At 44.8% G+C, this 144,179-nt stretch overlaps 1 protein-coding gene and 1 pseudogene across 1 annotated transcript; one reads left to right on the top strand and one right to left on the bottom strand.

Moving 5' to 3' along the window:
* The first annotated feature begins 33,755 nt into the window (after positions 1-33,755).
* On the top strand, positions 33,756-128,858 carry LOC126416969 (uncharacterized). Its single transcript, XM_050084851.1, has 7 exons — positions 33,756-33,879; positions 77,428-77,507; positions 96,729-96,899; positions 96,983-97,124; positions 121,133-121,357; positions 127,751-127,984; positions 128,721-128,858. Exons 2-7 carry the CDS (start codon positions 77,473-77,475, stop codon positions 128,856-128,858), a joined length of 945 nt encoding a protein of 314 aa, XP_049940808.1. The 5' UTR covers positions 33,756-33,879; positions 77,428-77,472.
* On the bottom strand, positions 89,754-89,872 carry LOC126417367 (5S ribosomal RNA; annotated as a pseudogene).
* Positions 128,859-144,179: the final 15,321 nt, after the last annotated feature.

Here is a 144,179-nt window from a genome sequence, read left to right as displayed (position 1 = left end):
TCAGGTAATATATCACCCTCGAAGGGCAAGATGAAGGCATCGGTGGCAACCTGATTATCCCTCGGACCCCGATGAACGCGCCAGACGAAATGAACACCTCGCCGCTCTATATTGGCGCGCAGCTCGTCATCAGACTGCAAAAGAAGGTCCCTGTGGAAAATAACACCCTGGACCATATTTAAACACTTCTGGGGGGTGATGGTAGATGAAACATCCCTCAACTTGTCACAAGCCAGTAACCTTCGTGACAGGGCAGGGGATGCCGTTTTCATCAATACTGACCCAGAGCGCATTTTGGACAAGTCATCCACCTTCTCAAACTTGTCCTCTAAATGCTCTACAAAGAACTGAGGCTTCGTTGCCATGAAAGACTCCCTATCAGCTCTCTTACAAATTAGGAACCGGGGCGAGTAAGTGTCTCTGCCATCCTGAGCCTTTTGATCCTCCCACTGTGTGGCCAGGGAGGGTAACGATTTTGGATCGTATTTCTGAGCGTTGAATTGAGCCCAAGAACGCTTATAGACTGCTGGTGGCTGCCCACCAGCAAGGGATGATGTACCACGCTTCATTTTGGGTCACCTGCTCTGATGCCACCCACTCTGACCAAAGGCCCTCCCCACGGGTGCCACCCAGCCTCAGCAAAGGCCACCTGGCAGGATGGCCATTGCCAGGAGTCCATGTGCCCCAGGGAGATGGCATCTACTCCTTAGCATACGTGGGGAGTTAACGGCGCAGGCATCAGCAGAACGATCCCTGTGTTGTAAGGGGGCTACAACCAACTTGGTACGCGGTGGTCCCACCACAACTGATATTAGATGCAAGGAAGTCCACAGTCGTCGTCCCCGCAGAAAGCAACTCTGCACGGTGCATGGTGGAAATCTCACTCAGGAATGTATCCTCGCCCAAGAGACGGAGAATGAGTGGGACTGCAATGCGACGACGAGAAAGCTGGCTAAAGGTCTCAATGCACAATGGACACAATGCACCATGTAAGGCGCCCTTCCCCAATAGGCTCGCTCTACTGAAGAATTTTGAAAGATGGAGGTCAAACCCGAGAGAGGACCATCACATAAAAGCCGAAACATGTGATACTCCTTTTAGTCACTTCTTACGACAGGCAGGAATACCGCAGGCCTATTCTAACTCCCGGACCCGCAGGGGGGGGGGGGGGGGGGGGGCAGGGGGGGGGGACTTTGAGAAGGATTATTATATTTCATTATTGTGATACAACTTAAAGTGGGATGGCATTCCTCCTACAAAACGAGCAGGTACCTACTAATTAAAGAACAGTTGTACCCACCCATTGATTGGAAATAATGTTGATGATAAATAGTAATGTAAATGGGTGGTAACCCTAAGTATCTATAACGATAAAACACTGTACCACGGTTTTAACTCTGCGAACCTAATGTTGAAATGATCAGCTTATTTAGAGCTGTCAGTTTGTAAATGACCCAGCTGGTAGGGATGATAATCCCACTAATCAATTTAGAAGATTTTGCTTTGTCTTAATTGGGGGGGGAGGGGGGAGGGGGGTATATGACGGATCGCGTGGCACGTCAATCTGCATTTATTTTATTCTCTCATCTGATATAAGTATAGAACTTTTTTATATGTGATCACTGGTGAGTTGGCAAGCTTGATATGAGTGTGGAAAATGTATATCTATTAATGTTTTTGAAAATGTGTTGCAGAAAGTTTTTATTGTAACACCACATAGCATCCTGAGGAGCTGGATGAGAGTTGCGCCACGCCAGGGTTTTAAACGAAAGAACACTGTATTTGCTTTATTTGAAAATGCTTAAAAGTTAGTCAGAGATTGAAGAGGCGCAGTACCTTTAAATAAGTGCGCACAATATAGTTTCCTGAGTTACAGTATTGATGGCTTGCCAGTCGAAAGCTGGAGTAACCACTCCAGCTGGTGTTATTTATCAGTAATCGTTCATGTAAATTTAACTTCGAACAACTTGTTCATTTTTTAATGAGATTAATTATGTAATTTTTGCGGCGCAATAATTATTTTTAGAATTTATATAAACTCCGTGGAATTTACCTCGGGTGATACTCATCTCACATTTCCTGCAAACGTGACGTGATTTTGTCGTCACATGCAACATTAACTACATCCTAGACAGTGATGTCGATCACAGTCTAGAATGCGACAGGCAATAACGTATCAACGATATAGCCTTCTAGAGATAGTACGATAACTGAGATATGAGACAAAAATCACAGCAGTAAACCCTGGCGTAATGGATAATGTCGTGGTTAATGGAATTTTTCATCTTAAGCGTTGTTAACACATTCTGGGAGTTTCTTATGAATGTAACAGAAGTATATTCCACAATAATCGATGTCACTTAACATTTACAACTCATTAGAGAACGGAGGATGACATAAATAACTGTTTATTTCGTAATACGTGGCGATTTCCGAGTGTGTGCTTAGGCAGGAACCTAAGAGGATAGTTCAAATCGCACGAGTGAAACAAGGACCAATAACGTTCACATTCTTCCATGTCACAAATATTTAGCGGGTACACTTATCTCACAAGACTTCCTGCAACCCAATGGCACTTGCGGTTGATATACAGGGTGTTTGAACAATAAATCCCTAGTTTTAAGTATAAATTTAATCGGGAAATTAATGAAAAATTACATCAATGAGTACATATCTTGAAAGAGAATTCCTTCAAATTTTGTTTAATGTTAGTAGAAGTCAACATGGGATCTATTTGTTGCCCTGCACACATCGAGACGATATTCCACTTCTTGCCACGTATTCACCAACATTTCGGGTGTAATTGTCCTAACCGCCTCGGTGATTCTTTCCCGTAAATGATATATGTCTCTGATCTTTTCACTGTACAAAAATTTTTTATGTGGCCCCAAAAGAAAAAGTTCAGTGAACTTAAGTCTGGGCTTTGTGGTGGCCAAGGCCTCTCCACCTTCCTGGAAAGTGGGTGCCAAGAGCCACACGCACATGGTTTCTGTAATGTGGTGAGTCACCATCTTGTTAGGAAAACACAAGCCCCTTTTCCGCCTCCGAACACACGAATTACGGATCTGTTCAACATCTTCAGAAGTTCTCGGTGCTTCTAGTGATTTTGCTTTTAAAATACTACCGGTTTCCTCGAAAGGCTTTAGCCAATGGCGGATAGTTTTTGCTGTAGGTGGTTCTGACGTCTAAAATTACGTTGCACTATTATAAGTTGTAAGGTGGCTATAATTTCGCACCTTACAAGCATTCATCTATATACTTTGCCGTGATTTACAACTGGGATTAGGTATCATTTGATAGGTTGCACATCGTATATATGAGTATTTAAAGAAGACTGACATTTTCACGTACACCTTATAAATACACTCCTGGAAATGGAAAAAAGAACACATTGACACCGGTGTGTCAGACCCACCATACTTGCTCCGGACACTGCGAGAGGGCTGTACAAGCAATGATCACACGCACGGCACAGCGGACACACCAGGAACCGCGGTGTTGGCCGTCGAATGGCGCTAGCTGCGCAGCATTTGTGCACCGCCGCCGTCAGTGTCAGCCAGTTTGCCGTGGCATACGGAGCTCCATCGCAGTCTTTAACACTGGTAGCATGCCGCGACAGCGTGGACGTGAACCGTATGTGCAGTTGACGGACTTTGAGCGAGGGCGTATAGTGGGCACGTGGGAGGCCGGGTGGACGTACCGCCGAATTGCTCAACACGTGGGGCGTGAGGTCTCCACAGTACATCGATGTTGTCGCCAGTGGTCGGCGGAAGGTGCACGTGCCCGTCGACCTGGGACCGGACCGCAGCGACACACGGATGCACGCCAAGACCGTAGGATCCTACGCAGTGCCGTAGGGGACCGCACCGCCACTTCCCAGCAAATTAGGGACACTGTTACTCCTGGGGTATCGGCGAGGACCATTCGCAACCGTCTCCATGAAGCTGGGCTACGGTCCCGCACACCGTTAGGCCGTCTTCCGCTCACGCCCCAACATCGTGCAGCCCGCCTCCAGTGGTGTCGCGACAGGCGTGAATGGAGGGACGAATGGAGACGTGTCGTCTTCAGCGATGAGAGTCGCTTCTGCCTTGGTGCCAATGATGGTCGTATGCGTATTTGGCGCCGTGCAGGTGAGCGCCACAATCAGGACTGCATACGACCGAGGCACACAGGGCAACACCCGGCATCATGGTGTGGGGAGCGATCTCCAACACTGGCCGTACACCACTGGTGATCGTCGAGGGGACACTGAATAGTGCACGGTACATCCAAACCGTCATCGAACCCATCGTTCTACCATTCCTAGACCGGCAAGGGAACTTGCTGTTCCAACAGGACAATGCACGTCCGCATGTATCCCGTGCCACCCAACGTGCTCTAGAAGGTGTAAGTCAACTACCCTGGCCAGCAAGATCTCCGGATCTGTCCCCCATTGAGCATGTTTGGGACTGGATGAAGCGTCATCTCACGCGGTCTGCACGTCCAGCATGAACGCTGGTCCAACTGAGGCGCCAGGTGGAAATGGCATGGCAAGCCGTTCCACAGGACTACATCCAGCATCTCTACGATCGTCTCCATGGGAGAATAGCAGCCTGCATTGCTGCGAAATGTGGATATAAACGTACTAGTGCCGACATTGTGTATGCTCTGTTGCCTGTGTCTATGTGCCTGTGGTTCTGTCAGTGTGATCATGTGATGTTTCTGACCCCAGGAATGTGTCAATAAAGTTTCCCCTTCCTGGGACAATGAATTCACGGTGTTCTTATTTCAATTTCCAGGAGTGTAGTTGCTAACGCTTATTGCATGAAAGGTGATGGAGTGTCTTTATTATCAAAACTGCGTAATGAATGATTGCCTATACTAGTAGAGGTTGGAACGCCAGTGGAAATGAAACGGCAGGCGTAACTCAAGCCCTGGATGGAAAAGCCCACACAGGTGTGTTGGTCCTGCTTGACACAGGAACTAGCCAAGACGGACAGTTGGGGCACCTGAGCACTGAAGCAGCAACCAGCCAGCGTTATAGCGCGTCCGGAAGCATAACCGGATAATACTTCGGAAACTCAGAAAATCTTGGACGCACCAGAGAGGAATGAGGAAGCGTTACCTGGGAAATCACGCAGGCTGGGTTATTTCAGAGGATATTTACTCTGACAAGGGGAGGCCGCCAATTGTGAAATTTAGATTCGATTCATACTGCGCATAATAAAAGCTCATGGCCAGAGGTATAATGTGGCAAAGCATCAAGATGCACTTCTCAGCCGTTGTCGAGAAAATCGACAGTTAAAAGAAACCGTTGCGGTGAAATACTCTCTACGATTACTAATTTTCTACACCGCCGTGGTGCAGCGGTAAGCGGTCGGATTTGTAATCCGAAGGTCGCCGGATCGATTCTCGCGCCATGCTAACTTTTTTTTAGTATTTGTTTTTTGTAATTCAAATATATATATATATATATAACTCCCGGCAATCAGTTACAACGATCATGCATATAATAAGTTGTTGAAAGTCGTTTGTCGTGGAAAAACTGGCGAATTCGAACATCATTATGTTTTCCGCAAACAAAGTTGTATTTCACAAATGTTATTAATTATCTTCATAATGTTAACCACGTATAGTTAACGGAAGACGTAGAAACGATATTCCGAAACGAATACGTATAGCGTAAGTCAAACGTTCGAATTAGAATAGAGACCCCGCGAACACAAACTTGCTGTGGCAGGTATGAAATATAAACTCCGTTACTCGCTCGTTACACTCTCTCTTCGGCTGAAGAGCGGCGTATTGTGCTGCTGCCAGCCTACCTGTTCCACACGTTTTAAAATCACGATAAAGAAAAAACTCGTTACACTTGAAGGACAGATGTTGAATGGGCCGAAACGAGCCGCCGCATAACAGCGTAGTTGCCTGCTAACTTCGAAAGAAGGTAGATGCGGTCCCTAGCGCAACTTATAACATCGTCGAAAATCAGTGCGGACGGGAGAGCTTTGGTACACCCTGTTAAACAAACGGAAAAAATGGAGGCGGTACAATTGGAGAGCGATCCTCCTTCACCAACATGCAAAAGCAGTTCATTAATAGTTTATATATATATATATATATATATATATATATATATATATATATGAATTACAAAAAACTAATAATAAAAGAAATTGCATGGCGCGAGATTCGAACCGGCGACCTTCGAATTACGAACCCGAGCGCTTACCGCTGCGCCACGGCGCTGTATAAAATTATTAATCGTAGAGAGTATTTCACCGCAATGGTTTCTTTTAACTGTCGATTTTCTCGACAACGGCTGAGAAGTGGATCTTCGTGCTTTGCCACATTACACCTCTGGCCATGAGCTTTTATTATGCGCAGTATGAATCGAATCTGAATTTCACAATTGGCGGCCTCCCCTTGTGAGAAGCGTACCATTGTACGTATTCCTAATTAATGGGGCAGGTATTTCCTCACAAACTTTCCGCGCTGGACGACAAAAGGCTAAAATATGGTTGGTCGGCATTCGGAAGAATCCGTAGAGAGGGAGAATATTCTGTGGTTTCGAGAATATGATTCGCTTTCTGCAGTTATGAGGGAGGGGAGCCGAGCTTTGCCGGGAAGCCAGTGGTGGAGGGAAAGTAGTCTTCCATTTTGAGCGCCCGTGTTTGATGGTCGCTTACTATCAGCTTTTGTTGGTACAGACAGACTTGCTGTGTTTGCTCTCGGGAGATTTTATAGGTAGAATGGTTATGCACTGTACTGTTGCGAACTATTCCGATTCTGGACTGCGCCTCCAGGTAGGGAGTCAACACTGAGTACGCATTGTTCAGTGATTGAGAGCACTTCCGCTGTCTATACTCACGTAGAGACATTTTCTGAATTCCATCCTTGTGGTTGGGAGCTCGCATTTCTTGTCTGTAAAACACAGAGAGAACACGCTATTACGTCTGTAGTAGTAACTCCTGACACCGAATGTAACAGCAACACCAAATGTAGTGGGAAGAGGTAGAAGGCACTTGTAACGCCGGAAATGCATATCCTCTTATTTCCATCTATTGTACTATAAATTTTTTTCCTTATTTTGTTACCTGAAGATATGACGTTTCTGTGTCTTTGTACACTCCTGGAAATGGAAAAAAGAACACATTGACACCGGTGTGTCAGACCCACCATACTTGCTCCGGACACTGCGAGAGGGCTGTACAAGCAATGATCACACGCACGGCACAGCGGACACACCAGGAACCGCGGTGTTGGCCGTCGAATGGCGCTAGCTGCGCAGCATTTGTGCACCGCTGCCGTCAGTGTCAGCCAGTTTGCCGTGGCATACGGAGCTCCATCGCAGTCTTTAACACTGGTAGCATGCCGCGACAGCGTGGACGTGAACCGTATGTGCAGTTGACGGACTTTGAGCGAGGGCGTATAGTGGGCATGCGGGAGGCCGGGTGGACGTACCGCCGAATTGCTCAACACGTGGGGCGTGAGGTCTCCACAGTACATCGATGTTGTCGCCAGTGGTCGGTGGAAGGTGCACGTGCCCGTCGACCTGGGACCGGACCGCAGCGACGCACGGATGCACGCCAAGACCGTAGGATCCTACGCAGTGCCGTAGGGGACCGCACCGCCACTTCCCAGCAAATTAGGGACACTGTTGCTCCTGGGGTATCGACGAGGACCATTCGCAACCGTCTCCATGAAGCTGGGCTACGGTCCCGCACACCGTTAGGCCGTCTTCCGCTCACGCCCCAACATCGTGCAGCCCGCCTCCAGTGGTGTCGCGACAGGCGTGAATGGAGGGACGAATGGAGACGTGTCGTCTTCAGCGATGAGAGTCGCTTCTGCCTTGGTGCCAATGGTGGTCGTATGCGTGTTTGGCGCCGTGCAGGTGAGCGCCACAATCAGGACTGCATACGACCGAGGCACACAGGGCCAACACCCGGCATCATGGTGTGGGGAGCGATCTCCTACACTGGCCGTACACCACTGGTGATCGTCGAGGGGACACTGAATAGTGCACGGTACATCCAAACCGTCATCGAACCCATCGTTCTACCATTCCTAGACCGGCAAGGGAACTTGCTGTTCCAACAGGACAATGCACGTCCGCATGTATCCCGTGCCACCCAACGTGCTCTAGAAGGTGTAAGTCAACTACCCTGGCCAGCAAGATCTCCGGATCTGTCCCCCATTGAGCATGTTTGGGACTGGATGAAGCGTCGTCTCACGCGGTCTGCACGTCCAGCACGAACGCTGGTCCAACTGAGGCGCCAGGTGGAAATGGCATGGCAAGCCGTTCCACAGGACTACATCCAGCATCTCTACGATCGTCTCCATGGGAGAATAGCAGCCTGCATTGCTGGGAAAGGTGGATATACACTGTACTAGTGCCGACATTGTGCATGCTCTGTTGCCTGTGTCTATGTGCCTGTGGTTCTGTCAGTGTGATCATGTGATGTATCTGACCCCAGGAATGTGTCAATAAAGTTTCCCCTTCCTGGGACAATGAATTCACGGTGTTCTTATTTCAATTTCCAGGAGTGTATATTGTAATTGTTTTACTATTTGTATATACATGCATTTATGTCGATGTATAATTGGTTTGTTTTGTAAATACTATTTGTATTTTTACGCTGGGTCTTGCCTAGGGAAAACTATGCTATCGAACGAATACATCGATAGGTCGTGTGGAGAACCAAAGTGTTTAGGATCTTTGGTAGTGTTAACTCTGCCGCGTGAAGCGCGGTCAGAGAGAGTCTGGCTGGAGTAGTGCGGTTGAGCAGGTGTGTTGTGTGACGCTCCCGCGAGTTGCCGCGCTTTCGGGGTTTGGCAGCATGTAATTGCGCTCGACTTGCTATGTTAGTTTCTGACGTGGTGTCGCGGACGGGAGCGTTAGCTGCCACACATCAAGAGCCCGTTTCGGCTGGAGACCGTGTCGAGAAGAAGGCGCGCCAACATCCAGCTTCTGCAACAGCGACGGCCGACAATGAGTGACTGTCGCCACCACCTCGATCGGCGACTTCAAACCTTCAATCAACCAACAAGGAAGACTGGTAGCACGTAAAGTTTTAGAATTGTATGGCAGACCTCAGCTTTTCAAACTGTTAAATTTTTCTCACTAAATTACAGCAACGTAGCATGAACCTTTGTTGCTCATTGTCCCAATTGCATTACCAAGCAGGGTCGCTTCCTTTTCCGGAATGAACCCGAGTGTCGTTGAAATTCAAACGCCAGCATTAAAGTAATATCATTCGATTTCACTGCTTTAATTTCAAAGTTCAGTTAAGGTATTCATAGCTGGCTACAATATTTAGATTACACAAGCACAAATTAAGAGTGCGAGTTTTGTTACCGTATTTTAGCTTACCTGTGACTGCAACTCAGCTTGGTACGTACTAAATTTTACTATTGTTAATTGTTCAGAATCATTTAATTCAAGTTCAAAGTTAAATCTCTTATTTCTAAATTGCGTAGATTCAAGTAGCTTTTGAAATGATTGTTGAGGTAGCCCAAGACTAACCGTACTTTACTGAATTTCGATGTGCTTCAGAAACAAAGCTCACTATTAATTTCAGTCACTAAATTAACTTTCAGTTTTCCGGTTTTATTAATTGTTTTGCTAAATTAAGTCAGAGTGTAGCGAAATTTATTACTTCTGACAAACTTTCAGTTTTCACACTACACGTGTCAACCTTCAGTTGCCACGCTTCTAGTGCTAATTACATGTGCAATAACCTTTCTTTTTCAGTTACTATAGTAATTGTCCATAGGATTGGCGACCGTAATTTCCCTCAAATCTCAAATATCTAATTACCGCTAGTTAATTGTTAACGTAACGGCCACACATTCACTTTCTTTATTAACTTTACCCCTTTTCAAAATTAATTTCCACCAGTTTCATTTGCATTTTTCCTTTCATTTAGATGTAACCCTTTCCTTCCTCTTTACCGACAGATTAACTTCGGTGACGATTCCTTTTCCCAAATTTCCATTAGGTACACGCGGTTTAATTTTTCACTGTCATTAAGGTCGATAAGTGAGGGGGAGGTTACACACTGTATTAAGACTCGTCCGAGCTTTCCAAGTGATTTATTGTTTCCAACTACAGTGCTACATTCCCCTCGGTCTGCGTCCCCTGGTCCAGCAGTACTGAGGACGCCACCTCAGCGACCCATCAAGCTCTCTGCTAATGTGTCGGCCTTATGTGGCCGTGGTGATATGACGACATCAGGTCTGCACCGGCAGGCGACTCAGCAGCCTTCGTCCTGCACTGCCTCAGCGCCGTCCACTGACAACTGCAAGATGGCCCGTGCTGTGCACCCCCACTGTCATGGCTTGGGTTGCGGTGACAGCAAGCACACGTGATCTGGCAGCTGAATTTGCGGCCCTCACCCTGGATGCCTCCAGCGCATGTCGGGAGCCAAGACGACTGCCCGTGGTTGCAAACCGTGGAGTGGCCCGCCGCTGGCTGGCTACAGACCCTGTGTCGGCCTAAGAGGGTCCAACCAGTGACCTGCCGTGGACTGGAATGCTGGCGCCCTATCTGCTGCTATGTATAGCCGGTGGTGTGACATGCCCCGCCATCCAGGAGAGCTGCCACACTTGAATCCCCCGTGTTAGCCTCAGAGGGTCGAACCAGCTACCTGCTGTGGACTGGAATGCTTACGCCCCATCTGCTGCTGTGTGTAGCCGGTGGTGTGAGCTTAGGCGGAACGACAATATCACATGTCGCACCACCCAGTATTGAATTTTGGAAGTGTGGGGAAAAAGGATCGCATGTCGTACGAAAACTCCACATAGTCCCAGCATTAATGGTGGTAGAATTTGTTAGTTACCAAAGGAAAATATGTCATGGATATTCTTGCCAAAGTTTACACGATAAAACTTATTTCGTGCTTGGAATCGAAAATCAGGAAACGTGTCGCAAAAATTCTCGTAAGGTCTACGTAACATTTATGATGTAGTATATATACAAGGTGTCCCACGAGGAATGCTTAATGTTCAGGAATGTGACACGAACGACCATTCGAAGCAAGAAAGTCCAGTAAACAAGGGTTCTAGAATGCGTACCTTAAGAACTATAAGCACTTGCTCAGTAGAGGAGATGCGTTTCGCAGTAGTCAAGAAGAACAAGTGCTCACAGCTCTTAAAGTATGCGTTTTAGAGCCCAAGTTAACTGGAATTTTTTGCTTCAGATGTCTGTTCCTGTCAGATCCCTGAATACGGGCTATTGAAAATGACAGAGTCTAAATCGATGTAGCCAAAAAGAAACTTCGGGTGAGTATTGATCACCTTTATAGTGAAAGTTATCCTTGTCTGTTTTCTTTATAAACTCCAAACAAAGTCCAGAAATTTATTTTCTGTCTTCGGTGGGATATCTGTTGTGGAAGCAATTTTAATAAAGCTTTTTACAAGTTATGAACTTATGTATGCTCGAAATGCTCGAAGAAGGAACCCAAATTTAAGTAGACACAATACACACAAAATCCACTCTAACTAGATCAACAGCAGCTGGAGAAGAAAAAGTTAACCGACGATGCAATAAACAGATTCTACACCTAGTTTGCACATTAGTTAGCCCCTCTTTTAGCTAGAGTATAATGCAGAGCCCTCTAACACCGAGCTCAGTGGTTCGAAGGAAGCACAGGTCACACCCGTCTACAAGAAGGATAGCAGAAGTGATCAGCATAACTACCGTCCAGTATCCATAACATTTATTTGCTTAAGAATCTTAGAACATACTCTGAGTTCAAACATAATGAGGTATCTCGAACAGAACAACCTTGTCCATGCCAGTCAGCATGGGTTGCAGAAACAACTCTCACTTTCCTCACATAACATCCTGAAAAACAAGGATCAAGGCAGGCAGGCAGATACAGTGTTTCTTGACTTCCGAAAAGTATGACTCAGCACCACACATCCCTTATTCTCGGAAATATGAAGTATCAAGTGAAATTTGGTAGGGAGGACGCAGCGTGTTATCTTTGATAGTGTGTAGTAATCTAGGAGTGTAGTATCAACGAGTCACAACCGTAATCTGTGAACTCATACAAATACCTGGGTATAACACTTTGTAGGGATGTGAAATGGAACAAAAGATAAACAGGTGGCAAACTTCAGTTTATTGGTAGAATTCTAGGGAAATGTGATCAGTCTACAAAGGAGATCGCATACGAAACACTCGTGCCACCCATCCTAGAATACTGCTCAAGTGTGTGAGACCCACATCAAAGAAATCTAACAAGGGATATTGAACGGGTACAGAGAAGGGCAGTACGGACTGTCACAAGTGTGTGGCCCACGTGAAAGTGTCACAGAGATGCTGAACAAACTGTACAAACTGAACTAGATGATATGTTAAGATCGAGGTAAACTCTGTCGTGGAAGCCTACTAATAAGTTTCAAGAACGGCTTTTAATGATGAACCTAAATAATATACGACATCCAATTATGCGTTGCTCCAGTATAGATGGTGAGAGAAAATTTCATTCATTATAGCAGGTATCGAGGCATTTAGAGTCACTGTTCCATGATCCACACGTGAATGGAACGGCAGGTATCCCATGCCATTAACTTCAGTTGTTCGCTCATCATGGATGTAGATGTGGAATAAAAGACAAGTCTAATATCCCTCCCACACGTTCATTAGAAATTAACCACAAGTCAGATTGGGGAAGAAAATCGGACATGCCCTTTCTAAGAAACCGTCCAGGAATTTACTTAATCGGTTTGGGGAAATCATGGAAAACCTGAATCAGGATGGTCGGACAAGGATCCTCTCGGATACAGTTCAGGGTCTTCCCACTGCACCCCTCGTACGATGTCACCCTGTCGTCTTAAGTCTTCCATAGAAACCTTGGCGTTGATTTCCAGGAATTTATGTTCAGTGCGATTTTCAGAAGGAAATTTCTATGTTGGAGCTCACAGACCTTTGTCACAACAGCGCTGTACCAAGGGTGGCCTATGCCCTAAGTCACAGGGGCTACAACGGCGAACGCCACCACTGCAGTTCCGACTGCAAACTGTAATTTCTTAATTTTTTGATGTAAAAGATGTTTTTCTCTATCAACTTTTATTTGTCAATAACTAAGACAAATATGCCTCATTCTTAATAACCTTTTAATGCTCAATAACTAGGATAATTATATTTCATTCTCAATAACAAGACATCCGGTAGCAACATCTCGATAAGACAACCTGTGCGAATGCCTTTGTTCGTCTGACATGTGGGTCGGGGGAAAAACCGATGATAAGTCGCCGAAGTACTGACTGATCGCCGTGAAGTGAGTTAGTAAAGGACAGAAGTGCAGAAGGCAACGCACAGAATTATGGAAAGTGCTACTCTCGCACCTGTTGCGGAATTTGGGAGCAGACGTCTCATGATTTGCACGATAAATCGTTGGAGTGAAGGTCTAAGATATTCAAGTTGAAAACCGATATGACTCTCCCTACATCTCACGCAGAAGCGGCTCGGTCTCACCATACTGTAGTTACTGATGGCAGAAATGCTACGGCCTGCGTTAGTGCTGGCGACCTTTCTAAGTAATTAATTATCCATAAAATTCGTCTTACAAGTTTTTTGATGTCCTAGGCCGAAGGAGGCGGGGAGCGTAGGAAGAAGTCTCTGATGAAAAGTCTTATTGAAATCTCTGGTGAAGTCCGTTACAGCGTGACGGCGTCAGTCGAGGAAACCTCGTTTTACCGCGTTTCTCGTTTCGAGCTAGCCCTGGTTGGCTGGATTCTACTTCCTGCAAGTTCAGACCACTAAAAATGCGTCCCTTAGAGCAAATTTCTCCTTCCCTGGACGATGTTTAACTTGGTTAACAAGTGTAATTTTTCCCAAGTTCCCTCGGAGAAGTCGTCCCTCTCTCTTTCGGTCACTCTCTTCAGCCAATAAGGGAGTTTCCTTTCGGCATTGTACGCTCGCAGTAACAGTGGGAGAAGATCCATGTCAACCAATGTCCGTTCTTTTCACATTTTTAAATTTTTTCTGGAAGATCTGGGGTTTCAGCGGCGTCCCACGGTTTCGAAGACTTGGGGTTTCTTTTCATCTGCCCGGCAATATCCCAGAAGTCGTTTCTATATACGGCAAACAGCAGCGCCTTCGCTAAGTTTCCTCCTCATTCCATCCCACAAAAATTTTTCGCAAGCGGTCGCTCAAGCAAGTTCTTCCTGTTACGGAATCCTCACCCGCGCCAGAAATGGCCTTGCTGACCCTTCACCATTGTGTGACCACCACCCATCGTCAGCCCTTTTAAGAAGCAGCGCAACGGGGCGTCTACTCGTCTCGGCGTTTGGGTCACTGGCCACGTCATCCACTTTGCTTCCAAAGCAGGTTCTTACTCCCAAATAGCAAAGAAGTCCATTTTTATACTACTGCAAGTAACGGTCACGCGTATATTTAAGATCATATAGTTACAAAGGTCGAGGATGGGTCTGCAATTTGAATATGGTGAATTTGCGTATGTTGCAGGTCCATTCTGCAAAACAGTCCTGTAACAACTCGCCGACATTCATTCAAGACAGCGCAGTCAACATGAACCTAGCCTGTTTCACAGGATCAAATACTCGAAAATTGGTCTCAACCTCTCCACGACGACTAAACAGTACTTAGGCCGACGTTGCGGCTATAGCGAGTCAGTTCTCCACGGTGAGCTCTCTGGACTTGACACCCGCTGATGCCATAGTTCCTCAACCAGAAGCTCTCCTGGAATTCTTCCGCCACCTGTCGTCCAGCTCCAGTCTGCCTGCTTGGGATCGTAGCCTCCGACACTACGTGGAGTCGCCAGCAATCGTGCTCCCTACGCCAAGACTTGACCTCTACAGAGCGGAACTCGACGACTTTGCTCTTTTGGTCACAATCCGTGTTTCGACCCCTTTGCTCGGATCTTTTGCAGAATCTTCTGATGCTCCAGTTACCTGCATCTTGTCTAGAATAGCGTACAATTCACATAAACTGAGTTTTCGCACAATTGTTTTGAAGAAGTGGGGTTATTGGATCAGATTTTTCGGCTACTGCTGGTGCGCTATCGTCACTATATAGTGAGCGATAACAGGCAGAGAAAGAGGTGGTAACCAGTTGCCTATAGCTGTCGTCGCGTGCCCATGTATCAGTGAGCGTAACAGTGTGAACAGCCGAGTTATTAAAAGGACATCCTACAGGACAACGTCTATGATGGACTGTCCATAGATATTGCATTGAAACGAAGTAGTATTCACAATGGCTATAGGAAGGAGGAAGAACTGCCTTCTCAATCTTCAGGGTTATCGTTTATTTCTAGAGCTATTGACAGCACAAGTCTAATTCTTTGGATATAAAGGTATAAGGACCGCAGTTTTCCGTCCGCACAAAATAAAATTCCTGTTCCGGTACAATAGAGGCACTTCTTATCACCTCCAACCTGGCGAAGTCCATGAAGTGTGACTGTGGCAAGGTGTATACAGAGGAAACTGGAGGGAGAATAAAAAAAAATAAAACTAAATGTGAAATCTGCAGTAGCGGAACATCAGGAGAACTGCAGTCAGTATGCAGATTTCAACGTGTGAGTGCTAGCCAAATACTGTGACATTTACAGAAGGGAAGTGCGAGAAGCGGTTGAGATCACTAAAAGCGAAAAAAATTTCAATAGAGAAGACAGCTATAGGCTTCCAGCACTCTGCCTTATGCCTGAAGGAAATAAATATTGTGTGTGTGTGTGTGTGTGTGTGTGTGTGTGTGTGTGTGTGTGTGTGTGTGTGTAAGGGGACCTCATTGTATGCTTTGGATCGCCTTGTGACCTTCACCATTTTCTAATTTAAATTCCTCATATCTGCGTAAAAGGTATCTATTTTGATAAGACAGCTGGTCAGCTGATTCTAGTAAATCCTCATATATTGGAATTACCTGTTTTCCGAACTGGGCGCCTGTGTAGTGATTATCTTGTAATTTGTTTGTCTGCCGTTTCTGCCCACCGGGATCGGCTGATTCCTTCTGCGTATTTGGTCGGCCACTGCCGCTGTTACCTTATCTGTAAGCCCTGAGATAAGCATTTGCATTGCTTTGGTATTCTATATTTCGGATGTGTATGTTACCGTTAAGGGAACCTTTATATTTATAATTAATTTCCCTTGTGATTTAATGCAACTGATTTTTTCTTAGGTAAATCTATGCAACACCGCCTAGAGGCGGCCTTCAATGTAAGTTCGGCTCGGCCATTTGTACCCAGTATGATCTTGGAGATTGGTCGCGAACCTCTCACAACTTGCATTTGTCTTAAATGCTATTGAACTTCTTTACAACGTAATTCTGTTAACTTGAGGTCGATCAATGTTGCCGTGAACTGGTCTTTATGACCGAGACATCGTGTTCCTTAATGAAATCTGTGTACACAATTTAAGTGCCTTACATTACTTTGCAATCGCCGTGATTGGGCCTTAAGCCGTTTGTGCAGTTGCTATGTGTATTTACTCGTTTGATCAATTAATGATCTCGATCTGTAATTACCTGTTAACATTAACACCGTATGGCGATAAGTTTTGCTCATGCTGCTTAGAATTTTAAATTATTGTAGTAAATTTATTTTGGGCTCGCCAGCGTGCGGCGATTTTTTTAATTACCCTGCTTTCGTGCATTTCGATTATTGTATTTATTGATGTCTTGAGCCTTAAATTTAACTGCCTTATTCACTAGTCACCAGTGTGTGTGTATCTTTTAATTGTAGCGAGAGTAACTGTTTTCATAATAAACTGCTGTTCACGTGTACAAAGTTCCGTAATCCCAGTACCTTACCAGCTTCCTACGGCTTCATTGCACGAGAAATACAATAATACAGTGTGATTAAAAAAAAACAGATTTCGGTTGTTTATTACAGACAAAGTATGAAAGGAAGATATTGCGCGGGGCGGGCAGAGGAAGGTTCAAAGTTCTTACACAGCTGCACTGTATGTATGTGGCAACGGGGCGACTGAACGACAAGAGCAATCATTGTGTGTGTTGGTATTTGCGTGAAGTCATTCCAGTGTTCAAGTGCAACGTGCATTCCTCCGTCGATTTTACTACTGGCACTGCACACACTGACAGATTACATTCACCGGGCATTCGCCATACCCACACCCTGCCATCGGATCGCCACATTGTGTACCGTGATTCGTCACTCCACACAACGTTTTTCCTCTGTTCAATCGTCCATTGCTTACGCTCCTGACTCCTAGCGAAGCGTCGTTTGGCATTTACGAGAGAGACCTGTGGGTTATGAGCAGCCACTCGACCGTGAAATCAGTTTTCTCACCTCCCGCCTAACTTTCATAGTACTTGCAGTGGATCCTGATGCAGTTTGGAATTCCTGTGTGATGGTCTGGGTAGATGTATGCTTATTGCACATTACGACCCTCTTCATCTATCGGTGGTCTCTGTCAGTCAACAGACGAGGGCGGCCTGTACGCTTTTGTGCTGTACGTGTTCATTCACGTTTCCACTTCACTATCAAATCGGAAACAGCGGACCTAGGGATGCTTACGAGTGTGGAAATCTTGCGTACAGACGTATGACGCATGTGACACACAATCATAAGACCACGTTCGAAGTCCGTGAGTTCCGCGAAGCGCCCCATTCTGCTCTCACGATGTCTAATGACTACTGAGGTCGCTCATGTGGAGTACCTGGCAGTAGGTGGCAGCACAATGCATCTGATATGAAAAAAGTATGTTTTTGGGGGGTGCCCGGATACTTTTGATCACATAGTGTATGTATTGGAGTGTACTGTAACTCACTGCATGTAAATTACCCAGACTATAATCATGCAGTATTTGAGAACGAGAGCACTTAGCGACTTCCAAACAAGCTTTACACACAATTTGAAACGTTTTCGAAACTTTTTGTCGCTGACATACCCCTCTCCCATTCACAAAATAAGACAAACGTTCATCGCTTACTACATTTCCGCTGTTCGTACAGGCCTAACTCATTCATTACTTGGTTACTACTAACTCTATTCGCAACAGATTTTATAGATAGTATCAAGATATACCACTGAATTTACTTGCAAGATTATATCACTGTACAACGCAATTAAGGAGATATGACGTCATAAACATTGACGCACTCTATACGTGGGATTTCGATTCCTTAACGAATCTGAGTAGATGGGTTACTGGTGTAAAAGTAGTCTAAGTGGGTAATCTCTCTCCATTACTGAGTATATCACGTCCGAAGAAGATGCATAAGCTTCGTATTGTTTCCAGAATGAATCTTTCACCATACAACGGAGTGCGTGCTGTTTTAATGCTTCCTAACAGAGTAAAACTGTGTGCCGGAATTTGACTCGAACGCGGAACCATGCTTTTCGAGCAGCAGTTCTTCTCGACTCTGCCATCTTGTTAGTCTTTTTACCTTAACCGTTATGCATAAATTACTGTTCAAAAATTGAGTGTTTCAAATGAGAACATCAGAATATCGGTACAGTAAACGTATAGGAGAAGGTCGGGTTTTATGAAACAGCCGGTTATATTGGACAAGAGGTCTTTGCTAAACTTTAGAGCTAGTGGAAGCACCTAAAGCGCATTTGCAGCATGAACTATGAAGGAAAAAGACCGATCACACGACTTTTAATGGATGCAGCTGTGAGTTTCGGAGTGACAAGAAGTTACCCGTTCCTTGCGAGTTTTACGGTTCATGAACTTAACTTCAGAGTGCTTTGTTTGCAAGTAAGTAATGTTACAATTTTACTGTACATTTAGACACAACTAAAATTATTCTCTATATTGTACACTCTGAGATTGTCTATCTCAAGTAATAACAATGTTAAACTATATCAGCGGTACTTTAGTGTCATATCGTACAAAGTAATTTCGGGTTCTACCGGACAAAACAGGAGCCACAAAAACCTGAATTTTTACGGATTGTTTCTTTAACGGGCAAATATGGGGAAGTCACGATTTACTTGGAATGCAAATAGCATGGAAGAAGGTCCAGAAAATTTCATACTCCCTGAAATGATCTGGGAAGGGAGTGGAAATTTCAGTTCCAAGTAGTTAGTTGCATTAGGTAATAAACTTAAAGCTTCACGGGAACACAAAGAGGTGGTCATCATACCTGTACTAGGAAATAACAATTCATTCCCGAGAACAGTCAGTGAATGACAGAAACAATGTTTTACGATCAGTGAAACTGATGAAGACTGCATTCTAAGTTCTAGGGGACTGACGACCTCAGATTTTAAGTCCCATAGCGCTCAGAGCCATTTGAGCCATTTGATTTAGCTGTGAACTTGTAAATAGATTCAGCCATCCGGTGGAAGGCGATCGACTTCTTTTTTCTTCAGAGAGAACATTCCATATCCATAGCAACGAACTTGTGTGTTCCAAAACTTGATCGCTCATCCATTTCATTTAGCTTTTGTGCTTTCCCGACCTGTCAGAGCCCGCATAAGGTGGACGATGCGCAGTGACCAGTTTTTGTCAAAAGCGCTGGGCGAGCTCCCTTTCATGCCCCTTGACTCTCAAAATTGCCATCTGGTTTCTGGGTAAGATGTAAATAGCCTTCTGCTTCCTGTGTTTTACCCCTGCTACCTTCAGAATTTCGAAGAGAGTATTCAAGTCAACACTGTCAAAAACTTTCTCTAAGCCTACAAATGCTATAAACGTAGGTTTGCCTTTCAGTAACCCATATTCTATGAGAAGTCGTAGGGTCTGTGCATCTTCGCGTGTTCCTAAATTTCTCCAGAATTCAAACTGACCTTCCCTGATGTCGGCTTCTGCCAGTTTTTTCATTCTTCTGTAAAGAATGTGTGTTGGTATTTTGCAACCATGACTTTTTAAACTGGTAGTTCGGTAATATTCACACCTATCAGCACCTACTTTCTTTGGAATTATACCTGTAATATTCTTCTTGAAGCATGATAGTTACTTAGCCTGTCTCATACTTCTTGCACACAAGATGGAAGAATTTTGTCATGGCAGGCTGTTCCAATTCTCTCAGTAGTTCTAACGGAATGTTGTCTACTCCCAGGGCAATGTTTCGACTTAGGTCTTCCAATGCTCTGTCAAATTTTTCATGCAGTATCGTGTCTCACACCTCATCTTCATCTACATCCTCGTCCATTTCTAAAATATTGCCCTCTAGTACATATCCCTTGCATAGACCTTTCAGTTTCCCTTCTTTGCTTAGACATGGATTTGCATCAGAGCTCTTGATATTCATGCGGGGTCCTGCCCACTCATCTCGTATAGACTGCCTAAAGGATGCTGCGTTCTCGGAATGCTACACAACAATTCAAGCAAATCACGTTAATAGTTTTTATTACAAATTAGAAGATTGACAACACTTAACTTTAAATTTACAATGGTGTCGCAAGCGATGGGCGACATGCAACCAGTCAAAATTCTTTGCTGCATACAAGGTCAATGTAAGCAATTGATAGGGATCACATGTCACTGCTATCGTAGTGCTCTCCTAGTACTGTGCAAATACTGTCCACTACTGTCTGGTGTAACGTTCCCTGGCAGCACACACACTATTAATAAACGGAAATGACATTTAATTGTACTATGTACGCCGCTATGAAGCAATTCGTATGTACTGTAATTGTTTAACAAAAAATATTATTTAATTTTGTATAAAGGACGTTGGTTATTATTGTAATATTTTCTGTAATAATATTCTCGATGTATTTATGATTGTAATATTCCTATACTCGTAATGTAATTACGAAATACACTCCTGGAAATTGAAATAAGAACACCGTGAATTCATTGTCCCAGGAAGGGGAAACTTTATTGACACATTCCTGGGGTCAGATACATCACATGATCACACTGACAGAACCACAGGCACATAGACACAGGCAACAGAGCATGCACAATGTCGGCACTAGTACAGTGTATATCCACCTTTCGCAGCAATGCAGGCTGCTATTCTCCCATGGAGACGATCGTAGAGATGCTGGATGTAGTCCTGTGGAACGGCTTGCCATGCCATTTCCACCTGGCGCCTCAGTTGGACCAGCGTTCGTGCTGGACGTGCAGACCGCGTGAGACGACGCTTCATACAGTCCCAAACATGCTCAATGGGGGACAGATCCGGAGATCTTGCTGGCCAGGGTAGTTGACTTACACCTTCTAGAGCACGTTGGGTGGCACGGGATACATGCGGACGTGCATTGTCCTGTTGGAACAGCAAGTTCCCTTGCCGGTCTAGGAATGGTAGAACGATGGGTTCGATGACGGTTTGGATGTACCGTGCACTATTCAGTGTCCCCTCGACGATCACCAGTGGTGTACGGCCAGTGTAGGAGATCGCTCCCCACACCATGATGCCGGGTGTTGGCCCTGTGTGCCTCGGTCGTATGCAGTCCTGATTGTGGCGCTCACCTGCACGGCGCCAAACACGCATACGACCACCATTGGCACCAAGGCAGAAGCGACTCTCATCGCTGAAGACGACACGTCTCCATTCGTCCCTCCATTCACGCCTGTCGCGACACCACTGGAGGCGGGCTGCACGATGTTGGGGCGTGAGCGGAAGACGGCCTAACGGTGTGCGGGAGCGTAGCCCAGCTTCATGGAGACGGTTGCGAATGGTCCTCGCCGATACCCCAGGAGCAACAGTGTCCCTAATTTGCTGGGAAGTGGCGGCGCGGTCCCCTACGGCACTGCGTAGGATCCTACGGTCTTGGCGTGCATCCGTGCGTCGCTGCGGTCCGGTCCCAGGTCGACGGGCACGTGCACCTTCCACCGACCACTGGCGACAACATCGATGTACTGTGGAGACCTCACGCCCCACGTGTTGAGCAATTCGGCGGTACGTCCACCCGGCCTCCCGCATGCCCACTATACGCCCTCGCTCAAAGTCCGTCAACTGCACATACGGTTCACGTCCACGCTGTCGCGGCATGCTACCAGTGTTAAAGACTGCGATGGAGCTCCGTATGCCACGGCAAACTGGCTGACACTGACGGCAGCGGTGCACAAATGCTGCGCAGCTAGCGACATTCGACGGCCAACACCGCGGTTCCTGGTGTGTCCGCTGTGCCGTGCGTGTGATCATTGCTTGTACAGCCCTCTCGCAGTGTCCGGAGCAAGTATGGTGGGTCTGACACACCGGTGTCAATGCGTTCTTTTTTCCATTTCCAGGAGTGTATGTTAATATCTGCGATGAAAAAATGTAAAATATAGCCACAGAGGAAAATAATGTTGTAAGATTACAAAGAGATATTCATAATCAGCAATAGTATAAATAGCACTACATAATGTGCATTCTTTGTCGTCTTCCTCGAGAGCTGAGAGAGAGAGGAACCTGTGACGTAGCATTATATGAATGAGTAGACTACTTTTGTCTGTATCTATCTTTAGCCGCCATTAGAGGAGAAATTATAGAGGTGTGTAATTTTAATTATTGTTATGGTTTAAATACATTATAATTTATCAAAATTGTGTATTACTAATGTAAATTAGCTTGCCCATGTCATCTATAATATTTCTTTAAAGAATTTTCAGCACTTTTAGCGATTATCGTTGGTGTTGCTGGGCTCTGCCGCGACCGAACGATTTGCAGCGGCGGCACATTTAAAAAATTGTTCCGCTATAAAATTAACCAAGCCCGTAAATCGGGAGCAGGTAAAATTAGCAGTGAATTACGGAACATTTTTCTTTTACAGCGATCCTTAGGCTGACTGAATTTACTACTGGTTTTATATTTGTGCGTTGAAGTTGTTAATCTGTTGGTTCTTTCAATTTATGAAGCAAATAACTTAAACGTATAGTGAAGTGTATTTTGTCAATGATAATTAAACGTTCAGGTCGGCTTGGCAATATTTAACCATTTTATGCTAACAGAGACAGTCTTGTGTTCCATAGCTAACGCCGGGGAAGAATTCAGTAAATATTAAAAAACCCACTGCATCTAGAAAATATGTGCCAAGGCCGAAATACGTAAAAAATTTAATTTAAATAATTTTCAAAGTCATAAATGTTATTAATCAGTTAGTTTGAATTTATGAGTATGAAAGGGTTGCTAAAGTTCACGTAATTTTAAATGTGCTTAATTCTGTCTAAATGAATTTTTATTACCACACGTAAAAAAAGGGGTTCTACAACAAAGTTCGTACTGAAAGAGTAAATAACAAAAATATTTATGGCCGAAGCTGGTAGGAGCGGCGCTTGTATTCTCTTCGGCTAGAGGGCGCGCCTGTCGTGGCGCGGTCCTTCTTAGCGGGCTATTGGCCGATGTCGTCTCACCATCTTCGTGCTCTTGCGATCTTCATCTTTGTGCTGGCACTTGTCGATACGCCGGAACATTCCTCCCCAAAAACCGACGGATCGTCGTCGTGTAGGGAGTGCGCCCACGGTGGGGAAGGCAGGAGTGTGGGCACAACGTCGAGCTGGAAGCGATGGCTGCAGGGGGCGTCAGGCTTCCTGTTGTACCCCGCCGTCCAGGCTGCGCTCTGGCGGAAATGTCCTCCGAAAAACGACGAGAAGGGTACGCTCCCACCTTCTACTGCCATGACCCAGATGAAGAAGGCGGCGACTGCTGCGGTGTGGGTGGATCCAGCTCCATCGGTAGGACGAGAGCAGGCGGAGGAGGCGAAGGCTCCATCTCCATGGGATCATCCCGCTATGTCGTGATGACACCCTCTGGCCACTGCTGTCGACGTGCTGTCCTCTGAATCCGTGAATCTGGGGGAAGAGAGACTGAAAGATCATCGTGTACATGACAGAGGCAAAGTTGATTTTGATGTCGGCGCTGCAAGCCATCTGGACCTGAAAGAAGACACACGCAAGTGCCAAGTCGACGGACGATCTCGCCTCACGCCCACCGTCTGCTGCCGCTAAAAATCCTGTAAAAATAATATCATGTGGCGCGAAGCGACAGTTGCGGTCTTCCTTCGGCGCCGGATTCTGAGGAGGGTGGAGCAGTGTCCGATGGCGGCGGCCGTGAAGCAATTCTGCCGGCGATGGTCCATCTCGTGGATGCGAACGGTATGAGGCGAGGAACAGTTGCAATCCTTGATCCATGATGTGTCTGAAGTTTGGCCACCTGTTGTTTGAATGTTCTGACAAAACGTTTCGCTTCGCCGTTTGACTGTGGATGGAACGGTGTACTAGTTAGATGCCGTTGCAGTTGTGCTCTCAGAATGTTTCAGTTTCCTTCGGGGAAAAAAATTGATGACAACATCTGAATTGCCGACGTGCAAAGTACCGGCGCACTACAGAATTTTTTATGCTACGCGAGGAACGAGGCAAAGATGTGCCAATGTATTTTAGCAAAATGTTCAAATCTGTATCAGCTTTCGTGGCCTGTGCAATTTTCCTATAGTTCAGCGGAAAAGACTGAAGCAATTCAGAAACTTGAGCATCGATGTGACAACGAGATGCAGTAGAAGCATCAAAGTCTGTACAGGACCAATCGGAAGAAGCGAAAGCGCGTCCGCATTACCATGTTGAGCGGTCAGATTATACACAATCTCGTACTGGTATTGAGACAGCAACAAAGCCTATCTTTGCAATTTTTGGGAAGTTCGTACAGGAACCGGTTTCGTCGGATGAAACAATGACTGCAAAGGCTTGTGATCCGTTACTAACTAGTATTTTCTGCCATACAAATAGTGGTGGAATTTGGTGACACCATACACAATAGCCAAAGCCTCTTTTTAAATTTGTGAATAGTTATACTGAGCTTTGGACAACACTTTTGATGCGAAATCAATAGGCCTGTCTTCATCACCAATTGTGTGCGAAAACACTGCAACGATTCCGTAAGAGGAAGCATCAACATGCAATACAACTGGTGTGTCAGGATCAAAGCGAACGTCGATCAGTGAGCAATGCACCTTTAAGTGTTTGAAAAGCTACTTGGCACTCATCTGTCCAAACAAAGGGGAAATTTTGCGACGCAAGCGATGCAATGGATCTGCAATTTGTGCAGCATTCGTTATGCACAGAATATAATAGTTCATTTTTCCTATTCATTTTCCCAATTCTGTGATATTGCGAGCAACTGGCAAGTCTCGTATTTCTAAGAAATACGACTGAAGAGGATGTACACCTTGATTTTTGATGGCATGACCAAGCTACTACAACGCAGGTTTTAAAAAGTCACACTTGTCCAGTCTACACTATACCCCTGCCTCAGATAACACATGAAACAAAGTATGTAAATTTGCGATGTGTTCTTCAGGTGTACGACCTGCTTCAACAAGACCGTCGAAACAGTTTGAACAGTTTGGCACTTGCGCAGTCAGCTGTTCCATATAGCGTTGGAAAATGGTGGGCGCGGAAGCACTGCTAAAAGGCAAACGCAAATATTTAAACGAGCTCAAATGATCATTTACTACATACACTTTCTGAGATTCCTCGTCGAGCGGTATTTGAAGACATGCATCGCGCAAATCGGTTTTTGAAAAATAGCGTCCAGCGCCTAATTTGTCCATAAGATCCTTTAGGCATGGCAATGGATAAGTATCAATGACAGTTTGTGGGTTGACTGTAGACTTAAAGTCAACACAAGAGTCGAATGCGACCTGAAGGTTTGGGGAGTGAAACCAGTGGACTTGCCCACTTACTAGCTGATATGGGCGCAATAACTCCGCTATCTTGCAATTCTTTAAGTTCAGCCGCGACTTTGTCCTGTAATGCAATGGGAACAGTCCTGGCCCATCAGAATTTTGGCTGACCATTGTCTTTCAGAGTAACACGTGCAACAAAATTGTTAGCTTTGCTTACACGGTCAGAAATGAGGCCCGGGAATTCTTTTAGCAAGCTAGCTACAGAATAAAGACCAAATATGTTCTCACAATTGCGTGATTGTTGCATTGTGAATGTCACTGTTCGCGTATGCGAGTGAGACATGGGAGGCAAAGTACATGTTCCGAGAATGGAAATGTCTTGTCCATTATAAGCTGTCAGGTGCGTGCTAGTTATAGACAGGCATGGGAAGCCTAACAGTTCATATGAGTGACGATTGAGCCATGTGACAGAGGCACCCGTGTCCAACTGAAATTTCACACGTTTCCCACAAATAAGCAAATGAACAAAAAGTTTGTTTGACTGTGCATCACTGAAGAAACTGTACGTTTGCTAGTTTTGCTAATGACCGTAGCAGACTTTGAATATGTGGCGTTAAAAACATGGGTCATGTGGCTAGTTTTTTTTTTTTTTTTTTGTAGTGGGACGAATTCTTATGTTTGTTCTGTTGCAAACAAACGGATGTACATGTCCTTTTTTACCACAACCGTAACACTGAGCTCGTCGGGAGGGGCAGTCTTGGCGTTTGTGCCGTGAATAACACCGAGGGCAAGTCTTCATTGTGTTCGCCTGAGTAGCGAACTGCTTATACGACGTGGAAGGTTGTTTACTTGGCCTAGCGAGTTGCTGCCGCTGCTGAATGGGCTGATCGCAACTAAGGGACTCAACCCGAGAAATAGCTGGCCGCTCAAATTTCTGAGCCGACAAGGCACATGGATAGTACTGTGTAGTATTTGCACTACCTGCTGAAATGATGGATCGGACTGTTGCAAAATCTGTTCTCTGAGTCCGACATCAGTTACACTGTACACGATCGCGTCATGCAACATAACATCTGAATATAAAGCACCGCAAGCACATTTGAATTTGCATTTCCTTGTTGTGGTGTCACCGCCAGACACCACACTTGTTAGGTGGTAGCCTTTAAATCGGCCGCGGTCCGTTAGTATACGTCGGACCCGCGTGTCGCCACTGTCAGTGATTGCAGACCGAGCGCCGCCACACGGCAGGTCTAGAGAGACTTCCTAGCACTCGCCCCAGTTGTACAGCCGACTTTGCTAGGAAAGGTTCACTGACAATTACGCTCTCATTTGCCGAGACGATAGTTAGCTTAGCCTTCAGCTACGTCAATTGCTACGACCTAGCAAGGCGCCATACCATTTGATAATTAATATTGTGAAGCTTGTACAGTAACGAGAGATGTTCTCCAATTGTGGATTAAAGTTAAGTATTCCAAGAACTACGTTCTTTTCTTTATAGGATAATTACTTTACCTGCGTGAGCTTAACGCGTGCCTTTCGGCTACCTCCGAGTGGCTTGGCTGTCTTGCCACGCCACTACACTTGTCATACCCTGAAAATCTGTTATCCACTCGCGATAAGTTGGTTCTGACCGTTTTTTGTACTTAAGGAATTGATACCTAGCTGCTACCACATTCACTTGTTGGTCATAATAGTTAGTTAGCGAAGAGATAACATACGCAAGTTCACTCGGAAGGCGTTAGGAAAGAGTTTTTGAATTAATCTGAACGCTGCACTTCCTACCATGGATAATAGATATGGAAGTCTCACAGTACTTGGTACATTGTGAGCTAAGAGGTGGGCCTCAAACTGGGACAACCACTCGAGCAATTCCTCTTCTTGGTCATGAAACTGTCGCAAAGGTGGTATTGCAGCTGTAGTGGGCAGTGCTTGTTCCGTTGGGGACACAGCGTTGACCAGCGTGTGGATTAACATGGAGATCTGTTGTGTCTGGAACTAAACATCTGCATTAGCTGTGTGGCATCTAACACTTGTGGCTGTGACGACTGAGCAGGGGGCGGGGCAGGTAGGGTGGGCATGTTGGAAGAGACACATGCAAGAAACAGACAAGGCAAGCAAGCAAAGAAATTTTCTGCAAGCCCACCTGAAAACACTGATTAGCAAAAACGACAAGAAACTGTTAATGCAAAGAAAAACAAAAAAATGTTCAAATGTGTATGAAATCTTATGGGACTTAACTGCTAATATCATCAGTCCCTAAGCTTACACACTACTTAACCTAAATTATCCTAAGGACTAACACGCATACCCATGCCCGAGGGAGGACTCGAACCTCCGCCCGGACCAGCCGCAAAGAAAAACCCCTGCAAAGTAAAGACAAGAGGGAAGCCAGCAACATACAAAATTCCATGGCTGTCGGGCACTGGGTTCGGCGGAAACTCAGCGCCAAATGTGGGGTCCTGCCCACTAGTCTCGTACAGGATGCCTAGAGGATGCTGCGTTCTCGGAATGCTATACAGCAATTCAAGCAAATCACATTAACAGTTTTTATTAGAAATAAGAAGATTGACAATACTTAACTTTAAATTTATAAGGTTGTCACAAGCGATGGACGACATGTAAACATCCAAAGTTCTTTGCTGTATACAAGGTCCATGTAAACAATTGATATGGATCACATGTCATTGCTATCGTAGTGCTCTTCTATTACTGTGTGAATACTGTCCTAGTACTGTCCGGCTGAGGGTGGCAGGAGCGGCGCTTATATTCTCTTCGTCTAGAGGGCGCTCCTGTCGTGGTGCGGTCCTTGTCATTGAGCTATTGGCTGATGTCGTCTCACCACCTTTTTCGCTCTTCCGATCTTCTTCATGCCGGCGCTTGTCGATATGCCGAAACAATTCATACAGGTGGTTCTCTTTTCTCCAAAGATCTGTCTAATTTTCCTGTAGGCGGTATCTGTTTTTCCCCTACTTATATATGCTTCTAAATACTTACATTTGTCCTCTAGCCATTCCTGCTCAGCCATTTTGCGCTTCCTGTCAATCTCAAGTATTAGATGTTTGTATTCCCTTTCGCTTACTTCATCTCGTGCGTTTTTATATTTTCCCCTTTCATCGATTAAATTCAATATATCCTATGTTTCCCAAGGATTTTTACTAGACCTTCTCTTTTTTCCTATTTGATCCTTTGCTGCCTTTACTATTACATCTCTCAAAATGATCCATTCTTCTTCTACCGTATTCCTTTGCTCTGTTCTAGCCAATCGTTGTCTAATGCTCCGTCTGAATCCCACGGCAATCTCTGGTTTTTTCAACTTATCCAGGTCTCATGTCTGAAAGAACAGACACCATATCCATATAAGTATATAGTTCTGGCAATACTGGCCATGACGTTCTTCTTCAGTGCGGATGCACACATATTCCTCCGAACTTTTACGGGACTTGGTAAGAAGGTCTACCACGAGTAATGAGTGTGTTGGGGTGGGACACTACGAATGTAGTGAGTGGACATACAAGGTGAGAATGCGCGAATTAGTCCCTGCAGTCGCGCTATTCTCTGTGCACTCGGTGGCTCAGATGGATACCGGCACGGTAGCTCAGCGTCCTGCGTCAAAGGGTTACCTACCCTCTGTAATAAAAGAATTGAATGAACGAATCAAATGGCTCTGAGCACTATGGGACTTAACATCTGAGGTCATCAGTCCCCTAGACTTAGAACTACTTAAACCTAACTAACCTAAGGCCATCACACACATCCATGCCCGAGGCAGGATTAGAACCTGCGACCGTAGTGAACGAATCAACAAAGATCCTGAATGGGTGTCATCGGACGTCCGCAACGAACAATATAGAACAAAATGACATAAAAAATATGGATAGATCGTCTGCCATGTAAGCAAGAGATCCCGGGTTCGAGTCCCGGTCGGGGCATACATTTTCACTTGTCCCCGTTGATATACATCAACGCCCGTTAACAGCTGGAAGGCTGGCCGTTGTTGCCGAGCGGTTCTAGGCGCTACAGTCTGGAACCGCGCGACCGCTACAGTCGCAGGTTGAATCGTGACTCGGGCATGGATGTGTGTGATGTCCTTAGGTTAGTTAGGTTTAAGTAGTTCTAAGTTCTAGGGGACTGATGATTTCAGAAGTTAAGTCCCATAGTGCTCAGAGCCATTTAACAGCTGGAGGTATTAAATTAATCCTCATTTCGTCCTATAAATTGTGGTCTGAGCCCACACCTGCCTCTGGAAATGTCTTACAATTTAAAATATGGTTCTGAAAACTCTTTCTTGCCATTATATAACCAGTCTGAAACCTTCCAGTACCTCAAGGTCTCTTCCATTTATACAGCCTTATTTCATGATTCTTAAACCAAGTGTTAGCGATGATTAAACTATGCTCTGTGCAAAAGTCTACTAGGCGGCCTCCCCTTTCATTCCTGATAGGTAAGGCCTGAAATTTGGTATTCTCGGCGCGCTCTTGTCTCTGTGACTGTCAGGATATTGAATTCAGTAACGATTTCCGAAAAGGAATATCCCATGTGACTAGCTCCAACTACTATTACGCGCTCAAAGCCTGTTAATTGCCGTCGTGCGGCCATAATTACGTCGGAAGCCTTTTCGCATGAATGACCTGAGTAGAAATGACAGTTCCGCCAGTACAGTGTCCTTTTGTACCTTGTGTTCGCGATCCTATCGCCCATCTCTGTACGTGCCTATCACTATTCCATGACTTCTGTCAACTCAGTGTACTACAGTTCACGAATGGGAAGCATTGCTGTAAAGTTTTAAACAAATGAATATTGAATAAAGAATTAACTTTTCCAGATTTGTGTAGCCTTTCCCCATGTCAACAATTTTACTTAAAAAAATAGTCGGCCAACTTGATTCAATGGTTTTTAGTCTTGTAGACGTGGGCAGTTCCAGCGCCAGGTGTTTTGCTTGCCTGTATTTTTCTTGATTTATTTCTATACGTGCACCCGATTTAACATATTTTGCCCTGCTGCTCATATGTTCTCAACACATTTGTGTTCAGATCGGATACGACGGTCTCAAGCGCAGAAACATGTCGCTGTTTGTTTTTGTACACAATGTCACTGAAACCCACAAACACCTACGCGAAGCATAAATAACGAAAATGTGAAAATTATCCTTCTTACCGTACTGCAAATTTCTGTACGTGTACACCCTACTGACACACCTAGCCTCAAGACATACGAGTGTCACCAAAGTTGGAAGAAGCCAAAAGAGTTTAGTTTCAGCAACAAGTTGCGCAGTTGCGCGGCGCGCATGTGCAGTGGTCGATTGCGCAGTTGCGTGCAGCCTAGTGTCGTGTAAACTAGGATTAAGATGGCTTTCTGAGTGTAGATGTAAATGTAGATGTGTTATTTTGCTTTCTGTATTTCTTCTCGCTGCCATGAAAATAAATGGGAGGTATTAGTTTCGGAATGAACCTGTACGTGGCAGAGACTGCTTCTGGTACCACTATCTTTTTCCTCCCTTCCCTATTCCATTCACGAATGGCGAGGGGTAGAAATGACTGCCGGTAAATCTCCGTATGTGACCTAATTTCTCCAGTTTTCTCTTCTTGATCATTTCGTGACACGTACAAGGGGGGAAGTAATATGTTGCCCGACTCATCTTGCAACGTAAGCTCTCAAAATTTAAACAGTAGACCTCTCCGTGACGCAGAACGCCCCTCCCCCCACCCCCCCTCCCTTGTAGCGACTGCCACTGGAAGTTGCTGAACATTTCCGTAACAACCCGTCACCACTCGGAACGTTCGAGCGTCATCGTTGAGCGTGCCGAGTTCAGCGTGCTGCTGAACGCTCAGAAACGCTGCGACTTGCACGTACGTACATTTGCCCCTTGTAGACATGTTAACCATGTTGATCCGTCTGTAACATACCCAAGTAAACACTTCAGTATAAATGACCATCCAATAAGGGAAAAGGGATGAGTAATGTCTAGTTAGTAAGGACATCGGATTATGAAAGTTCCATTACAAACAGTGTGATATAAATTTACAATAGTTCTCCACATAACATAAAAATTATTTGATTCCTCTCACATTATAGTAAAACCATACCGTCATTTTTAGTTGATCACTGTGGCTATTCAGCAGCAGAATCCTTACAACAGGCGAAATCAATTCTTGAAACAGGAAACTGGAAAATTTCTTATTGCAAGTAGTGCGAGCTGTGTTGTAGATCAAAGCAATCGAACAAACTCACACCACAGAAAAAGCACACTTATACTTACATAACATCGAATATAATACAATATACTTCTATTAAACCAATAAGAAGGTATCAGAACCTCTCACAAAACCCGGAGCTTGGGGGAAAAAAATCTTTCAATCCAGTGACATGCGACCAGCAACACATCAGCTGTTACCAGGCAATTGTACGACTGTACTCATTACGCTACACCGAAGATGAATTGTACGCGACTTTCTCCGTATCTTACTATTGCCTGAAAGTTTTATCGTAGTTGTCATTGACTGACCTTTAATTATAACAAATGGAACCTATAACAACGTGTTTTTGATGGATTCTCAATGTGTTGTAGCCTTGAAACGACATATTTTCATAATACGCAACTTACAATAATTCATTCAAATGGCTCTGAGCACTATGAGACTTAACTTCTGAGGTCATCAGTCCCCTAAAAGTTAGAACTACTTAAACCTAACTAACCTACGGATATCACACACATCCATGCCCGAGGCAGGATTCGAACCTGCGACCGTAGCGGTCGCGCGTTTCCAGACTGTAGCGCCTAGAACCGCTTGGTCACTCCGGCCGGCTACAATAATTCTTTAACCACCAGTATGACGTTTCCCGCGATTTTATTATAACGAGTCATAAAGTGACGAAGGGTTTTCAAGAGGTCCTCAATTTCACGATATTTGGAAACGACAATTGCAGCGAAATGCAGGAAGATCTACAGCGGATAGGCACTTGGTGCAGGGAATGTCAACTGACCCTTAACATAGACAAATGTAATGTATTGCGAATACATAGAAAGAAGGATCCTTTACTGTATGATTATATGATAGCGGAACAAACACTGGTAGCAGTTACTTCTGTAAAATATCTGGGAGTATGCGTGCGGAACGATTTGAAGTGGAACGATCATATAAAATTAATTGCTGGTAAGGCGGGTGCCAGGTTGAGATTCATTGGGAGAGTCCTTAGGAAATGTAGTCCTTCAACTAAGGAGGTGACTTACAAAACACTCGTTCGACCTATACTTGAGTATGGCTCATCAGTGTGGGATCCGTTCCAGGTCGGGTTGACAGAGGAGGTAGAGAAGATCCAAAGGAGAGCGGCGCGTTTCGTCACAGGGTTATTTGGTAAGCGTGATAGCGTTACAGAGATGTTTAGAAAACTCAAGTGGCAGACTCTGCAAGAGAGGCGCTCTGCATCGCGGTGTAGCTTGCTGTCCAGGTTTCGAGAGGGTGCGTTTGTGGATGAGGTATCGAATATATTGCTTCCCCCTACTTATACCTCCCGAGGAGATGACGAATGTAAAATTAGAGAGATTCGAGCGCGCACGGAGGCTTTCCGGCAGTCGTTCTTCCCGTGAACCAAACGCGACTGGAACAGGAAAGGGAGGTAATGACAGTGGCACGTAAAGTGCCCTCCGCCACACACCGTTGGGTGGCTTGCGGAGTATAAATGTAGATGTAGACATATAAACATATGGACTTAACTGAAAGCCAATATGGCATCTCGCGACTGAAGAGAGATGGTGTGCCTGTGACATAGGTGGTGTGCTTCCGTCTCATTGGTCTCCGTTCAAACCCACGTTCAGAATATCTGACCTGCTAGATATTCCTCTGTATGTTCGGAAAGACTCAGCGATGTCTTTTTTCCACACCATGACGTCAGAAACTCGGCACACTCAACCGTTCTAATGCACGGTCCGTGTGCTGACGGCTTAACGCCCTCGTGCCGAGAAAAGGTACCATTCCAATTAGGGCGAAAAGAAAGGAGAAGGAAATTATCGCGGCACTTCTTCCCCTAATTCTCAAGATACCCTGAATACGCACCCCTGCACCTCACGCTAGACAGTACACGTTGCGAATCGAGGTCCACTTCGCGCACCAGCTCCAGCGCCACGGCGGCCGGCGGGGGAAGCGGGCGGAACTATTTTGGCGGCGGCGTGGCCGTGGCGCTCCCGCTCCCCTCTGCCGCCCTTGGGCCAGCCGGGCGCCGCAGAGCACACACCGCAGACGCCCCCGCGTCGCGCCAGCCACAGACTCCCTTCCAGTCGCTGCTCGCCTCGCGCCACGCTCTCTCGCTCAGATTGCCCTCGTCGCGATAACCGCAGCGCACGCCGCCGGCCGAACCACGAGAAGCAGAGCCATCTCTCGCGGCCGTGTGCACTAGGACAACAGTGACGCGGCATCCGGCAGAGGTAAGGTCAAGGACCGCGCCTTATGACGTTTTTACCCGACAGGGATTGCCATTCATTCCTTCTACTCTTCCGGGCAGTTTCTTCATCGTACATAATCCATATCGAGAAGCAATGAGTGCGCCTCTAAGGACGACATTGTGACCTGAATCTATGAATTGAAACTTATTTGTGTTGTATTGTAGTGTATGTTAACCGGGGACCTAGAAACGACGGAGAGGCTCCGTCCCCGCCGTAGCCGCAGTAGTCCACAACCCCACGACGACTACCGCAGTCCACTTCACCCCTCTGCCGCCCCACACCGAACCCAGGGTTATTGTGCGGTTCGGCCCCCGGTGGACCCCTCAGAGAACGTCTCACACCAGACGAGTGTAACCCTTATGTTTGCGTGGTAGAGTAATGGTGGTGTACGCGTACGTGGAGAACTTGTTTGCGCAGCAATCGCCGACATAGTGTAACTGAGGCGGAATAAGGGGAACCAGCCCGCATTCGCCGAGGCAGATGAAAAACCACCTAAAAACCATCCACAGACGGGCCGGTTCACCGGACCTCGACACAAATCCGCCGGGCGGATTCGTGCCGGGGACCAGGCGCTCCTTCCCGCCCGGAAAGCCGTGCGTTAGACCGCATGGCCAACCGGGCGGGCGGAACTTATTTACTGATTTACTGAAACCGTTCAGTTCCTACACCGCGTTTCGGAGGTTTAAACCACCATCATCGCATGGATTTACGTTACTTACGGTAAAAAGACGTATATGTAGGTAAAAAGACGTATATGTACTGGGTGTTTCACAATTATTTATATTACACACTTCTAGAGGATGTAGGAGGGACTTACAAGGGAACCTCCCCGTCACAACCCCCGCTCCCCCCTCACCCATATTTCCTGGTAAGATGACCCAGTGGAAAATCCGTCACAGCGTAAACACAGATCAGTCATGAAAACAGAAAGAAAGTGCACTAAACTGTGAAGTAAGAAGCAAAATCAAAACACTGAACGGCCCAAGCTCAAAATGTGCAACATCCAGCGGAGTTGTTTAGCGGCGGCGTTATGTTTCTGTAGTTACAGTGTTGGACTGCGGACGGGGAGATCCGTATTCCAATTTGCCTCGTAACTTATTTACTTATTTTTTGCCGGCCGCTGTGGCCGAGCGGCTCTAGGCGCTTCAGTCCGGAACCGCGCTGCTTTTACGGTCGCAGGTTCGAATCCTGCCTCGGGCATGGATGTGTGTGATCTCCTTAGGTTAGTTAGGTTTAAGTAGTTCTAAGTCTAGGGGACTGATGACCTCCCATAGTGCTCGGAGCCATTTGAACCATTTGAACTTATTTTTTCTTCACGAAATTATGAACTGTCCGTCCGGTCATCGATGTGTCTGCTGTATTCAAATTAGTGTCTGTGACATGGCTTAACGTCCGTTAGCAGCAGCGATGTGTAAAGAACGAACGTCCACATGTACGTACGTCCTAATTGTTCTACACAACTACCACATGTTATGACTCTTGCATTCCGTTTTGGAAGTTTTGACTCTTGAATTCCTTTATTGTAACATAGTTCACACACGTTTTCATTTCTGTGAGAGGTATATGCGACATCTCGCTTGATCTCACTATTCATCATATTTACTTTTGAAGGTAATATATTCTTACCACATGACTCATATTCTACAACCAATGTATAGTATGACTACAGAGAAAAAAAGTTTTCGTAAGGACATTGAAAATAAAAAGAACACACAAGAAACTTTCAGTCAAATGCGTACAGTCGTTTTATTTATATTATTGTATCTACAATTGTGAGAAGTATCATGTGTAACCTATGGAACATTGCACGAACCAGATTAATATTCGAAATAGAAACAAGGAAAACAATAATTATTGTCACATACGGACTTGTAATGAACGCCGAATTTTGGCAAATGCATAGTTTTTTCCATGAGTCTATTGCAAAACAAACTTGATTTACATTCATAAACGGCTTTCGGTCGTCACACAGTTTCGTGGCGTACCACACAAACCTATTGTTAGAATTACGTGTGAATGAAAAAAGAAGCACCAATAGTGAGATTCGATGCGTACAGCTTGCATCTATGAAACTATTCGCTCGGCTGCGGACTCATTGAATATTGGCGACCACACGAAGCATTACAAGTACGCGTACAATTTTCAAATACGATTTTTTCGAAAACGGTTGAGAGTTGCGTGTTCCTGTTTACGTATGTTGAAGCCCTAGTAGTGCCCAACAAACACTGTCAGTATCAATCAAATTGGCGAGGGGAAGTTCGTACGATCCCCTTGTTAGCCTTAGTTTCTCCAGTTCTAACAAGGGAAACTGCCCATCGCATCCCCTTAGTTTCAGTGGTAAGATAACCCAGTGGATAGCCCGTCAAAAACTGGACACAGATCAAGCATGAAAAACAGGGTGTACTGAACTGTTGAAAAAAGAAGCAAAACAGAAACAGTGAACGGGCGGTTCAACCTAAAGATTTGCAACGTGGAGCGAAATGCAAAAACCACGGCGTTATGGTTGTGCGGTCATGGTGTTGGAGTGCCAAGCAAAAGGTCCGTGTTCAAATCTCCCTGGAGGCCCTTTTTTTTCACAAATTTAGAAACTGTCTGCCCAGTCACTGACGTGTCTTCTTTTTCTATAGTCTTGCCATTGTCGTTCTATACGGTGGTTATAGAATATGAGGCGTGTGGTAAAAATATATTATCATCGCATGTAAATGTGATGAATAGTGAGAGCAGGCGAGATGCCACATAGAATTCTCATACAAATGTAAACAACAAATGAATGGATGTGATATACGTTACAACAAAGGAATTCAAGAGTCAAAACTTCCAAAACGGAACGCAAGAGTCATAACATGGGGTACTCGTGTAGAACAAGTAGCAGGTACGTACGTGTGCAGGTCCCTTGACTGCACATCGCTGTTGCAGACGAACTTTACACCACGATAAAGACACAAATCTGGATGCAGCGAATAGACACGTCAATGACGGAAATGGATTGTTCATACGTTTGTGAAAAATATACCGTGACCAGTCAAGCTCGAACCATGGCTGTTAAAACAAGCTCAATATTGATCTTCATCTTGGACCATTCATTGTTTCCATTTTGCTTTTTTTTCACAGATCAGCCAGCACCTTCCTGTTTTCATGCTTGATCTACGTTTATGAGGGGGTTGCGATGGGGAGTTAACCTTGTAAGCAGTACACAGGGCAACAAGTTTCCTCCAGCGAACTCGATCACCTGGCAGTTTTTCAGCTTCCTCTCAGTTCATGTCCACGCACTGAAGGTCCTCTGTAAAAGTTCGTTCCCAGGTGTTACAAATTCTTCCTCTACTTCTGTGTCCATTAGTTGGTTTCCACAACAGTACTGATTTGGGGAGTCTTCCATCTTTCATGTGTAAAACATGCCCTGCAAGCTTAAGTCTTCTTTGAAAACGATTTTTTGCATATCACTTCTTAGCACAATTCATCTCTTGAAACGTGGTCGCGATAACTGATCTTTAGAATTCGTCTTAATCATCGTTGGTGAAAAACATTGAGCTCGTGTGCTGATTTTACTGACTTTTCCGGGTCCCATATGCGTATATTGCCACCAGTAGCATGATACAGGAGTACAGCCGAAGTTTTGTTGACGTAGTTATAAGAGTACAACTACCATACGGATCGCAGCCGTTGGAAGTCTGCAGAAGCTGTCCCAGTTATGTTGCTGATATCTGCATCTACGTCGCTGTTATTGCAGATAACGCTGCCAAGATATGGAACTGCTCAACATCCTTTAGTACCTTGTGTTGCACTACAATTTTGAGTATATAAAGTTCAGTTCCAGTTTTTGTTTGTTGCTCAAGTCAAATGTTTATCCTTCCATAGTCCAAGCCTGTGCTTTGTCTCTTACTCACAGTATAGCCTAACCTAAAATGTTCGCATTTAAACCTGATGCACATCCATAAATAGCTTTTTTTTAAATTCTCGGTTCCAGAATTGCATTACTTTTTTTGTACGAAGATACTTCTTCGTAAGATACTTCAAACGGTGTCATTGTCGATTAGCTAGTTTCACCCTCTTGGATATTATCAAGTAACATTACACAACAAATATGTTATAAGAGTCAATTTGCCAGATGCCGTAATCGGGACAGATCAACATGTAACAGCGTCACCCGTTGAATGGCGTAGTAACGTACAATAACAAATACCAGGTACCACACCGCGTCTAGTCACTATTCCAGTAAGCAAGTATAATACGTTAAAAAACTCATCGTATGTCTTGAAATAAAAATGCACATGATGTGGGCGAGGTATTAAAATAAAATGGCCCAGTGAGGGCGACAATGCGTAACTGCCAATGAAATGAGGTGTCTGTGTCAAATAAAACAATTTGTTGTCGGATAATATCTTCGTACAAGTCGGCTTCGTTTCTTTTTCTTTCACCAAACGAGGGGGTGGAGTGGTAAGACATTAACCTCGTGTTCCTTTCAGAGCAATCCGCATTTAGATTTTTCGTGGTTTCCCTACAACGCTTGAAGTACATGTCCACGAATCCGCAGTCCGAGTCTGTGCTTTGTCTCTTACGATTTCGTTGCCGGTGCAGCGTTAAACTCCTCAGTCAGCGTCAGCTTTGTGAAAGGTTACAATTATCGTTCACTTGATATGAATAAATTTTTCCGTGTTTCCCTCCTTTGTCACACAGCAACCGAGATGGTGTAGTTGCCAAGATGCTGGACCCGAAGTCTTGCTATTTAGGTTTAGGCTGTCCTTGATTTCCCTGACGCACTTACTGTGTATCTGTGGATGGTTCCGTGATCGGTTTACTGCTCCATCCTTATCCATTCGAGTTGGTGCTCAATCTCTTAACGCAGCTGTCGCCACAGAAATTTCTGTTCAGCTTTTCATGTTATTTAGACAATGGTTAAAGGTGGAATAGGCTCAGATCGGAGAAACTAATTTAAATGGAAATTAAACACCAATAACGCTAAGAAAAGTTCAGTATTTTCAGAAGTTAAGGAATGAACTAAAATTTGGGTAACGTATCTCTTGACCCTTCAGCGTTAGCCTAAATGAATGTTGTAAACATTTAGAAAGCACGCTTATATCGTCGTGCACGTCGGAATAAGCTTTCTTGCTCTCCTTCACCCTACTATTTGCAGCAAAAGCTGGCTGCTCATTTCTTCCGAAATGAGCAAATTACTTCTCCCTTGGCAGCGCAGTCTGCATATCGAAGAATTAATTTCTATGTTTTTGTTTAATAGATACTTGATCCCTGCCTTACAGCCGAAGTGGCCGTGCGGTTAAAGGCGCTGCAGTCTGGAACCGCAAGACCGCTACGGTCGCAGGTTCGAATCCTGCCTCGGGCATGGGTGTTTGTGATGTCCTTAGGTTAGTTAGGTTTAACTAGTTCTAAGTTCTAGGGGACTAATGACCTCAGCAGTTGAGTCCCATAGTGCTCAGAGCCATTTGAACCATTTGAACCTGCCTTACAACGTAAGATTTAATGCCAGACAGCTGTAGCGTCATACTGCTCTGTAAAAATGCTCGGCCGCATAACCTTAGTGCAGTTTATCAAAGACAGCAAAAGTGGGGCAACTGAAAATTGGGTTGCTTGATAAATCTGTCGAAGGAGTAGGCACAAACACAAACCATGAACAATATTTCCGCTATGAGGTAGGTACCTACCAGAATTCGAACCGCATCTCTAGCAAAGTTATGCGAAATCTACCGCTTCCGAAATTCAGCATGCGTATGTGCGAAACAACCCACTACGTCCTTCAATTACGCACAAGCACACCTCTCTGGACTACGAATGTTCAGCTGCTCTCGCGTTGTTTGGCTCTCGCCGCCCGTAACATCGTTATCTAAAGAACGTAGTTTGCTTTACTTGCTTGTATTTTCCCTGTCCGTTCAGAGCTGTAGCCTGATACAGCGGCAAGTGGCGACAATTAACGATGCGTATAACTGTATTTCTGAATGAATCCACTACTTGCGTGACTTGGAGTTGGCTGCGTGCAATGGTATGGAAGTCTGATGACGCTAACGAAATGTGTGCTTAGGTGCTAGAAGACTCTTTACAGATTATGGGAAGAAATATTCGGGAAATGATAATAGAAATTTTACTTTCCCAGTATACAATGTGTTCCACGAGGAACGGTCTGTTTTCAGGAATATGACAGGAGCAAACATATACAGTAAATAACCAGTGACAAAATTCAAGTCGTGTCACATTGTCGCGAATGTGAAGATTGTGGACACTGTATGTGAAATGGGTACAAGTTTTCCGCATGTAGTGTTCGCGCTGGAAGTTCAAATGTTCAGATGGCTCTAAGCACTATGGGACTTAACATCTGAGGTCATCAGTCCCCTCGGCTTAGAACCACTTAAACCTAACTAACCTAAGGACATCACACACAACCATGCCCGAGGCAGGATTCGAACTTGCGACCGTAGCAGCAGCGCGGTTCCGGACTGAAGCGCCTAGAACCGCTCGGCCACAGCGGCGCTGGATGTGGCCTTGCGGTGTTGGCAGGACTACGCTGCACCATTTCAACAAGGTGCTACTGTTCCTGCATAGATTGTTGAACTATAAGCTCAGAAGAAAAATTGGAACTTGAAAGAATACTTGTTTCACGCAATGCGCTGAAAACTCCGGCAATTCGCTTGGGAATTCGAGATGTCGGAAAGCGCCGACGGTATTGTTCAACTGCAGCAGAAGCACTGCCGTCGCAGGAGCCGTAAACCTACATCCTATCTGCATACTCTTTATTAGTCTAGATGTGTAGCAAAACGTCAAAGAAGCTGTATCGGAAAGACACATACGTGCGCGCCACTAGCTAAAAACAAATGTACATTAAATGTGTTCTATCTCGGAAATTATTCGAAATAGGACAAAGGTACATATGAAGTTTTTTGCTTCAAATGAGTGTTCCTGTCATATCACTGAATAATTATCATTCCTCTGGTACATCCTGTATATGTAGATGATGATATTCTCTTTAGCTTCTTACCTACAGTTTAAGTGTAACAGTACAGATTGCATCAAAACTGTCTGTTGGCTGGTCGTAACAGCTAGTGATAGCTAGTGACGTTCGTGCTTGATAGAGGTGGCTTGGATCCGAAATCACCCAAAATGTGCCCTTTCTTCTATCTTTCATTGTCTTATTTCTTGATTATAATTAATTTGGATTACGTAACCCAGTCAAAAATTAGAAATTCTTTGTGAAATTAAGAACGAAAGAAAAATACCGGCCCGAAAGCAATTCTGTATGCTCCTTTAAAGATTTCAGAAAAATCGCTACATTATTTGACACAAAGTCTGCAAGGAAGTGAATTTAACATCTACTACAGCTGTATTAAATTTCATAATTGTTCCTAAATTCACTGTTGTTATAAGTAAAAGTAACGTAAATGTATTGTCACGTGACTGATAGAATCTTCAGTTCCCTGAAAAAGTCTCCTGTAAGATGTTTGGATGTCAATTTTGCATGAACTTTGCACTGATAGCTTCTACGTCTATACTCTACAAACCACTGTGAAGTAGATTAAAAAGGTTTTTGGGATAATTGCATTGACGAAGAAGATTATGTTGCAGGACAGCACTGATTAAAAGTGTGTGCTCAGAATTCTGTCTTCAAGTCAATAGAGGTTTCAAAGCAGGCAGAACAGAGATTTTTGACTAATGTAGCCACAGGAAAGTGCCATCTCTATAAATTATCCATCTGGAAGCCTAGGAATGTTAAACACGGAGTTTAATTTAGTGTATGCCCATTGATCTCTACATTTGGCACCAGTAGGTCATTTTCATTCGTTTGGAGTTGCATAACATGAGTTTCTATAAGACTGATAGTTACATTGTTTGCTGCAAATCAGTTATACGCCTGTTGTACTATTCTCCAGGATTTGTATGGTGTAGATGTGTTTGGCCCCATACCAGCGTAAATGCTTCATCAGCAGTTGTCATCGTTTTGTAATAGCCCTCCAAAGATAATTCATGTAAGTCAAGAACAGAAGAGAGACAAATTCTGAACCTTGAGATACACCGCATTTAGTATTTCCCGACTTTGAATTTGGTTTTGATCGTATGGAATCATTTTAATGTAACCCTATGCTTTCAATCAGCAAGTGCTGCTCTTCTGTGAAGCCCGCTTGTGTAAATAAGAACGTGTATTTCTCCATACTGGATGTACGCAGTACAAAGCAAAACTTTACAAACACATCCTCGTGAACGTTGGTTCTAGATTACTCAGGCCCTACAACAAATAAATACACAATTGTCCGAATTTCAAACGTAAAAGTTACAGCATGTTTTCCCACAAGAAGGGTAGCAGAAGTGATCCGCAAAACCATCGTTAAATATCTTCGACATCCATCTATTGTGGAATATTAGCGTATTCTGATTTCAGATGTAATAAGGTATCTCAAATGCGGTTATCTCCTAGATGTCAAAAAGCATCGATTCCGAAAACATCTCACATGAGATACTGAAAGTCATCGGTCAAGGCAGTTATGTAGATGCAGTGTTTCTTGACTACCGAAAAGTATGTGACACAGTACCACACCTATGCTTATTATCAAAAGTACGATCGTATGAGCAAGAGAGGTAGCTCAGTGGTTAGTTCCATGGATTCGCATTCGATTTCCCTTTCGACGTGCAGCAGCAAAGTATGATGGAGTCTCTGTTTTATATTAGCGACCTTGCAGGCAATATTAATGGCAACCTCAGACTTTTCGCTAATATGGTGGTTATCTTTAATGAAGTATTATTGTAGAAATGCTGCACAAATATTCCGTTACATCTTAATAACTATGCACTTCACAAAACGGAGAAACGTAGTAATCTATGACTACAGTCCAGTGATGGAATCCGTCAACTCACACAAATAAAAATTTGTAACGAAATGAAATATATAAATTGTACAGGCTTGGTCGTAGGTAAAGCAAGCGGTAGTAGGTTGTAGGGCAATGCAGTTAGTCTACAAAGGACCTGCGACCCGTCATAGAATGTTGCTCAGGTATGGCCACCCATAACAAAAAGGACGAACGGAGAATACTGATTGTATACAAGAAGGTCAGCACGAATGGTCACAGATTTTTGACCGTAGTGAGGAATCTATGAAGGGTGTTCAGTAAGTAATTTAACACTTTTTGTCGGTTAATTTCGGTTGAAAAAATGTGGGAGATCGTGAAATATTCCCGCTACAATCCCCTAAACCTTTATGAAGTTACGATAATGGCGGCGCTATGTTTAGCCTTCAGAATGGTATCTGTAACGGAGGTGAGCTCCAAGTAGAGAGCTGTCACTGAGTTTCTTTTGTGGGAAAACCAGCGCATCACAGATATTCATAAGAGCTTGCAGAATGTCTACGGAGATCTGTTAATGAACAAAAGCACGGTGGGCCGTTGGGCGAGGCATCTGTCATCATCGCAACAAGGTCGTGCAGACCTGTTCGATCTACCCATTTAGTAAGTCTATGGATTTACCACGTGCCAGCCGGCCGCGTACAGCTGTGACTCCTGCAATGTTGGAACGAGCGGACGCTCTCTTTCGAGGCGATCGATGGATCACAATCAAAAACTTCGCTGATCAACTGGACGTCTCTGTTGCTAGTGCTGACACAATCGCCAACCAGTTGGGGTACTCAGAGCCTAACAGAAGACCGTAAACAGCAACGAAGGACCATCTGTGCGGAAATACTGGCGCGTTAAGAGGCTGATAGCGACAATTTTTTTGTCGACAGTCATCACAGGCGATGATAAGTGGGTTCGTCGCCTCGAACCGGAAACGAAACCGCAAGCCATGGAGTGGTGCCACACCTCCTCCGAAGAAAAATTTCCGTTCAGCCCCATGAGACGGTGAAGCCATGGCGACGGTCTCCTGGGACTCTGAAGGGGTTATTCTGTTTGACGTTTTCCGCAAAGAAACGACTTCAGCATGTTCGTCGCCACAAAAACGCAAAGGAACTTCGCCTTCTCCATGTTTGCGAAAGGCCTCACAAAGGTCTGCGCTCCCGAGAGGAGTTCAAAAAACTTCGTTGGACTGTTCTTCCTCACCCTACAGCCCGGATTTCGCACTTTCCGACTTCCACCTGTTCGACCCAAACAAGGACAGACTCCTTGGGAAGCATTACGTGGGTGATGGGGAGGTTATTGATGCAGCAAGACGTTGATTCCGACAACGACCATTAGAGTGGGTCCATCTGGGCCTGCAGGCCCTCTTAGTAAGGTGGCGTAAGCCGTCGCACTGGAGGAAGATTACGATGAAAAATAAGGTTTTGTAGCCGAAAGAGTGGGTAAATTGGCTGTATTGGAGTCCTGATAAAACTAACGTGCTTTCAAAAAAAAAAAAAAAAAAAAAAGTTGCATTACTTACTGAACGACCTCGTAGGAATGTACTACAGCCACCTACGTATCACTCCCGAAGGGATCGGGAAGAGGAAATTAGATTAGTTATAGAGCGCACAGAGGTGTTCAAGCTATCATTCAAATGGCTCTGAGCACTATGGGACTTAACATCTATGGTCATCAGTCCCCTAGAACTTAGAACTACTTAAACCTAACTAACCTAAGGACAGCACACAACACCCAGCCATCACGAGGCAGAGAAAATCCCTGGCCCCGCCGGGAATCGAACCCGGGAACCCGGGCGCGGGAAGCGCGAACGTCAAGCTATCATTCTTCCCATGCATCATACGCTAATGATATGGGAAGAAGCCCTAAGTGGTAGAATGGTAGGTATGCTAAGCGCCCCACTGTGGTTTGCAGTTGTAGATTTACCGCGTTCATATCCATCAGACAACACCTTATGACGGTTGTGATAAGAACGGCTAAGCGTTTCCATTCCAAATGTATTACCTGGAACAGTCGTAAACCATGTAATCCGCAGATGAATAGGTAAGAAAGGAGTAATAATAAACCTGTGATTAACCGAAAATTTCTAGTTGTCACACGTGCCTCGAGAAACTGTGACTACGCCGTTGCAGGTAATTGACGTGATATCAAGTCTTCAGGTTCTGTAGTCCATTTCGCGGAATTATTTGTTATTGATTTAGATCTAGTAAATTTTTCTCAGATCTCTGTGGGGTGCCCACAAAAGTGTCGGTGGGACAGAACTTCGGTAACGCGGCTCTAGGCTGTTTCTGTGTTTGACTTTTGTTTTGCCTTTGCCATAACAAAATCAATGAAATAGCAAATCGCTATCGGTGATACCAAGTTTTATTTGTTACTCTCTTAAAACGAAAGTACCATGAAACAAGCGTACATACGGCTTGTGGCGAGAAACGGCGGCCGGCCGAGGTGGCCGAGCGGTTCTAGGCGCTACAGTCTGGAACCGCGCAACCGCTACGGTCGCAGGTTAGAATCATTCCTCGGCAATGTATGTGTGTGATGTCCTTAGGTGAGTTAGGTTTAAGTAGTTCTGAGTTCTAGGGGAGTGATGACCTCAGAAGTTAAGCCCTTTGAACCATTTGAGAAACGGCGTCACCAATTATATCTGATTACGCTCTGCATGCAGTGACTTAAACAACGCCTTCAGTCACAAATTTTCGTGTTTTATTAAGTACACGATGCATTTCGGAATACAGTCACGTTTGAAGCTGCAAAATATGGATAAAATTAAATTAAAGCCTTAGCTGGTCTCTCACCGGCGTAACCTCCCTCTTGGCATATGCCAGTCGTTTTCTGTCTGTCCAACAACAAACGAGTATATCCGTCAAACTCTAAAGACTCCATGCTTTCTTCATCCCAATCCATTTTCGTTTTCTTTCCTCCATCCCATAAGCTAGCCTTACCCCGCTATGTCTCGGTGTTCTCACTGTCGGTCAGCTTCTTCTTCAGATTTTATTCCTTATGTTTCTGTTAGATGTCGTTTCTCAAATTCGACGAAAACATAATGAGGAAATTGTTAAAAAGTTTAATTAGACTGGCATTTCTGAAATACAATGTATTTATTACTATATCTAATATTATTATTACCAGATTATTATTATGAAATTGATTATTATTTACTGCTCATGTTATTATGCGTACTGTAATGATTGCTATACTATTTGTAAGCATTATACTTCTAGCTGCCAGTATGATACCATTATGTGAGACTATGTGAACTTTCGTTATACCGTGTGGATTTCCAGTTCTTATAGTAGTGTGCTCTTTACGGAATCTCGGTGAAAGTTACCAATCCGACTTAGATGTGACTGCTGTGCGTATCAACTTTATGCCTAGGTTTTATATATGAATTTCTAATACAGAATATTTAACAATCTTTTAACTGTAGGTTAACCAGACCAACGTTTACATACGTACCTGTGTAGGATTCTTGCGTCATGACTGGACTAATCACGGAATATGAAGTGTACCTATTTACTGCTACGAATACAGAAAAACACAAGGTTTCTTTAACACAGTACTCTGAATGCGATAGTATGTTTGGTCTAACAACTGTAACGCAGAGACATACAGGATAAACATAGGCTGTGGCTGAAGGCAGTCTGAATCTGTGCAAAATGAATAAGCACTCACTGTTCCTTAAATGCACTAAGAATGATGTGGATTACCAGCAACGTATCTGTAATCTGCAGTGCATACCTACCTTGATTATAATCATCTGCAACAAGATGAGCTGGGAGCAATTACATTGCTTTTGATATTACAAATAAATCTCGCGCGTAAGACAAGCGCCTTTAAACCATTTATTAATAATCGGATCACGCAAGCTGCAGTGCGTGTCCAAATAATAGTATTTAAAAACTTTTAAACCGGTAAATGGGATGTGAAGGTCAGTGAGAGATAATTGGAAAACTATTGCTATTTAGTTGTGTATTAACCATGAGCGACTAACACAAACAGAATCCATATTAATGATAACGTTATCAGTTACTGTAATTTGGATATAAAACAGAAAGCTTACGAAGTGAACACCTGAAAAATTCCTCTTACATTCAGTGCTTTCAAAAGGAAGAGGCAAAGAGGCTTTCCTGAGTTCATGCATGTACTGTAATGAGGTGCTCAAACCGACAGTGTCCTTATAGTCAAAACACAAGATACAATATTAAAAACAAAACAAAAACTGAAAACAACCCATAAACAGGCGAAAGCGTTTGATGCAATACTAAGGCACGCGAACGCATAGCCAGATATTACCACACTGCATATGTTCCAAACCGCGGCAACTGCATTCCGAAGTCAATGCTCCACAGCAACACGGCTAAGACATGTCCAGTTCTACCAACGCTCGATAAAATAATGCTAACCAGGGCGGACTGACTACGCTGCAATATAAACGTCAGTATCCAAAGTGTCTCCTCTGTACAAGTTATCCGAAAGTACACCGTCTCTGGCAAATATTACAAACAAATCCACCACCTCTCATGTTACAGAAACCTTACACATCTACTGCTTATGTACTTCACGTATTGTATAGGGGGGGGGGGGGGGGGGGGGATCAAAAATTTTCTGTTTGAGGACGATGCTGCAGCGTACAGGTAACCCATCGCGACGCCGATGGGTGTATGTAAGCACCGACATGTAGGTAAGGGATTAGTGTTGCCTTCGAAACCTTTTTATCGCCCCTTATAATATTAACTTATTAAGAATATCTGGTTAGATGTAAGTGACGGCCGTAAGCTCTAATATTACCAAGTGAAATAAATGCATAAATAAATAAATATACAAGTATAAGTATCCGTGATGATATACGTACATTGACTCGTGGAATGAGTTATTCTGCTTAGGAGATTGCGGGTATCCGTTATCTCACGACTCCATTGTGTTTCGCGGTAAACAGTAGTGTAAAGGACTATTATAAATATGTGCCCTGACGTCACGGGAAGTTTATGTTTGCGATACTGTTCCACCAATCTCTTTTTTACACACAGTCTGTGTTCCGCGCCAAAGTATTTCTGGAACGAGCTGTGTACCTGCCCACCGCTGCAGGGCTGCGCCTGCTCTTGAGAAGTCAGTTTGCACTGTTTGCCATACATTCTTCGGCTTCTACCACAAACCACTCTGTCCTCTATTCCCCCAAGCCGAAATATATGATGTTATGGTTCAACTGAACGCCACGTTCGTAGTGTGGTTTACTCTAGATGTTTACTCTGCTCTTTTACTCTATCTCTGTCTCTCCCTCTTCTCCTGTAGCGTAGAAAAGGCTCTCCACGAAGAACTATAGAGCTAATGGTGCTCAGTCGGACACAGCCGTCTTAGGATAATAAGACTCGAGGGCTATTATCGAGTTATCTTGCACAAATTTATGTGGTCATCTAACAACTCATATTAGCGTGCTATCTGAAAACATTTCAAGTCATCATTCAGGAAGCAGGTACGGATTCCAATCCAATCGTCGCTACAGAACATTCTCTTTGCGTTAATTCTTACAATTTTTAGAACGGAACCTAAACCTGTGATGTAAATTCATGCATATGTGCAGCAATTAAATATCAGCAGCTCTGAAGACTGGGGTTCGGCGCGGGTCGAGTTCACAGGCTTAAATCAAATGACAGGCCCATATAAACGTGTAGTCTTCAATTTATTCGTCGTAAATTACGTTGAGGTGCATACCAACTGAAGCACAGGTCGATTGAGTCTTCCCACTTGTAAAGAAATCAAAGTAAATGAGGAAAACTTAGGAGATTATAAAATTGTAAGTGGCAATTCTCGCTGTTCTTATTTTTATTGCGTACATGTGCGATCAACAGATGCAAAAATCTCTTAAAGCACTAGCCAATGAGAACCAATACAGCAGATTGTCAAATGGTTCAAATGGCTCTGAGCACTATAAGACTTAACTTCTGAGGTCATCAGTACCCTAGAACTCAGAACTACTTAAACCTAACTAACCTAAGGACATCAGACACATCCATGCCCGAGGCAGGATTCGAACCTGCGACCGTAGCGGTCGCGCGTTTCCATACTGTAGCGCCTAGAACTGCTCGGCCACTAAGGCCGGCCAATACGGTAGACTGTAGCCTAAATAATGCTTCACTATGAAAGAGACTGACTTCAGACAAAAGCAGAAACACGTAATAACATGTGACGCCTTAAGTGTGACGGCATCTAACAGTTCATTCTTCAAATACAGCATGTATAGGAAAGTGAAACATTGGGAGTAATATTAGGACGCCGAGATCAATCCGAAATAAAAGATAATATTCACGACACCTGGTTTTTCTCTGAATAATACCATGTCAATATTTTGCAGTCATGACTTATTGAACTGATGTTTCGGTAGTATTCACATGTGTCGGCGCCTGTCTTCTTTGGAACTGAAATTATTGCATTCTTCCTGAAGTGTGAGGCTATTTCGCCTGTGTCATATATCTTCCACACTGGGTGGAATAATTTTGTCATGGCTGTTTCTCCCAAATATCTCAGTAGATCTGAGGAACCCTCTTTCCACTTAGGTCTTTCAGTGCCCCCTTGCCGAAAAAAGTGTACGTTACTGATACATCGGCTACAGCCTTCACGTCTAGCTGACTTGTCGGCTGAACGAGTAGTAAAAGGGAACAATGGTAGAGGCAGACAACGACCAGAAAACGCAGAACAGATTGGGAGGATGTTAGGCATAGCAGTTGCGTAGACATGGAGATTTTAGCGCAATATACGAAAAAAATGGATGACAGCATGAAACCAGTAAACAGACTGTTGACTTAAAAGAAACTTAGTAGTTTACGTTTCAGTTACCTCAGATTGCGTTTTGTTATTGAATGAGAATCTTAAATACTAAATTTATTGCACGAAATATGCAGAAATCTGATACCGTTCTCACTTTATATGTTTTCATTATTGTTTGCATTTTTTGATGTCCCTTTCTCTTTAAACGCGAATTAAGAGAGGCATAATAAACTTCCACTCGTCAGTGATAATGTTTTATTTTATATGGTGGAACATTCAGTACAGTTAGTATTATCTGCTGTGTACTGCAGAAATATCCAAGTGGATCTGCACCTCGTGTCTATTTGGTACACAAACTGGCTATTAGATCTTACTATACAGAAATATGTAAGCGATCAATGAGTCACAGGTGAACTCAGTCATATCAAAACGAAAGAAACACTGAATGGAATGACTGGTCGAGATATGAAGTAGAACTATGACGTTGGTTCGGTTGAGCGTAAAGCAAATAAAAAACTACTATTAAGTGATGGGATAATGGAAATCTGCAGACTGTCTACGAAGGGGAGTGGCTACGAAATACTTGTGTAACCGATCATTAAAAATGTTATTATGAACAAACTCTATGAATAATGTGGTACATATGTGTGAATTTATGCGTGATGTAGGATGTACAGTACCTTGAGAAAGTAGGGAAAAAAAATGACTTCAGGGAAAGAGGCAGGATGATACATTCATAACATCACACCCAAATCTATGTAAATTCCCAGAGAATTCGATGGAGGTAATAAACTCCCTGAGAAACGTTGTGCAAAGCATGCAGAAACGCGATAGTTGCAGTACTTTGTTATTTAAATCAATAGTTGCGTTATTTAAGTCAGAATACGTATTCAGTTGGACCAACGTGGAACGTCGAGCGTATTGAAAGAAGGGCAACCCGAAAAGTTATAGGTTAATTTCACTGGCGGGAGAGCGCAATACAAATACAAAACAAACTCAGCTCGCAGGTAATACGTGTAGGATGCATAGCACTTCACAGTAATCTACGTACTTGGGAAATTCCAAAAACTGATCAGAGCAGAATCTACAAATATTCTTCAGAGTCCTACATGTCGCTTTGGTAGAGCCTACGAAGAGCAAATTAGACTAATAACAGCTCGCACAAAGGCACGTAGATAATTATTTTTACCTCGCTCTGCTCATGAATGGCACTGATAAGAAACAAATAAAGTGTATCATCTTCCATAATGGTAATGATTTGCAGAATATACACACCCTTCTCGCAATAAGGAAATACCTTGTGCACCGAGAATACATTTTTAATTTGCAACTACATCAATAACAGACTGAGGCTGTTTGCATGAAGTTAACTCTATCCACTTAGACCTACTCTGCAGTAATATCTGACTGCGCTCGCTCTCCCGTAGACCTCACAATCGATGCGGCTCATGTGGCTTTGGGAATCCCTAGGGACGACTGTTCTCTCTACCGACCATTCGGCCATGTACACCCCTCGCTACCTGACCCTCCGGCCGACGAATTTATCAAAGCCTCTCTGGTGTCAGGCATTTCTACCTGCGAAGCCTGCACAGGACCACCATGCCCCATGCGTGCCAGACTGTCAAGCGAGAAACCATTACTGAAGCAACAAAACCAATACCTAACTTGGCGTTGGGCACGCCAAGTCCAATTCAGGAACGATGGCGGTTCCTGCAGTTCGCGTCACGGAAGGGTATTATATTGTTGCAGGTTCCAAGCACAGTTGCGGTAAATTTTTTATTGGCTTTTCGGTCTTGCGGCTATATTCATTTACATACACTTTTTAACCTTTAGTAAGAGTACTTTAGACAAAAGCAAAGGAACTTAACCTGGACAATTATCTATTCCTCACAGTGCTCTCCGAAATCTTAATTCAGTGAGTGAACTCATGAGTGGAAATGAAAACTAAATTATCTGATAGGTATACTCAGGCTGATAAATTCGTATACGACGTACGCGGACCTCTCCGCAAATAGAACAGTTTTCCCAGGTGTTGACCTTAGTCAAACGGATAAAAAATCTATTTTCATACTTTCATATGCAAGAAATATTCCAAAATGGGACGCATATAAGATGTAGATTTCATGATAAACTCAATGTAACAACGAAAGAGGCAAAAAAAAAAAAAAAAAAAGAAAAAAGAAAAGAAAAACATCTTCGGAGATTGCAGCAGTCTGTCTGTGAACCAGTTGTCATAATACTTAAGACTCCGTTGATGGCTAAACGACGAAATTCTTCGCACGTGAGTAAAAAGTACTCGTAGTAACTGAAATATAAGTACGACTATACGAGGAAGGAACTGCTCCTTTATGAAGTACCAGAGCAAAGAGAAAATTGCGCGAGGGATTATGGACGACCTAATGCTTCTTGTAAAACTGTAAACTAATCATATACGCGCAAATGCCGTCCAGTATTCATAGATTTCTTGGTCACCAAACTGTTACACCGTCGTGACAGACGAAGTGTAACAATGACAAATTCTGTAATTTTCAGGTCTTTGTAGAACAGACACAGATCGAGGGTTCGATAAGTAACATTGGCTTTATGTCATTCAGACCACTGTTGTCCAATTACATACTGCGGTGCGAGACCTGAAGATGACCTGCAGGGCAAGTCAAAACCGGTAGTAATTAATAAAACAAACTGTGATTCAGATGATGTTTTTTCATTTATTATAACAAATGAGATCATGGATCCAAAGACATGGCGTAAATTACATTAGGGCACATTTTACAAGGGTAGCTTTGTTATATTTTTAAGCGCGTGTATTCTATATTTATTAAAGTAATAGTTTTCATTGTTTACAAGATGTAGACCGTCCATTACTTCTGCTTGGTTTCCCCTTTTTCTAGAAATCTGAAGATGGTCACCACTGACCGAAATCGATAGTCTGAGGACGAAGTTTCTAATCTTAGACCGGAATAAAAGAAACAAATTCTACACTTCCTGGATCACTGTTTTTATCCGTGTCGTCGTTGCAGCTTGCAAGAAGACAAAAAATTGCACTTGCTTCCATTGAAATTTGGATGTGGTGTCTTTGGTTGAATTTTTCCTTGTATCCCTGTTTTGTTTTTGTGAAATTTATCGGCGGGAGTCGCTAATAGCCAACTGCAGGCGATTTCATGAACTGTTAACACTGTATGTATTCCGGTCCAGTGGTCGGATGTCGGAATCTTCTGGGGAATATTTAGACAGCTGCAGGGTTTTAAGTTACCGACTTCAGACTTCCAGAGTAGCAAGACGTTAAACCCTGTCTCACGTGTCAAAGCGAGGCTGGCAACTCTTGTATGTATTGATCTCAGAGGCACACACCTACAGAGCATTAGTTCTGCTCAGCCAATAAACGCTTCAGCTGAATACGTGGACCTATACGTCCCATAATTTGTCTCGAGTGCCGCACAGCGTTAATAAGCCCTTTTTTACACTAGCGACTTTCTGGTCAAATTCGACTACTCGAAGTGTGTGCGCTCCTTATAAAGCAGCAGCCAACTACGACACGAGTGTGCCTATAACGTCAATGATCTATACAGATTGTGCCGAGTGTGAATTTCTAAATTTGTGAGTGTGCTGCGTGCTGTGAACGTTCATAAACAAGGGACTAGGTGCCGTCTGCTAGCATCAGAGGTTAAACTTTTGTGATCGAGCTCATTCACATTGGCCGCAGCTCGCGGTCTTGCGCTCTCGCTTCCCGCGCACGGGGTCCTGGGTTCGATTCCCGGCAAGGTCAGGGGTTTTACCTGCCTCGAGATGACTGGGTGTTGTTGTGTCGTCTCCATCATCATCATTCATCCCCATTACGGTTGGAGCAAGGCAAAAGCAAACCACCTCCGCTACGCCTAGTCGACGGTGCGGGTATCTTGCATCGTCCCCCATGTTCCTCGTAGTATGGGACATCATCATGATTCACATCAAAGAAATGGATTCTGTGCTTTTGTGTCTTGTACGGCAAGAAAGGAAGAATGAATTGATTGTTGGTGTTAATAACGATCATCCTCCTTTACCTCCTCTACATTACTGCAGATGACGTGTCACTGAGCACATTTGTTCTGTGCATGCAGTACACGTGAAGCGCCTAGTTGTTTCCACTGCATAGTGTGGAATATGGAGGTTCTGTTATAGTTCGCCGGCCCGTGTGGCAGTGCGGTTCTAGATGCTTCAGTCTGGAACCGCGTGACCACTACGGTCGCAGGTTCGAATCCTGCCTCAGACATGGATGTGTGTGATGTCCTTAGGTTAGGTTAGGTTTAAGTAGTTCTAAGCTCTAGGGAACTGATGACCACAGATGTTAAGTCCCATAGTGCTCAGAGCCATTTGAACCATTTTTTTATTATAGTTCACTAACCTGCTGTCTTCAATTTGATGTCCCCAGCGCAGGAAACAGCAAGCAGGTCGTAGGTTCTGTATCTTGAGGCTGAAACCGACTTTTAGAGAGGTTCTGTTCTGAAATAATGTATCACTTCTTTGGGATGCCACTCCCGTATTTTAATATAGCCACACGAGAAGATTCAAATGGCTCTGAGCACTATGGGGCTTAACTTCTGAGGTCATCAGTTCCCTAGAACTTAGAACTACTTAAACCTAACTAACCTAAGGACATCACACACATCCATGACCGAGGCAGGATTCGAACCTTTCACCATAGCGGTCGCGCGGTTCCAGAGTGTAGCGCCTAGAACCGCTCGACCACACGAGAAGAATACATGATCTTAATACAAACACCTTCTGATATAGCAAAGTACATGATCAAACACAATGTTTACGAAAATTTGTCTTTACACTATTTGTGGCACGTGTCTGTGCCTCATGACTACCGGAGTGAATCTTTTAATACTGAATACTGGCAAACACATTCTGCGACAGACAACATGTCTGCTCTTCTCGACTGCCTAATTCAGAACGACGAACAGGAACTTAAATAAAAGTTGGAAACACATCCTACGACAGACAACATGTCTGTTCTTCTCGACTGCCTAATCCAGAGTGACGAACAGTCCGACTCCGAAACACTTCGCTCGCCATACCAGAGAAGGCTTGACCCGAACGCTTCTGAAGTGCTTCGACTGTAATTTCGTCAGTCTTTTGTTTTTTATTTAAATTGTTTTTAATAATTCTAAAATGACTGATTGATAGTCAGCTGTTGAGAGATATTTATATTAAAAAGTGAAGTCATTCCAATGAGTAGTTTAACTAATAATAATAACTATACTTTAACGTTTTGGCGCCCTTGCTCCGAACACAGCAGCCGATCACAGAACAGTAGCATTATGCAGGCTGTCTTTCTCACGGCAATGTTACTGAATCTATCATGTTTCACAGGCACCTCACACCACATTTCGTTATCTATATACTTCTTGCATCTCCACTGCTCTGGGAACAGCTTCTTGGAGCCTAATTTGATGGCTGACTAAGCCAGAAATAACACACTTCTTAATCATTATTGAGTTGTTTGCTTAGTTTCTGTGAGACACTGAGAATATACAAAACATTCTGGTATTTTTTCCTATTACTGTTCTCGCACGAAGGAAACGAAATGTCTGAAGCCAAATTATATTTACCGCGTTACAGAGAAAACATCTACAGTGTGGATAAATAAGAACGTAAAAAGACCAGCGGAAAAATGCTCCTATCGGAGCGCAAAAATAACCATTATTTTCTGTTTGTTTTAAAAGACTCTGACTTCAAAGTGGGGTACCAGCTGCCGCAGTCTACTTTCCTAACCTTTAAAAATTTTCCCATAGATTTTGGCATATGAACAGATTCGCGTTTTTTTAACGTGCAGTTGACTTCAGACTCCTACAAGCTCCCATAACTGTAAGTCACACCCACTAGTCCATCGCTGTATGTCGCTCATACACATCCACTTCCAGTTGCCCTTTCTCACTCACTCATTCAGCCCACTCACTGTCATTATCTCTTTGTGTCTCCCTGTGAATGTCTCCTGTGTCACAGCGACAGTCCGCTTCGTCCTGTCTCACTACTACAGTTTCTTTTCACTGTCACTATCTCTCTCTTGCTCTCTCTTACTGCAATATCTCATTCCTGCCTTTGCTGTTGCTACAGTTCCCTCTCACTGTCACTATCTCTCTCTTCTTCATTGTTACTGTCATATCCACTGTCTCTTATTAACACTGGTTCTCACCCACGTCCACGTTTTCTGTCACTGTCAGCTAAGTTCTACTGCCACTATGTCCTTCGCTTTCTCTCACACTGCCATTGTCTCCTTTGCTCTTTCTATAACACAACCACTACCTGCTATCTTCCAATATTTATTACTTTTCCATCTATTTGCCACTGCCACTGTCTTCTTTTCTCTCAGTATAAAAAGCACAAACATGTTTGCATGACAAAATTTTTGGGAAAATTTTCAAAAATGCCGAGGAAAATAGGCTGAGGCAGCTGGACTCTAATTTTCAGTTGGAGTCTTTTAAAATAAACAGAAACTTATTCGATTTTTTTGTTCTCCGAGAGGACCATTTTTCCACTGGTTCCCTTCTTTTCCCCGCTGAATAGCACATGTAACTCATGTGAAAAGAAATGTATTGGTCAGTAAAATTTAGATAGTTTACTTAAGTGAAGTTGAAATAACGCACAACTAATTTTACAACTCAGACCAGATTTTACGTGCAAAATTCTAGAGCATGTGGTTCCCATATGATAACGGAGACACTTTACAGCATATTTCTCCGTGCTACATCACTTTATAAACTACATTTTCGACTCACATTGGATTTTACATGCGTGTTTTACGTGTACAAGTAAGGTAACTTTGAACCTCTGTGTCTCGGAAACTGATAAGGATATACAGAAAATATTGGATATCGTTCAAGACAAATCTTAGCAACATATCGTAAAAATTACGGACTTCGCTGTGCATATCCGTCTCGGAATCCGCGGATGGGTTTTGGTGCCCAACAAACACGGCTTTTTGAGAACGGGGAGATGGCTCTTGTAGATAAATGCTTAGAGAATATACCGTTATAATTTGAACAATTTGCTGCGATTGTTTATTATTTAGATTTCGCCTCGTACCGAATCTTACATGTAGAACCAGGAAAAGTTGAACCACTGTATTTCGGAAAGAGATAAAGATATCACGAAAATTTTCAAGGTTTGTTCGAGATCGGGACATTAGAAGTATACTGTAAGAATTTCAGCCTGTTTCTGTGTGTAGCCGCCTTGCAATCGTCGGTTGGGTTTTGATCCGATGGTGATCGTGAAAAGACTTTTTGTGGGATTTTCCTGAGAAATGTCAGTGAGCTAGTGGTGCCTCCATAAGTCTCACCAAGCCCACCATAGCCCACACCAAACGCAAAAAGAACCAATTTGCTCCACTAGCCTAAGCAGGAGCATGTGTGTAATATTCATACTTTCACCCTGTAGGCAGGATAGTGACACTATGACAATCCTTCTGTTGGTTATACAAATAGTCCCTAGCCAAAGGGCTATCCAAAACACTTGAGCCCACATTTTTATCACTAATAGAAACAAAGATATAAGCAATGGAAAACCTTGTTTTCACACACAGTGTTTTGGAACATATTAGATCTGCATGCTGTCGCATGCATAACGTTAAATGTTTTCTAATGAAAATTACACATATCAAAAAAAGTTTTTCATCATCCTGGTTCCCAGAACTTCTGAAGATAGACATTGACTGTGGATATTGTATCACAGACACAGCCCCTTTGACTGTTCAGAAATGTCACTAAACCCACCCAAAGATGTAAACAACCATGCATGAGCACTGTCTATTAGACAGAGGGAGTACAACAGCCAATCAGTTCCAGTCATTCCACCTGGAAGAAGATACACAGCTCGTGTTGTCTGTAGTTCAGCCATGCCTAGACAGTCAATACCGCGGTTCGATTCCATTTGCTTTGTTACTTCGTACCAGGAAGGGCTCTCAACAAGGGAAGTGTCCAGGCGTCTCGGAGTGAACCAAAGCGATGTTGTTTGGACATGGAGGAGATACAGTGAGACAGGAACTGTCGATGGCATGCCTCGCTCAGCCTGCCCAAGGGCTGCTACTGCAGTGGATGACCGCTACCTACGGATTATGGGTCGGAGGAACCCTGACAGCAAGGCCACCATGTTGAATAATGTTTTTCATACAGCCACAAGACATCGTGTTACGACACAAACTGTGCGCAATAGTCTGCATGGTGCACAACTTCACTCCTGATGTCCATAGCGAGATTCATCTTTCCAACCACGACAACATGCAGCGCAGTACAGATGGGCCCAACAACATGCCAAATGGCCCGTTCAGGACTGGCATCACATTGTCTTCACCGATAAGTATCGCTTATGCCTTCAACCAGACAATCGTCAGAGACGTGTTTTGGGGGCAACCTGGTCAGGCTGAACGCCTTAGACACATTGTCCAGCGAGTGCAGCAAGGTGGAGATTCCCTGCTGTTTTGGGGTGGCATTACGTGGAGCCGATGTACGCCGCTAGTGGTCATGGATGGCGCTGTAATGGCTGTACTATGTGTGACTGCCATCCTCCAACTCATAGTGCAACCATAGCGGCAGGATATTGGGGAGGCATTCGTCTTAGTGGACGACAATTCGCGCCCCCATCGTGCACATCTTGTGAATAACTTCCTTCAGAATAAGAGTGACCAGCATGTTCTCCAGACATGAACTCAATCGAACATGTCTGGGATAGATTGAAAAGGGCTGTTTATGGACGACGTGACCCACCAACTACTCAAGAGTTCTGGGCATTGGGGTGAAGCAAAACTTTTTCTAATGTATGTATATGTTTTCTCGAGCAGAAAAATATATTGTTCTACACGTTGGGAAGACGATCCTCCTATCCTTTCAATTTTCAGGAGTGAAAGAATATACCACACAACCTTTGACAACAAGTTTCACAACGAATTCTGCTTTCGTAATTAATAACTCTGTTATTATTGTTTGTTCCTACTTTTTTTCTATAGTTAGATTTTTTCGTAAAATGTGTGATCGCTCATAATCCCACATTCACTGTTCAGATGCCAAACTGCACAACAGACACCTCTCACAACACACGCCATTTTGGAACTGACTTGTATACGACAACGGCCAGTCGAAACAGACTAGACTCAGTACAGCAATAAAACACCAGGGGCGCTGCAGTAGACTCACTGGTCTCGAGTAGCCATTCGAGACAAGAAAGTCGATCGCATAAAAGGGGCTTAAGACTGCGTCACTCCTGGAGCGCGGCCACGTCAATGAAAGGAACGTTCCAAATGGCATAAAAGACGAGTTCGTGCAGTTCTTTGCAATAAGAATAAAAGCAGAGCTTAGAGGAAAAGAAATACTTAAAACTGAATGTTCGAAATGCCTGTGTACATTAATCATTACTTTAATTAGAAATTGCATTATATATTCTCAAATGCTTGTCTTCAGTAGCATTTTCTCAACGATTAACTGTAAAATCTTCAGAAATTCGTTTTGCTTTGTGTACTTCCATTCATTAACGTCGCACGGAATAATTTCCTGGGAAATTCAACATGGACATACAAAGCATTCATTACATAGGATCATGTTGCATCTGGTATTCATCTGCAGACCTCAAGTAGGTAAACGTGAAAAAGAACTAGACATACTAACAACAGCCTCACAATAAATTTACTCTCTCCTTGAGTTTAAGATGTAAGCTGCTTTTCTCATTACTGTTACTGACTGGTGTTATTAAACTAGCCATCACTGATTTAGAACCACATGATATGAGCCAGTGTGAGCGCACTATTATTTACTCTGTGGATCTCGTTAAATAGCACTGTTCAACAAAGAAAATATAGTATAAATCGTGGTAACGCAAAGAAGACGAGGAGTAATAGGTGTTGCCTTCCAGGAGGTATTGCTGTGCGTATAAAATTACACCCAAGACAAAAATAATAGTTAATTGTCTTTTGCACACGCTAACCAGACCCCTCCACCTATTTGCAGATACGGACGTCTGGGACCTTGAATGACAAAGGGTTTTATATCGATCCATAAGTTGTCATACAAATATGTTAAAAAAAGCCGCTCGCAAAAATGCTATTTTTCAGAGGGTCATATCTTGGGTTCTGTTGATCACAGAGATAAGAGATTAAGTATTTTGGATAGCTATCGGCCTAACGATCATTTGTATACATGTCGGAAGAACGGGAATATGTAGCTATCCTACAGTGCAGGGTGAAAATTTTAAGATTTCACTCTTCCTGCAACCCTGGCAAATTGAACAAATCGGCCGGTTCTTTTGCATTAGGTGTCGTCTGCAGTAGACCTTACGCAGTTTATAAAAGCGCCATTTGTTCATGGGTGCTTCCTGAGAAGACCCTGAGAAAGCCTGATTTATGCGTACAAAAAGTACCAATTATTGGGATGGCCACTTCTATAATTTCTATTCATGACAGACCATCAAACTTTTTACAGTATGCTCTTAAGATGATATTCTAGGGCAACTTGGAAATTTTTTTCGATATCATAACCCTTTACTGATATACAGAAGTTCCAAATTACAGTACTTACACTGAAAATAGCAAAAATCAGTTTTTAGCCGTTTTCGCACCATGGGCCGCAATTATCTAAATATTGAACAATAGAAAGTGCCACAAACCTCAAATGTACATTCTTCAGACATTCATCTAGAAATGCCATATTCTCGTTTTCTAAAAATCTGTACCCGTTATCAAGATACAACGGAAAATTGATAATTTTTGCATACAAAAACTACCAATTAGTCACATCTATAATTTTTATTCGTGGTAAGTCGTCGAAATTTTTACCGTGTTTTCTTAATATGAAGACCTCTGGGAACTTAAATTTTTTTCTCGTTATCGTTAGCCGTTACCGAGATCCAGCGGTTCAAACTTACCGTAAAATATGCCCGTAATATCCGCTCTTAGACGGAAATGTAATTTTATCTGACGTTGTGAACAGATGGCAAGAGTTCTATTGTCATGGCAGGGGTTCTGAGGTCACCAAACTATGTTTTTAGCCAATATATTTCATCAAGGAGTAAAGCATTGCAATCCTTTAAGAATGTTTTGAATGGTTCTTTGGAAAGCTTCAAACCATAAAAGCTTGAAAGAACCCGTATGAACATCTGCAATGTATGATGTCACTTAAATCCCATTTTTTGCAATCACACCTGTATTTCTCGAAGCTAAAATGTGTGTTGTTAACGATAAATACCAGAGTGCATCTTCAAGACATTTTACTGAGGGAGCGGAGATACAAGGGCAGGAGGAATTCTGTCATGATAAGTAATAATGAAAGAAAGATTCAAGAGTGGGATTAAAATTCAGAGTGAAAGGATATCAATGATAAGATCCGCTGATGCTATTGTTATCTTCAATGAAAGTGAAGAACCATTATAGAAATTGCTGAATGAAATGGACAGTCTATTGCGTACAGAATATGGACTGAAAGTAAATCGAAGAAAGGCGAAGGTAATGAGAAGCAGCAGTAATGAGAATAGCGAAAAACTTAACACCCAAACTGCTGACCACGAAGTTGGCGAAGATAAGCGATTCTTGTACTTTGGAAGGAAAGAGAACGTTTCTGGCTAAAAGAAGTATGTTAGTATTCAACATAGGCCTTAATTTTTTTGTTAATGTACCTTTTGAGCACATAATTGTATGGTAGTGAATCATAGTCCGTGAGTAAATCGCAAAAGGAGAGAATCGAGATGGGGTGTTACAGAAAGATGTCGAAAATTAGGTAGACTGGTAAGATAAGAGAAAAAGGAGGATCTCTGCAGAATCATTGCAAAAGTGGAGGCAACAAGAAAAGATGAGATGACAGTACACGTGCTAAGACATCACCGAATAACTGCTACATCTACGTCTACATGATTACTCTGCAATTCACGATTACGTGCCTGGCAGAGAGTTCATTGAACGACCTTAAGCTACTTCTCTTGAGGAGAAAGTTGGTGACTGAAGTTTTATGAGAAGGTTCTGCCGCAACGGAAAACCCCTTGTTTTAAAGACTGCCACCCCAATTCGCGTATCATATCCGTGACACTATCTCCGTATTTTGTGATAATACAAAACGGGCTGCCCTTGTTTGAACTTTTTCGATGTCCTCTGTCAACACTTTGCGAAGCAGATCCCACTTCGCACAGCAATACTGAAGAATTCGTGTATCATATCCGTGGCACTCTCTCCGCTATTTTGCGATAATACAAGTCTGGCTGCCCTACTTTGAACTTTTTCGATGGCCTCCGTCAATCCTATTCGGCGCGGATCCCACTTCGCACAGCAAAACTCCAGAAGATGGCGGACAATCGTGGTATTAGAGGGAGCTGTAGAGGATAAAAACTGTATGGTTGATAGAGGGTCGAATACATCCAACAAATAATCCAGGACATAGTATACAAGTGCTAATCTGCCATGAAAATGTTGACACAGGAGAGGAATACTGTTGAAATTGAATGATGCAGCACCACAGACAGCCCAGGAAAGAGGCGCTTGTAAGATATTTAATATTTTTTACAAATCTTTTTCATCTCTTTGAAATATACATGAAATAAATATCATAATCTCAGAAATGAGAGTGAAAATTTATACTTCACTTTCACATTATGTGCCGAAAAAACGCAGGGAAACGTATTCTCTCCACTATAGCATTCAATTTTAATATGTGTGTTCTGTAATGGTGTTGTGTGGTGTCGACCTCCTGTGAAGGTGGATAGGTCAGTAGAATACTTGTCAGGGCAGATGGTATGACCCCCACTCCCCCAGCCCCCAAGACATGTGGACTATCTAGTGGAAGCAGCAGCAAATTGATTCATACTCAGATTGAAACAAGTTGATTTATTTTTCCAGTGCAGCATACATCGCAGATACAACGTCCACATGGTTCTCCTCAGCAATACATAGTCGAAACCTCGTCTGGGGTCGTCACGACTCAGTGTCGCCAAGAGCAGAGCAACCTTCTGTGTAACCAATCTTGACCAATGGTGGAGCTGCTTGAATTTCTAACTTCGCAGACTGGCATGGTTATACCATGGGAAGGTTGTGCCAGCAGCCTGCCCCAGCAGCGGCTGGTGACAGAAGCGATGGCATACAGGGAGCGAACCCCAGTTTCTGACGTTTGGCTGGCAGAGCACGGCGAGAGTAGACTCTGCAGTGCATGGCGAGAGTAGACTCTAAGTGGGTCAGCGGATAAAAGGATCCTAGTCCGATCTTTAGCTCATAGGAGCTGGTGCTAGCTCCTAAAGCAGACAGTCCCATAGGATGATGGAGGATGATGACTAAAGCAGAAAAAGGCAGTAGCGTGACGATGCTTCTACGGGCCATATGAGGCCTGTCTAAAAAGTATCTGACCTTTGGCCAGAAAAAATATTTCGAATACCTGACGAGGTTGAGACCCTAATCCCCATCAAAGAAGGCCCCTTGTGCTTGCACACACTTAGCCCACAGACCCTTCCACTGCCACAAACACCTCTGGATGTCTTCTTTTGGAATGGTGTTCAGCTCCATCGTCGTGTTCCTCATTATCTCTTCTATACTCTCAAAACAGGATCCTTTCAGTGGCATCTTCAATTTTGGAAACAACCAGAAGTCGCAGGGAGCCATGTCTGGAGAGTAGGGAGGTTGGCTAAGAAATTTTGGATCAAGTGGGATGAATATATGGGGGCGTTGTCGTGGTGCAGTTGCCAGTTCTTCGCCGTCCACATGCCTGGTCTTTTGCTCCAAACTGCGTCACTGAGTCGCCGGAGAACATCTTGATAGTACTCCTTTGTCACTGTTGGTCCTGGTGCATAACTCGTGATGCACAATTCCACAGACATCAAAGAAGACAGTCAGCTTCACCTTGATTTTACTTTGCACCTGATGCACTTTCTTTTGGCTTCGAGACTGGAGATGCTTCCACTGCGACGACTGTCTTTTTGTTTCTGGGTCGTACCCGTACACCTATGACTCATCTCCAATTATCACAGTGTTCAGAAACCCAGGATCAGCGTTGGTGGTGTCCAGAAGGTCCTGTGTGTGGTGTCACCGCCAGACACCACACTTGCTAGGTGGTAGCCTTTAAACCGGCCGCGGTCCGTTAGTATACGTCGGACCCGCGTGTCGCCACTGTCAGTGATTGCAGACCGAGCGCCGCCACACGGCAGGTCTAGAGAGACGTCCTAGCACTCGCCCCAGTTGTACACCCGACTTTGCTAGCGATGGTTCACTGATAAAATACGCTCTCATTTGCCGAGACGATAGTTAGCATAGCCTTCAGCTACGTCATTTGCTACGACCTAGCAAGGCGCCATTATCATTTGCTATTCATCTTGTGATGCATGTACCGTCAGACCGATGTTCACCAATTATGGATTAAAGTTAAGTATTCCAGCTATTCCTTTAACTGTTCCAGACCTCACGCCAGCCTGCGTGAGCTTAAACGCGTGCCTTTCGGCTTCCTCTCATAGTGGCTTGGCTGTCTTGCCAAGTCACAACACTGTGCAACATCAAAACGGTGGTCATTTGTTCCGGTGACAACAACTTCGGCACGAATTTCGCAACCACTCGGTTCATGTTCAAATCATCACGCAAAATTGCATGTGCAGAATCTTTACTCACTCCAACCTATTGGGCAATCTCCCGCACGGTCAAACGACGATCTTCCATCACAAAATTTTGCACCCCCTCAACAACAGCTCCACTCCGAGCAGTTTGGGGCCTGCTAGAACGCTGGTCACCCTCCGCTGATGTGCGTCCATTTTTGAATCGGTTGAACCGCTCCTTAATTTGCGTTACAACCATCGCATCTTCTCCAATCACCTGCTGAATCTTACGAATTGTTTTGATTTGAGAATCACCAAGCTTTTGACAAAAGTGTGTTTGTGTTTAAACCTGGTAGACTGTCATTCACGTACTGTACCTGCCTCTTTCCATGAGAATCCGACAAGCTCTTATTTGCCACCGAATTAATTCGGGATTGTCACGTCCTTAAACGACCAACGACTCTGCTTACATACTTCAATAGATTTTCATTTTGTGAAGTACTTGTAGAAACAAACACTACTACGTCCCAAATGAATTAAATGATAATTGTCAACATTTTGTTAGTTCCCTATTCGGTTTTCCTATGCCGACTACTAACACTATGCTCTCTTGACAGAACCATTCTTCTACCTAGATGGATAAATTACAGAACACTTATCTCTCATACTGTGTCGGGAGAAAATTAGTCTCCAGTCCATCGCCATTACGACAAGACTTAGACGACCTGAAATACAGTGTGTGTGTGTGTGTGTGTGTGTGTTGGGGTTTATGGGTGCTCAACATCGAGGTCATCAGCGCCCTGACACACATTAAAAGGAACGAATGTGGAGAGACCTAATAAAACTGAAAAACACATTCAAAGAAAACAGGAAAAGAGGGAAATTACTACATAAGAAAGTATAACCGAAGGGAAGGGAAAACATAGCAACAAGAATGACACAGGAATGTGTCATTGGCTGGCCACTTACAGAAAAGATGGGCGAGCTTGTCACACAGTGAGCAAATGAAAATCCGCTCCCTAAAATCTTTGTAAAAACATTTGACAAGGCACAGAACTTTAAAACTTTAACCACATTCGTCCGAGTGTTGCCTAAAAGAGTTGGCAGGTCCGCTGGCAAATCAGCCGAGGCCCGCTGGTCAGAAAATAAAACACAATCCAGTAAAATGTGGCTCACAGTGACCTGGACGCCGCAAGCACCACACATTGGAGGGTCCTCTCGCCGGAGCAGGAAGCCATGCGTCATAGGGCTGTGGCCTATTCGAAGCCGAGTGAGGAGAACCTCGTCCCGTCGATGGGGCTGAAAGGAAGTAAACCACACACGCGTTGTGGGCTTGACTAGACGGAGCTTATTGTCAGTCACTTCCAGTCACTCATCCTCCCACCGACACATGACTCTGGAGCTCAACAGCGAGGTGAGTGCGTGCAACGGGATAGCACACTGAGATACGTGTGGATCAAGACACGCCTCCTTGGCTGCGAGATCTGCCCGTTCATTCCCAGCAATGCCGACATGCCCCGGAACCCAGCAGAAAGGTACAACCTTCCCTAGTCGCTGTAGTCGGAGGAGGGCATCCTGAATGGTCTGGACTACTTTATCCGCCGGATACAAACGGTGCAAGGATTGAAGGGCACTGAGTGAATCGGAACAGACAAGAAATTTAAGAGAGGAAGAAAGTCTCATCGACTCCAGTGCCCGCAAGATCGCAGACAATTCTGCATCAAAGACAGTAAAAGTCTGAGGCAGGCGGACCTTGAGGACACGATCCGGAAAAACAACTGAGCAACCCACGGAATCCCCTTGTTTCGACCCATCCGTAAAAACAGCTACATAGTCGTGGTGCTCAGATAAAATAGCAGAAAATGCTGCATTAAAAACGGTGGCAGGAGTGCAATCTCTCTTGTACTGCAATAAATCTAAAATCACACGTGGCCTCTTCAGTAACCAGGATTTGGGGTTGTACAGACTCCACACCGAGGGACTCAAGCACACGGTGCACTCTGATCCCAAACGGCAACGTAGCCCGGGGGCGGCGGGAAAAAAGGCGATCCAGAGGTGGATGGGCAACAAGATGGTGAGCAGGCGAGCTGGGAGCTGCAAGAAACTTACAAGCTTGGCGCACCAGCAGGAGCTGCCGCCGGATGGTAAGTGGCGGTTCGCCAGCCTCAGCACAGAGGCTGGGTACGGGACTGGTCCGATAAGCACCCGTAGCCAGTCGAATCCCAGCATGGTGAACAGCGTCAAGGATCCGCAAATAAGACGGCCTCGCTGACCCATATACTGTGCAGCCATAGTCCAGCCGTGAGCGCACGAAAGCGCGATAAAACTGAAGGAGACGCGCCCTGTCCGCTCCCCAAGACCTGTGGCTGAGGCACTTGAGGATGTTTAGTGCCTTCAGCGTTCTGGCTTTCAAGTCACGTAGGTGTGGCAACCATGACAACCTGGAGTCAAAAATTAGGCCTAGAAACCGCACTGTGTCTCCAAACTGTAGGACAGTATCCCCCATATGCAAGGCAGGCAACGTAAAAAGACGACGAGAACGATTAAAATGAACACAAACACACTTATCGGCAGAAAACCTAAAACCCGTCTTTGCAGCCCACTCCTCTAACCGCCGCACCGTTAGTTGCAATTGACGGCTCGCGGATGCAACACTAGAGGAGGAACAGAAAACAGCAAAGTCGTCCACAAACAAGGAGCACTGTACTGGACTCCGCACTGTAGACGTTATACTGTTGATTGCTATGGCAAAGAGGGTAACGCTTAAAACACTGCCCTGGGGGACACCGTTCTCTTGCTCAAAGCGATCAGACAGTGTGTTACCAACGCGGGTCCGAAAAAACCGCTGAGACAGGAAAGACCGAATGAAAATAGGGAGGCGGCCACGAAAGCCCCATTGATTCAGTTGTGCAAGAATACAGTGTCTCCAAGTAGTATCATATGCCTTACTGATATCAAAGAAGACACCGATACAGTGATGCTGACGGAGGAAAGCCTGCTGAATAGCCGCCTCGAGGAGGGTCAGGTTGTCGACTGTGGATCGAAATTTTCGGAATCCACACTGAAAGCGGCTAAGGAGCTGTCTGGTCTCTAGCAGCCAGACCAGACGACGGTTAACCATCCGTTCCAGGGTCTTTCCGACACAGCTTGTCAAGGCGATACTACGATAACTACTGGGACATGTGCGGTCCTTTCCTGGTTTGAGGAGAGGGATGAGGATTGCCTCCCTCCACGAGGTTGGGAACACTCCCGTGTGCTATATGAGATTAAAACATTCAAGGAGGATTTCCTTTGACGCCGCTGGAAGATGTCTAAGCATGGAGTACCGGATGCGGTCGTAACCTGGTGCAGTGTCAGAAGTCTCAGTAAGAGCCGACTCAAGTTCCCACATGGAGAAAGGGGAGTTGTAGGCCTCAGAACCGTTCGACCGAAAGTTCAAATTCGCTCTTTCGACAGTCGCACGGTAGCGACGAAACGCTGGATCCTGGGTTGCAGTGGCAGTACTTTGTGCAAAATGCTCTGCCAGCGACTGAGCTATGGCGCTGGGTGTCGTTTAGAGGCATCCCTGGTTCAGGACAGCAGCTATTGGTAAACGGCTGCGTTTACCGGAAATCCTCCGGATGGCTTCCCATACCTTTGTGGAACAAGTGGAACGGTTGATGGAGTCCAGAAACTCCTGCCATGACCTTTTCTTGCTCTCTTTAATGACACGGCGTGCCCTGGCTCTCGCGATACGAAAGGCGGTAAGATTGACCGTTGTTGGGCGGCATTTAAATCGGCGAAGAGCCGCACGCCTGTCACGGATGGCTGAACGGCACCCTTCTGTCCACCAAGGCACAAGGCGCTGCTTAAGAGTGCCAGAAGACTGTGGTATGGACAGGTCAGCAGCATGGTGGATCACAAGCGTGATGTGATCCACCCATTCCTGTACGCTGGTGTGGCGGTCAAAGACAGCCAACCGAGTGAACAGTGGCCAGTTAGCCCTGCCAATCATCCACGATGGTGGCCGCTGCTCCAGCAATACACCATCCAGGAGATGAATGCGGATAGGGAAGTGATCGCTGGAATGTAGGTCGTCAATGACCTCCCAGTGAACGGAGTCAGTGAGGGTTGGAGAGCAGAAAGATAGGTCAATGGCTGAGAATGACCCTGTAGCACTAGAGAAATGAGTCGGAGTACCTGTGTTGAGGATGCACAACACTTGAGATGTTAGGAGGCCCTCCAAAATTCGACCTCGAGCGCAAAGAGAAGTGGAGCCCCACAGGACATGATGGGCATTGAAGTCTCCCAGGAGGAGAAATGGGCGGGGGAGTTGGTCGATAAGGTGTGTGAAAGCCTCTAAGTTCACTGCATCCAGAGGGGGTAAATAAAGGGAGCAAACGGTAAGCCTCCGACCGGAATAAATTGCAACTGCAACTGCTTGCAGGTCAGTATCCAGGGGGAGAGCAGAGGAGTGGTGGTCATTATCGACAAACACGGCGACTCCGCCTTTGGCCCTGTCTCCAGTCAGGTCATCTTTGCGATACAACCTATAGCCCCTGAGTACAGGAGCATCAGATTGTTTGAGATGTGTTTCCTGTAAACACAAGCACAGGGGGCGTTGCTGTGCTAGGAGGTGCAGTTCCTCCACATGTGCCCGGAATCCATTCATGTTCCACTGAATAATGGGAGCCATCTATCAGGGCGGGAGTACCTTCAGTCGCACTTTCTGTCGGGGAGGAGAGCCCACAACAGGTGGAGGCTCAGTTTTGGGGCGAGACGATTGCCCCAGTCTGACATCTACCTCCATCGCCTCAGAAGAGGAGTCGAGAGAGACGTCAGAGAGAATGACATCCACATCAGCAGACTGTAGAACTTCAGTCTCCTTTAGTGGGCGAGTCTTCACCTTTGTCTTTGGCTTCGATTTTCTGGCCTGAGGTGGCATTGGAGCCAAAACCTCAGAAGCAGTAGGGGGTGTACCAGCACTAGGCAGTACACAAGACTGGACCTGGGAAGGGGCAGGAAGTTCCATGATGTCAGCTACCAGAGCCTGGTCAGAAGGCCGGGAGGGAGCAGCAGGCTTCACAGGAATGGCAGCAGCACATGTACACTGACAAACGCAGGTGCTAGTGCTGACAGTAGCAACCTCCGTTTGGGTAGCGGCATCGGTTTTCAAGACAGGCTGTTTCAGAACGGAAGAAAAGGAGGCAGCGAACGTGGGCGGCTGCATGGACTTGTAGATTTTCTTTGCCTCACCATACGGGATGCGTTTAGTGGTTTTAAGTTCCTGGATCTTCCGTTCCTCAAGGAAAACTCTGCATTCCCTGCTCCACACAGGGTGATCCCCAGAGCAGTTCACACACTTGGGAGGAGAGGAGCAATCAACTCCCTCATGAGCGGCTTTACCACATTTCCCACAAGTGGCTTCCCCTTTACAGCCGAGAGTAGTGTGGCCAAAGTGTTGGCATTTAAAACACCGCATGGGGTTGGGGTAATAAGGCCGTACACTGAGACGTAGGAAACCTGCCTTCACATGCTCTGGCAATTTGGTGCTGTTAAATGTAAGAATAAATGAGTCAGTTTTTATGAGAGCACCATCCACCCATTTCATAACGTGTTGCACGTCCACAATGCCTTCCCGGGACCATTCAGACTTCAGTTCGTCTTGGGGAATGTCGACGAGATCTCTGCAAGTCACAACACCCTTGCTGTAGTTCAAGGTGTTGTGAAAGTCAGTCTCTATCGCAAACTCCCCAAGAAAGTGTGCCTTCTGAAGGTTCTGAACTTGCTGGAAGCTAGATGTTTCAACCAGCAAGGTGCCATTGCGCAGGCGCTTTACAGACTTTAACGTGCCAGCAATACCCTCTAAGCCCTTCTGTATATAAAATGGCGAAACTTTTTCAAAACTCCCATCTTTTCTTTTAATTGTGAGAAACACATTCTGAGAAGCAGAATGCGTTCTGTTACTAGTACCTGAATCAGGAGGACTGGCTACACGAGCCCTCTTGTTAGATTGGGTGTTAGAACCTACCAGCGGCCCACCCTTTCCGCTGGGAGGAAAAGAAAAGTTCGAGGGTTCCATTGCGGTCCCACGAGCAGCTAGGGAACTAAAGGTCCGCTCAGACAGAGCCCCGCGTGCCTGAGTAAGCCGTATACAACTGGGGTGTGGCAGGTGCCCCAGAGGTTGCCCGCTTGCGACTGTTCCACCTCAACTGCCATGCATCTCATAGGCGCGGAGCACACCGGAAGATTGAGGTTTTTTTTATAGAGGTTTGTTCCATCCTCGCGATCCGGGCGGCCAAGCCAAGATCCCCATTCCCTGAGACACACAACATTCCACCGCCGCGCCGCACGGTGGTCGCTGAAGTGTACTCAGAGCTTACGGTGACGGGGGACAGGTGGCGCTTACCAGTCCCCAGCTCAGGAACCCCGGGGTCGCCAAGCCCGTACCCAGCAAACGAATGCTGAGCCCCTGGGGGAACCTGAAATACAAATTACAGGGTGAGTCAACTGTCCCTACCGGTGTCGTTGAATACAATCATTTGATACAACCCATTGTGTTGTATCTGGCCTTCAGAAACCACGCGCGAAATTTTCATACGCTATCCCTCGCTACACGTAAACTATTACTCCTACAGAAAAAAATGAATAGGATCTTTTTGTGGGATACTTAACGTACTTAAAAATTGTAGTGGGATATGGTTTCACTGACGGCCACGGTCTTCGAGCTATTCAAGAAAAATATACAGAAGACACCTTCAAACGCACCTCCACCCCTCACGTATCCCTCACCAGTCAGGATTCCTAGTGCGTTGTTCGTGCCATTCCCTCTTACCACTGTACAAAAAATTACAAATACACGAACTGTTCCTGATATTCGACCTTTTCTGGCCTCTATTGATTGGGTCGTTTCACTACCAGCATAGCCAGCTATTTCGTTAACATGTTAATTTAAACGTGTTCGTGAGGATAACGAAAGAAAAACGGCTTTTGTAAACTTTACGCTGAAACTAATTACGTTGGTAATTCAGTCCAAACTTAACCCTTACAAGCACAGTAGTTTCGTAGTCTGAAGGGCTGACAAATACAACGATGTGTTTTATTTTATGCTGTTAAAATTCACAAAACTATTAGGTAGAATTTACACAGACGACAATTTTACAATTTGTAAATGCTTGACTAAGCCGGTGGTGTAATGAGGCCAGTCAACGAAGACCAAAAGAGGTTGAAGGTGTGAAATAATTTGCGCAATCAAAAATTTTTGTATGGCAGTAGGAGGGAGCGCCATTTACAATATACTAGAAATCCTGATCGGTCGGGACAAATCTATTGGGGTTGCGTGTGAAGGTCATTTTCATAAGTTTTTCTTCAATAACTCGAATACTACAGCCTCTATCGAAAATTTATCCCAGTACAAAATTTAACTACGATTCCTACAAAAAGCGTCTATTCGTTTTTTTCTAATGTTTGGCGCGTAGTGAGGGAGAGAATATGAAAATGTAGCGCATGATTTGGTGGCCAGACACAAAATGGCGGTTTGCATAAAACGACATTGATAGGGGCAACTTAATCACTTTGTATTTCAGACAGAATGTACATGAAGTTCAGAGATCTCACCGATTGTAGTTTTTCAGCATAACGTCCAACGAAAGGGATTTAGTAAAATCTTTAGTAAAAACTTCAGGCAGTTTGTTATCAAGGTATATACACCTGAACAGATAAATATCACTGAACGAATTTAATTTGTTTCTCAAAATTTGATTAATTTATTTAACAGATTTTTTACTGCAGAATATTAGCTCACAGCTAAGCTTACGTTACCTCTTATCGCTTTTCACTCTCTACTACTACAGGGAGAGCGCGCTGTTGGAGTTCTGACACACCGTACAGTCAATCTCTTTTCAAACAAATACAAGGAGAGTTGGCAGAGGGAGTCTCCTACCGCGAATATTTTGGAGGTGGCTTCCTGTTCTCACATATGCATTCCATCCTTTTCAGGTGTTCATCCATTAACAGCTTCATGACAATGACTTTCAAAATCGGTTACAGCTATCCAAATAACATATACGAACACTGTAAAGTGACATGGTGTTTCTATGTATGACATCGCGAATAATTCATTGTTCACAAACCACGTGCAAGTCAATCTTCACAATGTGCAGTACTGGTCAGATGAAAACTCACTCTGTCTGAGAGAGGTGGATAACCTGCTACTCTAGTTTGTCTGAATGTGGTGCTGGAATTTCGAGAATCGCATCATTCGTCCCTATTTTATTGACGCCATTCGAAACAGCCACAAGTATTTACAGTTCGCTCTGCACAGATAATTGCAGACGTTCTTAATAGAACATTTGCCACAGCTGGATTCGTACTGCTCTCAGTATTAATCAGAAAACTTTATTGGCAGATCCATTTTAATTTTCAGCACTATTCTACTTCAGGAAATTGTCTTATGAGGGATCAACTTTGACCCGTGAGATACGTTTAAACTTTTCACTGTTGCCGAAACGAACAATTCATGTCCTGTAACTGCAAAACATCATCCATAAAAATTCCAAGACTCGACCACTGGATTGGATAATGCACGCTACTAGCAGCCAATACACCACCTTTTGTTGGTACCTAGACAGTTCTGCCGATAATACCAAATAAGACAAAACAGGATATGCCAATAAATTTAAAATAACACAAAAACACCATACTTCAATTTTCCGTAGAAACAAATGTAATTCATTGGCATTGGCTTCAACTCTAGCCCAATAAACGGTTCCACCAAATGTTATGAAACCTCTTTCTTCCGAACGATCAAGCTCAGTAAACTCTGACTCTGCTTTAGAAAACCGGGAAAGCAGAAGGGTACGCCAGTGCACAACAGAGCACTTTCGAATTCGTTTAGGCTTTCTGAACTGGAAAAGAAATTTTGCTGGCCAAGAAAGTGCAATAATTTCCGAACACTTTAAAACAGCACAACCCCTCCGAAGCCAAACAATGCCAGTTGACTTTTCATTTCACGAGCAATAAACAGTCATACGAAACACTTTTAACATTCAGGCCGTTCGCCAGTCAGCCTCAGAGACAGAATGTAGGTGCTTCCAAAGGACATATCCTGCTCCCACAAACGGCACGCTGTTGCAGAGTGTTACCTCATGCTAGGACTTCTTGCAAGTTTATTCACAACAAATTACGGAAAACATCTGTAGTTATGGGGCTGTCTCCCACCTCTAGGTCACCGTAGCAGGCTCTTGCAACAAATCCCTCAAGGATACAGGGTAGCCGGCCGTGGTGGCCAAGCGGTTAAAGGCGCTACAGTCTGGAACCGCGCGGCCGCTACGGTCGCAGGTTCGAATCCTGCCTGGGGCATGGATGTGTGTGATGTCCTTAGGTTAGTTAGGTTTAAGTAGTTCTAAGTTCTAGGGGACTGATGACCTTAGAAGTTTAGTCCCATAGCGCTCAGAGCCATTTGAACCATTTGATCCAGGGTACTTTCCTGGCTCAATGTTATATAAAAATCAACACCTATTTCTTTCAGGCATTGTTTATAAAGTACATATTTTACAGAGTTTTTATTGACATCGGCTAATGCAGCACACTTTCTAAACAAATTAGAACTATTTTGAATATTTTTGAACCTGCTTAGGGTTATTAAAAATTACAAAGAAATTGTTTGTTTCCAAAATGCTTCCTCAAATTGAGGTACCATTTAATCCAATGTTATATATTTGAAGGGGACCACATTTTTACCAGATGTGCATGATATAATGGCTGAGGTGCTAGACCTATTTAATTCCACGTGTTATGTATATTACAAGGATAAAAAATATCACCTCTTACATTTTCAAAAAGTGGTTCAAATGGCTCTAAGCACTATGGGACTTAACATCTGTGGTCATCAGTCCCCTAGACTTAGAACTACTTAAACCTAAGTAACCTAAGGACATCACACACTTCCATGCCCGAGGCAGGATTCGAACCTGCGACCGTAGCAGTCGCGCGGTTCCGGACTGAGCGCCTAGAACCGCTAGACCACTGCGGCCGGCTTAGAGTTAAGTATTCCAGCAGCTACGTACTTTTCTTTATAGCATTCATTACGTATCCTGTTTCAGACCGCACGCCAGCCTGCGTGAGTTTAAGCGCGTGCCTTTCGGTTACCCGTCACTGTGGACTGGCTGTCTTGTCAGTCCACAACACACAGATTCAGACTGCCTTCAGCCACAGCCTATGTTTATCCTGTATGTCTCTGCGTTGCAGTTGTTAGGCCAAACATACTATCGCATTCAGAGTACTGTGTTAAAGAAACCTTGTGTTTTTCTGTATTCGTAGCAGTAAATAGGTACACTTCATATTCCGCGATTAGTCCAGTCATGATGCAAGAATCCTACACAGGTACGTATGTAAACGTTGGTCTGGTTAACCTACATACCGATGTCGTACAGTTAAAAGATTGTTTAAATATTCTGTATTAGAAATTCATATATAAAACCTAGGCATAAAGTTGATACGCACAGCAGTCACATCTAGGTCAGATTGGTAACTTTCACCGAGATTCCGTAAAGAGCACACTACTATAAGCACTGGAAATCCATTCGGTATAGCGAAAGTTCACATAGTCTCACATAATGGTACCATATTGGCAGCTAGAAGTATAATGTTTACAAATAGTATAGCAATCATTACAGTACGCATAATAACATGAGCAGTAAATAATAATCAATTTCATAATAATAATCTGGTAATAATAATATTAGATATAGTAATAAATACATTGTATTTCAGAAATGCCAGTCTAATTAAACTATTTTAACAATTTCCTCATTATGTTTTTGTCGAATTTGAGAAACGACATCTAACAGAAACATAAGGAATAAAATCCGAAGAAGCTGACCGACAGTGAGAACACCGAGACATAGCGGGGTAAGGCTAGCTTATGGGATGGAGGAAAGAAAACGAAAATGGATTGGGATGAAGAAAGCATGGAGTCTTTAGAGTTTGACGGATATACTCGTTTGTTGTTGGACAGACAGAAAACGACTGGCATATGCCAAGAGGGAGGTTACGCCGGTGAGAGACCAGCTAAGGCTTTAATTTAATTTTATCCATATTTTGCAGCTTCAAACGTGACTGTATTCCGAAATGCATCGTGTACTTAATAAAACACGAAAATTTGTGACTGAAGGCGTTGTTTAATTCACTGCATGCAGAGCGTAATCAGATATAATTGGTGACGCCGTTTCTCAAATGGTTCCGGACTGAAGCGGCTAGAACCGCTCGGCCACAGCGGCCAGCTTACATTTTAATTTCTATAATTTGTTTTTCCAAATAAAATTTTACTTTTTCTATAATTTAGTTGATTCTGTAATAAAGCTTAGATCCACTATAAGTATGGACTATTGCAAGATATAGAAAAAAATTAGAGCAATGCTTTATAAACTGTAGGAAATATTTGTACCTGAATTCTGAAAAAATACAACTTGCAGGAAGTTGTGAATGAAGATATGAGTCCACTTAAACTGTGGCTCAGAACAGTCTTGAAGCATAGTCTTCATCCTGCAGCATTTCTTCATCTTCAAGCTTCCTCCTGGGATTCCTTTTAGCACTTCTTGCTTCTTTGGTAACTTGAATAGCGAATCTTTCAGCTTAATGCATCAGTTGTCTGTCATACACAAGCAATTGATCTTCCATATTAGAGCCACATTTTATGCCTAAATTTCTCAGGACTTCCAACCTTCCTATCACTCCATAATTGAAACATATCACTGCATCTAGTACACCAACTTTTAGTGTATTTAGTCCCACAAAAACATTCTTGGATAATATTTGCCATATGCAATGGTTGAAATTTTCATTTGTATTCTGTGTGTCCCCATGAAGACATTTATTAAGCAAGTCAGGGTCACTCACGTCTCTAAAACTTGGTTTTATTTCATTCATAACAGGCTCAGGAAGAGAATGCTAATGATGGTATATTTGACCACTTTCTTTTGCCTTTTTGGTAATCACACCAAGAATATGCTCCTTTAGAGCTAAGTCCCTGAACAGGGTGGTCATCTGTGGACAACTTATAAAAGTAGGTGGCCCATACAGCCCATATTGTCACTCAGTAAGTTTAATAAAAAATTGTGGGAAAGTTGAAAGATTCTAAACACTTGGGGGTGATCTCCACAGAAGGCATATTGAGTGGGTTGGAGATCAAAATCGAGGATCGAAGTCGGAAAGCAATATTACTTCAGTCTGTCAAGCAATTTCAAACTACAGCTGTACAAAATACTGTTTCATGAAGATTAAATTACTGAATAATCAGACTGATAGTTAATATGTACTACTATGGACACAGCCAAAAAAGTTGAAAATTTGACAATTCTCATTTCAACTGTCTCATCAATATTGTGAACACAAAGAAGCTGAAGGCTGGATACAGTTGACTTATTGCATGGAACACTGAATGTTGGGTGAAAAAAAGAACATGGGGAACTTTGGCCGCAGAGTTTTCAGTTGACGCAACATTGAGCGACTTGTGTGTCGATGATGATGAAATGACAATGAGGACAGCACAACACCCATTCCTCGAGTCGTTGAATATCTCCAACCCAGCCAGGGATTGAACCCAAACCAGCTACATGGCAGTTAGATGTGCAGACCACCCAGCTAAGGGGCAGACCAGTTGGGTACAAAAATACATTTATTATATCTGTCCACCCTAAGGGCTAAATACTGCCATGTAAGAGGCACTAGAGAAGAGTTAAAATGATTCACAGTGTGCCACATGGCACGAGACAGTAACAATGTTCCGGCATCACAAACATCCGAAACAGTTACAACTGTTTTGGGCTGCACATAAATAGGAGAATTAATCTGCAAACTGGCAGGAACTGTCAGAGATTCGCTGCCTGAACAAACCCAATGTTTTGATGACTATTCTAGACGTCTTTGTAGAGTGTTGCGAGTGAAGACCATGAGCAAAAACCATGCTAGCAACACAAGACTAATAGACCAGTTTCAGAAAAATAGTGTACCCAAATTAAATTTTCAACGCAGTTAGTCAGCACAAAATACACAAAAAACCACCCCAGGAAAATCTGTGAAATCATATTATGCAGATAAGTTTAATTATTCAGTAGAATGTCAAGGATATATCCTGCAGTTTCAAGAAACAGACATTTAGTTCCATAAGTGTATGAAAAACAAATATCACTAACTCATCTTTTGTTCCATCAAGCAATAACTTTAGCCACTGCTGATGGATATTTTTTGCTTTCCACTCATGTTGTTATGATGCCTACCATAAACAATATTTTTGTGTATATTAATATTTACAATAGACCGAAAATAAGGCTAAGAAAAGAATGATAATCAATTACTTCTGTCTAAGATTAGTGGTTATTCCTTGCTGACCTATATGAAAGATCTTTGGAATCAGTCTTCTACATAAACCAATCTCATTTTATGATTGCAGGAGTGGCGCTAGGCAAGGGCTAAAATTTGCCATGTCTCTCTACTCATGAGGTGCTTCCAGAACATGTACTACACGAAACAGTAAGTAAACTGTAATTTAAAAAAAATACTTCATTACTTACATGACAAATTAAATTTACTGATTAAACTGAGGTGACAAGAATTATGGGATAGCGATAGGCACATATACATGTGGCGGTAGTATCGTGTACACAAGGTTTAAAAGGGCAGTGCATCGGCGAGGCTGTCATTTGTACTCAGGTGAATCGTGTGGAAAGTTTTCCGACGTTATTATTGCTGCATGACGGGAATTAACAGACTCCAAACACACAATGGCAGTTGGAGCTAGATGTATAGAACATTCCATTTTGGATGTCGCTAGGGAACTGAATATTCTGAGATACACAGTGTCAAGAGTCTACCGAGAATACCAAATTTCACGCATTACCTCTCAACACTGCCAATGGAGTAGCCAACGGCCTACTCTTAACGCCCAAGAGCAGCGGCGTTTTCAAAGAGTTGCCAGTGCTAACAGACAAATAGTACTGTGAGAGATAACTACAGAAATCGATGTAGGACGTGCACCGAACCGTATCTGTCAGGAAAGTGGGGCAAAATTTGGCGTTAATGGGCTATGGGACCAAACGACTGACACGCGAGCCTTCGCTAACAGCACGGCATCGCCTGTGTTGGCTCTCCTGGGATCGTTATCACATCGGTTGGACCTTAGATGACTGAAAACCGTGGCCTGGTCAGATGAGTCCCAATTTCACTTGGTGAGAGCTGATGGTGGGATTCGAGTGTGGTGCAGAGCCCCAAGAAGCCTTGGACCCAAGTTGTCAACAAGGACTGTGCAAGCTGGTGATGGCTCCATAGTGGTGGGGCTGTGTTTACATGGAACAGAGTCTTCTGGTCCAACTGAACCGATCATTGACTGGAAATGTTTATGTTTCGCTACTTGAAGACCATTTGCAGCCATTCATGAATTTCATGTTACCAAACAATGATGGATTTTTTTTGGATTTCAATACTCCCTGTCGGGACTTATTTGAAGAACATTTCGGACAGTTCAAGCGAATTATTTGACCGTCCACATTGCCTGACACGAATCCCATCGAGAATTTATGGGACATAATCGAGAGGTCAGTTTGTGCAGAAAATCCTGCTTCGGTAATACACTCCTGGAAATGGAAAAAAGAACACATTGACACCAGTGTGTCAGACCCACCATACTTGCTCCGGACACTGCGAGAGGGCCGTACAAGCAATGATCACACGCACGGCACAGCGGACACACCAGGAACCGCGGTGTTAGCCGTCAAATGGCGCTAGCTGCGCAGCATTTGTGCACCGCCGCCGTCAGTGTCAGCCAGTTTTCCGTGGCATACGGAGCTCCATCGCAGTCTTTAACACTGGTAGCATGCCGCGACAGCGTGGACGTGAACCGTATGTGCAGTTGACGGACTTTGAGCGAGGGCGTATAGTGGGCATGCGGGAGGCCGGGTGGACGTACCGCCGAATTGCTCAACACGTGGGGCGTGAGGTCTCCACAGTACATCGATGTTGTCGCCAGTGGTCGGCGGAAGGTGCACGTGCCGGTCGACCTGGGACCGGACCGCAGCGACGCACGGATGCACGCCAAGACCGTAGGATCCTACGCAGTGCCGTAGGGGACCGCACCGCCACTTCCCAGCAAATTAGGGACACTGTTGCTCCTGGGGTATCGGCGAGGACCATTCGCAACCGTCTCCATGAAGCTGGGCTACGGTCCCGCACACCGTTAGGCCGTCTTCCGCTCACGCCCCAACATCGTGCAGCCCGCCTCGAGTGGTGTCGCGACAGGCGTGAATGGAGGGACGAATGGAGACGTGTCGTCTTCAGCGATAAGAGTCGCTTCTGCCTTGGTGCCAATGATGGTCGTATGCGTGTTTGGCGCCGTGCAGGTGAGCGCCACAATCAGGACTGCATACGACCGAGGCACACAGGGCCAACACCCGGCATCATGGTGTGGGGAGCGATCTCCTACACTGGCCGTACACCACTGGTGATCGTCGAGGGGACACTGAATAGTGCACGGTACATCCAAACCGTCATCGAACCCATCGTTCTACCATTCCTAGACCGGCAAGGGAACTTGCTGTTCCAACAGGACAATCCACGTCCTCATGTATCCCGTGCCACCCAACGTGCTCTAGAAGGTGTAACTCAACTACCCTGGCCAGCAAGATCTCCGGATCTGTCCCCCATTGAGCATGTTTGGGACTGGATGAAGCGTCGTCTCAGGCGGTCTGCACGTCCAGCACGAACGCTGGTCCAACTGAGGCGCCAGGTGGAAATGGCATGGCAAGCCGTTCCACAGGACTACATCCAGCATCTCTACGATCGTCTCCATGGGTGAATAGCAGCCTGCATTGCTGCGAAAGGTGGATATACACTGTACTAGTGCCGACATTCTGCATGCTCTGTTGCCTGTGTCTATGTCCTGTGGTTCTGTCAGTGTGATCATGTGATGTATCTGACCCCAGGAATGTGTCAATAAAGTTTCCCCTTCCTGGGACAATGAATTCACGGTGTTCTTATTTCAATTTCCAGGAGTGTAGTTTCGCAATTATGGACGCCTGTAGAGGCAGAATGGCTCAGTATTTCTGCAGGGGACTTCCGACTTGTTGAGTGCATGCCATGTTGAGCCGCTGCACAATGCTGGGAAAATGGAGGTCCGACACAAATTAGAAGGCATCCCATGACGACTTTTGTCAACTCGGTGTATTTGCCCACTATTGATCCCGAAAATGCAGAATGATTTCTCTGCTTGATTTCAAGAAAAACCGTGAAGATGGTTCTTTTGGGACTGTAGTGACTAAGAACAATGTGTGAAACTTCAGGAACATTACAGTCCTGGATTTATAAGATGATTTTACAATTTTACACATGGGATAAAACTCTGGATCACTAAACATTATAGATTATAAGGAATAACTTACAGGCCAAGGTAACCAGTTGGTTGGTTGGTTTGGGGGATTAAAGGGACCAGACTGCGACGGTCATCGGTCCCTTTGTCCAAGTACTAAAAAACACCCACAGAGAATAAAAAACGAGTAACAGGATAGAGCACAGACGACACGGAACAAGAGAAACTGAGACAAAGACCAGACAAAACGAACTAAAAGCACACAGAGTGTGACGGTGGTTGGCCGACCAGAGAAATAAAAAAGGAAAAGCCAACCACTTGAAACACATTAAAAAATCAGTTTAAAACCGGAGGCCAAAGGCCAGAATCAACACAAAACAATAAGATAAAAACAGAAATACTCAGATTAAAGAATAAAAACCCCCTGCCCGAATAAAACGTAAAACTAAGTCAGCCATAGCCGAGTCATCTGTTAAAAGGGCAGGGAGCGAGTCAGGCAGTGCGAACGACTGCCTGAGCGCAGCTAAAAACGGACACTCCAATAAAACATGAACCACGGATAAAACAGAGCCGCAGCGACATAGAGGCACGTCCTCACGGCGCAATAAGTGGCCGTGCGTAAGCCGAGTATGCCCAATGCGCAGCCGGCAGAGGACAACAAACTCATGGCGGGAGACCCGCAAGGAGGAGCGCCACACACCGGTAGCCCCCTTGATGGCCCGAAGTTTGTTGCGTGAAGGCAGGGCGCGCCATTCAGTGTCCCAAAGGTCCAGAATTTTGCGGCGTAGGAACGCTCGCAAATCTGTCTCCGGGAGGCCAACGTCCAGAGATGGTGCACTAGTCGCCTCTTTCGCCAGCCGGTCAACATTCTCGTTGCCGGGGATCCCAACATGGCCTGGGGTCCACACGAAGACCGCAGAGCGGCCGCAACGCGCAAGAGTATGCAGGGACTCATGGATAGCCATCACCAGACGGGAACGAGGAAAACACTGGTCAAGTGCTCGTAAACTGCTCAGGGAATCGCTACAGATGACGAAGGACTCACCTGAGCAGGAGCGGATATACTCTAGGGCTCGAAAGATGGCGACCAGCTCAGCAGTGTAAACGCTGCAGCCAGCCGGCAAGGAACGTTGTTCGGAATGGTCCCCTAGAGTGAGCGCATAACCGACTCGACCAGCAACCATCGAGCCGTCGGTGTAAACAATGCCAGAGCCCTGATACGTGGCCAGGATGGAATAAAAGCGGCGGCGGCGGAAGGCCTCTGGAGGGACCGAGTCCTTCGAGCCCTGTGCCAAGTCGAGCCGAAGGCAAGGGCGAGGAACACACCACGGGGGTGTACGCAGAGGCGCCAGGAAAGGAGGCGGAACAGGGAAAAACCCAAGCCCGCAGAGAAGCTCCTTGACGCGTATGGCGATCGGACAACCCGACCGGGGCCGACGTTCCGGCAGATGGACGACTGACGGCGGGAACAGGAGACGATAGTTATGATGCCCGGGCGAGCTTAGAACATGGGCAGCATAAGCGGCTAGCAAACGTTGGCGTCGGAACCGCAGTGGAGGGACACCTGCCTCCACGAGTAAGCTGTCCACAGGGCTGGTGCGGAAAGCACCAGTGGCAAGGCGTATCCCGCTGTGGAGAATTGGGTCCAGCACCCGCAACGCAGACGGGGATGCTGAGCCATATGCCAGGCACCCATAATCCAGACGGGACTGGATTAACGCCTGGTAGAGCCGTAACAGGGTAGAGCGGTCGGCTCCCCAGCGGGTGTGGCTCAAACATCGCAGTGCATTGAGATGCCGCCAACACGTCTGTTTGAGCTGCCGGATATGAGGCAGCCAAGTCAACCTGGCATCGAAAACCACCCCCAAAAACCTGTGTGATTCCACCACCGAAAGAAGTTCGCCGTTAAGAGAAAGCTGCGGCTCCGGGTGGACAGTACGTCGCCGGCAGAAATGCATAACGCAGGTCTTGGCTGCCGAAAACTGAAACCCATGCGCTACAGCCCAAGACTTCGCCCTACGGATAGCGCCCTGTAGCTGACGTTCAACAGCTGCAATGCCGGGAGAGCTGTAATAAAGGCAGAAGTCGTCAGCATACAGGGAAGCGGAGACAGAGTTTCCCACGGCCGCAGCAAGACCGTTAATGGCTATTAAAAACAGACAGACACTTAAAACGGAACCCTGTGGCACGCCGTTCTCCTGGACGTGGGAGGAACTATACGAGGCCGCGACTTGCACGCGGAAGGTACGACACGACAGAAAATTGCGGATAAAAATCGGCAGAGGACCCCGAAGACCCCATCCATGAAGCGTAGAAAGAATGTGATGACGCCACGTCGTATCGTACGCCTTCCGCATGTCGAAAAAGACAGCGACCAGGTGCTGACGGCGGGAAAAGGCAGGACGGATGGCCGACTCCAGGCTCACCAGATTGTCGGCGGCGGAGCGGCCTTTACGGAACCCACCCTGAGATGGAGCCAGAAGGCCCCGAGACTCCAGTACCCAATTCAAGCGCCGGCTCACCATCAGTACAAACTGCTCCATTCAGTGAGAGCGCAGGGACGCTGACAGGTGGCCGATAGCCGTAGACGCGTCGAATCTTGGCCCAGGCCTGCGATGGAGTGACATGGAGGCCAATTGTGGACACATACCGCTCCCAGCACTCCTTCTTGCCATGGCGGATAAGGAGGCGGGCCCCTGCACGCAGCCGTTTGAAGGCGATAAGGTGGTCGAGGGAGGGGTGTCGCTTGTGACGCTGGAGCGCCCGTCGGCGATCTTTAATCGCTTCAGCGATCTCAGGCGACCACCAAGACACAGCCTTCCGCCGAGGGGACCCACAGGAATGGGGAATGGCAGATTCGGCGGCAGTAACGATGCCGGTGGTGACCGATTGAACCACCGCATCAGTGTCATCGGTAGAGAGAGGCTCAAAAGCGGCAGTGGACGAGAACAAGTCCCAGTCAGCCTTATTCATAGCCCATCTGCTAGGGCGCCCAGAAGAGTGGCGCTGTGGTAGTGACAAAATGATCGGAAAAGGGTCACTACCACACAGGTCGTCATGCACACTCCAGTGGACAGACGGTAAGAGGCTATGGCTACAGATTGAAAGGTCAATGGCGGAGTAGGTGCCATGCGCCACACTGAAGTGTGTGAAGGCACCATCATTTAACAGCGAGAGATCGAGCTGCGACAATAAATGCTCAACGATGGCGCCTCGACCTGTTGCCACCGACCCACCCCACAGAGGGTTATGAGCGTTGAAGTCGCCCAATAGCAAGAAAGGTGGCGGCAATTGGGCGACCAGTGCAGCCAGGACATGCTGCGAGACATCACCATCCGGTGGAATGTAAAGACTGCAGACGGGAACAGCCTGTGGCGTCCACACGCGTACAGCGACAGCCTCTAAAGGCGTCTGGAGAGGGACAGACTCGCTGTGCAGAGTGTGAAGGACATATATGCAGACGCCACCAGACACCCTTTCATAAGCTGCTCGGTTCTGATAATAACCCCGATAGCCACGGAGGGCGGGGGTTCGCATTGCTGGAAACCAAGTTTCCTGGAGAGCAATGCAGAAGAAAGGGTGAAGGCTGATAAGTTGGCGGAGCTCAGCTAGATGGTGGAAGAAACCGCTGCAGTTCCACTGGAGGATGGTGTTGTCCATGGCTGGGAAAGGCGTAACGGGACTGGGAAGGCAGATTACGCCACTGGGTCACCTGCTGCCTCCGATGGAGCATCCGTGCAAATGCCATCCATTGCGTCCGCGGGACCGGCAAGAGCGAGGTCCTCAGCTGACGCCAGAATCTCCACCTCGTCCTCAGAGGCAGAGCTTGTAGGAAGCGGCGGGATCGGTGCCACCACAATACCGTTGGTCTTGGGGACTTTCTTCTTTTTCTGCTGGTCACGCTGTGCCTTCGGCGGTTCAGGCTGCATGGGCTTCACTGGGTCAGTCTCAGGGACAGACGACGACCGCGAGGCCCGACGACCAGGGACTGGCGGTTGTTTCAACCACTTGCAGGCGTCCGCTTTTCCACTGGTCGTAACTTGCGAAGGGAGGTCCCCAAGGGATCCCTTCCTGGCGAGAGCAGCCAAAGAAGTCTTACGCTTCTCCGGCTGGGAAGGGGGAGCTGATGTCCCCGAAGGTTGGGAGGGTGTTGCTCCTGGAGAAGATGGAGCAGGAGCAACAGGGTGTGAAGTGCCCCCCACAAGCAAGGGGGCCGGTGGATGCTGACCGATCTTAGAGCCGATTCGTGATGACGGGAGAACCGTCGTTGCAGCAGCGGCGTAGGTTGACGGCATTTCCACAGGATGGAGCCTCTCATATTTCCGTCGAGCCTCGGGGTAGGTCAGCCGGTCCAAGGTCTTATATTCCATTATCTTCCGTTCTTTCTGCAATATCCTACAGTCCGGCGAGCAGGGGGAATGGTGTTCTCCGCAGTTAACACAGATAGGAGGCGGGGCACATGGAGTATCGGGATGCGAAGGACGTCCGCAATCCCGACACGTGATGCTGGAAGTACAGCGAGATGACATGTGCCCGAACTTCCAGCATTTAAAACACCGCATCGGAGGAGGGATATATGGTTTCACATCACAACGGTAAACCATCACCTTAACCATTTCGGGTAAGACATCACCCTCAAAGGCCAAGATGAAGGCGCCGGTGGCGACCTGATTATCCCTCGGACCCCGATGGACGCGCCGGACGAAGTGAACACCTCGTCGTTCGAGGTTGGCGCGTAATTCATCGTCGGACTGCAGAAGACGATCCCGGTGGAATATAATACCCTGGACCATGTTCAGACTCTTATGCGGCGTGATGCTAACGGAAACATCCCCCAACTTGTCACAATTGAGCAACCTCCGTGACTGGGCAGAGGATGCCGTTTTTATCAACACCGATCCAGACCGCATCTTGGACAAGCCCTCCACCTCACCGAACTTGTCCTCTAAATGCTCTACAAAGAACTGAGGCTTCACGGATAGAAAAGATTCCCCATCAGCTCTGGTACAGACAAGATATCTGGGCGAATACGTCTCACTGTCACGCAATGCCTGTCGTTCTTCCCATGGTGTGGTGAGGGAGGGGAACGATTTGGGGTCATAAACGTTACCTTTAAAATGGGCTCTCGAACGCTTAGAGACTGCTGACGGCTGGCCGCCAGCGAGAGATGATGTACCACGCTTCATTGCGGGACATCCGCCCTGATGCCACCTACTCCGACCAAGGGCCCTCCCCACGGGCGCCACCCAGCCACAGCAAAGGCCACCTGGCAGGATGGCCATTGCCGGGAGTCCTGATGCCCCAGGGAGATGGGCAACTACTCCTTGGCATACGTGGGGAGTGAACGGCGCAGGCATCAGTAGAGCGATCCCTGTGTTGTCAGGGGGCTACAACCAAGAGGGTACATGGCGGCCCCACCACAACGGACTGGCTACCGTGCTGGATCTTAGGTGCAAAAATGGCCAAGGTCGTTGTCACAGTTAAAAGAAACACTGCAGAGTGCAGCGTGGTAATCGCCCAAGAGATCGAAAACGAGCGGGACACCATTGCAACGACGAGAAAGACGGCTAAAGGTCTAATTGCACGAAGGATACAGTGCACCATGTAAGGCGCCCTTCCCCAATTGGCTCGCTCTTCGGAATAATTTAGATAGATGGAGGTCAAACCCGAGAGGGGACCATCACATAAGGCCGAAACGTTTGAGACTCCTTTTAGTCGCCTCTTTCGACAGGCAGGAATACCGCGGGCCTATTCTTACCCCCGAACCCGCAGGGGGGAAGGTAACCAGTTATTGAGTGTTTGCAGTTAGTGGTACTGAAATAGATTTTTGGCTGTGTTAGACGGTATTTCAGTAACTGCCGATACTATGGGCCACCTGTTGCGTCATTCAAGCTCACAATATATGACCATAGGGACTCATATTTGTAAGCAAATAAGAGGTTATTTCCTTGGAGAGACAAAGACATGATTCCAGCGTTCTTACATCTGTAGGAATAACTTCTCTTGACATGACTTACTTTACCTTATGTGATCAGGCCCAGATGACTGTGCTCAGCTACAAGGCTTGTGTTCCACTGGATTCTGTTTTCTGATTTCTGCCACCAACCACCCTAATACCAAACTGCAGCAAGGCCTCATCAATTCCATCTCTTCTTTTCTTTCGTCTGCCTCTTGGTCTTCATCTGTGGTGAATAAAATGTACGGATTTCGAAGGCCATCAAAGCACTAGGACAAGAGGCGTTTCTGGCCCACTTTTGATATCAAATTGATACGCAAATTAAAAAATGCGACAGCTGATTGATTTATGACCTTAAACTATTGTTCTGCTAAGTGGTTTTTCATGTAACCACCCCCCTCCCCTTAACCTATAGTTCTGCTAAATGTTTCATGATCCCTTGATGGTTGATTTATGACTGCCCTGGGATAATCAGTCCTTATGAGAAACTCATCATCCTTTTTCCCTTCTTCTCTCTACTGCACTGGGAAGAGGGACACTTGTTCAGTTCAGAGCCATTCATACCCCTCTGGTGAAAAGCCCTAACCCTCCCCTCCCCCACTTCCCCCCCTCCATTCCCCACCTGGAAATTGGCCGGAAGAAGATGTAGTCTATGCTGTAAAGGAAGGTTTTCACGATATGAAATTCAAATCAGTGTCAATAATATATTGTTGCATGTTCATTATTTAATCAATTTGCAGGAGACAGGCTCCTCTTTGGTTGGAAGTAACTCAGTTGTGGTACCTCCACTCTTATGACATCACCCCACATCCTATTGATGAATACTGGTTCAGTTAGGTCAAAATCCGTACTGCATCGATACCCCATCCCATCAGTTCTCTAGAAATACAGAGGCACTTTTGATTGATCACTTGCATATTTTGGAGTAAATATCTTATCAAATCGATTGACTGTGTGGAATATTGCAATTTACAGGAAAACCACTCCTAATATATCTTAGGTCTTGTATATACTGACTCATGACTACACAAGCACCCTCCTCCACCATACGTCTGACGAAAAAAACCTTCTGATCGCATCTTTGTGTGGGCCACACTGCACCACACATGACAGATCGCTGGCAACCCTTTGACTACCAAGCACTGGGCTGGCAGGCACCTGAGGATGAATGTGTGATACCATATGCTGGCTTCCTTTGAAATATGATACCAGACTCTCTTCCTGTCTTCTTTCTAGACACACATATTCCACACAAGGTCAATGGAACCAGCTGCTGTACGTGCTAGCCCTATTATGCAGATACTGACTGAGTTACTTCACAAAACCATCAGCAGAGGGCCCTGGGGGAAAGCAGCACACCCAACTTTTCTCCCTCCAACCATCTCCTCCCCTTCCCCCTTGTCAGTCTGGTTACTTTCTGTTGGATAAAGCATCAGGTGGCAGCAACTCTTTAATATTGGTACCTGGGGGCTATTGAAACACGTATTCTCTCTCCATCTCTCTCTCTTTCGCTGCTCTGCCACCCCCCCCCCCCCCCCTGCCCCTCTCAAGTGACTACTGCTTGACTGGTGAGCGTCTGTTGTGGGTTACCAGAAACCACACTAACCCCTCTTATGCCCTGAACAAAGCAGCAGATACGTGGTAAACTCCAGCTGTGAATGTCTTGGAAATAGTCCACTTGCGCTGTCCCCACTCTATCAAACTGATTGACTAATTAATGAAATCGATGCCCTCTGAGTGAGAGAGGTTTTCCATGCTCCCTATTGGTGGATACGAGGTCTGGCATATTTGGCAGGAAAATCTGGGAATATCTGTCCCACAACCACCCAATTTCCAAATCATACTCTTCCCCCTCTTGGATTTCCTTCCCTCCTACTGGTGGATGCTGGCTCAGTTAGGTCGTTTGGCGGGAAATCCATTATGTTGGAGGTATCAGAAAACTGTAGTGAGAATTTCAATTTTCAGCTCAGTTGGGCTTTGTCCTTAAGCAATTTGTAGGAGACATGGCAAGGGTTTGACTGTAGTTTGCTCACAGTATCACCACTTGTACTGGAAAAAATAAATTGATCAATCAGGAATTTTTCATCGCAATTGGAAGCGATACTGTACAAAATTATTGCTGTCATTTCAAATTTCGGCGCACATTTATGCCGTCATGGTTGTGTTATTCTCAACCACCTACAGGTGTGCTAAATGTATTTTTTAAAGCACTATAGAATTCCCAAGTTGGTTCTCTCTGCTAAACCAGGAAGGAGAAGGAGGGGAAAGAGCCTGATAGGATAGTAACAATAACTAATCCACATTTATTTAAACAAATACCACTCCATCCTTTTGCCGGATGATAGAGTCCACTGGAATGTACTGAGAAGCACTCAGTGCAACATATAGCAGCCAACAGCTCATGGACAGTGCACTTTGTTAACACATACACATAAACCATGGTCCATTACATAGTAGTTGGCATGACTGGATATCGGAGATAGAGGAAATTTCATTAGACTACCGCTGCCAGTCATCTTTGCACACTCGTCTTCTAGAATCCACACGTCAGTCGTACTAGATGCTCAGAGGCCGGAGAGACTGCTGCCATGACCGCCAAGCCGATAATTGGTCAATTTACATGGGGAGGAGGGAATAATCGTCCAGTGAAAATACTAGCTGAATATACTCAAATTTCTACATAAAAATCGGAGAATATCCCCACACACACGATCGCGAAGGCTTCCCAAGGCATACTGACTATCAGTTCACTATTCACCCGCTCATGTGGCGACACGGTGAGGTCAACTGCACACTCGTAACTGAGTTCTGGAGGCTCAGTGGTGGCTCACGCCTTAAGCCAAAAATATTCATTCGTTCCAGCCACGGGCTACCTCTGCCACGTTCAGAGATACCAAGTAGAAAAAAATGGTTCAAATGGCTGTGAGCACTATGGGACTTAACATGTGAGGTCATCAGTCCCCTAGAACTTAGAACTACTTAAACCTAACTAACCTAAGGACATCACACACATCCATGCCCGAGGCAGGATTCGAACCTGCGACCATAGCGGTAGCGCGGTTCCAGACTGAAGCGTCTAGAACCGCTCGGCCACAGCGGCCGGCTACCAAGTAGAGTCGTCATAGAAAACCAGACACACATTTACAGTGTAGTTACAATTAAATATTGCAATAGAACCACCATCTGATGACCATTCAACAATTAGCCAAGTACCGGAAATACTTCCTTGTGATTTCCCATGTAAATCTATATCCTCTTTATGCACTCCATCTTCAGGCCACAAGTGGCCCATCGGGACCATCCGACCGCCATGTCATCCTTAGCTGAAGATGCGGATAGGAGGGGCATCTGGTCAGCACACCGCTCTCCCGGTCGTTATGATGGTTTTCTTTGACCGGAGCCGCTACTATTCGGTCCAGTGGCTCCTCAATTGGCATCACGAGGATGAGTGCACCCCGAAAAATGGCAACAGCACATGGCGGCCCAGATGGTCACCCATCCAAGTTCCGGCCACGCCCGACAGCGCTTAACCTCGGTGATCTGACGGGAACCGGTGTACCCCACTACGGCAAGGCCGTTGCCATATCCTCTTTATGACTAGACATAATTTTCCACATAAAATCTTTCATACCCCTTATGGCTATCAATGCACTGAAATTGCAGTTTTTCACATTAAATCTGTCTCTGCCTCATCAAGGGACATAGTCCCACCCACATCATTTTCTTCAGACATGACAGAACACTGACCACAGTAACTTCACACTCCAACAAAAACACATCTCAGACAAGCAATGAAATTTTCATTTATATGTGTACAGTACCCAAAAGAATTACAGTATATCCACATTCACATCAGTTAGGTGTCTCGATTATCCTCAGTTATAGTAAATGATTCTTCCAGCCAATCATATTCGAGAATAGACTGCTGGTATTTTTAGTCAGCACTTCCGGAAAGTGCTGCATTCCACCAAGCCTCACTCAAACAAGTGCTGTAAAGCGCAAGGTGTCCAGAACTATGTTATAATCAACAGCGTTCCCACAGATTAAAGGGTTGGAAAGACCACCGATATGGGTTGATGTACTGTAATATACATTGCAGTCGATAGTGCAACAAAGAATACGTGAGGATCTGCTTCAGGGAGCCGATGAGAGGGCGTTCCGTGTATCCATGACGTTACAGCCAAGCTGGCTGCTCTGTTTGTAAACTACAGCAGATCCAGTTGAACCTCTGAACTGGTATATTGAGCAGGTGTTTACGAAGTGAATTATCATCGTTACACTTAGATATATTCGTCAATGTGTTGAAATCACAGCTGCCCATGAAAATCTGTCCTCCCGTAAAGGCTAGACATACGTAATATTTTACAGAAACATTAGCCTGATCACTTCCCACACACGTATGGTGACATGTCGAAACACTAACCCCAGTAACTTTACATTCCAACAACATAACATTCTCTACAAGTACTTTCAATGCATTTTACCCAGTTAGTTGAGGTCGAAACTACCATTCTCGACTAATTGTCACGTCAGCAAAACATCGCGTCGATCTCGTGATGCTATCAGCCAGGGACTTTGCAGCACGGTTCTCAATTTCTGTATCATTGCTAAGCCACCTCCTCCATTACTTTGGGATGGTGACATGCATGTGAACATATCGCGAACCCAGTTACACTACCTACATCACATGACACAAAACAGTGTTTCTTAGTGTAGGAAGTAGCCACCAGCAGGGAGGATGTGTAAAAACTATGTACCTTAGCCGAAACACTTTATAAATTCGGTAAGATCTTATTACGATTTGCCATTTGCATTTAATTTTTTACTGATCTGGGTTCCCAAATTTTGTGTTTTTTTTAAGATTTTATTACGGTTTGCCATTTCCATTTAATTCTGCTATTGGTCTGGGTTCTCACCTTTTATGTTTTCTTATCTATTGGCTGCCTAGAATGCAGGATCCATTTCGGAGTCTCTATAATTGTCCACACAATTATCATATTTAGTGGTTCTGGGTGTTGCCTTTTTTAGCCATAAATTTTAATGCTGAACTTATGTACTGGGATGTAGCATGAAAAGACTTTTACCATGCTTTCATATATGTTTAAGTCTCAACTTCGCGTTCTACAAATACTTCATAATCTTTAGATTCGATGCAGAAGAAGACTAGAGGCACAAGACGACAATCAATCTATTTGATGCAAATGACGTACATATTTCTCACAGTTTATAATCGATAAGTGCAGCAATAATTATGGTGCTGCACTAAACTCTCAAAGAAAACACGTAATAAGGTATTCTCAATGCATTTGGTACTAACATACTAGAATGCTAACGTTTCTACTACTTTTCGTCATCTTTGTATGATTTCCTAGGCTAAAAGGGAGACATTTTTATAAATCTGTAATGGGCGGCTAAAAACAACAGTTTCGTTGCCTGCAAGCAACAATATAAAAACCACCTTTCTATTTCCGATTTCTTTCTTCCACCTTATCTGATAACTTTACCATATTATTTCTTCATCTTCCCTAGACTAGCCAACTTCTTTTTCAGATTTGGGTCCCTTGTACTGCTGCCATATGTTTCTGTTGGTATGTCATTACTCACAGACGACAGCAATGTAATAACGAAATTGCTTGACACCATTATGTCAGGGTAGTTGGAAGGTAGGGAACCAGGTAATGGCCCAAGTAAGGCTGTGAGGATGGGTGGCTAGTGCACCTACCTCCGAAAAGCAAAGTTCCGGAGTTCGAGTATTGGTCTGGCACACAGTGTTGATCTGCCAAGAAGTGTCACTTGACGCCATGTCAATATGACTGACATTAATGGAATACCATATATTCATACTCTATCTATAACAACAAAAACAAGCATTATCAGCTAATACAGCTTTGCAGTATGCTTAGTATAATGTTAACTCACGAAGGCCACATCCTACATGAGTGACAGAAATGACTGACAGGTGCAACAGCTTCAGGTGACATAAAACGACCGCAGACCTAGGTACAGAAGTGTCCTAGGTTGGTGACGTCCGCAACACTGCCTGTCATCCGTTACAACTGGAGATATATGAATATTGTCACTACAGCACAATTGTCAGCGAAGGCTACAGTTGTGAGTTCTTGACAAAGTGCTGGAGCGGATGCGCTGGCTGCTATAAAATACTTGTTATCTGATATTAAGAAAACTATTTGGTGAAAAATTCTGTTTCTTTCATATCTTACAGCTTGACATCTTCTCTTGATTAAGGACTGAATTTCTTTTCGTTATTCATCTTAGTTACTGTGCTGCACGAACCTAAGTAAATGACTGCACAATTGTTTTTTAGAGTTTGCAGAGGGACAAATGCATTGCGTAGACTTTGCATATAATTAATCTTAGGTCATACGTTTCTCTGTATGAAATGAAGCGAACATATCGAAATCGTATTTAAAGTTGAGATCAGAATTATATATTTCTTAGTTTTCGAGATTTTGGATTTTATGTCTGGCGGATGGCTTATGTACTGTGCGCCCGACTATGCCCGTGTGTATTCGGAATCATGACACTGCAAAAATTGTCATATTTCATAAACAGTTCGAGATATCGGCACACGGTTTCCCTTTTTTCTTTTTTTATGCAAGTGATAGCATACAAAGAGAAATGTATTTGTTCTATGATGAACACTCAAAACGTTTCTGTCAAATGTTCTAGTGGAGTAAAAACAGGATTCACTACAAATTACACAATGGGTTTCTGCCCGAATTTTCATAGCCAAATGAGGAGTCGGAAATGAACTAACTGAACATCAAATTAACCAGCACGAGGTCGTTTTTCCTTAAAAATCTTAATTATTTGAAAGTAATGAGGTTAATTAAAAAAAAACTTAGTGAGTTGAGAGAACAGTGAAATGTATCTTATTAGCTGCTTCTAGCTATGTAATGAAGGGTCAAAAAGTTCATCTCTTCAAGGCCTATGTATTTTGCACATAAAAAGATGCATTTGCATGATATTTAACCGTCAAAAAGCTTCCTTTGAATCAAGTACTAAATTTAGGACATTTCGAAAACAGAGGACGCTAGGAAGGCAAACGAGTTGTCACTAAGATGTTTTCTGAATAAGACCTGATTTTTTGAGAAATGAAAAAAATCGGTCAAATGTTTTGTGGAATGATTTGTCTAAAAGTAAGAAATAAAATGGAGTGGAGAAGCATTTAACGTGCCCTCAAATGATGCTCTAAAGCATGTACAGCAGATGAGATGGATCAAATATTTCTTTAGTCTATTTTGTTCGTATTTCTTAATTTGAGAAGAATCATTTCGCAAAACATTTAACCTTTTTCTTAACGAAACTTGTCATACTTTATTTACAGACTGTTTAGATTAATGAACACTGATTGCTGATGAATTGCATTCCCAACAATCAAATGTCAGTAAAATTTCTTGGTTGTTCAGTATGTTTTATTAGCAGTTTAATGTGCGTGATATATTGAGATAGGTGCATATACACTTAAAGTACTTTTGCAAGACCTTAAAAATATACTTCGAGATGCCATGTGAAGAGAATAGACAAAACTTTATTCACACAGCGGATGATAGGATTATGTCTGAGGCATTTAAAATTTAAGATGTAACCTGGTCCAAACCCAGGACCCACAAAGAGATATGGTACTAATCACAGAAATTTCCGCTAGACCATAGACACCTCGTTGCTGTGGTGGGCCATTCTGCCATACTTGCAGTGGTCAATCATTGTTCCACACTTAACGGCCACTGAAAGCTCGTGGTCACTTTCATCTTTAATGGTCACCTTTAATTCAGTGGTGAGACAGTCGAATATATACTTGCGCATCCTCGTATATTTTAAGACTCTGTTTGGTGACCATCTTAGTTGATGATATAATTGATTAAGTTCGACGTGAAGAATCCTCCCTCTGTAAATTTCAAGGACAGAGCTCCTTTATCGCCTTATTTACCTAAGTAAAGGTAATCTTGTTGCATTGTCATCGAGCTACAGCATTCCACGATTAATGGTCTCCATATTATGAAATTAGCTGGTCGGTTCTAGTAGCCATCTTGTAGTGGGAGTTTGTTGCTCGCATGCAGGACACCAGGGCTTGTCACCCGACACTGCTGCTTGCAGCTGAATTGTCACGTGCTCAGTGACCTGTGGGACATGACCTAAGGATGTCGGGTTACATGTAAGGAAGGGCCTCAAGCCCCTAATCTTGCCAGATGAGATAAATGGAAAAATAAACAAGGTACATTATCATCATACTGTTGAAATCAAGTACAGTGTCCGCTTCGGTCGTTCCCATCAGGCAGTCGCAGTACAGTTGACTGGCAGTTATAAGCGACAGCAAAGACTAACTGCTATTGAAATATAGGCGCAATAGCTGGCATAAAAATAGCTATTTAGTCTATCTCAACTATTAATACACACTGGAAGTGCTTGTGCCAACAGCTCAGACAGTGCGGCCAAGCGAAATGTGTGCCTGGCGATGAAGAAGTACACTACTGGCCATTAAAATTGATAAACCACGAAGATGACATGCTACAGATGCGAAATTTAACCGACAGGAAGAAGATGCTGTCATATGCAAATGATTAGCTTTTCAGAGCATTCCCACAAGGTTGTCGCCGGTGGCGACATCTACAACGTGCTGACATGAGGAAAGTTTCCAACCGATTTCTCATACACAAACGACAGTTGACAGGCGTTGCCTGGTGAAACGTCGTTGTGATGCCTCGTGTAAGGAGGAGAAATGCGTACCATCACTTTTCCGACTGTGATTAAGGTCGGATTGTAGCCTATCGCGATTGCGGTTTATCGTATCGTGACATTGCTGCTTGCGTTGGTCGAGATCCAATGACTGTTAGCAGAATATGGAATCGGTGGGTTCAGGAGGGTAATACGGAACTCCGTGCTGGATCCCAACGGGCTCGTATCACTAGCAGTCGAGATGACAGGCATCTTATCCGCATGGCTGTAACGGATCGTGCAGCCACGTCTCGATCCCTGAGTCAACAGATGGGGACGTTTGCAAGACAACAGCCATCTGCACGAACAGTTCGACGATGTTTGCAGCAGTATGGACTCTCAACTCGGAGACCATGGCTGCGGTTACCCTTGACATTGCATCAAAGACAGGAGCGCCTGCGATGGTGTACTCAACGACGAACCTGGGTGCAAAAATGGCAAAACGTCATTTTTTCGGATGAATACAGGTTCCGTTTACAGTATCATGATGGTCGCATCCGTGTTTGGCGACATGGCGGTGATCGCACATTGGAAGCGTGTATTCGTCATTGCCATACTGGTGTATCACACGGCGTGATGCTATGGGGTGCCATTGGTTACACGTCTCGGTCACCTCTTCTTCGCACTGACGGCACTTTGAACAGTGGACGTTACATTTCAGATGTGTTACGACCCGTGGCTCTACCCTACATTCGATCCCTGCGAAACCCAAAATTTCAGCAGGATAATGCACGACCGCATGTTGCAGGTCCTGTACGGGCCTTCCTGGATACAGAAAACGTTCTACTGCTGCCGTGGCCAGCACATTCTCCAGATCTCTCACCAAATGAAAACGTCTGGTCAATGGTGGACGAGCAACTGGCTCGTCACAATACGGCAGTCACTACTCTTGATGAACTGTGGTATCATGTTGAAGCTGCATGGGCAGCTGTACCTGTACACGCCATCCAAGTTCTGTTTGACTCAATACCCAGGCGTATAAAGGCCGTTATTACGGCCAGAGGTGGTTGTTCTGGGTACTGATTTCTCAGGACCTATGCACCGAAATTGCGTGAAAATGTAATCACATGTCAGTTCTAGTATAATACATTTATCCAATGAATACCCGTTTATCATCTACATTTCTTCTTGGTGTAGCAATTTTAATGGCCAGTAGTGTAGTACAACCTATTGCTGGGTCATGTGACAGACAGAACTTAGCACAGATGGAATGGGTAATCTTTCATAATCTGTATAATTCTGTCCCCCCTCGTGCAACCAGGAGTATAATATCAAAATAATAAGTCACCTTTGGAAATTTGTAGAATGTAGTTTATGATTTCATTGTAGCTTGAATTTTTGGGCAGTTGTGAGCACGTAATTCTAGCTGTTTGGCACAATTGGCTACTGGCTGTACGGCTACAGTTCGAAAATGTCTCACCACTATTTCAGGTGTAAGTGAAGCGTCAACAAGTTACAGTAAATTTGGTGACTTTAATAAAGTGTACTGAAGAACCAGGGAAATACACACACTTAGTAAAAACATTAAACTCAGGATTCTCACAGGTAATGATAATTATTTCTGTTGTGATTCACGATCCTCTTCTAATAAGCTCAGGAAAGCCATTAACAGACATCTTACACAACACACTAAAATTGGAGCAGCACTCACACAAATCGTACTTTGTCTTGAAACATAGCTCATTATGTACTCTTGTTTCAGGTTTGCTGAATGGATCCGACTGACTTTATTACTTTGTATAGCTCTGCATTCCTGTCTTGGGAAAATGGAGGACATCAGCTTCGAACCGAGGATCCTACTTAACAAAACCTGTGCTTTTACCTCTTGTCGCAGTGCGAGACAAGAATCACCTAATGACATGGATTTAGACACGTGAGTTTCTGGAAAATTATACATTAACTTACTGTGGGTGCATATTAATTTACTTATTGACTACTTGTTTTCTGGTCCATTAGATTTCTTACTGCCAGGTGTTACTGTGACCCTGATTGCAAGAAATTCCAAGACTGCTGCTATGATATATCTAACACATCTTACTACGCTTACGATCAAACCTCACTTCATTGGAGCTGTTCACATATACCTTCGCAGGCAAAGGTATGCTCTTATAATTATGTTTCTTGATAATCAATAGAAGTTTCTTTGGAAGTCATAAGGTGCTAGCAATTTATCGCTATGAGCTGTACGATCCGCTAAAAATTCTCGTCACATCGTAATTAATATTCTATGCTTCTTCTTTACGAATGCAATAAAGTGCGTGACCATACTTCCTCGTGAACCCCTGGACTGGTGCACAGAAAGCTTTCTAGGTTTCCAAATACTAAAACTGAGATGTATTTTTTGAAAAAAAGTTTCTCCACTTTTGATCAGCCGTTTGTTTCACTTAACAGCATATTGTACAGTAGCACTTATTATTGTTCACAGTTTGTAAGGTATGTGCTCTCGTCAGCAATGGTTTACCTACTGGATAGTAAACCTAACTTGCTCTGATATGTAGAAACTGTGGCTTATAACAGAACCAGTAATGACACAAGTAATTCATTAATAAGCGCATTTTGACTTCGGTATGAGAAAAGGAAGTTAAATGAGCAACCCACGGTTACATTAAATAGTGCAACGGAAAATATCAGACATAGGATTAGAAAATGAACAGTATTGAACATGTATCTGACGGACAAGATCCTAACAATATCAAGAATGCAGCCGTGAGCAACACATAGTTCATCACATTGTAATTGAGATGAAGGCCCCATATTGTAACCACAATAATCAAATACTAAACATTGAATATCTACTGGGAATACGACTTAAAACTGGCTGCACGATGTTGCAGTTTGAAATATATGAATATGCATGATTTGCCAAACCGCGCTAGGTCTCTCGATATAATACTCAGTTCGAGATAATTCTTACAACATAAATAAACACACTTTTGCACGATCATGCACAGCGTTCCTCCGAGCAGCGTCCGTCATCAAAGAGGGTGCTGTTTGGGATATTAAATACTCGATGAAATTCCTCATATGAAACAAATGTCTCCGATAAAGGTATCGTCTTGTAACATCCATCACGAAGTGGTGGGAGAAAGAAAGGTCATGACATGTACACTTAAACAGCAACTAAGTGACCAAGAAGGTTGAAATGAGAATTTGTATCCGTATTTTAGTAATACAATTAGTTCAAAACCGAATGAACATAACAACACATGAATCCTTGACATCACAAAGATACGTAAAACACAGTTGGATGTATCAGCATTATATGAACTCAATTCTATACATGATCATTGAATAAACTAAACTGAAGAAACGAGTGAAAGAACTGATTGCATATTGTTTGGGATTAAGTGACAAGAATTCGAATTTGTAACCAGTCTGGTGCCTATTGACTTCACAAAGACGCGAATCGTTTGCAACGCCACGCATATGAATACGTACTCACTTACGTAATTCATAGCAAGTTTGGCAACACAAACTACTTGAAAAGTTACCCGTGCAATGCGAGCACTTCACGAGTAATTTAATATTTTAACTGTTCATTTGGACAGTCCCTTCAGATACTCTCAATAATAAAAAAAAACTCTCACCAAGACTGCAAACCTGCAGCAGCCCCATGTAATACTAGTCAGCCTTCTACATACTGGAAGCCAGGATCAGAGTATGGGTTTAAAAATACCAATCGGCGTGATCTCTAACTGCATAAACCTGTCCTCACAGAGGCGAGGCCGCTGAGGTTGACATGCAGCTGTACGAGTTTTGTGATGTCACTTCCTATTATTTCACACTGAGGAGCCATTGCGTCGCCGAGACACAGGATGAGTTCTACAATATTTCACCAATGCGCAACGGAACGTTTAACCAGCAGCAGGCAAGAACGTTCTCTAAGTCATAAACAGAACTTCTGAGACGCCATATTTTATTTGTCGTTCTCAGTTGAAGCCCATATCTGGTGGGTTTGGTTCTACAACATACATCCTACAAATACATACTATTTCCAAGTAGCGGCACGCTGAGAATTTCGCGATAACGTGTCGTTATTGGTACGATTTGCTGTAATAACATGACGAAAAACGTCATATTGGTGCTTATAGAAATTTCGTATTTAGTTAAAAAAATGGTTCTGAGCACTATGGGAGTTAACTGCTGTGGTCATCAGTCCCCTAGAACTTAGAACTACTTAAACCTAACTAACCTAAGGACATCACACACATCCATGCCTGAGGCAGGATTCGAAACTGCGACCGTAGCGGTCGCGCGGTTCCAGACTGTTGCGCCTAGAACTGCTCGGCCACTCCGGCCAGCCGTATTTAGTTATTTTCGTGTTTTAGCTCGAGTGTTATGAAAGCATGCCGTTTTTAATGCAATGCCACATTGAAGATTCATGTAAAACATGTCGTTTTTTATAGTTAAATGTCAGGTAATAATATATTGGCAATTAAAGCCTTCAGAGGATTGTAACATAAAATAGAGGACGTCTGTTAAGGAAGTTCAGTGTAACATAGTTGGTAAAGCTCGGGGTTAAGCTGCCCTCGCATGGGATGAGGCAGCTAACATCGACGTGGATGTGCGTCACATGGGTCGTGCTGGTTTACGTGATTTGCGACTGTAGCGCTCTCCAGTAGCAACTGTTGGCTGTACCTGGTTCCCAAACAGCCCAGTTCGTTTACGAAAATGGATCTGTATAAAATTACTGTGTTAGCTCTATTAAAAGGCACGTTTCATCAGTTGTCCAATGCTACTAATGATACATAAATAAAAACGTCACTATCAATGAACATATTACAAGGCAAAAAGGGAAGTTCCATGTCCACTCAGTAGAAGAACATCAGCGTATCAAAATCAGACGAACTCACTCCTGAGAGTCAACGGACTTATGCTGACATAACATCAAGTATTACAGAAATTGTTTCTATTATTGTAGAGAGAAAATCCCACAAATTTTAGAAACCGCGAAGCTGAAAAAAATGTATTAATGCAGCAAAACACGAACCTGATACACATTGTTTCATAACCTGACCTCATTCTATCTACGCTACAATGAACTTCTGCAAAGAGTGAACTTCTCTTTTATGTTAGTCTTTTTTTTTTTTTTCATCAGTCTTTTGATGTTTTGATGTGGCCCGCCACGAACTCCTCTACTATGCCAACCTCTTCATTTCAGAGTAACACTTGCAACCTATGTCCTTAATTATTTGCGGAATGTATTCCAATCTCTGTCTTCCTTTACAGATTTTACTGTTTATAGTTCCCTCTAGTACCATGGAAGTCATTCCCTCATGTCTTAACAGATGTCCTAGCATCCTATTCCATCTTATTGTCATTGTTTTTCGTATGTTCCTTTCCTCTCCGATTCTGCGCAGTACCTCCTCATTCCTTACCTCATTAGTCCACCTAATTTTCAACATTCGTCTGAGGCACCACACCTCAAATACTTCGATTCTCTTCTATTCCGGTTTTCCCACAGTCCATGTTTCACTCCCATACAGGTACGTTTCAAACGTACATTCTGAGAAATATCTTCCTCAAATTATGGCCGATATTTGATACAAGTAGACTTATTTTGGCCGGGAATGCCCTTTTTCCCAGCGCTAGTCTGGTATAAATGTCCTCCTTGCTCCGTCCGTCATTGGTCATTTTGCTGCCTAGGTAGCAGAATTCCCTAACTTCATGTACTTCGTGACCATCAATCCTGATGTTAAGTTTCCCACAGTTCTCATTTCTGCTACTTCTCATTACTTTCGTCTTTCTTCGGCTTACTCTCAGTCCATACTCTGCACTCATTAAACTGCTCATTCCATTCAGCACATCATGTAGTTCTTCACTTCCTCTTAGGGCAGCAATGTCTTCAGTGAACCGTATCATTGATATCTTTTCAGTTTGAATTTTAATTCCACTCCTAAACCTTTCTTTTTTGTCTATAATTACTTCTTCGATGTTCAGACTGAATAGTATGGGCATAGGACTACATCCCTGTCTTACACCATTTTTAATCTGAGCACTTCATTCTTATTCTTCCACTCTCATTATTCCCTTTTGGTTCTTGTACATCTTGTGTTTTACCCATCCTTTCCTATAGATTACAGGCATTTTTCTACGAATTTCGAACATCTTGCACCATTTTACATTATCGATAGCTTTTTCCAGGTCGAGAAATCCTGTGAACGTGTCTTGATTTTAATTTAGTCTTGCTTACATTATCAACCGCAGCGTCAGAATTGCCTCTCTGGAAGCTTCACCTTTCCTAAAGCTATACGGATCGTCATTTAACACATCCTCAATTTTCCTTTCCGTGCTTCTCTTTATTATCTTTGTCAGGGACTTGGATGCATGAGTTATTAAGCGGATTCTGTGATAATTCTCGCACTTGTCAGCTCTTACAGTATTCGAAATAGTGTGGATGACATTTTTCCGGAAGTCAGACGGTATATCGCCAGACTCGTATATTCTACACACGAACGTGAATAGTCGTTTTTTACCGTACTAAAGACGTAGAGTGATCGAGGCATTTGAGCGGTTGAAAAACAGACACAAGGATTTTCTTTATAAATAGGCAATCTCAGTCATGTTGCTGCATTGTTTTCTCTATTTAACGTTTACCTAATGTGCAGAGTAACGTGTATTAACGTTTGTGTGGACGAAGGATAGGACATTTCATAAGAAGAGATTATGCCATTTGCCTGATTCAGAAACGGAGACTCGGTGAGTGACAAAACTTTAGTAATATTAATATTTGGCTGACGAGATGGAGAGTAGTGGAAGCTTATACATTATTTAGTTCTTACCCTGAACTCTACTTAATTATGTACAAAACAACAAAATTTCACAAAAGCAAGTCCTTCTTTTGTCAGACAAGTTATGCATATTATTATTATTATTATTATTATTATTGATAGTGGCTGTAATTGTATAAACTTGTTCATAACCATAACTATTACACAGCAGTATGCCATTTCACACATTCAGGTTGATCTGAGACGAAAAATTTGTGAGCACCCAAAATGTATACTCACGAGCCGCCACTGGTGACAGCATAATGGATTTGGTGGATTGTATCACTAAAAGGATCTACCACGCAGCTGAAGTCAGCGTAGCAAAGAATGCAGCCTGTTATTGGATGGAGCAACGAGAGCTGCTCTGCAATCAGGGGCAGGTGGGCGGCTCTTTGTACGTTCAAGTGCCTGCCAACTGCAGAAACCTTGCAGCCTTTGCAGTAGTGTGGGCAAAATGTCCGCCAAATGCTTAGAGAAAGCAAGAAGAGGTCGTGGCAACAGTTCTTGAATACCATAAACAGTTCTATTAAATGTACAGCTGTATGACAGAGCATCAGCAGTATTTCTGGGAGAGGTGGAAGGTACCCAGTGGCTGCTGAAATGCAGAGTGGCACTCACCATACCAACCCATGAGACACTGCCTAGATTATGGCAGAATACTTTAACAGAGTTACCACTGCTACTAGTCAGTGGCCGCTGAGTGGTGCAGTTGGAACCCCTTCAGTTCCATCAATTATGAGGAATACCCAGTACCTTTTCCATGTGGGGGCTGGATTCTGGGTTACCTGCCGTGTGTGATATGACACCTGGTCACAGTAGATTCCATTACGTGTGTTACACTACCTCACAGGGTGAAGCAAGGTAAACCTCCTCACTCTTTTTAATTTAATTTGTGCATCAGCATGCTTTCCTGCTTCCTGGAGAGAAGTAAGTTTAATTCCACTTTCAAAACCTGGGCAGGGTCATACATGTTTTTGGAGTTATCGTAGTGCTGCCCTCACTTGGCATGTGGGGAGACCTTGAGTGTATATTCAACTACCACATTGTCTGGATTTTAGAATCCAGTCTGATCCTTGGTCGCTTTCAGTATGGATTCAGAAGACATCATTCTACCTTTGACAATCTGGCTCTCCTGGAAGCGGCTATGCAACAAGCTTTCCTCTAAAGATACCACTTAAAAGATATGTTTTTGACATCGAGAGCACCTATGATACCAGTTAGAGGCACAGAACCCTTGGACAGCTCCATGAATGGAGCTTTCAATGAAGTATTCTTGTCTTTATACGACTCTTCCCCTCGCCACATTATTTTAAATATTGAGTTTTGTCATGTCATCTCTGACCACTCTGAACAAGTAAACGTTGTTCCTCAAGGCAGTGTTTTAAGTGTGATTGTCTTTTCCATAGCTATTGGTAGTGTATCATCGATGCTTAAAAGTTCTGTCCAGTGTTCTCTGTTGTGGAAGACTTCTTGGTCTTTTTTTCTTCTCCAGTCTTGCAACAACAACAACAACAACTCATCTGTTGCAACTGACGATTAGAAGATTGGGAGGATGGGAAGAAGAGAGGAGTTTTAATGTATCAACCACGAATGTCCATTTTAACAGTTTATTGTATTTTTTTAACTTTCTTGCTTGAGGATGAGGGACACTGTTCACAATTTTTAAGAAACAGTGAGGAATCTTGGGCTCACATTTGATTTTAAGTTCACCTTGTTATCACGTCTTAGGGACCTGAAAATCCACTACCTAAAATCACCAAATAATTTAAAATATATTACCCACTGTTCATGGAGAACAGATTGTGTATGGATACTCCAGTCTTAAACAGCCTTTGTGTGGTCTCAGTTTGATTATGGAAGCATGGTGACCACTGGTGCCTTTAGAAATAGCCACATACCAAGTCGTTTCACTGAGGCTGATCACTCATCTTTCAACATCAGGCAGTGACTGCTCATTGTGTGACAGACCTAGAAGATATTAGCAATGCCACATGCCATTGAATGTTATTCCACTGCTCTCCACCACTGGAAAGATACGTAGGTTGGAACTTAAATAGTGGCAACACTGATGTGGAGACACTGTGCAATGGAATCTACTATTGTCGCTGACAGCACACTTTTTTGACATACCTACCTTACCTCCGAGCAAATGGACTCGCCTGTCCCACGTCACTGGCGTGCGGACAATCGAGGGAAAATCAGTCTCTTGTGAGCGAGCGGTCTAACATAACGATGTCACTATGTTTTCGAAACAGGAACAACGCAGTTGGATCAAGATTGGATGTGACAGAGGTCGTACAGCATGACAGTGTCATCAACGTCTTCATGAGGAGTGCAGGGAGTCGGCATTGCCATACAGAACAGTGGCACGTTGGGTAAAAGCCTTCAACGAAGTTTGGCAAACTGTGGCAGACATGCATCAGGCAGGTCGTCCTAGCGTCTCTGAAGAAGTGCATGCTGTTGCCGCGTGAGTGAACAGTGATCGACGCCATACGATTCGTGATCTCGCCCACAAAACCGGATTAGCTTATAAGACTGTGCTTCGCATCCTGAAGGAACGCCAGTGCTTGTAAAAGAATTGCATCACGATGGGTTCCGCATGACTAGACGGAAATGCAGAAATGGATGCGTTGCAACGCTGCTCAGACGCGCTTGGAGCGCTGTGAGTGTGAAGAAGAGGCTTTCTTACGCCGTAGTTATGATGATTCTCGTGTGTGACTGTGATGGTGTTATCCTAACGCATTTGTTCCTCCACGGCAGACCGTCAGTGCACAGTATTACTATCTGTTTTTGGATTTTGGAGCATCACCTGCGACCGGCTTTGCGAAAGAAGCGGCGACACTTTCTGCGCAACCCACCCATCATTTTGCACGACAATTCGCGGACGCATACAGCGCCAACCGTGGCTGCTCTGTTCGGTCGATGGGACTGGGACGTACTCTACCATCCACCAAACTCCCCGGACTTAAGCCCTTGTGACTTTGATTTGATTCCGAAGATTAAGGAACCACCTCGTGGCATATGCTTCAGAACTGTTCCAGAGATTCGACAGGCAGCAGACCGCTCCATTCGCACCATCAACCGAACAGACTCTGCTAACGGTATACTACGCCTTCCATATCGCTGGCAACGGTTTCTACACAATGCTGGTAACTACTTTGAAGGACAGTAACAGGTGCAAACATGTAACTCTTTTGTATCGGTTGTGAATAAATAGTTGCCACTGTTTAAGTTCCAATATTTCAATAATTGATAGCAAGCAACGAAGCCCTGTGGGATTTGAGTGAAAGGCTACTTTTTAGAGATCGGTGTTGCTGATTTTAAAGTTTCACACACCCAGTTTGGAGCGGATCTTCACCTTGGCTCCTAAAGAGGCCCAGAATTATTTTAGATTTGATGAATTTTAAGGAAGACTGCACTCCAGATTTTACCTTTAGATCTTTATTTTCAAGAATTTAAGGTAGCCAAATAGTGTACATTGATGGCTAAAAGTAAGCTGATCCCCTTGGCTGTTCAGTCATATTTCACAGTCAAGTTAATGAGTCACCTTCCCAACAAATACAATTTCTTTACTGCAGAGCTTCTTGTGATCCTGAAGGCAATGGAGCAAAATACGTGCCTTCTGAGAAAAAAGTTTTTCATCTGCTCCCGTTCCCTTACTGCCCTACAAGCATTGCAGCAAATGTACTCACCTGGGAAAATGATCCCATTAACACTAGACAAACTACTCTTTCTTCAACAGCATGGGAAGCAGATATTTGTCTGCTGGGTACCTGGGTATATGGAAATCTGGGTAAATGAGGAAGCAGACAAAGCAGCGAAGGAGGTCTGCAGCGAACAAAACATGACACAGCGCACCATTCCCTGCTGCCTATCATTTCACTGTTGAGTCAGAGAGTTCAACTATGGGAGGAAGAGTGGCTGACCATTAAGGACATTAATCTATGGGGTGTGGAGCCAACTATCGGGAACAGCATTGTTGATGCCATACAGTTTATCATATCTTGTATCAAACTTTGATAAAAAATACAGGAATTCAACATTAATAAATTTTTGATAGAAATACACACACACACACACACACACAAAACATCAAATTATTTTTATGTTGTTACACGTCTGTGATTTTAAATAAACTGATGTAGCTTTAGTTGACACTAACAATCCTTTATTCTAACCTAAAGATCTCTAACAATGTGCTAGATCCATGGACAAATGGTCTGAACCAAAATGGAATGGTCTCTAAGCAAACTATATAGTACTTCTAACACAACTCTTCTGATCTGCAGTTTTTAGATCCTCTAAACCCACATTTGCTACTAATTTTAAAAGTGCTGCTTTACTATAAAATAAATTATGTAATACTTTAAGTATCTTTTCAATCCGAACAGACACAACACATACCTGGACTGCAAAACTGTTTATTCAAATCATACATTCCTGATATCTCCTATAGTGCTGTGCAGTGGCGGATTTAAAAATTTTGCTCCCCTTGGCACACCACATTATATGAATTCCCCCCCCCCCCCCCCAAAAAAAAACTGTTTTAAACAATAACTTTCACCCGATCACTTCACAATTGCCGTTTTGGGTGGGAGCGCTGTGAGCTGTTTCGTTGTTCTGAAGGACGCGTCAGCGGTCTAGTCGCACTCAATCAAAATTTAGGTTCCTGAACTGTACTTGGTGTACGGCAACGGATAAAACAAACTTAAAGCTGCATTGTACTAACACATTCTTCTGTCGGCAGACAACAGAAGCGAACACAAGAAAAATAACTTTTCTTTTATGGCCTAAAAATTCAGCAGAGCGCGTACGAGACAACGGATTTTTGTTATACATTCACTTTTAATATGTTCTTTTACACGAAACCGTTGAAAACGAAAATAAAAAAGTTGTGTTACGACCTAAAAATTGAAGCGGACGTGTCATACGTTAGAAATTAATACGTACTTTTAGAGAAATGCGTTCAAAATTAAAATTAAACTGTTGTTTCACGATCTAATAACTTGAATGTGTAGCAGATAAAAAAAAAACTCGTTCGGTATCAATACGTGAATCTGTAGGAAAGCGTGAGAAATGAAAATGAAATAGAAATGTCGGTGCACAAACTAATAACTAAATACAGATCAACAAATACAGAACTTGATTTGCTATTACATAATTTTACAGACTAGTGTGGAAAAATCAAATTTGTTTTATAATCTAATAGTTAACGTGTAAAGCGTTAGAGTTTGTATAGCTAGATACTGCATAATAAGTGCACACAAATCTTTAATTCATGTAAGGGCTGAACAGTTTTTACTGCAGCTACTGCTCTCACCATAGCTCTTTCTGTTGTGACTTGGCAAGACAGCCAAGCCACTAGGAGGTAGCCGAAAGGCATGCGTTTAAGCTCACGCAGGCTGGCGTGAGGTCTGAAACAGGTAAAGTAATTATACTAGCAAAAACGGTACGTAGCTTCTGGAATACTAACTTTAATCCATAATTGGTGAACATCGGTCTGACGGTACATGCATCACAAGATAAATAGCAATTGATAATGGCGCCTTGCTAGGTCGTAGCAAATGACGTAGCTGAAGGCTATGCTAACTATCGTCTCGGCAAATGAGAGCGTAATTTGTCAGTGAACCATCGCTAGCAAAGTCGGCTGTACAACTGGGGCGAGTGCTAGGACGTCTCTCTGGACCTGCCGTGTGGCGGCGCTCGGTCTGCAATCACTGATAGTGGAATACGCATCAGTTGTAATCAGTGTTCGATTTGCAGGGGGGGGAGGGGAATGGGGGGGGGATTTCCCCCCCCCCCCCCCCCCCCCCCCCTCTACATCAGACCATCCCCTCCTCTGGTTTTAGTTTATGCATCCCAACCTGGGGTGTTTATTTACCAAGCACTGGAGTAAAACTTTACATATAATTTAAATTTGTGGAGCCGAACACTGAAAGTTTTTAATAAGTTTACTATTAATATTATTAATATGTTTCAGTTTTCTATCATCAGAATAAGTACAACTTTTCACAAATGTGCCTCTACTTTTTGAATTCCCCTCGTATATCTGTACCTGTATGTAGATGATTTTGTAAATAAGCTTTACTTATAATGTACTTTTAAAGATATAACAAGGGATGGCTTTTCTGATAGTGCATACGCGTCAATAGTGAGTTCGGCATTAACATCTATTTATAAATAGCTGTTTAACTATGCGTAACGCCACGGTCCAAGCTAGTAACATATTTAATTCTACTAACCCCCTAAGACATCCCCCCCACTGGTAAAAGCACAAATCGCACCCTGGTTGTAATATACTACAATATCAGTATGACTTGACAGTACAGCGCCGAGTTGCCTGGCTCATTCCAGTATTGTTTAGCGCCTTCGGTCACGTCTGCAAGTAAACGAGGCATAGTTCCGCGTTCTGCCATCGGCAATTGTAAAATAAACAATTAATACGTAGTTTTTAAATCCAATGAATGTGCTCTAAGTTATAATAAAAATCACGTTATAATCTTGAATTTTCAAAACTAATATGAATAAATAAACTTACCACACGGCAAAGTTTGTGTCTAGCTTTGACGGCAGAAAACTCGCAACATCTTCATAGTTCAGACGGTTATCAGTTAGGAGGTCGGCTTCGATGTTAAGAATGGACAAGGCGTTCAATCTCTCCTCCGACAACGCAAAACGTAGGTGCGATTTTAGTCTTTTAAGAGCCGAAAACGAGTGTTCTGCTGAACAATTTGTAAGTGCCATACATAGAAATATTCTAAGAGCAATGTCAACGTTCTGAAACTCTAACTGTAACCTCTCTTTTCGTAACAAATTATTCATTTAGACTGGTATATCACTAATCTCAGAAGATTTCAAAAGTTCCGCGAAATGTACATATTCACCAGAGAAGGAAGTCTCTAAATCTGTGTCATATGACGCTTGGAGATTTGCTGCACGTTCAGCAATATCGTCAGGTGAACAGTTCTTAAGGTTACTGAAAACTGTGAAAGAGTTCAAGAGTGTTCTATAGCTTTCCTTCCTCCTCACTAATTCGGTATACAAGTTGTCGAGTACTGGGAGCAATGTGTCGACTCTAAATTTTTCTCTTCCAGTCAGAAAAACTTCTTCAGTCCGCTTCTTCGTCTTCATGAAGTTTGCGTTTTCTTGATCTTTTATAGCTGCTTTCATAGTCTATATCAGTCACAATCACCACGGATTTATTTTCATAATAGTCGAAGATGTCACGATAGATGCAATAAATCCTACAAGTGTTTAAGTGTTCAAATGTGTGTGAAATCTTATGGGACTTAGCTGCTAAGTTCATCAGTCCCTAAGCTTACACACTACTTAACCTAAATTATCCTAAGGACAAACACACACACCCAAGCCCGAGGGAGGACTCGAACCTCCGCCGGGACCAGCCGCACAGTCCAATCCTACAAGTGATTCATATAATTCATGCACTATTTTAGTATCAATATTTACACTTTGCAATTTCAGATATACACTATTAAATCTTTGGAGTATGTGCTTCCAACTGTCATCATGAATACTGTTTCTGGTCTGCTAAGTTGATTCAATAAAGCTGAAGCCTCATTTCGCACAAGTGGTTTTTCAACCGTTATTGGCAATATGTGTGAGGGTATTGATAACGCTCTCCCAGTTTTCATATAGACTTATACACGCTTCCTCTCTTGCTAACCAACGTATTTTGGACAAACTTTTTACTGTTTTGCTTCCTGGTTCCATGAAAGAAAGAAGTTTATCCCAGCGCTGTGTAGAAGCAGAGAAAAAATTATAAAGGTCTTGCACTACTTTGAAAAATGAACATGCTTCCTGACGACAGCTTGCAGCACAAGTGCCGACTAAATTCAAAGAATGTGCTGCACAAGGCACGTAATGCACTTTCGGATTTCATTCTTTAATGCGAGCCAGCAAAACAGTGTAAGTTCTTGACATATTGCTTGTGTTGTCATATGATCGGCCTCTACAGTTAGTAATATGAATGGAATTTGTAGACAGGGCTTTTACTACGGCCTCAGCTAAGTTTTCGGACTTGTGGCCTGGGTTTGGTAAAAACAGAAGGAAACGTTCAACAGGTTCACCAATCGCCTTCACATATCATAATATGAAAGATAATTTACCAATATGTGAAATGTCTATTGCTTTATTTCACTTATGATAATTCTTTTTATTCGTTCAGAAAGAAGCTCTATTATAACATCATAGATTGTTGAAGAAAGATAACTTGTATGTTCCTGCCCTGGATTTCCATATCCTTCAATATGCTCTGCGAGAAAAGGATCAAACTCGGCTATATGTTCAAGAGACATCGTAAGTGGACCATTATATAATGAATGGAATCTTTCAACGTGTCCACGTAGGGGAAGACCATGATTTGTTAGCTACATCACCGCTGCAAACACCCTTTTCAACAAACTGCGCTATTTCATTTTTTCTGTTTCAACATATGTCTCGAAATGGTTGTCTATTGTTCCAAGTGACCTTTTTCTTGTTAAGAGAGATAACTCAGAATTTTTGTGTTCAAGTGAATCCCCAATACCATTAGTAGCAATCACGGCCTTACCTCCGAACAATATTTACATGGTGCACAAAAACAGCACCGGTGCTACAGGAGAAAATCACACAGAGTTGATTCACCATTTAAAAGTTTATGGTGAAATACCCTTTTGTTCAAATATCTGGTTTTATCGTCTAATGATCTTCTTGAATTAGAAAAATTACCGTTACAATTTTGATTAATGCCACATTGTAAGGGGATGTCGATTGTTGATTGACGCACCATTCTCCAGGATCATCACTACCGAGGTTACTTCTTTTTGTAATGCCTGACTCGACACTTAGTTTTTCGGGAAACTCTAAATAAGGAACAATTTTCTTTTCTACATTTACAACTTTTGTTTTGTCTGTATTTACTTCTTTTACAACAGCTGCAGTGCCAGAAATATCATCCGTACTACTTGATGTCGAAGTCGAACCAGAAACATTTTTTGCGAAAAATTTATCTACTCTGCCAAGCGTTTTTACAACATTGGCTTCTCGTTCTCGCCTTTCCTTCAATAATTTCCGAAATGCCGCCCCACTTAATTTTGTACGTTTGCTTTGTTTCCTGTTATTCATGTTAAGGTACTTACAAAATTGTCAACCAACAGTCAAAACAAAAGCAAAAAAATTGTAAAAGGAAAGAAAGCAACACTGTATCCACTTCCAGTCGTACTACACCACACATGAGCACAAAGCGTTTTACTTTAAACACGGCACACGAACACAAAAATTTTTCCTTTAAATACGGTGCATCGCTGTCCAACTCGGATTACTCGACGTAGCTGTGCTATGAAAGAACGACAATGCAGAATAATTTAATTTCATTGTTGCCTGTTTCTCTGTTATTAGTGAACAGTAGAATCACACCTGCCGGCTGGAATTCGTCTCATAAAGAAAACGGGACATGGTAGTCCCTTTTTTGGCAACCGTTCCCCGCGTCGCTGGAATTTTAGCTGGGAGGCAAATAAGTTTTGAATATTCTTGACACTGCCTTTCAAATTTAAAAAGCAAATGATTTTTGCAATTTATTGCAGTGAGGTATGCTGGATCGTCTCTCATCCCACTTATTCTTAGAACATTTTAACGGTTTCTGTGGGCAGAAAGGACACGACTACAAAGCTTAAGTAGTCTCGTTGGAAGTTGGTGTGGTTCAAATGGCTCTGAGCACTATGGGACTTAACATCTAAGGTCATCAGTCCCCTAGAACTTAGAACTACTTAAACCTAACTGACCTAAGGACATCACACACATCCATGCCCGAGGCAGGATTCGAACCTGCGACCGTAGCATTCGCTCGGTTCCAGACTGAAGCGCCTAGAACCGCTCGGCCACAACGGCCGGCGGTGTGTTGTCATTTGTGTGAACACTACTGTTATGTCTACACGCAAGTGCACCTTTTGTTCCAACATAAAATAAAAATAACCTTTCCTCGAAGAGAAAAAGCTTAGATAAGAAGTTTAATACAAAATTTGCAATGCCACATACTATTCGATTGCACAGAGTAGGATCTTCGATATAGTGCAGGCTGCAGCACCATAAATGAGACAAACGAAAGTTGGTTTTTTCTTCTTTTTTCGCAAAAAAAGTTACTAAATAAATAAATAAATAAATAATATTATGAGAAGGAAAGTTGCTACTCACCATATAGCAGAGATGCTGAGTCGCAGATAGTCACAACGAAAACATTTTCACACTTAAAGCTTTCGGCCAATGGCCTTTGTCAACAACAGAAGATCCCACCCATGAAGCATGAGGAGGATGTGATGTCGCTGTGTCGTATCATACGCCTTCCGTATGTCAAAAAAGCTGCCACCGATTGATTACCTGTGCGATCAACTTCCGTGGTGTTTGAGGGCCGGCGAAATCTAGGTCCTCAGCGGACACCAGAATCTCCACCTCATCCTCAAACACAGAGCTTGTAGGTTTCCGTGGGGTGGGTGCCACCGCAAGTTCCTTGGTCTTAGAGGTCTTGGTTGGTTGGTTTGTGGGGTTGAAGGGACCAGACTGCTACGGTCATCGGCCGCTTTTTCCAAATCTTCAAACACCAACACAGAATAAAACGAACAATGGAGAAGAAAACAGACGACACAGGACAAGAGAGACTTAGACACCAGGCAAAAGGAATTAAAATCACACAGAGAGTGACAGTGGTTGGCCGACCATAGAGAAAAAAAACGGAAAAGCCAACCACCTAGAAACACACTAAAACAAATTACCCAGTCTAAAATCGTAGGCCGAAGGCCAGACTCAAAACAAAAGAATGACAAACACTCAGATTAAGTGATAAAAGCCCCCTGCCCTGATAAAACCCAAAACTAAGCCTGCCATGGCAGCGACATCTGGTAAAAGGGCAGGGAGCGCATCAGGCAGCCCAAATGTCTGCCTGAGCACAGCTAAAAGGGGACAGGCCAACAAAATGTGGACCACCGTCAACATCGCCCTGCAGTAACATAGAGGCGGGTCCTCACGGCGTAGTAAATACCTGTGCGTCAGCCAGGTGTGGCCAATGTGGAGCCGACAAAGGACAACTGAGTCCATGTGAGTGGCTCGCATGGATGACTGCCATACAGTTGTCGTCTCCTTGATAGCATGGAGTTTATATGGTGTGGTCAGATCGCGCCATTCAGCGTCCCAAAGAGCGAAAACTTCGCAGCGTAAGACTGCTCGCAAATCAGTCTCTGGGACCCCAATGTCGAGAGACGGTTTGCTGGTGGATTGTTTGGCCAGGCGGTCCATGTGTTCATAGCCGGGTATCTCAGCATGGCCTGGGGTCCACACAAAGACCCAAAGACCACAGAGCGGCCCCTCTCCTGTATAGCCATCACCAGAGGAGAGCGAGGGAAACACTGGTCGATAGCTCGTAAACCGCACAGGGAGATGCTACAGATAACGAAGAACTCACCTGAGCAGGAGCGGATATACTCTAGGGCTCAAAAGATGGCGACCAGCTTAGCAGTGCAAATGCTGCAGTCAGTCAGCAATGAGTGTTGGTCGTAATGGTCCCCTAGAGTGAGAGCATAACCGACACGACCAGCAACCATCGAACTGTCAGTGAACACAACGCCAGAGCCCTGATACGTGGCAAGGATGGAAAGAAAGCAGTGGCGGAAGGCCTGCGGAGGGAGTGAGTCCTTCGGGCCCAGTGCCAATTCAAGCCGAAGGCAACGGTGGGGCATACACCACGGGGATGTACACAGAGGGACCTGGAAAGGAGGTGGAAGAGGGAAAACCCCAAGCCTGGAGAGAAACTCTCTGATGCGGGCCGCGATCATACAATCCGACCGGGGCCGACGTTCTGGGAGATGGACGAGCGACAGCGGGAACAGAAGACGATAATTAGGTTGCCCGGGCAAGCTACAAACATACGTAGCGTAAGCGGCCAGCAAACGTTGGCGCCTTAACCGCTGTGGAGGGACACCAGCCTCCACAGGTATGCCTGGTAGAGCCGTAAGAGGGTAGATCGGTCGGCGCTCCAGCTGGTGTGGCTCAAGCATCGCAGAGCATTAAGATGCCGCCAACACATCTATTTAAGCTGCTGAATATGTGGGAGCCAAGTCAACCGGACATCAAAAACCACACCCAAGAACCGATGTGTCTCCAATCACAGCAAGAAGTTCGCCAGCAATATAAAGCCGTGGCTCAAGGTGAACTGTTCGTCGCTGGCATAAATGCATAACGCAGGTCTTGGCAGCTGAAAACTGGAAGCCATGCGCTACAACCCAAGACTGCGCCTTGCGGATAGCGCCCTGCAGCTGACGTTCAACAGCTGCAATGGCAATGGAGCTATAGTAGAGGCAGAAGTCGTCAGCAAGGAAGCTGAGACAGACGTTCCCACCGCCGAGCGAGCCCATTAATTGCAATTGCAATCAGGCAGACACTTAAGACAGATCCCTGTGGTACCCCATTCTCCTGAACTCGGGGGGAACTATACGAGGCCGCAATGTGCACGCGGAAGGTACGATGCGACAGAAAATTTCGTATGAAAATCGGCAGTGGACCCCGAAGACCCCAACCATGAAGAGTAGAGAGGATGTGATGTCACCATGTCGTATCGTATGCCTTCCACATATCAAAAAAGACAGCAATGAGGTGCTGACGGCAGGTAAAGGCCGTACAGATGGCTGACTCCACGCTCACCACATTGTCGGCGGCAGAGCGGCCTTAACGGAACCCACCCTGAGACGGATCCAGAAGGCCCCAAGACTCGAGTACCCAACTCAACCGCCGGCTAACCATGCGTTCGAGCAACTTGCAAAGAACGTTGATGAGGCTAATGGGGCGGTAGCTGTCCTACAATGGGTTCTTGACAGGTTTCAAAATGGGGATAGCCACGCTTTCACGCCATTGTGACAGAAACTCACCCTCGACCAGATACGGTTGTAAAGCTCGAGGAGGCGTCACTGTCAGTCCACCGAGAGGTGTTCGAGCATCTGACAGTGTATGTGATCAGGTCCGGGAGCATGCGGCTAGGGCACTTTGGAATTCCCATTTACTGAAAGGAACATTTTAGGATTCAGGATGGCGAATGTGAAATGAAAGGCTCCGACGTTCAACCGCTCTCTCAGGGAGCAGAATGCCGGTGGGTAATTTGCAGAAGAGGTTTGCAATTATGTCAGAGTCAGTATAAAACTGCTCCATTCAGTGAAAGTGCAGGGACACTGACAGGGGTCCGATAGAGGCGCCTAATCTTGGCCCAAACCTGCGATTGAGAGATATGGAGGCCAATGGTGGATGCATACCATTCTCAGTACTGCTCCTTGTGTTGGCAAATGGTGCGGCGAGCTGGCACATGCAGCCGTTTGACGGCGACGTGGTTTTCTATGGAGGGATGTCGCTTGTGACGCTGGAGCGCCCGCCGGCGATCTTTAATCGCTTCAGCGATCTCAGGCAACCACCAAGGCACAGTCCTCCGCCGAGGGAACCCAGAAGAACGGGGAACGGCAGATTCTGCGGCAGTAACGATGCCAGTGGTGACCGAGTGAACCACTGCATCAATGGCTTCATTGGAAAGAGGCTTAATAGTAGCAATGGAGATGAATAACTCCCATCACCTTATTCATAGCCCATCGGCTAGGACGCCCAGCTGAGTGACGCTGTGGCAGTGACAGAAAAATCAGAAAGTGGTCACTACCACACAGATCATCATACACACTCCATTGGACAGACAGTAAGAGGCTAGGGCTGCAGATCGAAAGGTCGATGGCTGAGTACGTGCCATGCGCCACACTAAAATGTGTGAAGGCACCATCATTTACAATGGAAAGGTCGAGCTGTGCCAATACATGCTCAGGGGTGCTGTCTCTACCTGTTGCCACTGATCCACCCCACAGAGGGTTATGAGTGTTGAAGTCGCCCAGTAACAGAATAAGTGGTGGGCTATCAGTGCAACCAGGACATGCCACAGGACACCATCCGGTGGAAGATACAGACTGCACACAGTAAGAGACTGAGGCATCCACACCCGAACAGCGACAGCCTCTAAAGGTGTTTGGAGAGGGACAGACTCACTGTGAAGAGAGTGTGGGACATAGATGCAGACGACACCAGAGACCCATTTGTAGGCTGACCTTGACGCTTCCCCCCTACTGCCTTTCCTGCAGACTCGGTTCCATACCCCTCCATGGTCAATACCTCGGCCGCAGCTTAGGCTGGACCTATTGCTTGACCCTAAAGGCTAAGTCCCACCTGCGGTCCTCCGCCAAAACTTCCTCTCTGTTCTTGGTGAGTTTGGGGGCTCAGACATCATCTACACTGATGGCTCCTTGGTTGACGGTTTTGTTGGCTTTGCTTACACTTACATTGACCATACCCCCCTGCAGGTTCACGGGTAAGAATAGGCCCAGGGTGTTCCTGCCTGTCGTAAGAGGTGACTAAAAGGAGTCTCAAACGTTTTGGCCTTTTTGTGATGGTCCCCTGCTGGGTTTGACCTCCATATCACAAAATTATTCCGAAGAGCGAGCCGATTGGGGAAGGGCGCCTTACTTGGTGCATTGTGTCCATCGTGCGTTGAGACCTTTCATCAGCTTATTCGTCGTTGCACTACACTCCTGCCTACTCTCCATCTCTTGGGCATGGCTACGTTCCTGCATGCCTTTTCCGCCATGCAATGTGCAGTGCCGCTTTCTGGACTGACGACGAACATGGACTACTTGTCACCTAGCTCAGCAAGATGGCGGAAAAAACCGCTGCAGTTCCACTGGAGGATGACATTATCCATGGCCGAGAAAGGCGTGAAGTGACTGGGGAGGCAGATTACTCCTCCTGGTCACCTGCTGCCGATTGAGTACCTGTGCAACTGCTATCCATTGTGTCTGAGGGACCGGCGAGATCCAGGTCCTCAGCAGACGCCGGAATCTCCACCTCATCCTCAGACGCAGAGCTTGAAGGTTGCAGTTGGGTGGGTGCCACAGCGAGTTCCTTGGGCTTAGAGGTCTTCTTCTTGGATTTCTCACGCTGCTCCTTGGGTTTCACTGGCTGCGAGGGCTTCACCAATTCAGTCTCTGGGATGGAGGAGGATTGCGAAGCCCTACGACCAGCTGGTTGTGTGCACTTGTGCCACTGTTGGGCGTCAGCCTTCCCGCTTGTGGAAACCTGGGAAGGGAGGGACCCAAGGGACCCCTTGCGAGTGAGAGAAGCCGAAGAAGTTGCACGCTGCTGCAGCTTAGAAGTGGGGGTGGATATCCCTGATGGGTGGGGGGTTGTTGCTCCCAAGGTAGGTGGCACAGGAGCAACAGGGGGTATAGTGCCCCCTACGGGCAAGGGGGCACGTGTTGTACGGTTCACCAATCTGACTGGAAGTCGCGGAACAGATGGGGCTAACACAGTTGTTGTTGCAGCAGCATACGAGGAAGTCATTCACACAGGATGTAGTCATTCATATTTCCTCTTAGCCTCAGTATAGGTCAGTCAGTTCAGGGTCTTATATTCCATGATTTTGAGCTCTTTCTGTAAGATCCTGCAGTCTGGCGAGCAAGGTGAATGATGCTCTCCGCAGTTGACATAGATGGGAGGCAGGGCACATGGAGTGTCAGGATGTGATGGGCATCTGCAATATCGACATGTGAGGCTGGGAGCACAGCGGGAAGATATATTGTCGAACTTCAGCACTTAAAGCACTGCATCGGGGGAGGGATATAAGGCTTGACGTCACAACGGTAGACCATCACCTTGACCTTCTCCAGTAATGTATCACCCTTGAAGGCCAAGATGAAGGCACCGGTAGCAATCTGATTATCCTTTGGACTCCAATGAACGCGCCAGACGAAATAAACACCTCGGCACTCTAAACTGGTGCACAGCTCGTCATCATACTGCAAAAAATGTCCCTATTGTAAATAATACACTGGACCACATTTAAACTCTTATGGGGTGTGATGGTAACGGGAACATCCCCCAACTTGTCACAAGCAAGTAACCTTTGTGACTGGGCAGAGGATGCCGTTTTTATCAGTATTGACCCAGAGCGCATTTTGGACAAGCTCTCCACCTCCCCAAACTTGTCCTGTATATGCTCTACGAAGAACTGAGGCTTTGTGGACATGAAAGACTCCCCATCAGCTCTCGTACAAACTAGGAACTGGGGTGAATAACTGTTACTGCCATCCTGAGGCTTACACTCGTCCCATGGTGTGGCCAGGGAGGGGAACGTTTTCGGATTGTATTTCTGAGCATTAAATTGAGCCTGAGAATGCTTAGAGGCTGCTGGCAGCTGACCACCAGCGAGAGACGATGTACCACATTTCATTGCGGGTCATCCACCCTGATGCCACCTACTCCGACCAAGGGTCATCCCCACGGGCGCCACCCAGCCTCAGCAAGGGCCACCTGGCAGGATGGCCATTGCTGGGAGTCCCGATGCCCCAGGGAGATAGGCATCTGCTCCTTGGCATACATGTGGAGGTAACGGTGCAGGCATCAGCAGAGCGATCCCTGTGTTGTCAGGGGGCTACAACCAACAGGGTACATGGCGGCCCCACCACAATGGACTGGCTACCGTGCTGTATATTAGGTGACAAGTAGTTCATGGTCATCGTCTGTGCAGAAAGTGGCACTGCTCATTGCATGGCACAAGGTGCACACAGAAACGTATCCATGCCCAAGAGATGGAGAGCGGGCAGGACTGCAATGCAATGACAAATAAGCTGGTGAATGGCGCAACACACGATGGGCACAATGCACCAAGTAAGGCGCCCGTCACCAACCGGCTCGCTCTTCGGAATAATTTTGAGATATGGAGGTCAAACCCTGCAGAGGACCATCACATAAGGGCCGAAATGTTTGAGACTCCTTTTAGTCGCCTCTTACAACGGGCAGGTTCCCTGTGTTGCCAGGGGGCTACAACCAACAGGGTACATAGCGGCTCCACCACAACGGACTGGCTACCATGCTGGATATTAGGTGCAAGTAAGTCCATGGTCTTCAGCTCCCCAGAAAGCGACACTGCACCATGTGTGGTGGAAATTGCACCCATTAATTTTTCCACACCCAAGAGATGGAGAATGAGCAGGACTGCAATGCAACAACAAAAAAGGTCTCAATGCACGATGGACACAATGCACCATGTAATGCACCCTTCCCCAATCGGCTTGCTCCCCGGAAGAATTCGGAAGTATTGAGGTCAAACCCTACAGGGGACCAGCACATAAAGGCCAAAAAGTGTGAGACTCCATTTAGTCACCTCTTATGACAGGCAGGAATACCACGGGCCTATTCTTTCCCCGGAACCCACAGTTGGAGTCACACAGATAAAGGAGAAAGCTTTTCTAAGTTCCAGCAGTGTCACACAGATAATATATTTATTTTTGAAACAACTGTATGTTTTTGCTACCAAGCTCTCAACTGCTTTGACTGTAGAAATGCTGGATCTGAAACCATAGAGCAAAGAGCTGAATATATCATTAGATTCAAAATATTGACTCATTTGTTTATGCACGCAGTATTCTATTATTTTTGATATTATGATTATAAGTGACAGGTCGATAGTTATCTGGAGTTGCTATATCTTCTTTCTTATGTACTGGTTTAACTACAGATATTTTCACACATTCTGGATAAGTACCTACATTTAATATTTTAGTGATTAGTTTAGTCAGTGGTATTACAATAATCTCTAATGATGTTTTTGTCAACAGTATGTTAAATCCTAATGTTTCTTCCTTCCTACATTGCAGTTGCTAGTAATTCAGTTGCCTGTTAGTGAATGTTCATTTATGAATTATTTATTGTATGTAGCAGCCATAATGATGTTACTTTATGTGCATATTGTGGAATAATAAAAATATATAAAGATTATGACATTCCTCACATATATTGTCTACATTTATCAAAGATTGTGAGCCACAAAAATAAAATTCTATGAGATCTGATGTGAACACTGCACAAATAGAGTATGGTTTAGTGTTTTCATATAGGGAGAGTCAATTGCTAATGTACCAATATGTTGAGACACATTATTGAAAATTACAGAACACTTTTTTCCCATTGTCTTCAGTTTTGTTAATGTTGAATGTTGATGGGGATTTCATTATGAGTGAACAGACATAACATATGAAGAACATTAAATTACAGAAAATGTTTTGAGAGATTGAGAACACTTCATTCTTTTTTTTTTTTTTTTGCAATCTACTGGAATTATAGTGTGTTGAGTATTCATATAAAATGTTTTTTGTTTTGTAAATTTTATTCCTTTTTGTTTTGAATGGGATACTCTAAATGTGGAACATAATGCTGATTTTGCTGTGCTGCTCTGTAATGGCAAGAAACACAGTTCTACCAGTTGCAATAATTTCAGTTCACTTTCCTTCAAATGATACATTCTGGATCATATTGCTCCATGAAAGGTAGTAATCTGTTTTTTCATCCTTATTTTATCCTTTACAGATTAGCATAAATTAAGTTAAAACCTGAAACTAACTTAACATTATAAAAAATCAGTTTCCTGGATTGCTTCATTGGGCAGGCTTACAAGCTAAAGAAACAGAATTACTTGGTTTCCAAAATGGCTGGTCTAATTTCAAAAGTGAAACTTGACGCTATCTTCTTCTATGCTACAAATTTTTGGATGTATAAGGGTGGTCAGAAATAGTCTGAAAAGCTTATAAGGGTGTTGCAGGATAGATTATGCTGACAAATAGATGTTAAGAAAAAATTTAAAGTGCTGCACTATTTTTGAGTTATTTAGCATTGGAGTTAGCCATTTAGGTTGGTTGTTGGCCATGTAAATTCAGGAAACCCACCAGGTGCATTTATTGTCAATTGTTCTCTTGGTGTATGTGATGGTGCATGAAAGTGCTTAGCCTTTGACTTAGGTATGATTCTTGTTACCATCTTATGTAAGTTCTGTTTTAGGAAACCAGATGAAGAACATGTCTAGCATTATTATCTCTGGTGAGCCAGTTTGACTTGTGCTAACTTCAATACTAATCAACTCCAAAACAGTGCAGCATATCACTTCTTCTTTTTTTTTTTTTTTTTTTTTTTTTAATTGTTCCTCAGCACATCCTATCCTTCAACACTTACAAACTTATCGGATTGTTTCTGAAAACCCTGCATAGTCACTTTGAGACATATGACAGATCTAGCTATGGTACAATACAACTTTAGTAAAACCACTATTAACTGTACATAACTAATATTCAGTGCTGTTCTTGGTTAGAAGCTCTGTGATCAGTACATTAATTTACTTGGAAATATTTACTATGGCTATGGCTGTCAGCCATTGAAAACTGTTCTCAGAAAAGAAATTAAGTCATTTTCCACAATAGAAAGTTAATTATAAACTCTTTTCCAGGATGTATATATGATAAATTCATGCCCACATCATCATACGCAGATCTCAAATTTATGTTCAGGAACTGCAGAACTATATGATTACAAACTAGATATTCCATTTCTAAGCCACCACACAGGTTTGTGGTACCGAAATTTCTTCTGTGCTTTGTGTCACGAAGAGCAGGACAACTTGGTGCCAGTGACACTTCACTTTGAATGTACCAGAAATCTGACATCAAACCAGGTAAATCATAAGAAGTAGACCTATATTAGTGAACAAATTATGACATACAGTACTTCACCAGATTTTCATATTATTGTATTGTAAGAAATGATAAGAACATCTATCCACTGATTTATTTGTACATCATATTCTGTGAGTTCCATTATGAGGGAACCTCTCAGGGACACAGAACAAGTCCAGATGAATATTACCACAGTGATAAAGAAAGAATAAATTGCTCCCATATGCAATATCATGAAACAATTATTAATAATGGCACATAATTTATGATAAATAATAAGCAGGTAGACCACTACTTTGAAATGGCTGCTGTACTATCTAACTGCCACCATCTGTTACTATACATATTCAAACTATGAGAATGTACTTATTATTGTCTAGAGTTAACAGATATGATCCATTAATGACATAAAAAGGAAAATTAACTAGAGAAAATTAACAGATTATGAGATGCAATTGTTTTTTAGTTTTTAGCGTTTTACTGTTCCTATTTTTTTCTTTCTTCCAAAAATAGGTCATATGATAATGAGTTCTTGAGAAGACTAAATCAGTTCTGATACCAACTGTGTGACCTAAAGCTAGAAAAATATAATGAAATAATGTAACAAATCATGAGACATGATAGCTGGGAAGGAAATGAAATATTAGTACAGCTGATGGATACATAAAAAAGTAAAAGTGGCAACAGTAGCCTAGCATTCATGACTATTAGTTTCTTTCTTAGGGAGGACGGTGGGATGGGTTAGGGAAAGATAAAAAGAAAGGGTAGATCCAAGATGATAGGAGCCCACCCGTTGTGAGGTCTGAATGACCTGTGTTTACAGCCTTCTTCTTCATGGAAGGAACTAATAGTTATGAAATCTGAGTGTTTCATGTACTTTATGCATGTTTCAAATGGCTCTGAGCACTATGGGACTAAACATCTGAGGTCATCATTCCCCTATGCATGTTTGTCAGCAGTGCTAAAATATTTGCCTAATTATGATCTAGCACATGACCATTAATATATTGTTATGGGCTCATCTACTGATGTAGGGACCTGGCTGTATGCCTTGCATTGTGCCCATAAGAAATTCTTTAAGTAAGAATCAGGTATCATAAGGCAGAGTTAATGGAAATAGAAACTAAATAAATAAAATGGGACTGATCAGTTAGGACAAAAATATGAGTTATAATCAAAAAGTAATGGGAATTTATGTTTCTCTTAAATAATCTTTATTTATTCATCAACATCAACTTTGACCTCTCCAAAGTACTCCCCCTCAGATAAAGGCCTAATACACTTGTGCCAGCTCTTTTTCCAATTTTGAAAACATTTCTGGGACTCACTTTTTGTTACGCTATTCAGCTTCTTCAGAAATCCTGTTTTCACCTCGTATATTGTGGCAAAATGATGTCCTTTCATGGTTTTCTTCAGTCTTGGGAAAAGAAAGAAGTTGCAGGGGGCCATGTCTGATGAATACAGTGCCTGGGGCAACGTACTAGTTTTGTCTTCTTACCAAAAAAATCATGAACAGGAATTGAGGCATGAACAGAAGCTTTATTGTGATGTAATTTACACAAGTGGTTTTGTCACAGTTCTGGTTGTTTCCTTTGGATTGATTCACGAAAGTGGCACATAACTTCGAGATGTTATTCCTTACTGACTGTATGACTATAAGGCAGGAACTTATGATGAACTATCCCAATGTAATAAAAAAAATAGTGAGAAGAACCTTCACATTTGATCAAACTTGTCAAATTTTTTTCGGTTTGGCTCTTCAGACAGTTTCCAATTGGGGCGGCTTGCCCTTGGTTTCTACATTGTACCCATATACCCGTGTTTCATCATCTGTTGTAACCTTCTTTAGATGCCAACATCTTCAGCAAGCTCTCTGATAATTTTCTTTACTTCTTTCACATTGTCATCAATAATTGAAAGCTAGAGCATGTAGATTAGTTATCATCTCCAATGCCTTCTCAACTCTCTTTGATATGTTTATACTACTTGTAAACTCTTGTCTTACTCATAGCAGATTTGCCAAAAGCCACACTCAGCTTTTGAATTTGATGCTGCATTTTATTCCATTTTTCAAGCAAAATTTAATGCAAATTCTTTGATCCATCTTTTTTGAAAGTAAAAATCTGCTAAGTGGTCAAAAACACATACACCCTTTTTGACTGTCAACAATAAACTGAATACTCAAAACAACTGAAAATGCAGGTATACATCAGCAACATTTGTTTCAACAAGATAAAAAAATAATTTAAAAAATTAAAAATTTGGTTATAAAGCCCACAAAATTAAAAATTTTCATTGTGTATTTTTTGGTAAAACCTCATATACTCTGACACCAGACTTATGCACAATATTGTCTTTTATTTATCTCAGAGAAACAAGTTATCTGAAATGGTGGCTCTATAGTTGTGATAATAAATGACAATTAAGTATGAATCAAACTAGTAGGGCAGTTACAGCAAGCAGAGGTAGAAATATCATTTAATTCTTTGCATGCAGCATAGTTCAGTGCATTTACTCATTAATATAAACAAAATATCATATATAACCAGTTTACAGAAGTTTGAGAAACAACTGATTCTCAAAGTGAAGTTCAAAACAGTGTGAAATGCTTTCATAGGATTGCTATCAGTTACACTGAAAGAGTAATTCCAACTACAGCATAACATACTATCATAAGCAGATCCTAAGCTGCTCAAGACCTCATCCCTTCAACTGGCAGCAAATAAAAGACCACCAACTTGCTCTGCTCACTACATTCTCAATGAATCGCAAGGTTACTCTTGTAGTCACCACAGCTCATAATTTCTGTATTACTTTTGTAATGTTCAATAGTTATTCACATTTTTGGGTTAAATATTCCATACACATTTAGACAAAACACATACATTCCATTGGTTTGCAGACTAAATATATATATCTTTTTCTTATTATGTTAACTAAAAAACATTTTTACCTCATAACTCAGAACTACTGGATCCAAGTCAAACTAAGTGCTCCCTTCTTCTTGATCCTGAAGTATTTTCTAATCAGTCAGTCTTAAACATAATACCGTATTATTAAAAACAAAGAATACCAGCATTTACAACCTGCCTTTTTAGTGTAACTGTAGAGAATGGGTGTTCCTTACAGTAAAACAATTTCGTCTTTTACACTCAAGCACCACAGAAACTTGTATAGGCATGCAATTTCAGATACAGAGATAAACAGGCTGAATATGGTGCTGAGCTCGACAATGCCTATGTAAGACAACAAGTGTCTGGTGGCATTGTTAGACTGGTTACTGCTGCTACAATGGCAGCTTATCAAGATTTCATTGAGTTTGAACGTGGTGTTATAGTTGGCACACAAGCAATAGGACACAGTTTCATGAATTGGGGATTTTCCCATACAACCATTTCATGAGTATACCATTAATCAGGAATCCAGTAAAATCTGTTTAGCGCACTCCACCATAAGTCATCATCATCATCATCATCATCATCATCATCATCATCATCATCATCCAGTAAAATATCAAATCTCCAACATCACTGTGGCTGGAAGAAGATCCTGCAAGAACAGGACCAATGGTGACTGAAGAGAACTGTTCAGCATGACTGAAGTGCAACCCTTCTACAAATTGTTGCAGGGCCGTAGACAAGTGTCAGCATGGGAATCATTTAATGAAACTTCATCGAAATGGGCTCTTGGAGCCGAAGGCCCACTTGTGTACCCTTGATGACTGCATGACACAAAGTTTTATGTATTGCCTGGGCCCATCAACACTGACATCGGACTGCTGATGAATGGAAACATGTTGATTGGTCAGACAAGTCTCATTTCAAATTGTATTATGTGGATGGACATGTACGGGTATGGAGCCAACCTCATGAATCCATGGACCCTACATGTCAGCAGGGGACTGTTAAAGCTTGTGGAGGCTTTGTAATGGTGTGGAGCGTGTGCAGTTGGAGTGATACAGGACCCTAGATATGTCTAGATATGACTCTGACAGGTGACTCCTATGTAAGCATCCTGTCTCATCATCTGCATTCATTTATGTCCATTGTGCACTCGGACAGATTTGGGCAATTCCAGCAGGACAATGCGACACCTGACACATCCAGAATTGCTACAGAGTGGCTCCAGGAACAATCTTCTGAGAATAAACATTTCTGATGGCCACCAAACTCCCCAGACATGAAGATTATTGAGCATATATGGGATGCCTTGCAACGCACTGTGCAGGAGATATCTCCACCCCCTCGTACTCTTACAGATTTATGGACAGCCTACCAGGATTCATGGTGTCCAGCACTGCCATGTCACGTTGCAGCACTCCTGAATGCTCACAGGGGCCCTACATGATATTAGGCAGGTGTACCAATTTCCTTAGCTCTTCAGTGTATATCCCTGACTTGTTCTCATCTCAATAGGATATAATTTGAAATTTCATGGCAGATTAAAACTTTGTGCCAGACCAAAAATCGAACTCGAACTCAGGACCTTTGCCTTTTGCAGGCAAGCACTCTACCAACTGAGCTATCCAAGCACAACTCACAACCTGTCCTCGCAGCCACAATTCTGCCAGTACCTTGTCTCCTACCTTCCAAACTTCACAGAAGCTCTTCTGCAAAACTTGGAGAACTTGCACACCTGGAAGAAAGGATATTGTGCAGACATGGTTTGGCCACAACCTGGGGGATGTTTCTGGAATGAGATTTTCACCCTGCAGTGGAGTGTGTGCTGATGTGAAACTTACTGGCTGATTAAAACTGTGTGCCGGACCAAGACTCTGGCCCACAGTTTTAATCTGCCAGTAAGTTTCATATCAGTGCACACTCCACTGCAGTGTGAAAATCTCATTCTGGGATATAATTTGTTTGTGTAAATGTGTGTAAACATTAATATCTTTTGGAAAACAAGTTTTGTATGCAAGTAATAATAACATTAGTCATATGTGTATCATTTGGGCAGTGGAAATGCATCAGAATCATATTTCTATCACTAGTGCTGTGGCATATTCAGACTGGCTGTAGCTCAACTGGAACTGACTTTGGTATTTTCTGCTGAGTATTTCAAATATTTACATATTGTTTTTGAGAGATTCTTGCCACACTGGGCTCACTTGTGAGGGGTCACACAAACTGGATGCTCTGTGGATTAAGGATATCCAGGCAGGGTGCTCACTACTGACTGCCACCAACCTTGGCTGGCTTGCTACCAAATCTTCCTAACCTATTTCAACCATGGTACATTGGCTAGCAGCGTGATCTAAATTCACGCCCTCTTTGAATGAACAATATATACACAATAATACATGATACCTTCTACTTGTAATATCATAATCAAACATACTAATACTGCCACTTAATAATTGCTAAGGTTGGTTAGTTGGTTTGTGGGATTGAAGGGAACAGACTGCTATGGCCATCCGTCCCTTTTTCCAAAAAATTTTAACACTCACACAGAAGAAAAACGCACAATGGAGATGTCAAGAGATGACACAGGACAAGAAAGACTCAGACACAGACCAGACAAAAGGAATTAAAATGACACAGAGTGTGGCAGTGGTTGGCTGACCATAGAGACAAAAAAGAAAAAGCCAAACACCCAGAAATACACTAAAAGGGGACAGGCAAACAAAATGTGGGCCACCGTCAAAGCCACCCCGCAGCAACATAGAGGCAGGTCTTCACGGCTCAGTAAATATCTGTGAGTCAGCTTGGTGTGGCCAATGTGGAGCCAACAAAGGACAACAGACTCCTTTCGAGACCCCCGCATGGATGACCGCCACACAGTCGTCATCTCCTTGATAGCACGGAGTTTATATGGTGTGGTCAGATCACACCATTCAGCATCCCATAGCGCAAAAACTTTGCGGCATAAGACTGCTCGCTAATCAGTATCTGGGAGGCCAATGTTGGAGTGTTGTGAGGACAGTGGCTGCTAATATCAATAAAAATATTATAATATCTCCACCCACTACAAGTTTTATGTTCCATCAATTATGGGTTGTGATGACTACACCATTGTCATCATTAGGTGCATGGCTTTTTACTTCTAAATCATTCTAAGGGAGGAACACTGTTGATAACTTGCTATATTGTGCAAGGTGACCAGGTGGGTATGTTGCATCTTTCAAGTACAAGAACTATAGGATGTATGCTGCATTCTGATGTGGAAAAATCACAAATGCTGCATCTCATACCATACCCTAGTTAATACAATGTTATGGCTGTGCTTCAAAGAGGTTACACATACACATGTACTTATTATATTCAAACCAGCTTAAAGATGACACTTTCATCATTTACCTACTCAGTGAATGGTGCTTTTTTGGTGCAGATTTTTTCATTAATTTTGTTTAAATATAGTTTTCAAACAGAAAAAATTATATTCTGTGATTTCAGGTGCTACAGAATGGTACCTACCAACCACGTGCTTTGTCGTGGACTCTTGGCCAAGATGAGTGTAAACTGAAAGTTGGGGCAGACTATTCAAACACATCACTGGATAATGTAGTCATGCGAAGATGTTTGCCTCATGTAAGCACTTGTGCCCTTGACTGGACAAATGAAACAGTGGAAAACCTTTGCTACTCCTATACACACTTTGTTTATGGAAGAGTAAATGGAGAAAAAAAGGTAATTTGTTGGAAATAGTTACAGTGCTGTAATTTTTTTTATATTTTTTCTAATTAACTTCATCTAGCTGGATATTTACTTCTACAATTGTGTGAGATGCCATTAAGAACAAGATTATCTGCTATGAATTGTACAATAAATGATATTCACTTATGTGATTCTTGAAGTTTTCCCAGAGGCTGGAATATTCCATCATTATCTGGTGTGTATCTCTTTTAGCCCGAGAACACTGTAATTTATTGATTGAACAGTACACACACATGGAAGATGCAGTACAATACAATTAACAATACATGAGAGCCTAATGGAGCCCGGTGCTCCAGCATATGTAATCATTAATTCCAACGGACACAGCTAGCAGGCTTCACACACAGCTGCTGTTGTATTAGCAGGCTGGGTGGCCCCTAGTTGCTGAATCAAGCACAAACTTCACATGAGACCTATGAAGTGGCGCACACACTAAATTATAATGTACTCACCAAGCGGCAGCAGGAGAACAATTGATTAGTTTCATTGTTATATATCACACACTAAAGTGGTAGTTATAGAACTTTTCTTCCTTTGTGATGAAGTGAGCACTGTGCTCACATCCACTTCTTCTGTGGTCAATGAAGGTTGTTTAGTCATGCAGCGTGCTGCCACCAGTGCCTAACGTCAGAAGTGACATGAGCACGGCAGGTGTGGTGCCTGTCCCCCTGTGAGAGGCCATACGATAAGATAGGTAATGGTGTTGCAGCTTCCATTTCTGCATCTGAGTCCAACCCCAGGGAAGAAAGTTGCACTGATGGTGATGGAACAGGCGGTGCCAGCTGCGATGGAGGCAGCTGTGTCAGCGCAAGAGCCAGGGTGTCCCTCCGTGGTCCCCGACAGCTGAAGGGGGCACCCACAGCAAAGTTGACAGTTGTGATAATGTGAGCCATGGCAGTGGAGAAGGCAGGGGCACTGGCCATGATGTAGGAATAGGCCTGGCAGATGCAACGGAGGTGCACCCAGTGCACGGCTGTCCACGCAAGGTAGTAGTCGATCAGCGTGATGCGACCCCCTCCTCTCAGCCGTGTGAATGACACAGAGGTGTCAGCCCTAGGTACTCTTGTTGACTGGTGGCACCCATTTTGGCCAATGAACAAACCCACGAGCCCTGTGCTAGGCTGGAAGCATTGTGGTACAGTGCCGGTGGATGGCCTGGCATCAGCCAGAGCACATGTACCAGAGTCTGAAGCTGACAACTGTGCAAAACTCCTCCAATCCATTATCAGCAATAGGCATGAACCAATAAGAACTGAGGAACCAATAAGACAATAAGAGCTACTTCTGGTGTCACATCCAAAACAAATTTTTTCATCTGAGTCTTAAATGTTCGTACTAGTTGTTCTGGAGAGGAACCATGAAATGTGAACACCACTTTGTTTACAAAACAAATTTCTGAGATATGACTGTAACTAATGACTGATGCCTGTAACTGATTTATAAAGAATATCTTCAATTGGAAAATTTTTTGACAAAGCAGAAATAGTTGCCACTACAGAAGCAGACAGGTAGTGTACCACATACAGAAGCTTAGAATAAGTATTAGTTACAACCATCCAGTAGAAATTCAAAAAAGCCCCACAAAATCTACATGAATTAATTCTCAAGGCTGCTGTGGATCCAGCCACAGTGATAAGGAAGCATGGGAAGCTGCCTGATGGGTGGCACATTGTGGGTGGGTTGCGACAACTCACACTACTTCCCCATCAATGCATGGCCAGAAATCATATTTCCATGCTAATGCTTTTGTACATGGCACACCCCAGTGGTCCACATGTAAAAAATGCATAACCTCATGCTGCAGTGCAGATGGAACTACAACCCAAGGCTCTGTATCATCTGTAGCAAACAGCAGCACTCCATCTCAAACAGAAAAATCGTTATGTTGGTTGGTTGGTTTGTGGGATTGAAGGGGCCAGACTGCTAGGGCCATCGGTCCCTTTTTCCAAAGACTGCAAACATCCACAAAGAATAAAAACGAACAATGAAGATGACAAGAGACGACACAGGACAAGAAAGACTCACACAGAGACCAGACAAAAGGAATTAAAAGCACACAAAGTGTGACAGTTGTTGGCCAACCATAGAGACAAGAAAGGAAAAGCCAACCACCTAGAAACACATTAAAAACCCAGTCTAGAACCGTAGGCCAAAGGCCAGACTCAACACAAAGAATGACAAACACTTAGATCAAGTGGTAAAAGTCCCCTGCCCGTATAAAACGCAAAACTAAGCCTGCCATGGCAGTGTCATCTGTTAAAAGGCAGGGAGCGTATCAGGCAGCGCAAATGGCTGCTGGAGCACAGTTAAAAGGGGCAGGCCAACAAAATGTGGACCACTTTCAAAGCCGACCCACAACGACATAGAGGTAGGTCTTCATGGTGCAGTTGGTTGGTTGGTTGGTTGGTTCAAGGATCAAAGGGACCAAACTGCATAGGTCATCGGTCCCTTGTTTCATAAACACACAGAGCACAGTGAAACCATCCACCAGTCAGGCGAAGCACTAAAATAAAAATTCTGGGGGAAGAAAAGCCCCATGGTCTCTGCAGAGGACTGTGACTGGCTGATCACGAAAATAATAGGATGAGCCAGCCACTCTGCAACATGGTAAAACCTCCAGCCTAAAAGATTAGGGTGGAGTCGAATTACAACACAAAACAAAGTAAAAGATACAGCCCAAAAGAGGGTGATGCAATAAAATTAGAGGGACCTATAAAAGCCACTTGCTCGAATAAAACTTAAAACACGATCTGCCATAGAGACATCGTCACCTAAAAGAGACGATAAATCACCCAGGAGATTAAAAGTTCGCCTGAAGGCGGTTAAAAGAGGACATTCCAACAATATATGGGCCACCGTCATGGTTTCACCACAGCGACAATGAGGGGGGGTCCTCTCAACGCAGCAGATAACCATGCGTCAGCCAAGAGTGACCAATGCGGAGACTACAGAGAATAACAGAATCCCTGCGAGAGGCCCGCATGGAGGAACCCCACACGGTCGTGGTCTCCTTTACACGCCGCAGCTTGTTGGGTACAGACAGAGTGCGTCATTCGTCTGCCCACATCCCAAAGACCCGACAGCGTAACACCGATTGGAGATCAGTTGCCGGGAGGCCGATCTCCAATGGCAGTTTGCGGGTGGCTTCTTTAGCTAACTTGTCGGCGTGTTCGTTTCCCGCTATCCCAACGTGTCCCGGGGTCCATATGAACACCACCAAACGTCCACGCTATTCAAGAGCATGAACGGACTCCTGGATGGCAACAACAATGGGATGGCGTGGGTAACACTGGTCAAGAGCCTGTAGACTACTGAGAGAGTCACTGCAAATGACAAAAGACTCGCCAGTGCTGGTACGAAGACGCTCAAGGGCACGAAAAATGGCTGTTAGCTCTGCAGTGTAAACACTGCAGCCGTACGGCAAGAAGCGCTGGTCTACATAGTCCGCATGAGCATAAGCGTACCCAACACGGACATCAACCATCAAGCCATCTGTATAGATAACCTCCGAGTCGCGGGATGCGTCGAGGAGAGCAAGAAATTGGCGGTGCAAGAATGCAGGAGGAACTGAATCCTTTTGCCATTGTGAGAGGTCCAGCCGAAGCTGCGGTCGATGAATACACCAAGGTGGTGTATGTGGGTGGACCTGAAAAGCAGATGGAAGAGGCAAAGACTCGAGGTCACTAAGGAGTGACCAAACACAAATCCCAATGGTATGGCCTGATCGAGGCCGCCGTTGTGGTGTATGGACTGCCGCATTAGCGAAAAGGAGACGGTAGTTAGGGTGACGAGGCGAACAATGAACGTGGGCAGCATAGTTGGCTAAGAGTTGTAGACGCTGAATGTGGAGCAGAGGAACCACAGCCTCAGCAAGTAGGCTATTAACAGGACTGGTGCGGAATGCTCCTGTCGCCTGTCTAATCCCACAGTGGTGAATGGGGTCCAGCAGTTGCAACGCTGAGGGCGACGCTGAGCCGTATGCCACACTCCCATAATCCAGTCGGGACAGCACAAGGGCTTTGTAGAGCTGCAGCAGCGTGTTATGATCTGCACCCCAAGTTGTGTTGCTGAGGCAGCGGAGGGCATTCAGATGCTGCCAGCACTGATGCTTGAGCTGACGAATATGTGGAAGCCAAGTAAGCCGGGCATCGAACAGCAATCCCAGAAAACGGTAAGTGTCAACAACCCTGAGCATGGCATCCTGAAGATAAAGCTCAGGGTGGGGATGGACAGTTCGACGCCGACAAAAGTGCATAACACAAGTCTTCGCAGGAGAAAATTGAAAACCATGGGCTAGGGCCCACGCCTGCGCTTTGCGTATGGCTCCCTGCAACCTACGTTCTGCAACACTAATGGTGGAGGAGCTGAAAAAGATGCAGAAATCGTCAGTATATAACGTGGGTGAGACAGACGACCCTACTGCTGCTGCAAGGCCATTAATGGTCACAAGGAAAAGGGGCACGCTCAATACAGAGCCCTGTGGAACGCCGTTCTCCTGGATATGAAATGAACTATGGGATGTCCCAATTAAAACGCGGAATGTCCGAACAGATAAAAAATTCTGAATAAAAATGGGGAGAGAGCCCCGGAGACCCCACCCGTGCAACGTGGCGAGAATATGGTGCCGCCACGTCGTGTCATATGCTCTGGAGAGGTCGAAAAAGACGGAGACGAGGTGTTGGCGCCTGGAAAAAGCAGTGCGGATTGCAGACTCAAGGAAGACCAAAGTATCGGCGGTGGAACGGCCCTGGCGTAAGCCGCTCTGTCACTGAGCCAGAAGACCCCGAGACTCGAGCAGCCAACACAGCCGTCGACTCACCATACGTTCCAGTAGCTTGCACAGAGTATTTGTCAAGCTGATGGGCCGATAGCTATCCACATTAAGCGGGTCCTTACCAGGCTTCAGCACCGGAATGATGGTACTTTCTCGCCACTGCGACGGAAAGACACCATCGCCCCATATGCGGTTGAAGATGGCAAGAACACATCGCTGACAGTCCGGGGACAGGTGTTTGAGCATCTGATTGTGGACGCCATCTGGCCCAGAGGCTGTATCGGGGCACTGTGCCAGGGCACTCTGGAGTTCCCACAAACTACATGGGGCGTTAGACGCCTCAGGGTGGCGAGAAGCAAAAGAAAGCCGTTTGCCTTCCTCCCGGCGTTTGAGCGCGCGAAACGCAGGCGGGTAATTCCCTGACACAGACGCCCGAACATAGTGCTGTGCGAAATGCTCGGCGATTGCATCGGCATCGGTGGATACTGCCCCGTTGATGGTAAGCCCTGGGACACCTGTAGAGTACTGCAATCCAAAGATGCGCCAAATCTTCATCCACACCTGGGAAGGTGAAGTACGGCAACCAATGTTGGAAACGTACCTCTCCCAACACTCCTGTTTCCGCCGTGTGACGAGCCGCCGTGCCTGAGCACGGAGACATTTGAATAAAATGAGGTTCTCCAAAGACGGGTGCCGCTTATGTCGCTGAAGAGCCCGCCGACGTTCTTTAATGGCTTCAGCGACCTCTGAAGACCACGAAGGCACTGACTTTCGCCGGGGGCACCCTAACGAACGAGGAATGGTACGTTCTGCAGCAGAAGCAATCGCTGCAGTCAGTGTCTCAACCGCCACATCGATGGTACCGTGGGGGAGAGAGTCAACAGTGGCAGCAGAGCAGAACATTTCCCAGTTTGCCTTGCTAAATGGCCATCTAGGCAAGCGTTCATGGGAGCGACGCTGGGGTAGTGAAAGGAAGATGGGAAAATGGTCACTACCACACAAGTCGTCATGGACTCTCCAGTGGACCAATGGTACAAGCCCTTGGCTGCACAACGACAGATCTATGGCCGAGAACGTGCCATGCGCCACACTGAAATGTGTGGCGGCGCCAGTGTTTAAGAGGCAGAGGTCGAGTTGGGAGATGAGATTCTCGACATCTCTGCCTCGGCCAGTAATCTTCGTTCCACCCCACAGGGGATTGTGGGCGTTAAAATCCCCCAGGAGAAGAAAAGGCGTGGGAAGTTGGGTGACAAGTGCAGCCAATTCGGTCAGGGAGACTGTACCACCTGGAGGGAGATAGACACTGCAGATGGTTATGTCCTGGGTAGTCCTTACGCGGACAGCCACAGCTTCTAATGATGTTTGAAGGGGCACAGGAGCACTATATACAGAGGTAAGGACATACACGCAGGCTCCACCTGACACACTATTGTAAGTGCTACGGTTGCAGTAATAACCCCTGTATCCACGAAGGAAAGGGGTCCGCATTGCTGGGAACCAGGTTTCCTGGAGGGCAATGCAGAAAGCAGGTGTCATGCTTAGAAGCTGACGTAGCTCAGGTAGATGGCTAAAATAACCATCACAATTCCACTGGAGGATTGTACAAAGCGTGTCCTGGAGGGGCATTCAGGCACTGAAAAGGCAAATTACTTTGCAGGGACACATGGTGCCATCGACTGAGTGACGGACGTTGCTATGTCCATCGTTTCTGAGGAGACGGCGAGATCTAGGTCATCAGGGGACGCAAAGAGCTCGACCTCGTCCTCAGAGGCTGAGCTGACAGGAAGCGGTGGTGCGGGGACCACTGGGTCCTTATCCTTCTTAGAGAGCTTCCTCTTCTCTCTCTTATCTTTCGGAGGAGGATTTACATGCTGGGAGGGGTTTCCTGACACATTATCAGGAACAGACGAAGAGCGAGAAGCCCTTCGACCAGCAGCTGGTGGCTTCTTCAGCCACTGGCTAGTGTCTTGTGAGACACTGGGGAAGTCCTTGGAAGGGACTCCCCCAAGGGATCCCTTCCGAACAAGTGAGGCCAGAGGAGGCTGTTGCGTCCCCGGCTGAGCAGCCAGAGAGGGCTGTCACCTCTCTGGCTGAGAAGCTGGAGAGGGCTGTCGCCTCTCCAGCTGAGCAGCCGGAGAGGGCTGTCGCCTCTCTGGCTGAGAGGTGGGGACTGACGTCCCCGCTTGTTCGGGGCGCACTGCTCCCAAACTGGGTGTTTCGGGAGTGGTGGAAGAGAGAGTGGCACCCACCTGTGGTGGGGCAGGCGTAACGTGACTGTTCGGTGGGCTAACTGTGAAAGGAGTCTTTGCAGGAACTAGTGGCGGCAGTGTTACAGCAGCATAACTCCTCAACATAGGTGTGGGGTTGAGCCATTCTAATTTCTCCCTCGCCTCTTGGTAAGTTAAACGGTCCAGGGTCTTAATTTCTTGTATCTTCCGCTCTCGTTGGTAGACTGCACAGTCTGGCGAGCAGGGAGAATGATGCTCCCCACAGTTAACGCAGGTGGGAGGCGGAGCACACAGAGCATTGGGATGCGAAGGTCGTCCATAATCTCGACACGTGGGGCTGGCAGTGCGTTTGGAGGACATGTGTCCGAATTTCCGGCACTGGAAGCATTGCATAGGGGGCGGGACATAGGGCTTGACATCGCACCAGTAGATCATGACCTTGACCTTCTCAGGCAAGCAGTCGCCCTCAAAGGCCAGGATGAAAGCACTGGTAGCGATCCTATTATCCTTGGGTCCCCTAAAGACAGGACAAACGAAGTGTACACCTCGTCGTGCCAGGTTCTCCCGTAGCTTGTCATCAGACTGTAGCAGAAGATCTTTATGAAAAATAATCCCCTGGACCAAATTTAGTGACTTATGGGGAGTGACGTTAACAGGTATGTCACCAAGCTTCTCACAAGCGAGTAACGCCCTTGACTGTGCAGAGGAAGCTGCTTGTATCAAAATGGCCCCACTCCGCATTTTGGAAAGAGATGCCACTTCCCCGAACTTATCTTCAAGATGGGTCACAAAGAACAGAGGCTTAGTCCCCAAAAATGAATCCCCATCAGTTCTGCCGCACACAAGGTATCGTGGTGAATATGGCTCCTGTCTGTCCGCAGCCTTGCGTCCCTCCCATGGTGTGGCTAGGGAAGGGAACGATTTGGGGTTATATGCCACAGCGTTAAAGTCTACTTTACCGCGCTTAGAGACGTTGCTGGTCGTGCGACAACCGGATTGAGACTTTACCCGCTTCATTGCTGGGTATCCGCCCCGATGACACCCACTCCGACCAGGGGCTCTCCCCATGGGCGCCACCCAGCCACAGCAAAGGCCACCTGGCAGGATGGCCGTTGCCGGGAGTCCTGATGCCCCAGAGAGACGGGCATCTACTCCTTGGCTTACGTGGGGAGGTGTCAGCTCAGGCATCGGCAGTATGATCCCTGTGTTGTCAGGGGGCTACAACCTAGAGGGTACATGACGACCCCACCACAATGGGCTGGCTACCGTGCTGGATTTTGGGTGCCATGGATAGTCTATAGTAATCGTGGGTGCAGATGGTGACGCACTAAGGGCGTAACTTACGCAATCCATCAGCTGTGTAAGCCCAAAATGAGGGATGGAGGGTGCAGTTACGACGCCAAGACGATTACAAGTGCCAAGGTCTTAGGGCACAGAGGACTCATGGTGCACCACATAAGGTGTCCTGCCCCAAAAGGCTCGTACTTCTGTGGAATTTGGAAAAATGGAGGTCAAACCCCAATGGGGACCATCACATTAAAGGCCGAAACAGTTGAGACTCCTTTTAGTCGCCTCTTACAACAGACAGGAATACCATGGGCCTATTCTAACCCCCGAACCCGCAGGGGGGTCATGGTGCAGTAAATAGCTGTGCGTCAACCAGATGTGGCCAAAGCAGAGCCGACAAAGGACGACTGATTCCCTGCGAGTGGCTCGCATGGATGACCACCACACAGTCGTCGTCTCCTTGATAGCACAGAGTTTGTTTGTTGTGGTCAGGTTGCGCCATTCAGTATCCCAAACCACAACACTTTGCAGTGGAAGACTGCTCACAAATCGGTCTCCAGGAGGCCAACGTCCAGAGATGGTTTACTGGTGACCTGTTTGTCCAGGCGGTCAACTTGTTCATTGCCTGGTATCCCAACATGGCCTGGGGTCCAAATGAAGGTCACTGAGCGTCCACTCCTGTAGAGGGCATAAAGGGACTCCTGGATTAACAATACCAAGGGGTGTCTAGGGATGCACTGGTCGAGGGCTTGTAGGCTGCTTAAGGAGTCACTACAAATGACGTAGGACTCACCAGAGAAGGAGCAGATATGTTCAAGACCGCGATAGATGGCAACCAGCTCTGCAGTGAATACACTGCAGCCAACCAGCAAGGAGCGATGTTCTGTATGGTCAACGTCAGTGTAAGCAAAGCCAACAAGACCGTCGACCAGGGAGCCTTCAGTGTAGATGATGTCTGAGACCCCAAACTCACTAAGAACAGAGAGGAAGTCTGGCGGAGGACCCCAGGTGGGACTGAGCTTTTAGGGCCAAGCAATAAGTCCAGCCAAAGCTGCGGCCGAGACATTGTCCATGGAGGGGTATGGAAACGAGTCTGCAGGAAAGGCGGTAGGGGGAGAAGCGTCAAGGTCATCAAGAAGTGACCAGAAACGGACAGCTAAGGGATTTCCTACTCTGGGCCACCGTTGCGGGATATGGAGCTCCATGGTGGGGAAAAGAAGGCGGTAATTTGGGTGGCGAGGTGAACTATGGACATGTGCGGCATAGTTTGCAAGCAATAGTTGCTGCCGGAGCCACAATGGAGGAACGCCCGCTTTTACAAGGAGGCTGTTCACAGGGCTAGATCGAAAGGCTCCCATAGCAAGGCGAACTCCACAGTGATGGACAGGGTCTAGTAGATACAGTACAGAAGGGGCGGCTGAACCATACACCACGCTTCCGTAATCAACACGGGTCTCCACAACCACTTGGTACAGCCACAGTAGTGTACGACAATCAGCAACCCATTCTGTGTGGCTTAGGCACCGAAGGAGATTGAGATGCCACCAGCACTTGTCTTTAAGCTGATGAATATGGGGAAGCCAACTTAAGCGGGCATCAAAGACCAGTCCCAGGAGGCAGTAAGTCTCCACTGTGTCTAGTAGTTGGTCATCAAGGTAAAGTGCAAGATGGGGGTGGACGGTGCAATGGCGACAGAAGTGCATCACACAAGTTTTGACGGCCGAAAACTGGAAGCCTTGATTGAGAGCCTATGACAGCGCCTTCCATATAGCTCCCTGCAGACAGCATTCAGCTACAACAGTAGAAGAGGAGCAGAAAGAAATACAAAAATCATCAGCACAGAGGAGGGGAGAGACCGACGGCCCTACTGCTAGTGCAAGGCCATTGACGGCTACTAGAAAGAGCGGGACACTCAGGACAGAGACATGTGGGATCCCATTCTCCTCTGTATGGGGTGCGCTATGGGAAACACTAATGCAAACTCTGAAAGTGCGGTAGGATGAAAAGTTCTGTATAAAAATCAGGAGTGGGCCACGAAAACCCCACTCATGCAGAGTAGCAAGGAAGTGGTGTTGCCAATTGGTATTGTAGGCCTTCGTGAGATCGAAAAAGACAGCGATGAGGTGTTGTCGCTGGGAGAAGGCTGACCGAATGGCAGACTCCAGGTACACCAAGTTGTCAATGGTGGAGCGTCATTGGCGAAAACCGCCCCTGGACGCAGCCAGAAGGTTCCGAGACTCAAGGAGCCAACTCAACCGCTGGCTCACCATACATTCGAGTAACTTGCAAACAACGTTGTTGAGGCTAATGGGGCGGTAGCTGTCTACCGCCAGTGGGTTTTTGCCAGGTTTCAGAACGGGGATTACGATGCTTTCCCGCCATTGCGACAGGAACACACCGGCAACCCAGATACGGTTGTAAACGTCGAGGAGGCGTCGCTGGCAGTCCACTGAGAGGTGTTTGAGCATCTGACAGTGGAAGCGATCAGGCCCAGGAGCTATACCAGGGCAAGCGGCTAGGGCACTTTGGAATTTCCACTCACTGAATGGAACACGGTACAATTCAGGGTGGCGTGTGTGAAATTAAAGGCTCTGACGTTCCAACCATTCTTTCAGGGAACAGAAGGCCAGTGGATAATTCACAGAAGCGGAACTCTGAGCAAATTGCTCTGCTAAGCGATTTGCAATTTTGTCAGAGTCAGTACAGTCTGCACCATTCAGTGAAAGCACAGGGACGCTAACGTGGGTCTTAGAGCCATAGAGGGGCCTAATCTTGGCCCAAACCTACGATGGAGATGTACGGAGGCCAATGGTGGAGACATCTCTTTCCCAGCACTCCTGCTTATGATGGCGAATTATGCGGCAGGCCTACGCACAGAGCTGTTTAAAGGCGATGAGATGTTCCAATGAGGGATGCCGCTTGTGATGCTGGAGCGCCCGCCCACGATCCTTAATTGCCTCAGCGATCTCAGGCGACCACCAAGGCACAGTCCTCCACCGAGGGGACCCAGAAGAACAGGAATGGCAGATTCTGTGGCAGTATGATGCTGGTGGTGACCGAGTGAACCACCGCATCAATGGCGTCATTAGAAAGAGGCTCAATAGTGGCAATGGAGGATAACAAGTCCCAGTAAACCTTATTCATAGCCCATATGCAGGTGCGCCCAGAAGAGTGACGCTGTGGCAGTGACAGAAAGATCGGAAAGCTGTCACTACTGCACAAGTCCTTGTGCACACTCCATTGGACAGACAGTAAGAAGATAGGGCTGCAGATTGAAAGGTTGATGGCTTAGTACGTGCCATGTGCCACACTGAAATGTGTGAAGGCACCATCATTTAAAAGGGAAAGGTCGATCTGTGCCAATACATGCTCAATGTTGCTGCCTCAGATTGTCTCCACTGATCCACCCCACAGAGGGTTATGGGCACTGAAGTCACCCAGTAACAGAAAAGGTGGCGGCAATTGGGCTATCAGCGCAGCCAGGACATGCCACAGGACATCACCATCCTGGTAGAAGATACAGACTGCAGACAGTAACAGCCTGAGGCATGCACACCCGAACAACGACAGCCTCTAAAGGTGTTTGTAGAGGCACAGACTCGCTGTGAAGGGAGTGAAGGACGTAAATGCAGACGCCACCAGATACCCTTTCATAAGCTGCCCGGTTCCTATAATAGCCCCGATAGCCACAGAGGGCAGGGGTTCACATTGCCAGAAGCCAAGTTTCTTGAAGAGCAATGCAGAGGAAATGGTGAAGGCTGAGAAGTTGTCGGAGCTCAGCAAGATGGTGAAAAAAACCGCTGCAGTACCACTGGAGGATGACATTGTCCATGGCTGAGAAAGGCGTAACGGGACCGAGGAGGCAATTTACGCTGCTGGGTCACCTGCTGCCACCGATTGAGTACCGACAGGAGCGACATCCATCATGTCTGAGGTACTGGCGAGATCGAGGTCCTCAGCAGACACAAAATCTCCACCTTACCCTCAGGCGCAGAGCTTGTAGCTAGCAGTGGAGTGGGTGCCACCGTCGGTTCCTTGGTCTTAAGGTCTTCAATTTCACTTTCTCACACTGTTCCCCTGGTTACCCTTGCTGGGAGGGCTTCTTGGAGTCAGTCTCTGGGACTGAAGATGATTGCGAAGCTTGACGCCCAGCAATCTGGGGCTTCTTCAGCCACTGGTGGGTGTCTGCTATGCTGCTGGTAGGAACCTGGGAAGGGAGAGAAGCCGGAGAAGGCTTACCCTTTTCTGGCTTAGATGTGGGGATCGATGTCCTCGATGGTTGAGGGGGTGCTGCTTCCAAGGTTTGTGGTGTGGGAAGAACAGGTGGGAAAGTGTCTCCCGCCATCAAGGGGGCAGGTGTGGTCCTTCGACTCTGAGAGCTGACTGTATGTGGTGCAACTGATGGAACTGTAGCAGGAATGACAGTGGCGGCATAAGATGACGTCATGCACATGGGATGAAGCCGTACAAATTTCTGCTTAGCCTCAGTGTAGGTCAGTCAGTCCAGGGTCTTGTATTCCATTATTTTCCTTTCCTTCTGTAGAATCTTACAGTCCAGCGAGCAAGGAGGATGGTGCTCTCTGCAGTTGACACAGATGGGAGGCGGGGCACATGGAGTAATAGGATGGGATGGACGACCACAAATGCAACATATGAGGCTGGAAGAACAGCGGTAAGACATATGGCCGAACTTCCAACACTCGAAGCAACGTATCGGGGGAGGGATATATGGCTTGACATTACAGCGGTAGACCATCACCTTGACCTTCTCAGGTAATTTGTCACCCTCAAAGGCCAAGATGAAGGCACCGGTGGCAACTTGATGATTCCTCAGACCTCGGTTGATGCGCCGGACAAAATGGACACCTCGTCGCTCTAAGTTGGCGAGCAGCTCGTCATCGGACTGTAAAATAATGCCCTGGACCATATTTAAGCTTTTATGGGGCGTGATAGTAACTGAAACATCTCTCAGCTTCTCACAAGCGAGCAAGGCTCGTGACTGGGCAGAGGATGCTGTTTTTATCAAGACTGACCCGGACCGCAACTTGGACAAGCCCTCCAACTCCCCGAACTTGTCCTCTAAACGCTCTACAAAGAACTGACGCTTCACCGACACGAAGGATTCCCCATCAGCTCTGATACAGACGATTAACCAGGACGAATACGCCAGGGAGATGGGCATCTATTCCTTGGCATACATGGGGCGTTAACAGCGCAGGCATCAGTAGAGCGATCCCTGTGTTGTCAGGGGGCTATAACCAACAGGGTACATGGCAGCCCCACCACAACGGACTGGCTACCGCGCTGTATATTAGGTGCAAGGAAGTCCATGGTCGTCATCTCCGCAAAAAGCAACACTGCACGGTGCAGAGTGGAAATTGCACCCTGGAACGTATCCTCACCCAAGAGATGGAAAATGAGCGGGACAGCAATGCGACGACGATAAAGCTGGCTAGAGGTCTCAATGCACAATGGACAAAATGCACCACGTAAGGCGCCCTTCCCCAATTGGCTCGCTCTTCGCAAGAATTTGGAAATATGGAGGTCAAACCCGAGAGGGGACCATCACATATAGGCCAAAACGTTTGAGACTCCTTTAAGTCGCCTCTTACGACAGGCAGGAATACTGTGGGCCTATACTTACCCCGAAACCCGCATGGGGAAAAATACCTTTGTGAAAGGCAGCATCACTAGCATATTGCGGAAACAGGGGCTGCGCAAATTGCATAGGAGGTGCAAAATTCAATGGCCTAGTGCCTGAATATTAAGTGAATATTCTGTAGGTGTTACTCTCGTTGACCGTATTTGTGAAATATCTTCCAAATAATTACATGACCTGTGGTCATAGCACGTGCCACTAGTATCTACTGGCTGCAGGTGTAATTTTAATACTGTTGTGTACATAGTTCCGCGTAGTCAGCGCATACACAACTTTCCCACTAGAGCGTGTCCCACTAAGCACAACAGCGCAGGCACAGTGCTCGTCCGTCTGCTCACTACAAGATGGCGCTGCCATAGAGATGGACCAAATTCTGCTTCTGCCAATCCGTGTATTAATATGTAACGCAGCCAATGAGATTGCTGCTAATGTAGAACCTTTTCTCGTCGCGGACCACACTCGCACAGTGATACATGAACGCGTGAGGTATTATAACGAGTGTACAGGCCTCCGATTAGTCAGTCTGCATTTGTCTGCACCAGTCTGTACCAGTCTGCATTTGTCTGCACCAGTCTGTACCAGTCTGCATTAGTCTGTACCAGTCTGTACGAGTTCTACATTTGTCTGTACCAGTCTATAGTCAAGTTTCAGTCTGTGTCTAATAAGATTGCCATATTCCTGTACATAGCCATGAAGATAAATGTATAGACACTTTTGTCAAGTATCAGAGATATATGTGAGACTAAGATTAACCTACCAATACCAAAGGAACTTCAGATTGTCAATTGTAAATAGCATCCAGAACCAAGTTAAGTAATTTTTATGCTCGTTATTATTTTAATAAATGTGTGTGAAAATTAATCAAGGTCTGTTTAAAGTTGGTCACCATCAATCTGCTACCCTAAGCGTGCATGTGGCATTTCTAACGCCTGACCTAACGGCAGAAGATAAACACGCCATGATAAGCCCACGAGACATATTGCTGACACTCGCCTACTTCGTTAGAGTGACAAGTCAAATAATCTGATGGTGTGTGTACGGAAGGTCTTACAGTACGCACACCACAAATACCTTTACCATGGAATCCTCAAAATATAGTGTTCTCATATTACACCTTTGACTGACATTGTACTCAGAATGGAGACTTTTTTATGTTTCAAAGACTCAATAAAGTGCAGAAAAATGCACTGTGGTGAGGATTCCCGATAGGCACCCAAAGCTCATAAATATAAAAGTCTTCTTTTCCAGTAACCCTTGCTTCACCATAAAATTATCATGCCTGCGGACTAAAAAAGTCTAGTTCACGATTCGTCTAGCACTTTATATGTGAGCAAAAACTGGTGAGGTGCGCTGAAGGCGCTTAGCATCAGTGTAACAAACTACGTGTTGGCTACAGTATATTGCATACAACTATAGCTTCATTTATGCACATGTATGATGCTTCAGAATGGTATATATTAGATTGGTGCCCAAGTCCATAGCGTTTTTATTTTGCATGTTAGTATTCCGGTTGCAATGGGTTTGTTTATCGATTGTCATTTTTTATTTGTAGTTCACTGTTGCTATTTGAGTTTACATTGTCATTTTGTCATTTGGAGATAATGAGTGGAGGTGTGGAAGATAGAAAATGGAAGGCCCAATGGAGAAATGAGAACATTTCCGACGTTTTCTTTTGTTTTAGTTCAGTGAAAGGGTGACAGCAGTGGAAGCAGCTAAAAACATTTGCTACGTTTATGTGGATAATGTCACTGGACAGTGCAAGACAAGAAAATAGTTTTCTCGTTTTAAGGAGGATCGTCTTGACATTAGTGACTGTCCACATTCAGGAAGGCCTTCGGGGATCGATGAAGATCGTTTAAACGCATTAAACCAGAATGATCCTCGTCAGTGTACTCGACAGTTGGCAGGTGTGATTAAGTGTGATCGTTCCAGCATCCTGTGACGTTTGTATGCTGTGGGAAAGATTCAAAAATCGGTTGTATGCGTACCACATGCTCTTAGACAAAATCAGCAGACACAGCAGGTGGCCATGTGCGCATCTATACTCGATCGTCATCAATGAGCTCGTGAACAACACCTTATTGTTACTGGTGACGAAAAATGGTGTCGTTATGCTGACATAAGGAAAAGAAAGGAATGGTTGAGTCCAAACAAAGCAGCAACTTCCTGTACAAAGACCTAAGTGCATCCACAAAAGAAAATCTTACGCGTCTGATGGAA

The sequence above is a fragment of the Schistocerca serialis genome, chromosome 8 (assembly GCF_023864345.2).
Source record: "Schistocerca serialis cubense isolate TAMUIC-IGC-003099 chromosome 8, iqSchSeri2.2, whole genome shotgun sequence".
NCBI lineage: Eukaryota > Metazoa > Arthropoda > Insecta > Orthoptera > Acrididae > Schistocerca > Schistocerca serialis.
The sequence above is the reverse complement of the archived record's forward strand: the minus strand, read 5'-3'. Positions and strand labels throughout refer to the sequence as shown.

Bases quoted from the DNA above. Each gene is read 5' to 3' on its own strand.
- LOC126416969 (XM_050084851.1), top strand. From the start codon at position 77,473: ATGAGGTGCTTCCAGAACATGTACTACACGAAACA. The intron at 77,508-96,728 runs GTAAGTAAACTG...CTCTTGTTTCAG, and splicing joins AACATGTACTACACGAAACA to GTTTGCTGAATGGATCCGAC. The intron at 97,125-121,132 runs GTATGCTCTTAT...ACTCTTTTCCAG, and splicing joins ATATACCTTCGCAGGCAAAG to GATGTATATATGATAAATTC.